Raw genomic sequence first — 105,930 nt, forward strand, 5'->3', positions numbered from 1 at the left:
TACCCAATATACGAGAAAAACACTCCAAACGCGTAGCTAGCCTTCACAGAGGGCGCCATCATCGGCAGACTGTCTGTGATAAAGAAGAAAATCAGGAGACCCATATCCGCCAGCGCTTGAGCAATGAGATATATCCCAGTAGAAGATCGCATGGATTTTCGGCTCCAGATGAGAATGGAGAAGATGTTCCCAATGAGTCCAATAATGACAAAAATGCAACCAAATATAGTGCTAGTCACCCAATGCATTTTCTTTGCCACAGCCATGACATCGTCTGCTACATTTGGGGCATCTGTAACTGTCCGGACTCCAGAGTCGGTAAAGCCAGCAATAGTAGAATTACCCGCCATTATTCGAAAACTTCTGTTATCTAGAAAATGTCAATATTACGAATCTTTCATCTAAAATTATTTCTCTATTTTATTTAGTTTGATAAGAAAGCTTCACTAGATACATAGGACTTCAGTGCGAACATTATTTTTTAAGTTGCTTTATTTTAAGGTTCATGGACCCTCTGCAAAGAGAGATAACCTTCACTGGTATAAATGGCTAGTATTCCTTGAAAACGTTGTCAGTTGGAAAAAGCGACACACAAGTTATGCTGAAATTGTTCGCATTTCAATTATAATTTACTTTATTTTTGGAAATCATATTAAAACAGAATTTTATTTGAGTGAACAAAGGAAGAATATAAAATTGAATTTGTTTAAAAAAAGAAATTTAAATCTCTCTTCACAATGATAATAATTTGTGATAGCTGTATAAAGATTTAAAAGTTTACTCACATTCTGCAGAAATATTATAATCTCCTTGTCGAATTATTTAAATATGAATAAAGATGAGTTGGACAGATGGTATTTTTATGAGGCGAGATTCAACCAATCAGGTCTTCGAGAAAGTTCGCGAGAATCCCGTGCTGAAGGGATTGGGTGATAATTATAAGCGATTATACCACGTAGTAACATTGTCAGTGTCATTTTCCGGAGGGGAGGATTAGTTCAAGTGGACAATTGAATTAAACGTAGTTTGTTTATCAGGAAGAAGGGTACTCTTGAAATCTATTGTCTTAATCCTGTAAACACTAGAAAGAGTTGCATGGACATTGGTCAAGAATTAGACTTCGTGAAATAAATGCTATAAGCGTCACTGTCTTACTTAAATTCTACTGTAAGTATTACATATAATAAGTGTATCAAGTAGTCACCGGTGTTATTTTTTTTAAACTTCCTATACCATTTCCATAGAGTTTCTTATTACGCCAAATACAGTGTATCAAAAATATTGAAGTGATCATAAGTTAAACAACATGGATACCGAGCACGCGTAAAATGCCATATTTGTGCAAATAAGAAAGGAAAATTCATAACTTTGTAAGAAAATTTTCTGTGAATTATCAGTCATCATTAATTTGTTCATTCTTACTGTAAATTTTATACAGTTTGCTACAATCTGATGAAGATCGAAAGCATTAATATATATATATATATATATATATATATATATATATATATATATATATATATATATATATATATATATATATATATATATATATATATATATATAAATGCATAAATCAAGGTCAGTAAATCACTTTTTCAACTGCTTAAAAGAAATTTTGTCCAGAATGGATGATAGTTCATTAAAAATCGTGTAAAAATAAGCTTAAATAGGGATTTTTTCCGTTACATTAACTTGGAGCAAAGAGTTCTTTTTATTTAAAGTGAAAATTTTATGACTAAAAATCTCATCTTTATAATTCTTGGTCTAGTTATTCGAAGGTCTTATCAATGAGACGTGTGGTTCTGTGGTCAAAGTGTCACTTCTTAAGTACTTTTCTTGTTCTGTGTCACATCGAACGCTTCTTGACAACATTTTCCTTGGGATATTGTTTCGCACATCCCAAAATAAAGATAAAAAACATTTACTGAAAAAGTACATTTGAAAAATAGCTGGCTTTTTTATGCAATGAAAGCCAACTGCAATTCTACGACCTATTCACTATTTTCTTTCAAGTATATTGAATTCTACAATAGTAAAGATATATTTATGTAGAATATTACAATCTATAATACTTTGTAAAAAAAAAATAGTAGTAAAGACTCTTGATAATTTGTGAGCTAGGAAATATTATCTCCGCTCTTAAATTTGTCTCAAAACAAAGAAAGTGATAATTACTACACAATATTAAAATCGCCACGTGTTCGGATATACCAGTTACACGTGACTGCAAAGGCAGAGTTGAATCACGTGGTTAATGAGGCCATTGCCTCACTAGATTATGGACAGCAAATGACGCAATCAATTCTTTGTGTTTTGAGGCAATATCGGGATTTTCTACCTAGAAACAACATGTACAAATGTTAACTCTGCGTGGAGGAAGAACCGATGCTTGATAGAGGAAAGTGACAGTAGGAGCGATAATGGGGGATAGGGTTATTTCCGGAATTCTCAACATTTGCTCGTTTTGAAATTGAAAATATACTGATAAAAATTTTATGATAAGGGGCTTCGCCCGACAGCGAGACTGAGTACATACCTCGATCTATGTGTATGTTAAGGCAGTCGCACTCGCACGTTCTTGCCGTCCAAATGCATTCAAAAGTAATCACTTAACGTATTTCCGTTTTTCTCTCAAAAGTTTTTAACATTATATATTTCCATTTTTTATCAATAATGTTAAGATAATGATTATATTTATTTAATATAGATTTTCAATTAGTTTTTCAGAATTGTATGCTCATGTGGAACCAATGAGATGTATTTGATTTTTTTTTTTCAAAATAAAAATTGTTTGGAGTACTTTGAAATTGAAAACATTTCCTTGTTTTAAGATAGGTTTCTCGATAGTATATCGCACGATTTTTGATATACAATGTACATGTACATTGTAACTTCACAAATGACCAATACTGGACAGACAGGCGGAATGAGCTCTAATTATATCCTTAAAAAGGTTGGTGAGTTTGTGTATGCTAATGCATGTACACTCCAAAGTTCCAGCTGTTGCAAAAGGATTTCTATAGATAGAACTGGGAAAAAGAGATGAGCTCTAAAGCTATAAGGTATCGTATGTTCTGGTTCCGCTTAGGGGTTAGGGTTAACAACTGATCAATACCAAGAACGTAAACTCCGTCCACCCATAATTAACAGATAAATTAAAAAAAAAAAGGAACCACGGCACCATTTTTATCCTTCAGTACACTACCCCTCTCTACCTAGAACAAGAACGTATCACGGAAAACGTGACAAAACGTCCCCAGACTTTAGCACTGTTCAGAAACTATTATATAATGCTGTCAGGCTCCTGTAGCAAAAATAAGAGTGGCGATACAAACATGTAGATAAAGTGATAAATGGGTAATTTTACCCCGCGCGAGGCTGTCTATAAAAGTTCACTAATTATCTTCACCCAAGGGATTATGACACATTATCGTCCCTGTTAAGTGAGTTGGCTCTATTTCTTCCCCGCTTTCAAAGAAAGATGTGTCTGAAAGGTCTCTAAAGGCTTGGAATTGAAATTGAAATTTTTCATGCAACAATTTTCTTAACATATATCTTAATATGATTCAAGGTTCTCTAAAGTCTTAGAAACGGTCTTGTAAAAAATGGACATTTGCACCATATAAAAGTTAAAAAAAAAAAATGTTGCATTTTTAGGGAAATTGTTGTGATATCTTGCAGTGGTATCACATGCTTTTTACACGACGTTTTATATAACAGTTGAAACTAATAAAAGAACACACAAAAAAATCTCGAATTTGTTGACCAGTTTTCAAGTATAGAAAATGAATTATTGATGCTTTTATTCAGGTTTCCTTGGTTTCTGATAATCAGCAGTTAAGAGATTGAAAATGCTCGCAATATTTTCACAGAATTTACAAAGTATAGCGTGCATTTACCCATGTTATTTCTTCAAAGTTAATCACTATAGTTAATCATATTATATAGAAAAAAAATATCAAATCTTAATATATTTGAAGTGTTTTTCACTATAAATTAACAATTTCAATTGCCAATGAGTACATGACTTATAAAACTAGTCATGTACTCATTGGCAATTGAAAATTGTTAATTAGTGAAAAACAATATAAACGACACAGCATTTAGTTTTTAAAAAAGTCAAATTTATTATTTTTAATATTAACGTTACTAAAAACAGAATGACCAAACGGACAAAGAAACCCTTGATGGTCAATACAACCACATAGCTTTGCTACATTGTAACTTCATGTTTCGTGCAGATATGACCTGTATCAATTAAGAAAAAGTGTACAGGATTTTGGAAAATTTAAAATAAAACCAAATCGTGTCTGTTTTAGTGGGTAAGACGGATATTGTTTCATTCATTTATATTTTACAAATCATACTAGACAGACGCCTCAAGGAAGTCTGGAACAAGAAGTGTCCCCCATTGAGAAAAGAAGTCAAGGATTGGCACTTAACAATACGTGACGAAACAGATGCAGAGTTGTACGGATATGCGCAGTACAATTTTACATATTCATGCACAGGATAAAATTAAACGTATAAAACTATTTTGTAAATCAAAACACCAATGTTTTATATGTTTAACAGCATGTAGACTTCTTTAGCTGATAATCAAGACAATAACCTTACAGTGACATTTCCTAGCTTTTGACCACATTTACCTTCACATTTCGCCACTTAGTGTCTATGCAGCAATGTGGCTGGTTACACAGCAATCTTAAAACTTGACAGATCTTTAGGTCTAGTTGTCAGATCTTTATGTCAGTTTGTCAGATAAAGTGTATTTATTTCGACTTGTCAGATAATAATCTTCATGACTAGGAACTCGGTATCTTCATATTAAAGCTTGCTTGTTATTGCTACTAACTTAACTAACTGACATCTACTTGACATCATAATATCTGATAAGTCGACATAATATCTGATAAGTCGACATAATTTTCTGATAAGTCGACTTGTCAGATGTTTTAGCGACTTGTCATTTAACGATGTTGATTTGTCAGATGTTATGTCAACTTGTCAAATAATGATGTCAACTTGTCGAATGTTTTGTAAACTTGTCGTATATTTCTGTCGACTTGTTAGATAATTATGACGAATTGTCAGATAATTATGACGAATTGTCAGATAATTATGACGACTTGTCAGATCCTATTGTCGACTTCTCAGAAAAAGACGATGTCAACTGGATGGCACAAACTGGGCATGCGTACTACGATTTTCGGACACGTTTTCATGTTGTATTTCAAACACATGAATAAATGACAAGTCGACAAAAAGATCTGACAAGTCAATATAATTATCTGGAAAGTCGACATAATGATTCTTTATGTACATACTATGCAATTTGTGTTATGCTCACAAACAGTCACTATTACAGTTCTAACTGTAATTTCCTCCCTGCCCTACATGCAACTCTCAACCCTTTCGATGTTTTTATTTTCATTACCACAAATCTGTTTTTCACTTTACTTATTTACCTCAATATGTTGTGTTTTGTATGCAACATATTTCCCCTGTATATATATCTTTTGTTACTCCTGTTTTTGTTATATTCCTGTTATATATTTTCTCATATTTTTGTATGTATTTTTCATAATCTCATGATATATGGTCAAAATCTAAGTCATGCAAGTGTATTTGAGAACCCAGTAATTTGCATTTCTGAATTAGTCAAAATTTTTATAGCAGCAACAGATTGCAGCCATTTACTTATAAACTACATGTATCACAAGATTGATAATGGGTAATTCAGTCGAGCAATACCGATCTGCAATCGGTCTATTTTATTTATCAAGTAGAGGCACATATAAAACATATTCATATTTGGTTTTTCCAGGTGTGTACATATTTCATTTATTCAGAAATATGCTCAAACAACTCGTTTGCGGCATGTCAGTCATTATTCAAAAATCTGTGTTTATTAATTTTTATTTACAATTTTTTACTTTTATTTTGTTGGTATGCGGGGATATTGAGGTCAATCCGGGTCCTTTTATGGAAAGTGTCCTTGACATACTACATCTTAAGGACATTGGCAAGTCAGGGTTTTCCGGAGAAAAAAGGTTTAATACATGGGTTTTTTCACTTGTAAAATAGTGATTGAGAGTGATCTCCCGTGTAGAATTCTCTAAGCGGTGAAAACCAATAAAGCGTATGTTATAGAGGTAAACAAAAGCACGTGTACTTCCTTCAACGGGTAGAATCATCTATACAGCAAGAAAGAAAAGTAGTAATGGCTTTGTTGTACATTGTATTCAGGGACAAAGAGCAAAAAGGTCGTCATTTACCATAGTTATGCTCAGTATGCTGGGAAGGGCAAAGATGTGACATATGCTGACAGGTAGGTCGACCATGCCGACTGAGAACAGTTCTTAGGTCGTGTGAAGGAATCAGCATTTAGTAATTACGAATAAAAGTTAAAGATAAATCCATGCCAATATTTTTATGACAATGTGTTTCAATCAATTCAGTCAATTACATGATAAAAACAATCAACCAGTCTCTTGACCAATTTTAGCTGTTAAGGGACGCAACTCAAAAATGATGATCGGTGCCGGGATATCCATGTCTTGTATCTACATATACATTTTCAACCAAAATATCTAGAAGTCATAGGAAATGAAGTTACAATAATGTCTATAATACAAAAACTGTATGAAATAAATGTGTTTTAAAGAAATATTATGGTGAAAAATTATGTAGGTCCCTTTTATCAACATTTTACATAGGAAATGCACTAAGAATTGTAAAAACACTAATTTGACAAAATCTAAAAAAGAATGCTGGATTGGTAGGTAAAACGATCCAGAATATAGCCTATTTAGTACATTTAAACCTACTCGAAAGTTTTTGAAAAATTCTATACAATAACCAGGAACCTTGCCAATGTCCTTAATATCCGTAGCATTAGACACAAACTAGGCTATTTAAATTCTTTCGTTCATGACTTTGATATATTATGTTTTACCGAAACTCATTTGGACCAAACAGTTGTTAACGAGGACTTGCATTTGGACGGCTTTAGCACAATATTGCGAAAAGACAGAAACTGTTTCGGGGGCGGTGTTATGATTTATTTGTCTAATCAAATACGTGCTTTTAGACGCCACGAATTTGAACCCCCTGACACTGAGTGTATATGTATTGAAATAGATAACAATACCTGTAAATACTTTTTATGTTGCATATACCGTCCTCCAAACTCGGATAGTAGTTTTTGGACAAAACTCACATGGTGCATTGACAAAGTAGGCGAACTTTCGGATAAAATATTAATAGTAGGTGACTTGAATGTTGATCTTCTTAGTGCTCCACAAACACACATAATTCGTGAAATTATTTCAACACATAATCTTGTTAATAATATCCATGAACCGACTAGAATCTCACACACGTCCAGCACGCTCCTTGACCTAATTCTAACATCTGTTGACATTCAAGTATGCGAATCGGGCACTCTAACAATTGACGCTTCCGTTAGTGACCATAGAGTAACTTATATCTCGCTTTCTTCCAGTATAAATTATAATCGTTCGTACAAGCGTAAAGTGTGGGCTTATAAAAATGCAGATTTCAAAAAATTAAACTCTCTTATCGAAAATTGTGATTGGATCAAAAACATCAACGAAGCTAAAACTATAGACCTTGCAGCTGAAAATTTTACAGTAGAATTCCTTTCCTGTGTTCGTGAATGCATACCAGAACAAACTATAACCATTCGCCCTCGTGACAAACCATGGTTTGATTCAATGTTACGTAAAACAATAAGAATTAGAAACCGTCTTCGTAATAAAGCACAGAAAACTAAGAAAGATTCTGATAGGTCTGCTTATAGAAAAGTCCGAAATTCAGTTAACAATATGAAAAAGCACGCAATTTCAAATTATTATGATAATATAGAAACCTACTTGGAAGACTCAAGTAAAAATAACAATAAGTTATATTGGAAGTTAATGAAAGATTCATTTAATATTAAATTATCTAACGAAATACCACCAATACAAATATTTAATGACGGTTTAAGACAAGTAGCTTATTCCGACTTAGACAAGATTGAAGCATTAAATTCGTATTTTTCTTCGATTTCTTCTATTGATGATTCTAAAGAAACACTGCCACAAATGTACTTTATGTGTAATGACACACTATGCAATATTAAAATTGATGAACAAGAAGTATTAGACATAATATCAATACTTCCCGTGAACAAAGCTATTGGTCCTGATTGTATTAGTCATAAAATGTTAAAATCCACTCTTTCTACTGTTGTTAAACCACTTACTATGTTATTTAATAGGTCTTTGTCAGATAAAGTTTTTCCATCGTTTTGGAAATTAGCACATGTTATTCCTCTTTTCAAAAAGGATGATCCCTCTGTGGTTTCCAATTACAGACCTGTATCGTTATTATCCTGTGTTAGTAAAATTATGGAGAGAATAATATTTAAACACGTGTACAGTTATTTTCATATTAATGATTTATTTTATCGATACCAAGCAGGATTCCTGCCTGGTCATTCAACTGTATATCAATTACTAGAAACGTATCATAGTATAGTTCAAAACATTGATGATGGTAAATCATGTTGTATGGTTTTTTGTGATCTTTCAAAGGCTTTTGATAGAGTATGGCACAAAGGTCTCATTTTTAAATTAAAAACTTATGGTATATCTGGTGATCTTCTCCAATGGTTTTCCAGTTATCTATGTCAAAGGTCACAAAAAGTTATGTATAAGGATCTGTTATCATCAAAACAAGATATTTTTGCAGGTGTACCTCAGGGTTCTGTTTTAGGACCACTATTATTTCTCATTTATATTAATGATGTTGCTGAAAATATGATTTCAATGTGTAGATTATTTGCGGATGATAATTCCCTTCAACAATCATCATACAATATATTAGATATGGAATACAAATTGAATCATGATTTACATAATTTGGAACTATGGTCAAACAAGTGGCTTCTTAAATTCAATCCATCCAAAACAAAGGTCGTTTATTTCAGTAAGAAAAACATTTCTGTTATGCCTAAACTATTTTTTAAAGGCGATAGACTGGAGTGTGTTCCAGTCCATCGCCATTTGGGTTTACTATTGTCACAAAATCTTAGTTGGTCAGAATATATTGATCGTGTTGTAAACAGTGCTTATAAAAAACTAGGCCTCTTAAAGAAATTGAAGTTCAAAATGGGTAGAAAAAACTTATCAAAATTGTATATTTCGTTTATCAGACCTATGCTTGAATATGCTTCAGTTGTTTGGGATGGCTGCTCTAAACAAGATTCTGAAAAGCTTGAAAAAGTACAATTAACCGCCGCTAGAATTGTAACAGGACTTCCGATTTTTGTGTCTAGAGAAGCACTATATTCTGAAACTGGTTGGGAAACTTTAAAAAGCAGGCGATATATTGCAAAAATGACAACTATGTTCAAAATTCACACGGGAAGAGTACCTGAGTATTTGCATGATATTGTCCCCAATAAGCGTGAGCATGTATCTCTATACAATACCCGTAATAAACAAGATTATATTGTTCCAAGGTGTAGATTAGAATTATTTAGAAACTCTTTCGTACCTGATGCTGCAAAACAATGGAATTTACTAAAAACAGAGGTTAGAGAAGCCATCTCAATCAAAACATTCCGAAAAAACTTGATAACAAAAATTAAAAATACACCATCATACTTCTCTTTTGGTAAGCGATACACCAATATCATTCATACTAAGCTAAGACATTCCTGTATTCTAAATTATGATCTTTATAAACGAAACATTATAAATAGTCCCTTATGTTTATGTGGAAAAAACGAAGATGTGTACCATTTCTTTTTTGCATGCAAAAATTATTCTAATGCAAGAAGTACTCTTTTTAATCGATTGTTCACTCTTGAATTGGTTACTATTGATATAAATCTATTATTATGTGGTGATGTTAATTTGCCTTTACAGATAAATAACAGTATTTTTGCTGCTGTTCATAAATTTATTGACGAAACATGTAGATTTTCTAGTTGATATGCTATTTAATTGCTTTTTCACTTGTATTAATTGTATTATTTTCTTCTATTTTGCATGACAAATTGTTATATATAAGGAGAGGAACTTTGTAAGTTGTAAAGAACTTGTTTCCAATCCTTTTGATGTACTCAATAAAATATGTTCAAAACAAAAACAATGATCTGACAACTCGACATAGTAAACTGACCAGTGGTGGCAGAATTATGCCACCATATATAAAGATGGGACCTAGAGAGGTATGCTGAGGTATATAATTTAGAATTGCACAGAACAAACTTCTTTGTAGATTTTTAAGTTTCAAATGCACAGTACTGGTGGGTGTCATGAAATCACAAAACTTCGCTGTACATAATCGGTTTTAAACAGTACATATATTTAAAAATATTTTCGTAGCTCATGTAGATTCTAAAATAATGGTATTCGTTACAAATTTGTCTTTCATTTTAGGACCTTATCTAATATTGATGATTTACATTCTAAAACACAAAAGTATTCAATTGATTAAAAAGTCCACTCCAGGTATTTCACTTTTTTTCATTCGGGTGAGTGCCAGTCCACCTACTTCTCTCTACTGCAGGCGGTCATCATGCAGCTTCTTACGTTACAATTACAAAATGTATGGATAGATAAATAAAATAGTCAAGTATTTTGTAAATAATGTACATGTATTTGAATTTTGTCTTAAAACTCATTTTGCATAAAAATATACACATTTGCATAAATATATAATTGTTGTTTTGCAGGCTATACAATACAGCTTAGTATCAGCTTCCCGGGCAGATATAGATCTTGTATCATTGATTCAGAGAGTAGTGGTGTTTTTAACAAATGTTTCTCGACGAGTCAAATTCAAGTATTAATGCAGGTTAAGACAAAATAACTTATCAATAAATGAAAGGGTGAAAGACCTATCTTAAAAAAATCAGCTGAAGAACAGAAAAAAGGATTGACCTTGACTTTTCACATTTGGAATAAAAATCAGTTGGGGTCTGATCCATCGCCCCAAGTTCCATTGCTAAAGCTAAAAGAGAACTAAAGTTATCATCTGGAATCTATCTTATTCAACATGACTTTTTGACCTCAAAATCAATAAGGGGCTTCTTTAAGTCATAAGAAGTTATTATGTAACATTTAATTGCAGAAGCACAAAAAGTTACTACCTGGAAACCTTATTTAGCACTATTCTAATTTTTTTACCTTATCCTTTGACCCCAAAATCAACAAGGGCCTTCTTGAAATCACGAGGGTTATGAAACGAAATTTCGTTGAAAATGCTCAAGGAATTTTTGAGATATCTTCCGGTACATGTAACTAAGTGTCACACACAGGCAGACTGACAGAGTTCTGGACAGACAGATGCAAAACGCAAACCCACATGATTATTCCCGCTTATAGAGAAAACGAGGGGAAAATGTATTCAAGGGCATGTGTGTTCACATTTAGGCACGTAGTATCGGGTGAGAATATCAATAAATGCTGTGGTGGAGAGATATATTTGATCATTAGGAATACAAAAACGATTAAAAACTTTTTTTTACCAGATAGATTTTTTTTAAATTGATTTTATTGAGTAAAACCAAAAGGGGGATAAATCTTAAAGGACAGGACAATTGAGGTTATAAATTAGGGCACCTTCTGCTCTTACCACCTTCCTCCAGACTCATTGAGCAGTCAAACACGAGGATTTTACATCACTTCTGAAATTCTACTTCTTACCCACGCTTTCAATTCTGATATCAAAGCATGAAAATTATGTCTAAATATACATAGGTATTTAGCCCATAATATCAGTTATGCATTCAATTCCAATCAATCTGAGGCTAATATGGGTCAGATACCATAAGTTTCTTTTTTAATTTATCAATCTGACCCTGCCAATCCCCCCCCCCCCCCCCCCACAGTATGGGGTTTTCGAGTTTGGACAATTTTCCTCTTTTTTTATTTTGCTTGTCTTTATAAGTAAGTTGTAAATTTTCTCTTCTTCTCTTTTGCTTGTCAAAGTTTTTTTTTCAAGGAAAGTTTTTGGCTGCCCCCTTTCAAAACGATACTATGCACAAACACATCGTGTTAACATGATTATTTATCCCTTGCATTCTAGGTTGACATATTTCTGTTATGTCATAATTATCCCAATTCATTGACACACAAAACAAGGAAGCTCTCGAGAAGACATTTGTTTCTCCAATTTCATAAAAATGTACAGCAGCTGAATACACTATAATATCCCGCGGTTTTTAACACTGTATGTTTGAAAATCAAGATAAAAACTTTTCTTTGAACTAGCATCTGCAATCTGAATTCCAATTTAAAACCAAAACACTCCAATAGCTTATGGAGTAAACTTATATGAAAATTATGTTCAAATATTATTAGATCATTGCAAACATTAAAGATTTAGTTAAGAAAATAGTTCTCCGTTTTTAATTGTAATCATCATGCATATACATGTATATTACAATTTAAGAACAAGAGGCCCATAGGCCACATCGCTCACCTGAGCACTGTGGATAGGAAAAAAGCAAAAATCAGTTCACTATTGAAAAGCTTAAATGCATAAGTGGTCCCGACCTACCCCTAAAACGCGGGGGGGGGGTATGATTTGAACAAAATTGAATATACACTAACTAAGGATGCTTACATATTTCTTTGACTAATTGTGGCTTTTTTCCCTACCAGTTTAAACTTTCATTGGGGCCACACCCTACCACCCGGGGGTCATGATTTGAACAAACTTGATCTACACCACCTGCATGAGGATGCTTCCATAAAATATGAGCGATCATGGCTTTGCTATTCTTGAGACGATTTTTGAAGACTTTTCCTATATACACCTATGTTAAACTTTTATCGTCCATTGTGGCCCCACCCTACCCCAGGGGGTCATGATTTGAACAAACTTGAATCTACACCACCTGAAGATGGTTCCATATAAATATGACCAATTATGGCATTGCTGTTCTTGAGAAGAAGATTTTTCCTATATAATCCTATGTAAAACTTTGATCGTCCTTTGTGGCCCCTCCCTACCCCCGGGGGTCATGATTCGAACAAACTTGAATCTACACTACCTGACAATGATTCCACATGAGTTTCATTTTTCCTGGCCCATTGGTTCTTGAGAAGAAGATTTTTAAAAGATGCCATTAATTTTTCACTATTTTGTAATTATCTCCCCTTGGAAGAGGGCGTGACCCTTTATTTGAAAAAAATTTGAATCCCCTTTACCAAAGGATACTCTGTGCCAAGTTTGGTTGAAATTGGCCCAGTGGTTCTGGAGAAGAAGATGAAAATGTGAAAAGTTAACGACGACGACGACAACAACGACGACAGACAACGGACAAATTTCGATCAGAAAAGTTCACTTGAGCCTTCGGCTCAGATGAGCTAAAAAGTGATTCAAATGAAGCAATTAATGACTAATTTACAACAGAAGTTTCAGTAGAAGCTGATAGTAATAATGACTGTTACATATCACGAAAAAACAATCAACAGAGCACTTAACTTTACGATAGAAAGAGGAAGACATTCCTACATACAATCATGGCAGTCCCCGAGAGAAAAGGAAGTAAACAATTTAAAAAATCATAACAACATTGTCAAATTAAAGCTTTTTAAGTCCGATATTCATAACATACTGCCAATATAAAAAAGAAGAAACAAAAAAATTAAGGGAGAAAAATACTCTTTTACAATATTGATTAAGTAAGACGTTTTCTTTCACGGTTGCCTTAAACTGTTAAAGCTATGACAGATATACTATTTTAAAATACTATATTGTCATTTATACGTGTGGAGAACTTCTTCACACTGTTTAGGTTGTAATAGACAGGCCCGTAGGAAGCAATTTCACTTTGAGTGGGCACAAACATGCATTTTCAGTTGGGGGGGGGGGGGGCACGATCAACTACCAAAATTCCTTGACAAGCAAAAAAAAAAAAAAAAAACGGTCATCAGACGTTATTTTGAGGGGCACAGACATATAGTAGCTATGTTTTCTATAGTATTCTATATATCGGCAAAATTATTGCCCCCCCCCCCCGGTTCCTACGGCCACGATAGATCTTTATCTATTTCAGAAGTTACCTTTGTGACAAAGGTGTTATTACGTGATTTTATTATATATTACAATACGTGTACAAAAATGTGTAGAGCATCACATGAATTCCATATACGACAGCCAACTGCGTATTGCCAACTGCCAGCTGCTTACTGCCAACTGCTCACTACTTACTGCCAACTGCCAGCTGCTTATTGCCAACTGCTACTGCATGGTTATAGATGATCTTGCGTGTTTTGTTATCTTTAATATCTTAAATGCGCATGCTTGAATAAACCCTATTATAGGGAGGATATTACAATAATTACAAAAATTGGCGGATCCAGGAAGTTTTGCACACAAAACATCTAATTCCAACATTTCCTTGCAGGCAAATAATTCAATCCCTTTTTGACGGGGAGAGATTAAAGGTTCATGTATCGTCACATAACATTTTTGTGGGGTGGGGGTGGGAGTGGAGGACAAACTCTTAGTAGGATCTTGGGTTCATTCATTTATCTTTTATTTCCTCTATTACAGAGATTTTTTAGCATGACATCTATATCATTAATAAACTATAAATTAATCATGATGTAGGAGAAAAAAAGAAGAAAGAATACATATTGTAAGTAATGAAAGAAAAAGAAAATCAAAAGGAAAAAAATACACGGGAGGGGGGACCCAACAGAAATCCCTTGACAAGTAATAAAAAAGGCCACAAGTGTCATTATTGAGGGTGCACTACTGTGTAGTATATATTGGCAATTTACTGGGGACTACCCCCCCTCCCCCTCCACACACACACACACACCACCACCACCACCACCACCACCAATATTTTTACAGATCTGACATTAGCCATAAAAACGACTTAAATAAGACACATATAAAAATTCACAAATACAGGTACTTTTCATAGGTAAAAAGAAACACTAAAAGATAGTGCTGGATAACCCCCCCCCCCCCCCCTTCTGCTTCAAAAAACTACCCAGGTATTGAATTATATGCCTGCAAGGAAATGTGGGATTAAATGCTTTGTTTTTAAGAGGAAAAATTCCTTCTTCGATTTACTCCTTCCTCGCCTTCACAGTTCAAAAATTTGTAAATCCGCCAGTTTTTGTTATTATTGTAAGACCTACGCACGCTAACTCTCGATTCCAGACTACATTTTACATCCATTTAAATATAAATGGCAATTTGGCCATTAAAACTTGTTTGAATGCAGAGAAAAGTTCATTAATAATTGATTAATAATTTAGAAAACAAGTATCAAAAAGTTTCGTAGGGTAGAAAAGTTTATCAATTGAAATAAGGCCTTAAAACATCATCAGATTTTCAAATACTTCAACATATCTGATTGATAATGTACAATTATTTTTGTTTGTTATCCCATTTGAAATTGGTAATAAAATGACTATTTTCCTCTTTTTAGTCGGTAAACATACCCCCCAACCCCTCCCTGTGAAACAACAAAACCTTTGGGCATGAATTTATGAAATAACAATTCATAATACCTGTAACATGTGTAAAGAGAATCTGTTGTTTCACAGAGGGGGGGGGGGGGGGGGTTAAAGATAAATTTCCGTTTTCCGTTGTTTTCTATTGTGAAAACCACAAGTTTTACCAAAATTAAAGACTTACATCTCTTTGTCTGCCCAAATATGTTATGTTTCACGAAAATTCCTATAAATATTTATATAGATATGAAAAATCATCCAAATGTGTTAGCTTTTGAAAATTGAACTTTGATGTTGTTGACAGAACAATATTATCGTTCGCCGTTCTTTTCTTGCATAGAATTTATTGAAGCGTGCGCATTAAAGATATACTGAAGATAACAAAACAGGCAATATCATCTATAACCAGTAGCAGTTGGCAGTAAGCAGCTGGCAGTTGGCAGTAGGCAGTGAGCAGTTGGCAGTAAGCAGTGAGCAGTTGGCAGTAAGCAGTTGGCTGTCGTATATGGAATTCCATACCCCAGGGGCACTATAGCTGTTTTTTATTTTTTTAAATTTTTTTTAATTTTTTTTATATTTTTAACAACAGTAATTCTTCTTGCTCTTTCGATTTTTAGGCATCCAAGATGAACGCAAAATATACATAGATGTCGAAGAATTTTTTTTTGTTTCATTATTATTTAATTTTACAAGAAAAGTACAAAGGATACAAAAGCCTAGTAGAATCTGTAGATGAAGAGAAAATCGTGTTTACAAATAGAAAGTCGAAAATATGAGATAAAAATTAAGAAAGTCGTAATGGAGACATTTTATGTCTAAAACTTTTATTTCATATTTTCATCTTCCTCATTTGACCCTAGTAAGCTAGAAAATCAACTGCTGCAGCTCAGGAGCCCGTTTTACAAAAGGACTTACGACTTAAGACCAAGTTTAATTATTCATATAACTTTTTAATTAACATTATATCGAAAATTATTTTAAACTTTTTAAATAGAATTTGGTAAGATATTTTTACACAGACAATTTCAAACAGAACAATTAATTTTGCAAAATTTTACTATAATTTGAAATTTTTGGTCTTAGTCGTAAGTTCTTTTGTAAAACGGGCACCTGGTGCGCATTTATTTCCGGAATTTCCGACTATTTTTTTTTTTTAAATGAATGTCCGTTCGGAGCATCTCGAATGCTTTCATATACCACTACTGTCAAACGTAAACAAGAGAAAAGGAAAGAAAATTCGTGAAAATGTCGATTAACACAGCACATGCCTTAGGAGGTGTCTTGATTTTTGCTGGAGAAAGGTATATACATATATTAAAATATATAAAACAGTTAATGTAATTTTGAGGCCTGTAGATTAATTCTGAATCGGAAAAAATGAATACAAAATATGAGTTGAGGATCACCTGACGGTGTGTCATAAAGTATGTAATCATGCCTGCGTTATAATGTTACTGTGAAATTTAAAGATGCATTTTATATTGGATTTAATTAGTAATATACGTATATTTTTACAGACAATACTTTTATACATGTTGGAAAACATATTTTTAAAATGTCTATGATTTTTTTTAACATTTTTCCTCCATCTTAAGGACAAACGATACGTTCCTCAATAATATATAATTTTTTCTAAGAATTTGGCATTGAAGTATTGCTCCTTTAATATGCTTACTCGCAAAAAATTGAGGTACCTTACCAGGCATTTGTGCAAGATACCAGAGAGTGTCGTTTCCTGTAAAATCCTTTTTGAAAAAACTTAATTTGCCAATATCACATTTTTTAGTGTTTCAATTTTTTAAAGACAATTAGAAACCAGCTTAGAAATCAGAAAGTATTTAAAATTTTTAATATTTTCCATACAATACGAAGATATACAAAACAGATTTTTTGAGGAATGTATCGTCTGACCTTAATTGGCAAATGAAAAAGATGTGTGCTATGAATATAGGAAAGTTTATATATTTTTTTATTTACCAAGAAAAATGGGTAGTGCCTCTGTTATCTCTTTGATAAATAGAACCAAGAATCACTGCTGGCAAGATAGCTCAGTTAGTAAAAGACCCTGTATACAGTTAACAGGTTAAGGGGGACCAGGTTCAAATCCTGGTCTAGTCCACATTTTCTCCCTCCCCATTATATTTGATCATGTTGCTATTATTTTATCTCTACTGTTATTACTCTACAAAAAGTGAATACCATCAAACTGTCTGTTTCCCTGAGAAGGCACTACTTCCCCCATCTGAGGACTACTAATCCGAGATTCCTCTTACTCTAACCCCCTGCTTTTATATTGTGACATGTGCAGGGGAAATAGACCCTGTTTATTATTCTGATACATTAAAACAGGTTAGTAAACAGATGCAACACTTATAATAATTACCTGCAAGGCCGTAACTAGGCTCAAATTTTTAGTGAGGCAATTAATTGATCTGGGGGCCACCTGAGAGTCCCAGGGTAGTGTCCTGATAAGGATTCTCGGGGGAGGGGAGAGTCCCTGAAACCAGGGTTTTAGCAAATTAAAGAGTTGATCTTTGAAAGTTTTCACATTTTGAATAATTTTTTATATGCTTTCTAAACTATTATGAAGCACCTGGTGAGATGATCAATTCATGGAAATTGAAGTTGAAAGTATTAATTTAGTACAAAGACACTCATAATTAAAGTTCAAAGTAAATCTTTTTCACTTTTCAGGAAACTGTGAATTTTTCATGAGGCATTTGCCTCACTTGCCTCAATGGTATTATGGCCTTGATCTGTTTATAGCAAATTATTTGTTTTGTTTCCAGGATTTGCAAAATATAAATTTTGAAATCATTGTCAAGAATTATGGATAGAAAATACAAGATACTTTATTATTACCAACCATGTATGGCATGAGGTTTACAAATACATTTCAAATTATCAAATGTTGATAAGTCGTGTTAAGATCAGAGAATGATAAAAGAGTACATTTTGGTCTCCTGTATAAACAAAAGGTTTTTTGTTTTCAAAGACCAGTGACACCTACTGTTGTTTACTGTTTATGCTTAAATGCTTTATATTTCTTTCTCCACTAGGATTCTGTTATATTGTGATGATGTGGAAATAGGATTTGATGGAGGTAATCAACCAGAGTTCAAAGGTCACAAGAAGGGTCGGCTGTACCTCACTACCCACAGGGTAAGACCCCATAATAAATCAAGTGGAAAGAAAAAACTTGAAATATTATTTAGTCAAACAGCTGTAATTGGTCAATTTTCTAACTGTTATACTATTGATTGTCTTCTGTCTGGAATCAGAGGTGTGATATTCAAGAATTAATTAAATATTCTTTCTGTTCATTAGACAAAGTTTTTGTACTAGATTTTTTTTTGAAGGTGATTTTTAATGCATCTAGCAGTAAGGAAGTGTTACAGTCATTTAGTATGCCCTTCTACTGCATGCGGGAAATAGAGCTCGAACAACCTGTGTTTGGTTCAAACTACATCAAGGGGAAGATATTGTCTGAGCAAGGAGGTAATTAAATTTGCCCCCCCAACCCTCTTTTTATACGCCCGTCTTTAGACGGGACGTATTATGTTATGGCGTTCATGTCCGTCCATCCGTCCGTCTGTCCATCCGTCCGTCTGTTAGCTTTTTTCATATCCGGCTCATAACTTTAATACTATTAGGCCTAGGATTATCAAACTTTGTCAGCTGATACTTCTTGGGTAGAAGGTGTGTCGCACATTTAAAGTAGGTCGCTCTGACCTTTATTTAAGATGCTATGGCCAAATATGGAAAAATCCTGTCCGGCTCATAACTAGAAAACTATTGGACTTGAATCATCAAACTTGGCCAATTTATGCATCTTAGATAGAAGGTGTGTCGCGACCTATTTCAAGGTCACTGTGACCTTTAAGTGAAATAAAAAAAAACTATCTTTTTACTATTAGATTACACAATTCCAAAAAATGCAAGAGTGTTGCAGTATCCTTATTAAAAAAATGTTAAATCAAGAAAATACTTTTTTTTTTCATTATATACTTTACAGCAATCTATAACAAATGTAATGTTACAAGAGAAATTCCACCTCTTCCATAGGTGTAATTATCAAGCACTGGTCAAGGAGAATTTGATAACAAAAAATTACATGTCAAATTAGAGAGAAATTAATGAGTTTAATGTGAGGAGCTAACTGGTAGAGCATCTCTGATCAAGCAGGTGTTATCTATATCTCTTGGGAACTGGGCAAAAAGAATCAGCCCTGTTGGATTAAATAGTTGGCTAGCCTAACTTATAAAATGAATTTGGTGAAAAGTAATTAAAACTTATTTGATATTGTATAATAAATCAATTTGATATTGTATAATAAACTAATTTGATATTGTATAATATAATTAAAACTAATTATACTCAGTAGGGGGGGGGTGATATTGGAATCAGCATGCCTGTTGTCTGTATGAATTGCAGCTTAAAACCAGTCTGACATTCAATCTAAAAAAAATCAAGTATTTAAAAAAAAAATGTTTTAATTATGGTAGATAGTCCCTACAAATCTAAGAGTAATGCAGGAACCTTATTAAAAAATGTTGCATCAAGATTACACAAGTTTTTTGTTTCTTTTTATAAATCTTTGTAACAAATTAAAAAAAAATCTTTTGTTTTCAAATTTAATTTCAGAATGACATAAATATGCATTTTTATTGCACTAGAAAGCAGATAGTATGTATAGATCCATTCATCCATTGGGAGTAATGAGTGGACATGCATGCAGTTAAAGATTAATTCATGAGTTCAGTGTAGGGAGGCTAGCTGTCTCAATCATTTCTGTTAGAGGAACTCTGATCAAGCAGCTCTTATCTGTATCCTTTGGGAATTAGACAGAAGAACTGCTTGTCAGTTTATAGCATATGTCATTTGATGGCCAGCCTTTTATTTTTAATATTAATTTGATATAGATTAAGTTGTTAAGACTAAATTGATATTGTTTTATATGATACTTTTATTTATTTTTTTTTGAAAATATCGACTAAGTCAGAGCATCATTGGAAGGGGGGGGGGATGGGCATTTGTCAAGCTCTAACCAGTTGAGGATCTATAATGTAATATTTGTTATAATTAATGCCTACACCACAGGAGATGTATAAACAAATATTATAAGGAATGGAAAAATCCTTGAAATCCTTGTATCAAGGTTGACATGATTTTCTAATCTTGCACTCTAAACTGTTTATGACAATTGAACAATATTTGACGGGCGTATCATGCTGTGGCGGGGCACTTTATTTTTTCTCTTTTTTCTTTTTTTGAATATGTTACTTTCCTTTCCTCACATTTTTATTTAGAGATTGGAAGTCAAAAGATTTGTTGTTTTATAAAATTAAAATATATGTTAATGTTATTCATGAATGGTCATACATCATAGGTGGACGTAACTTGTAGTGTTCGTTTTCACTATATTTGTGCTCTCATTAAGCCATGAATTCAAGAAATAGTAAAAACCTTATTTGCTAAATGGTCATAATACACATATTACAAATTGAAAACTTAATTTATTTTTCTGCAAATTAAGTACTTGTGGTTAGGTGCCAAAGGAAATATTAGCAAAATTACACACCTGCATTTTATACCCTGATACAGTAATCGTGGAAAATAACAGATCAAAAGCAAAATTCGTTGAAGAGAGTTGAATGTCTAACAATTCTTGCTGTTTTCGCCAGATTTTTTTTTTTTTACAGGGAAGTGGCAGGGTGTCGTGAAGATCAAGATGTGGTTCACGGCAGGAGGAGCTATCGAGTTCGGACAAGCTATGTTACGAGCTGGACAGCTTGGTAAGATCCGCTCTACTGGCCAATGACTAGGAGAGCTTACACATTTGTAAATTGTCCTTTATCCATCCATTTGTCTGTCTGTCTATTGTAAACGTTAGTTTTTATATCCCCCACAAACAAAGTTTGGTGGGTATATAGGAATCACTTTGTCTGTCTGTCAGTCTGTCCATCTGTTTATCTGTGCAAACATGTCCGGTCCATGTCTTTCTTACTGAGGAACATTAGAATCTACTACTTCACACAAAGATTGTTCATGACCTGAGGGTGCATCATGACCTTGACCCAAGGTCATTTGGGCAAGTTCAAAGTCACTGAAAGGAAAAAAGGTTATAATTTGTGTCTGGTCCATATCTTCCTTATGGATAAACTTGGTGAGTTCCCATTTTACACAAAGATTGCTTACGACCTGAGGGTGTTTCATAGCCTTGACTCAAGATCATTTGGGCAAGTTCAAGGTCACAATTCCATTTAGTCAAGGGTCATATCGCAAACATGATTTAAATGCCACTTCATCAAGAGCTGTGTAGCGTAGTGGTTAGCATGTTAATCTCAAAGGAAAATGATACTCAGAACTTATTGCTAGAGTTCCAACCCCACAAATACCGTAGAAGCACAAATTTTCGTGGGGGATAAAATTTCGTTGATTTGTCATTTAAAAAGGTTTCGTTGGCATTGAATTTCATTGTTTTGAAAGTAATTCATTCAATATATAATAATATAAAAATTTTGTGTGGGATTTAATTTCATTGATAATTGTTAAAAACGAAATAAACAAAATTGAATCCCCGATGAATATTTCTGCTTTTACCGTACCACATTATTTTTTGAATAACAGAATAATTTTTGCCGAGAAAATTTTACTCAGAAAAGTTTTATTAATCATAATTTCATAAATTTCAATAATGAGAACTTTACTCTAAATACTAAATTCACAAATTGATTTTGATTTTTATATATCTGAAGCTATAGGCATTCTGTGCGCCTTATTCATCCAATTCCTTTATGCTAACTTGCCGAAAAATATTGCCAAATATTGTGCATGTTAAATATAATACATGTATATTTACAGTATTTCAAAATGATACACCTCCAATAGGTTTGATCTGATTTGAATGCATGTATAATTTGATACAAGAGTTGTACATGCAAGACTTAGTACTGATTAAACACAAGTCCATATAAAACTCTCCTCACAGAAATCGTAACCAGTAGAGCTACAGTCCAATGAAAGACCTTGAACAATATTGCTAATTGTTAAACTGATTTTTATGATAAATTCAAAATGTAAAATAATTTTATCTTAAATGAACTGAATTTCCTATATCAATCTTTTTTTTTCAGCATCCAGGTACCAGACACAACAACCTCCTCCTTACACCCCTCCACAGGGTCCAGTTTACCAGGCCCCACCCCCCATGTACACCCCACAGTACGGAAATTATAACTGGGTTCCATTTGGTACATTCCCTTCAGCTCCCCCAGGTTTGTATTACAGACACCACTGCTCTGTTTGCAAGATTTAGTTTATAAAAGCTGGTTACCTCTACATTGAATTTTTATTGATTTTTCTATAGTTTACATGTAAAACAAAAATTGAAATTATTTTGATCATTTTACAAATACACGTTTACTGTTGTACTTTTATTTTTATGAAAGCTCTTTACGTGTACATTGCAATTTTATCAGCTCACCTGAGCCAGAATCAGAACAACAGGGCCAAATATAACAAAACTTGGCACAAAGCATCCTTGGGTGAAATGGTTCAATTTGTTAAAAAAAAGGCTCATGCTAACTTTGAAGGGGAGATATTGAATAATACAGATAGGATGGGGTCATTTAAAAAGAAAACTCTACAACCACTGGGCCAGAAAGAACTTATATGAAAGACTCCTAGATTCAAGTTTCTTTAAATCATGGCCTCCAAAAAACCCTCAGCTTGTGAAGATGCCTAGGTTGTGGCCACAATAGGTCAATGTTTAATATAAGAGTATGTAGAGAAAAAAATCTCCTCTACAATGAGTCAGATTAAAACACAAATATTCCCATTATAGTTGACACCCTGTTTTGTTACAGCTGAGCAGGTGTATATGACAGAATCTCCACCCCCTTACCCCGGTATTGAACCTACAGCCCCACCCCCAGCTACAAATGGGTACCCTCAGCAATCAAGTGCAGGTCAGAGTTGATTTTTCATTTTTCTACTCGGTTAAAATGCTAGTGTCATGTATCACTCTATATATTAACTGAATTTGATGCCATCAAGTTGATGGTTGAAGCACTTGAATATGTTTGGTAGAAAAAAAAAATTATGAATTGTATGAATAACTAGATATTTCTTTTATTGTAAGAGATTTTGGGGGAAGTAAAACATGTTGACTTCTATCTGCAGATGCCAAGGCCCAGGAAGCTGCTGGATCTGCGTACTATAATCCCTCAGCCCCCCACAATGTCTACATGCCCCAGCAACAGCAGTATGGAGGTTATGGCGCCCCGCCATCCTACTCAGATGTAGTCAACAAGAAAAACCAATAAAACAAGTGATACTAAAAATAACTGACACTAAAGATAAATTTGATATTTAATTGAACTTTAACTATCTGTATTTTTAATGTGTATTTAAAACAAGTTTACATTTTTATCATTGGACAGTTTTTACCTGAAAAAGAAAAGAATGGCTCTATTTATGCACTTACTAGTGGATTATAAAAAGTATTTACATGTATTAATGATAATGCTTTATAAGTACAACATAAGTGCACTGAAATTGCAAGTTACTGTTCACAAATAAGAATCAGTTGTATTATAATTGTAATACATTATCACTGGCAAAAATATTTATACACTGTTTCATGTACTTTTTGTTATATTTATGATGGAGGTGTTTAATGTGTTAATAGTGACCCTTTATTTTGTTAAAGTGCAGAGATATTACATATGCATGTAGTAATGATGTGTTATATCAGTCCTGGCTATTGAGATTCTTTTTCAGGTGTTGGCCATTGTTGCTCAGTGTAACAGGTTGCTGTTATTTTCATTTATATCCATTCTCAGAATACTGTGTCTGTGCATTTGACTATGGGTCCACTTTTCTTTTCCTGAAGTACATTTTCTTTAAATAAAGAAAAATTGTTGTTTAAAAAAAGAAGTTTTTCAGTAAATGTTATTTGTTGAATTAATATTAGGAATCATTAAAGTCTGAGTATGAGGATTAATATACTTTTGTTTTTATGGCAGTAATTACTCTAGTACCCGGTACACTGTATATACAGTTAGGCAAATTAATAGTTGTTATAGCTCTGTTGTTTTCAATAAAATCAGTGACCATGTTTTTTTTTTTTTTTTGGCTTGTTAAAGTCTGAAAATAATTCACATCAACAATATTATGTGAATGCATGGTTTGATCAGAGAAGTATGATAGTCACTCTGCACTTAAATTTGGAAAGTGGTAAAAAGCTAAAACATGCAGATTAAACCATCAAATGTGCTTCAATTACTCATAATATTATCAGTCAAAATCTATTTCAATTTAGGTATCTTGTTGAATAAAGACAGTTTTGAATCAAATTGAGTGTTATATAAGAATATTGAGAAATGATTGTATAAAATCACTTCATATGTTTACCCTACATTTCCCTTTCTTTTCAGTATAGTTGGTTTTTTAGGGGCACCTTTAGTCGAAATGAAATATGAAGATAACAAACAGTAATCAAGCTCAAAAGTCCATTGAAAAAAATCAAATTGGGAGCAGAGGAAACACAGACCTCTAAAATATCAGAGGTGGGGTCAGGTGCCATAGAGGAGTAAGCATCCCTTGTTGACCAGTAACATCCTCCATGTGCTCCTAGTCATGACTGGGTAAATTGAAAAATCTGTAGACAATTGAATGTGAAAATAGTGGCCTAACAATTTGTATGAAAAACATCAGTCAACATTCAACTTAATGATAGATTGTATTTGCCAATAAGGTCATTGTATTGAGGATAGAATTTGTGACATGTTGGCTTTAAACGAGACTGTTGATATCCTTGTATTATCAACTTATTTGTCAATAGTTTGTTTCATTTGAGAATTTTTTGTAGGTAGAACATGCTCTTGCGTATCGAATCAACTGAGAGGCATAACCTCCATATACAGGTTACAATGGTATATTACTACATAAATAAAGGAAGTAAATGATTCAGGTCGATAGATGATAGAAAAGTCGAAGTCATCACATTTGTTGTTAGTTTGCCTTTAATTAAAATGTCTTTCGATCTCTCAGACTAGTAAAATATCCAAATATGAAACAGATGTGTCAGACTCTGTGGTATCTTTTAGTCTGAGATCAAAGGGATATAACAAATCAATGCAGGAATAAAAATGAATATTGTTAATTTATAAAACATCGTCCATATAAGGCCACAGCAAGAGACTTTTTCATGTTGAAGTTTCTAAATAAATTTTGCTTCATATTAATAAAAAATTAAAAAAAAAACAAACAGAAAGTAAGGAAACCTTTTTTTTTTTTACATCCAAATTTATATTTATCCCACCCTTTGACCGTACTTTGACACAGCTAGTCGCTGGTGTTTTTACATCCATTTCCAATTTTATCCGATTATGTATTTTTGTATTATTTACAAATATGGATGCGCCCATTGGGTCACACGTAAAATTTAGCAACAAATATTGAATTAAATGCTCGCGTATTCATTTCTAAATAACGTGATCTTATGCCACCATTTTATAATTAGGAAAGGAGTATTACAATTCTGACGCGTGGAGACTCATTGTTATTATCATTTGGTACTCGATCATCAATGATGTGGACCTGATTACCATCCGAATTTCCTTTATTGAAATTCTTAGCATGCTGATTCCATGTTTTGCGAGAATGTAAGGGCGATTTAATTACATGTATTTGAAGAGGTTATATTATGAAAATATAACTCTAGATACATATCAATGGAAACCCATTTTTTGTGACAGTCTATTGATACTAATGGGTCAGCGATTTTTTTCTACCCATTGGGAAAGGGTCCGGTACCGGTTCAGTTGGGAAAAATAGCATCGAAGTAGATCAAAGGAGAATTTTCTGGCATTTAAACAAATGAAGCGTATTTTCAGTTTATTCCAACTTCATTACATATTACCCCGTGTTTTAAAGAATAAACAACAAGTATTAATTGTTTTTCATATCATTGTCCCTTGTTTTCGCATTTTCATGCTTTCAGTTTGTCAAAAAGTATGACATTACGCTGTCTACACCACAGGTCCCCCCATATTAAGACTAAATTCTACTTTCGATTCAAGCGGAAGTGAAACAATTAGTCAACTTGTACAACATGTACAATGTTTCATTTAAAAAGAAATACGATGTCATCATAGTCTGTTGCTTGGCAGTTGAATTGGGAATTTTTAGTCTCAAAATTGGGAAAAATTAACGTTTTTTGGCATTGGGAACGGTACCGTTTATCAGTACCAGTTATATAAGGAAAAAAAAAACGCTGCGGGTAATATAAAGTCACCTGTGGTTTGGAGCCTGTAGCTCAAATGGGATATTAGAACAGATCTGAATATATCTAATTTAGAATCCATACAAATATGAAATGATTACACAAGAGTGTGGAAAAAAACATGGCAATACATAATATAACTATAAGGCCTAAAAAAATTATAGATTTACACTATATTTTTTTTTATAGCTATAACACTTCTACAATGTTTTATGGGTTAATGACTACCATCATAGTCCTACATACAAAATATTTTAGCTCCAATTCCACCTTACATGGAAACATACTCAAAACAATATGATTATCTGTAAATATGTTCATTGATGATACACCACAAGGAAAGAGGGATGAGAAAATCATGCATCTGAGAGGAAACCAAAATTTGAACCAGAGATCCTGATAAATGCTTTAAATACTAAGTGTACTATTTATTGTACACTATAGAATGTGTAATTACCACGATTCTTTCCCCTTCTTTTGGGTTTACCTTGACAGGTTTTCAGAAAATGTCTTAATAAATTTTGTTTACATTTTTGTTTAGGAGTGAAATGGCAATATCAAAGTTGAGTTTGCGACTATGTCAAAGAGCCATTGTGTCTCTACACAGATCATACTGCACTGTGTCGCCACGAAATGTCCTCAAACTGAGGGAGAGAGGAGTTGTTCACTCTGTTTTCCCGGCTACACAGTATGTTATAATCATTATAACAACTACTATATTTTAGCTCATAGTTCTGTAGGGTATTAGTATTAAATCAGCGTAATTGTCATTGTATTATTTCAGTATTCATGAATTGGAGAAACAGCTAGGTCAGCCGCTGACTGTGTATTGCGGGTTTGATCCTACAGCAGACAGTTTACACATTGGGAACCTCCTGGCCATTATTGCTTTGTTACACTGCCAGAGAGCCGGCCACCACACAATTTGTGTTGTAGGTGTTTATATTTTACTTGTAGTTGATTTGTGATGTAGGGACTTACTTTTTAAATGTATTTGATTTATGTTGTGTGTTTTATAAAATTTGTTAGGAAGATAAAAGTATAAGATTTACTGAAGGTAAAGTCATCATGGATACAAAGTAACCCAGTTTGCAAACTTGCATGAATCAATAACATTAAATGGTGCAGCTTTGCAACCTTGATTACTTTTTGTATCAGTGTAATTATTTTTTCATCAGTGTAATTATTTTTGTATCAGTGTAATTATTGGTATTCATTAAGAAATTTTGTAAAACATGTACATACCTGATGTAGGTGGGAGGGGCCACAGCTCAAATTGGTGATCCCTCAGGGAGAACTAAAGACAGAGACCCCATGAAGCCAGAGGTTGTGGAGAGAAATGTTGCCTCCATTACTGAAAGTCTAGAGAGAATATTCTCCAATCACCAGCGGTACTTCTGGAGGAACCAAAGCAGGGAGCTTCCAGCTGTCAGGTGATAACACAAACGAACACTTCAGGGAATTTCTTGTGATAAGAATTTTGTCTTAAGTTTACCACATGAGCACTGATTTCTATGTGGTTAATTTTTTGTATGTGTTGCAGGATTTTGAACAACATTGATTGGTACAGCAAGAAGAGTGTGATAGATTTCTTATCAACATTAGGCAGAAAGTTTAGGGTGGGCAGCATGATGCACATGTCCAGGTACAAAGTGACTACTGATAATACATGTACCAGTACATAAAAAGATGGTAACGTTAAAAAAATACATGTACAGTTTTTTTACTTTGTCTAGGATACAATGTAAATTGTAAAATTGTATAGTGGTAGTCATGATGGAGATTAAAAACTTGTCCACAAATACAAACTTGTGAGGCAAGTCAAAAAATTATTTGAAGATACTGAAATTTCTTCTTTTTTTTTGGTGAATTCTGCAGTGTGAAGACACGAATGGAGTCAGAGGAAGGACTGAGTTTAACAGAATTTACCTATCAGGTGTTTCAGGCCTGTGACTGGCTTCACCTGTATGAAAACTATAACTGTACTGTACAGGTAAGTCTTACCTATCAGGTGTTCCAGGCCTGTTACTGGCTTCACCTGTATGAAAACTATAACTGTACTGTACAGGTAAGTCTTACCTATCAGGTGTTCCAGGCCTGTGACTGGCTTCACCTGTATGAAAACTATAACTGTACTGTAAAGGCAAGTCTTACCTATCAGATGTTCCAGGCTTGTGACTGGCTTCACCTGTATGACAACTATAACTGTACTGTACAGGTAAGTCTTACCTATCAGGTGTTCCAGGCCTGTGACTGGCTTCACCTGTATGAAAACTATAACTGTACTGTACAGGTAAGTCTTACCTATCAGGTGTTCCAGGCCTGTTACTGGCTTCACCTGTATGACAATTATAACTGTACTGTACAGGTAAGTCTTACCTATCAGGTGTTCCAGGCTTGTGACTGGCTTCACCTATATGAAAACTATAACTGTACTGTACAGGTAAGTCTTACCTATCAGGTGTTCCAGGCCTGTGACTGGCTTCACCTGTATGAAAACTACAGTTGTCCCATTCAGGTAAGAATTCACTCATACAAAAGCTTCATCACCTACTCCAAGTAAGATTTCCCCTGTATAACAATTACACCTGTACTGTCCAGGTAAAATGCACCTGTACAATAATTACAAATTTACCTGTATTAAAACTACTGTATCTGTATGGAGACTTCAGGTATTCCTAAATAGAAACAAGTTGTAATCTTCATTTAAAACTATCATGTAGGTGAATCTGGAGGACAGATATACCTATCTATCTATCTTTTGATTACGTACATTTATCTATTTGTTTGTCTACCTTTAATTGATCAAGTTAAATTTTTACTAATTGGGAAGTACATGTAAGTCTTTAAGAATTTTAAAAATTGTAAGAACTACTTTGAAATTGATAAAAACTGTACTTGTGTAATCCACTAATGAATCTGAAGTTTTGTGCAGCAGTTACGAAATAATGAATACTGTTATGTAATATACATGAATATGTTTATAATATGTTACAGAGAACCAAACACTTTCAAATGAATTGTATTTCTATTCAATTGTTATTTTTACACAGACTTTATATGAGATGTACTGTATACAGGGTAATTTTTGCCCCATATTATTTTCACCCTTTCACACTTTCAAACAATTTTGCCCCATTTTAAATTCGCCCAGTCACAGTTCTGTTTAAGAAATTATATTGTGTTCTTTGAATTCACCCCATTTTAAATTTGCCCGCCTATGAGTAAGGCGAAAGGGGCGAAAATGCAACAGGAGCAAAAATTTGCCTGTATACAGTAGCTTGAATGTTATTTATATAGGTTGGAGGGAGTGATCAGCTGGGGAACATTGTGTCAGGTTATGAATTCCTCACCAAGATACACAAGAGACTTTTCTTTGGTGAGTACTATTTACAGTTTTATGTCCATTGGGAGATTTTGAGGTCACAGATGTATTGTAGCAGTTTATAGGAGGAAATGTAGGATAAACTGAACAGATTTGTGTTACTCTGTATAACAGGACTAATGGTGCCATTGTTAACAACCTCTGGTGGAGAGAAATTAGGGAAAAGTGCCAACAACTCAGTATGGTTAAATCCGGACAAAACAACACCATTTCACCTGTACCAGGTAAAATCTTCATTTATATATAATGCTCTTTTAAAAAAAAACAATGACACAATGATATTCCTTATATTCAAATGTAGAGTCACCGGTGATGAAGTCACTTCGATATAATTACGCATGTGAGTTAAGGCTAGGTATAGGCGTTTCTATGCAAATGAGCTAATAAAAGTGCATAAGAGGTGTATTTATTATTCAGAGAAAGTGTTAATTTATTTTCTTATGCATACTTAGTACCCACGATATGTTATAACCAGTACACATTATGACGTCATATTATGACATCACTGATCGTACCTACTGGGTGTAATAAAATAGGGTGAATTCACCATGCATCGGACACCCTTGCACTTCAACAAGTTCTAGCGATATCGCTACCGACCGCATATTATCAAAATGGAACTTAATATGTAGTATGTGGTTAAAATATAAATTTTTGACAAACCGCGCCCTATTAATTGAGAAAATATCATTAAAAACAGATTTTTTCGGAATAAGTCAGAATTCACCATGGATCGGACAATATTCACCATGCATCGGACATACGATATTTTAACCAGAAAAATATCATACCTAGATCTCCGTGCTTTAAAATGAGTGATATCGAAACATTTTTATCTTTAATTCAAAAATTAAACTTCTAATTAAATTTGAATGACTTTTTCGATCCACAAATGTGAAGAGATTTTAGTTGCATCACATCGCCTTAGAAAAGATTTTCAATGCTAGTAATAGGGCAACTCGCGCCTTTGTCTCGTGGGTTATCATCATCTAGTTTTAAGAAATAAATTGAGTCCACTTCTAGTCGTCATATATCGATTATCTGTATTTTCACTGAAAATTTAGAGTTTCTATTTTTTATTTCCGTAAAAAACAGCTGTCATTTTGGGTTTTATAATATGAAAATGGAAGTGATTACCCATGCATCGGAAAGTGTCCGATGCATGGTTAATTTGTGTCTGATGTAAGGTGAAATAAACATACTAGTTAAAAACAACTCTAAAATATATTATTCAAACATTGAAGTAAAATTTTTGAAAAATTTCTGTAAAATAATCAATTATTGATAAATTTTACTTAGGTCCGACCTGTTCCGTTGACATCTATTTAAAAGAACGACAACTCTAAAAATTGCAAAATCGTAAAATTCTGGTTACTCCCCTTTGATGATGCAAAATATGACGTAATTTCAAGGCCATTCTTGTGGTATTTTTATCACAACATGAAAATAAAAATCGGCATCATTAAAAAGTTTGAATCTTCCCCTTTAAGACAGAAACAAGTAAAAACACGAGGAGACTCGGGTTCAATGAAAGTTTATTGCTGAAAGTTGTCCGAAGCAAGGTATGTGTCCGATGCATGGTTAACTCACCCTACATCAACAAAACAGCTTTGGCGCAAGGGATTATCCTATTTATTTAAACATAGAAATTGTATAATGCTTAGAAGAATATTCTATAGATTAGTAAAACTGCTGCACAAATCCAAGGCATTTTCTCATTTGATCGAAATTTGAGGAAACTTATACCAGACTGTACATTTTTACCCTTATTCAACTTAAAACTTTACAAATAGAAATTATACAACCGAGCTGTTGATATTTGTGCAGCAATACCAGCAAACTTTGGAATATTTTGCTTCTAAATATACCTTGTTTCAGTTAAATAAAATAGAATATGCCCTTGCGCCGAAGCATTTTTGTTGATATCCATTATAATCTCTTGTAGTAAAGAACAATGACGTCATAATATGACGTCATAATGTGTACTGGCTGTCTCATGTCGTGGGTACCAAGTATGCATTAGACAATAAGTTTAAACTGTATAATAGATATAGTCCTTAGGCATTTTAATTAGATTATTTGCGTAGAAATGCTTATACCTAGCCTTAACTCACCTGCGTAACAGGGGCAAGTTAAATTCTTCATTAAAACTGTGTTATTTTCCAGCATTTTATTAACTTCCCTGATGTTAAATTCTTCATTAAATTTGTATTATTTTCCAGCATTTTATTAACCTCCCTGATGTTTAAATTCTTCAATAAATTTGTATTATTTTCCAGCATTTTATTAACCTCCCTGATGCTGATGTAGAGACTTACCTCAGGCTGTTTACATTCCTGACAAAAAGTGAGATTCAGGACTGCTTAGCTGACCTGAAGGTGTGTAAAAATACAGACAATATAGAGATGTGTAGCAGAACAGGGGTGTGTAAAAACAGAGACAATTTAAAGATGTGTAGCAGAATAGAGGGTGTGTAAAAATAGAGACAGTACACAGATGTGTAGCAGAACAGGAGTGTGTAAAATTAGAGACAATATAGAGATGTATAGCAGAATAGAGGGTGTGTAAAGATAGAGACAATATAGAGATGTGTAGTAGAATAGAGGGTGTGTAAAGATAGAGACAATATAGAGATGTGTAGTAGAATAGAGGGTGTATAAAAAATAGAGACAGTACACAGATGTGTAGCAGAACAGGAGTGTGTAAAATTAGAGACAATATAGAGATGTATAGCAGAATAGAGGGTGTGTAAAGATACAATATAGAGATGTGTAGTAGAATAGAGGGTGTGTAAAGATAGAGACAATATAGAGATGTGTAGCAGAACAGAGGGTGTGTAGGGAATATAGACAATATAGAGATGTGTAGCTGTATGGAGGATGGGAGGAAATAGAGACCATTTAAAATTTTATAGGCTGTGACACAGAGGGTGGAGAGGAATTGGAGATAATTTAGGACAGTGTAGCTTATCAGAGAATGGATATATAAAAAATACTTATATTCCTAACCTGAGATTGGAATTGAAAAAAGATATCTGATCTTAGAATGGATAGAAATTGAAGATAATAAAGTATTGTATAGCAGAGCAGAGGATGGGTTGGATTACTGGTTGATTAATTTTAGGAATGTTAATTTAGTTGATATGAAATGGAATAGAAGATACGTATGTAAGTGAACTCAGACAATAGCTGAACTTAGATTGGGTAGAAAATAGAAATGATCTAAGTTTTTGTCATTGATCTTAGGAAAGGGTGTGTTATGTAGATAATCTAGGACTCCACAGCTGACCAAAGGTAGGGTAGGAAAGAGAAATGGTGAATCATTTAGCAAATTTCTGATCAACAACTTACAACACTCAGGATGCTGTTTTGTGCATGTGTTTGCAATAAGTTTGACAAAATTTCAACTAAATTTCCTAATTTGTTGTAATTCTAAATAATCTCCTCTGTTCCTGATAGGAGAGACCAGAATTAAGAAGATCCCAGAAAACAATAGCAGAGGAAGTAGTTAAACTGGTTCATGGAGGTAAATTTAATTTTAAAGGACATAAGTTTGGTATTTACTATTTAAATGTGGATGATGTGCAATTTTATGTTATCCTTGACTAATCATTCAGTCAATTTAAATATGAAGGTAAAAACTTTAAGGTCGATATCAAATAAGATTGTCTTTGGAACATATTTGTTTCACTGATACATGATTTTTTTTTTTTAAGCATGTGCCTTGCTGTGTAGTCTTTTGTTTTTGTTTTTTTGTTTTTTTTTTAACCAAAAACGATTCCAATTCCATTACCAGAAGTAGGACTGGAGCAGGCAGAGAGGTGGACAGATGTGTTTTATAATCAGAAGGTAGAGACCCTGGCTGTTCTTACTGACCTGGAGGTCAACATCCTCTTTAGGAATTCCCTCATCACCTCCCTCCCTCTCTCTCCTGGACTGAGACTGGCCGATGTCTGTAACAGAATCAAGGTCTTCAAAAACGAAGGTAAATTTATTGAGCAACTTATAAAGTTTGAATTCATTAAGTTGCAAACCCTCTCTTGATTGGATACTGTTTAGGTACTTATTTAGCAGTAATTGCATTTAGCGTCTTTTGGGCTGCTTCATGTCGGCTACTTAATGTCCACATTAAAACATGATTTAAAATTATTGTTTTCAAGACTCAAATGTGCTAATTTACGACTGCAATAATCAGCTGAAGAGGAGCATTGCACTAAATTTTGAGTGTGCTAATTTATATACCTTTACGGTACTGTAGATTCCTAATTATATGCGAGGAATTAATTATCGCATAATTTTGCAAGAAGCTCCATGAAATAAAATTACTCCCTTTTATTTCTATGGTGCTGAACTCCATATAAAATCTAATGATCAACTGCCCACTCGCAATTTGATGTCTAAGAGGCATTTTGTGATATTAAGTGCTCGTGTAAAATAAGGAATCTACAGTATCATTGATCATTGAAATCTGATCTCTAAATTTGCTATAATGTGCTCCGTCAAGATTGACACTGATAGAAACTGAGTCTGTCTTTAAATTTTCATCGTAAAGGTGAAGCGGAGGAGAAGATAAAGTCGGGTCAGGTGAAGGTGAATTTTAGACAAGAAAAGAACCCCGACACAGTGCTGAGAGAAATGGAACACATTCTGCCAAATGACATCACTCTTATAACTCAAGGTAAAATTTGAATACATCACTAGGGATCTTTAAACCGTGAAGCAACATAAATGCTAAGATTACTTTTTTCAATGGTAATATTTTTTTGCTAATTTTTCAAGGTATAAATACACACAGATACAAAACATTGTTAATGTCACTTACTTCAGTAGAATTTTTTTTCATTTCAGGGAGAAAAATTCACCATGTTATCAAGTGGGCATCCTAGTGATTATAAGACATAGGTTTTATATGTGTGAATGATAGTAATCAAAACATAGTGAACTGACTCTGAAGTATTGCTCCTAGAATGGCTCTGATGATAGACTTGGTGTGAATAATAAATTCATTGATTGTTTAAGTACTTCACTGTTGTTTTGAAGACTGTGTTATGTCTGAGCTGTTGTGACATAATCAAGTACAGTTGTACTTTGGTATTTTGAACACTGATATCTTAAATACCATGGATATATCAAAGTGATTTGAATGTCCAAAACACTTTTTCTTTATATATTTACCCTCAGTATCTTGAATTCTCAGCTATCTGGAATGTTTATCTCAGTCCCATTGAGTTCAAGATAATGAGGTTTGACTGTATATGTTACTTTCTTCTTTCACCTGAAAGAAATTTTTCACTGTAAAAGTGATATCTTTCACTGTGAAAATATAAAAAGTGCAGCATAACTTGAGATTTTTCATTCCCTTCACAAAGTATGTCATAAAAAAAAAATACTCCCTGTTACAAGATAGCAAGAGTAAATAAACCTGACAGACTAAAACTGCCAAAGTTTCTACAAATTGTTAATATCCATGATTACAATTTTAAATCTCACAATCCCTTTGCTATGATGTCTTACAACTCAACTAAGTCGTCATAGCCTACGACACTCTGTGAGACATGTTTTCACTCATGCTTCATCAAATAACCAACTCGTGCAATAATTTCCAAATCTAACTACAAAACATTGAATATCCTCTATTTCTTTTTTTAAAAAAAGATTATAGGTATTTTTCCTCAGAGTATATATTAAGTAGCTTGTTTATCACACTCAGTAATAAGATGTGGCATAAATACACTTAATGTAGGACCAAGATGCATGGAAATGGTTTAAAAAGAAATTAAAGAGTGATAAATCTCTTTTTTATGATGCAAGTACGTGTGCAAGTAAACTTTTATAACACAAAAATCTAACTTTTTAATTGCATTCAATCTATGAATTGGCTGGAAAGACACTATATGATTTTGTTTCCAGATTAATTAAAGGCAAAAAAACTAATACTTTGTTTTTTTTTGTTTTTGTTTTTGTTTTTTTTTTTTTTTGTTACATTTTAGTATATTTCAGAAATATGAATTTTTAGTTACAGATGTAATGTTTAAGAAAAATGTCTCGTTAACATGTTGAGTTTTATTGAAAAAGTATTCATAGTTTTCAATTTTATCCGATTATTTTTTTTTCAATTGCGGAATGATGTAACGTAGGCATGATTGTAACGTAGGTTTTGATTGGCTGAGTTCAGTAACGAGAAGAAAAAGGACCGACGACAGGCGACACGAGGCTACTAGTTGAGTTTCATTAACTGTTTCCGTCTAGTTTATTGTTTACTTCACGTTAGGTAATATCTAAAGGTTGAAAAACTCTCTTACTCATCTTTTACTAGTCTTAATAATACAGTTTTGATTGTGAAATAGATGCATAGCACGGTGTTTATCAGAGGAAATGCGGACTTGCGTTGATCATTGTGTGGGACTTGCATCATGATGAGCTGACAGCAGCACCGGCACTAATTTCTGGAAAAGTAAGCTATCTCAAGTCTTTTTTTATGATAAATGGATTCTAATTTGACTGCTGTGATGATGTTCATGTGCCAAACTTCTTTAACATTTCGTTGTGGAAACTCAAACTGGTCACATTACTGTAGTTTTGAATTGGTATAGACAGTGCATGGCCGTAGGAACAAGGGGGGGGGGGGGGCGTGCCCTCCAATAATTTTGCCGATATATAGAATACTATAGAAAACATTGCTACGATATGCTTGTGCCCCCTCAAAAATAACGTCTGATGACCTTTTTTTTTTTTTTTTTGTCAAGGAATTTTTGGTAGTTGATAGTGCCCCCCCCCCCAAAACTGAAAATGCATGGTATGTGCCCCCCCCCCCCCCCCCCCCCGAACTGAAATTGCTTCCTACAGGCCTGCAGTGACCGAGTGAGATGAAGTAGGTTTAGTTAAAATAAATGTAAAAGAGTAATATTGTAAATACTCATGTTACCAATTTATTTTTATAAGTATTTTAATTATATATATCTTGTAATCTTGGTGAGATTTGTTGAGACTAAATCCCAGACTAGTGTCATACAAAGTGACTCGGGGAAATCTTGCCTGGACTTCGACCGCTTGTTTTGATCAATACAGGCTGAAATGAATTCCTTGCCTACTTCAACTTTTTGCTTTGGACATCCTTTTAACTCCCTGTCACTATAAAACTTTTGTTTCTTACCTTTTAAAGGTTTAAATCCAACCAAAATCAAGTTGTTGATTTTTTCATAGCACTGACGTATTCGTTCAAACCTCCAACGCCGAAGAGTTCCAGCAATACTTCGTTCTACTATGATTTCCTGTAGAAATGAACCATAGTACGAAGATTTTCCCGAGTCACTTTGTGTGACACTAGTCTGAGATTCGTATGAGACCTCTATCCAAAATTTTAAGTCTCGACAAATCTCGCTGAGATTATATATCTTTTAGCCATTAATTCATATAGGAGTGACGTGAATGAAGCTCAAGGCTAGGATTTTGATTAATTTCTTAGGGGCTTGGTTTCAGGATGTTGTATTTTATTCATTGTGTGTCTTTCTATGTCTAGATAATATATTGATTATCATAAAAATTGAAAATCGCTGAAATTTGCTGTTTTTGAAAGTCATATTTCAAATGTGCAGAAAAAAATAATTAGGTTGACACTCGCCATCTTGGATTCCAGGGAGTGCCTCAGATCACACTTGATTTTAATCAATTTCTACACTTTTTCTACTGGTGTCAAGTGAGATGTAGCTTCAAAAATGATTGAATAACTCCCTTCTATCATCTGCTGCAGATATGCACTTACCATATAAAATATGCAGTGAACCAAAATGTCCTTGATACCTAGCACTGAAATCAAAAGCAATTGAAGTGATGATTTCTAACTATGTAAAGTGTAGAAGCATCCTGTAATTACATGGAAATCTAGAGAAAACAGTTTGGTGAAGCTTTGGCCTCTCTAGACTTTCTGTGCAATTCCAAAATACCTTTAATCTTCTGTATTTACTTTTTTATGTTTAGACTAGAATTGAACCAAATCTGAAGCTGAATAAACAGTCTCTGAAGAAGCTTCTAGTATTGTGAATTCTTTAAATGATGTAAATCACAATAATGGCAGAGGGCAATTCCTCAAAGGACATACCCCGAGGGCTAATCAGCAGAAGGGGTCTGCCCTCAGGGAGAGGAACTAGGTACGTTTTAAAATCACAAGCAGTGCATTATACTACAATCAAACTTTATTTTGAAGGTAAAAGTGATTTCTAGGATAGTCTCAATTTTGCAAATGGGTTTTTCCAAGAATTTTTAAAAAAGTATATTCCTGAACATGATAAGAATTGTTAAAGGTATGATTTTTTTATTGCAGACTGCCTTCAATAGGGAAGCCTAGAGACCTTACATTAGGAGGAGTACCAAAGAAAGTTTTTACCCCCAACATCCCTGCTAGGAGAGATAAGAGTGCTGACAAGTATGTTGATGATTTATTAATGAGATGCATAGGGAAAAAAAAGAAAAGAAAAAGTCTGTGGGTGAAAAGAAATATGTATATAATCTTTTCAACAGATTTTGTTTGGTTAGAAAAGTTCGTTCAATGGCTAGATAATTTCTATGTTCTTTGTTATTTAAGTAAATGTGTAGAAATAATTATTTAGTATCTCTGATTTGAATTACTTTTCAAACTAGTACATATATTTTAGAACTGAAGAGAAAGGAGAAGGGAAGAAGGAAGGAAAACAAAAACCAGAGAAATCTGGAGGAAAAGATGAGCGAGGTAGAGGCAGAGGACGTGGCCGGGGCAGAGGAAGGGGGCGGGGCCAGGATGTCATTCAGTCCCACTCCATCTTTGAACAAGGCCCAACAGAGAAGATGGCAAAAGGTTAGTTAAACACTGTTTTAGATCCCCATAAAATGGTAGAGACAAATATCTGGTTTTCTTACTCTTTAATTTTATGTTTAGTGTATGCAATATTTAAGACATGCTAAATCTAAAAATATTGAGGAAAGTTTATGGTCATTTAAAAGCATGTACAATTTACTTGGAAAAACATGTGCATGGCATATAAACTTAACTGAAGATCATACTATAATTGTACTATTCCTAACCCTGAATTTGGAATACAATTTAAAGTTAAGTGTAACAGGGATGGGAGTCAGTAAGGACTTTGGCAATTATTGAGACAAATAAACAGGATTCATTCATTGAATTCAAGTTGCAACAAATATTTTTCATAAAATTGTGACAATAACCAAACACATATTCTAAGTTATCATAATTATTTTCTGCAGGTTCTTCAGTATTTGAGAGTTATGGAGGATCAGGGCCTAAATCTGGTGGGGGAGGGGGTGGATCTTCAGCAGGTGGATCTAAGCTGGGCGTGAAGAAAGAGAGGTCAGATGAAGAAACAAAGGAAGTCCTGGACTATCTTCTGAAAGATGATGTATGGCTATGTAGGAGAAACTTTGTTTTATGTTAAATAGGAGAAACTTTGTTTTATGCACAGGCCTTTGGATCACTTAAATCCGACTTAAAAAAAGTGGGGTGTATAAAAAAGATAAAGGTATGGAACTCCTTACATAGGGTACCCACTTTCGCTAATAAAATACTTTTTGATCGAATGCTCTAAAATTTTACTTTCTATTCATATTTATTCGTATATAATCAATATACATTACCACCAAAGTTCATTCCGAAATTCCTTGTACTTCCCGAGATATGGTGAAATCAATTCCAAAATTGATCTACTTTTTTTTACTCGACATTAGCTTGGGCCCTGGTTATTCACATGTATACAGATGGTGTTTGAACTGCAACGAACAGCTGCATAGTATTTGCACAATCTTCAACATTTTAAAGTTGATTTTTTACTCCATATCTTAAGGTTAAGTCAGTAATAATTCCTTTCGCGAAAAATTTTTTTAGAAACGTTTGCTCCAACAACTTCACAGCCATGTTGTTTATTAATGTAAAAAGAACTATGATTGAATGAAATTTTCCCGGAATGTATAATTTACCTTTTGATTTTTTAAAAATTATACCGCTAAATTCTTGGTGGTAACTTATTAAGACCATATGATCAAATCAGATAAAATTTTGTAGAGACTTGAGTGCTAATAAACAAATATTCAGAGAATATAGAATAAATTCCGGGAAGAATTTGTCCCGTCATTCCCGCTTTACAATTAGTGTAACTTTTCAGAGGCCCAAGCTTATGTAGAGCAAAAAAATAAGGTCAATTTTGGAATATGATTTCAGCATATCTCGGGAAGTATATGGAATTTAGGAAAGAACTTTGGTAGTGATGTAGAGTGTTTATATGTGAATAGTTATGAATAAAAACTAAAATTTTAGATCATTTGGTTTAAAAGTATTTTATTGGCAAATGTGAGTACCCTACGTAAGGAGTTCCATACCTTTATTTTTTTTTATCAACCTTAATTTTCAAAGCGATCTAAGGGCCTGTGGTTTTATGTTAAATAGAAGTTTGATTCATCTAATTCTGCTAGAATTATACATAAATCTCTCCAGAGAAATTAATTTTCCTTGTAACAAAATAAAAGTTAAAAAAAAAAGATTTCTTGGAGCAATATTTTGAGTACTTGTACAGTGTACATGGAGTTGATAAATATCTTGAGTAATTGTACAGTGTACATGGAGTTGATTAATATTTTGAGTACTTGTACAGTGTACATGGAGTTGATTAATATTTTGAGTACTTGTACAGTGTACATGGAGTTGATTCAGAAATTATGTTACTGGATTTATAAATTCCACCGAAATTGAAATTCATCAAAAAAAATTGCTAGAAATTTGTTTTACTTTTGTTTTCCTTCAGTTTATTGCTGGTCCCCTTTCTGAGGACAAGGACATGGCACCAGTCCACTTACCTCTCTGTATTGTAGAGGACATCAAACCTGCTGTTAAAAGTAAGATTTTCAGATGGCAGTTGTATAATCCATGTATCTCTGTATCAACATTAATTCTGATAATAATCAAGGCTATACTGTATATTTGCATTCAATGGAATTTAGGATACATCGCAGATAATGTACTGTTTAAGTTTGTTTCAATCATGGAGTAAGTACAAAACTTATGAGATACAATCTCGGTATGTTCTCGATACATCCTCGATCAGCGTGTGTTCTGGTGAATGCTCTGCTTTTGCAAAGATGTTAGAGAAAAATCTGTTCTTACTTACTAATGATGTCATTGTGATGAGATCATCAAAAGGACAGAAACAATCTTGTACATGTATATGATGGTTCATTAAATTTAGAAACAAATATGCATGTATGTCGAATTGTACTTGAATTTTTAAAATAAGACATTGATGATGTACTGTGAAATCACAGGGGGGCTTAGTTTTCATTGTTTTAGTAGTATAAAGATATTCACAAATTAATATTCTCCACAAAATGTTAAAATTTACACTAATTCAATCACCCATAAAATCAAATCCACATGAACTAATTTTTTTTTTCTCAAACCATGAAAATTGACCCCATAAAAATAAGTAAATTTCAGTATGTGTATTGGTTTGAATTTCAGTATGTGTATTGGTTTGAATTTTAAGAATTCTCCTGATCTTGTATTTTAAAGCTTTCAGTCCATTTATGTCCTTTCCATAAATTCCTGCTATGATTTGTAAACTGATTTTGTGATTAATGTATTTGATCATTTAATTTCTTCCTATTTATAACATCCTTGATCAGCTGTTATTCCGGTGAGTATGCAGCTTTTGCAGGATGTGAAATGAACATCTGTCTGAGTGTTCAGTGTTCAAGTTCAGAGATCTTTGTGAACTTCTCATTCAGTCAGAGACAAAGCATTTTGACATTTGTAGGACCAATAGAAGCATTTTATAATTCTTCAATAGTCTGGGCAAAAAATAATATTACAAATACTTTTAAATAATTCATCTTCCCTTATAGCTTATTTGCTAGTGTAACAAATTTAAAAAAATGCATGAAAAATGAATGCCAACTGGACCAAAGAAAAAAAAATTAGGCTATAGAAATTGTCTATTACGTTACGCATATGAAAAATGTATTTAAAAAATCAAATATTATTTTAAAGTTGAAGCAGATTCTGGTGATGTGGAAATGACAGAAAGTGTTAAAGCCAAGGTGGACATATCTGTTAAAATTCCAACCAAAGCCAAGCTGGCCCAGGAGACCTGTCAACACATGTTCTCTTCACTAAGTAGTGGGGGTGAGTTTGGGGAGGTCCATCTTTAAAAGTTTGATCATTTGGTTATTTCTGATCTTGAAATATTACTGTATTAAGAGTTCAAAGATAGGTTAATCACTTACTGAAAATACATTCAATTTACAGCTGTTCAAGTTACACTGAAAGGTTCAGGAAAAAATATTTCACTCTATGGAGGTGATACTGTAATATGTTTGTTTGTTTTTTTTTTAATGAAGACCCAAACCAGATGGTGTTTGTCCAGTTTCCTGACGTTATGCCAGGGGTACCTGCTAGTTATGGGAAAGAAGAGGATGCCAAAGCCAGCAACAAAGACCAGGTATTAATATTTAAATTCCGTAGCCATTTTATTTGAAAAGACACAGTTTTTTGCATTTTTTTTTCTACATATCTCCATGCTTTAGAATTTTTGAAAGTCTTTTTATATTTCAACAAGTTCTATTGAATAGAACTCGTATTCTGTGCCATTGCAGGCAGATTTTTGAATGTAGATTTAATGCGTTGCAATCGCCAATTTTCTTATTGATAAGATATAGCTGTAATGAGCACCAGAATTTATAACAAAATCAGCGGTAATGAGTTGGAATATTTTGCGGTAATGAGTTGGAATATTTTGCGGTAATGAGTTGGAATATTTTGCGGTAATGAGTTGGAATATTTTGCAGTGTAGCAGTAAAGGCTGTAAGGACTTAAACTGAATTCACTAAACAAACAGTAGTAATAATGGGAAAGACTTATTATTTTATCTCCTGGAATTCCCCAGAATTACACTGTAGTAAAAATCTGAAAATTTTATCATATAATGTGCTATATTTTAAAACAGAGAATGTTGAATACTTAAGATCAAGAAACAATGTTTTGATTGAAAAGAATAAGGGGAGATATTATAAAGTGAAATGTTAATAATTGTTATTTGTGAATTTAAAAAATCTTAAGAAATGGTACAGTAAAACTCATTTAGTACGAACCAGATATAACGAAGTTTTTTTGAGATCCCTGGCAAAATTCTTAGCAAATCCTTGTAAAATTTTATGGTTATAAAGAACATGGATATAACGAATTTAATTTTGTATCGTTTATAAGTTAAAAATAACGTAATATATATCTTTTATAACGAATATTTAAGATCACAAAATTTTAAGTATTGAACTGACATTATTTTCCATAAGTATGTATGTCTGAAATTAAATTCATCTAAAATGTTTAGTTCTCCAAGATATTTTTTGTATTTAATATTTCCCTGAACATATTCGGTAGTCATACATGAAGGAAAACGTGTATTGCGAATTCACTTTATGTAATTTTACGAATTCGTTATAGGGATATAATGAATTACAGATATAGCAAAGTAAATTCAAAGGCCCCTAGGACTTCCCTATAGCTGAGTTTTACTGTATATGTCTGTGTATATGAACTAATTAACTTGATGCATGTAAAATATTCAGTTATTGGTTTCTTATAGACAGAGTCCTCCAAGAAAATTGGTGCCAGTCCCCTGTCTGGTTTTTCAGAAGGTCACATGGGAAAACTGGTCATACGGAAATCGGGACGAACCTCCTTAATGCTTGGCAATGTGGTGTTAGATGTGTCATTGGGAACCAAATGTGGGTTCCTACAGGTATGGGAACCAATATATGTATAAACAGGGATTAACATGTAGTACCAATTACTTCAAATTTACAGCATGAAATATTCTTATTTTGAGCTTTAGATTTGCAATGCTTTATGTATTATTAAATTTAGGTGTTTTGTTTTTCATTTTCAGGATGTTGTTTCTATTCACACTGACAGTGGTGGAATGGGAGACATGAGTGTTTTAGGACATGTGACACACAGACTTATCTGTACTCCAGACTTTGACTCTCTTCTTCAGGCCAATCAGACTTAATAACAATGGAGTGATCATTGTGTGTAGTGACTTTCTGTTTACTTGTGACATTAGCCTTAACTAGATATTGTTGAGAAGGTGACTGTCTCAAAGGATCCCACTTTTAGTACAAGACATAAGGATGAAAGGGACTTGTTGGGGTTTGACCTTGATCTTTGACTTGCACCATCCTTGGGTGAGGTATGAGTCATATGGCACCAAGGGGAGAGGAAATATGCTCTTGACAAGGATATCACACAGATATCTGTTTGACTTTGACCTCTGAACTAAAAACTTGGTTCAAGGTCAGCCTTAACCCACAATGACTGCACGAGCCAGGTAGGAGCCAAGGGGAGAGAAAAGATGCTCCAAACAATTTTTATACGGAGAGCTGCTATAACCTTGACCTTTGATTAAGAACATTAGTCAAGGTCACTGCACAACCTTAACTCATGGTCGTTTTGTGGCTATAATGTGACCAGATAGGGCCAAGGGGAGAGGAAATATGTTTCTTTTTTTTTCAAGATGTTTTTTTTATTCTGATGTTCACTCTAAAAATTGGTTCAAGACCATTGCATTTAACTCTATTCATGGACACTATAGTATTGTGATTTCAAGCAAGATTAGACCAAGGCGAGAAAAAATATGTTTGATTGACCTTTGATTATGAAAATTTGTTCAAGGTCAAGATATCTGTGTAAAATCCTTGCACATTTTCTTTCCTCTTGGCTCCATCTGGCTAACACCTTACCCAGAGAGTGCCCATGGGTAAATGTGTTTGTCAGAGGTCAAGGTCAATCTTCAGTTTTAGTATTTTACATGTCCCTTTCATCATAATGTTCTTTACTAAAATTGGGGTACTTTGAGAATGTGCACCATCAAAACAATATTTAGTTTTATGAATATTTCGAAGGCCACCTTTGAAATAACCAAACTGTGAAAAAAGAATCAGTTTTCAATTAACGATTGGGTACACTTGTACTGCAGTTCTCTCAGACATAACCAGATTTATATTGTTTGATGTTAATTATAGTAGGGGGGCTTTATACTGCTCCTTTTAAAGTTGTAAAATGAAATTATTGTTAATAAAATAATATTAAATTAGATGGTTTATTACAAGTAGAATTAATTTAAAGTGATACTGATTAAGTATTTTTTGCCACCCTGTTGCATTTGATTATCACACATTATACATTTATTGACTGGGTTCAAGGGCAACGTGTTTTGTCGAACCCAAGAACCAAACTGTTTGCCTGAGGCCGTTAGGCCGAAGTCAAAGAGTTTGGTTCGAGGGGTTGACAAAACGCATTTTGCCCGACAACGCAGTCGATAAATGTTTTGTTATACCTTTTATTTATTTATTTTATTATTATTATTTTTTGGACATACATTTAGCTGACCCCGCCCATTATGTGACATAAGCAGTCCAACATCTCATCGACAGGTCCAATATCTCACTCGATCTTTTTTATGCCCGCTCAGTAAAACATTGGAAATGTTAGACATTTTTTTAGTATTGATTTATAGGAACAAAGGTATAACAATATCAGTTATTACATCTTGAGGCCTTGGGCTTTGTAAGAAAAAGTAAGTCATGGTAACCTGCCTTTTAGTTTTTCTGCTATGAATTGTCTATTTATCCAGTACAGTTTGAAGCCTGTGATTACCAAACTGTGTTGATTTATGCATTTTGGGATCTTGGGATACAGTTCGGTATCTCGAACACTGATGTCTTCTATACCATCAATATGTCAAAGTGAATTGAAGTCCCAACCCCTTATTTTTAAGTATTTTACTCTGGATATCTCGAATCCTCTGATATCCTGAAGTTTGTTCTCGGTCCCATTGAGTTCTAGTTAATGAGGTTTGACTGTATATATGCTTCTATTCATTATCCTTTAGCTACAAATCATTGAAACCTGTCAATCTCCAGCATGGCTTTATGACCAGGTCTAACTTTGCAGCCTTCCAACAGTGATTGAAAATCGTCAGTGATAAAACCTAATACGATTTCAAAATCCCAAGAACCCCAGTCCACTCCCAGTGTTTTGGAGAATTTGAAAGCTTATACATATACTCCTCCTCCCCCACCTTTTTGTTATTTAATATATAATAAACATCTAAAGTTATCTGTATCAAGTCTTTAGACTTTATTATTTGACAATGTTTTGTCAACAATAAGTTAATAACCATGTTAGTAAAAACCCTGATTATACAGAATCTCATTTGACCTGTGAATTTTTTTGGCATCTTTATTTTTATATGTCATTACGTCAGATACATGTATTTTGCCTGAAGAGGAGAAAGCAATGAAAACGAATTGTTTCATTGAAGTTTATGTAAAGTACATATATGTATGCATCTACATGAGTATACATGTATGTATCTTGTTTGATCCTGAGGTAGCGTTATAGAAACTAGTTTGTAAAGTGTGAATAAATTATAAGCCTCTTTTTTGGATGTGTATGAAGTGATAACGGCATTGGATCACGTGATGATTAGCATAAGCGGCTAAAATTGAGAAGATAGTAGTTTGCATGTCAGTTATAATAATTCTTCAGATGCTGTATATGACTTTATTTTTTTAAAATGGTTGGTCAGATTGAAATTTCTTAAGTGGTCCATTTCCAAGGGGGGGGGGGGGAATCATGTTTTACTCTATTTGAACCAAGAGATCAGTTCATATAGACGTTTTGGGCACAAGGTACCTGAGTGCATGCATTATACATAGGGAATCTTTCAATGATGAAGTAGACTTATGTAAGGATTTTTTTCCAGACACGTATAATTTTTGAAAGGGGGCAGCTAGAGAAAAAAAATGCAACTTACCTGAAAAAACTCCGACAAGCAAAACCAAACTCGAAAATCCTATTTCCGGGGGGTGGGGTGGGGGGTGATTAGTGCCGGGGAGGGGGGGCAACCAGCCTTTAAACGAACATTTTCAACAGTATAAGGTTATGTTTGGGGGAAAAAGGGGGGTGTTACAAATTAAAAAATGTTGAGGCAATTGATAATAATTTTTTCTGCATTTTAACGAAAGGGTTCTGCGATTCATGAAAAGGTAATTTGTTCCACAATGAAACATTGGAAATACTGAAAAGAATTTTAAACAGATTTGTTCGTAGACGAATGTCATAATTGGCTGCAGAACGTAAAATATAATTATCAGAAGAAATGAATTCAAAAGACCCAAATTAGTCAGAGTAAAACGCATCATTTTCAATGGGAAAAGCAGGTTGGTGGATAATATTCGATATATTTCGCTAAAAATTAACAAATTTTATCAGTTGACCTATTTTTTCCACTCCCTACCCTAAGGGTATTAGCAGAGTGTAGAAATGTCAGCTGTCTTCATAATAAACATAAGAATTTTAAAAGATATATATCGCCTCCAAGATAGTTTTAATCCCCCTCCCTCATTAGTATTAACTCTCTTCCAAATTCATCACTATTTTAGTCCAATACCTTTAATTGGAGACTGGGTTCAAAATATTTTATTACAAAGGACCAATATAAATAAATTCAGATATCGTGTATATTTAACTGTAGCGGTCAGACGGGTTCAATCTCCGGTGGCCAGATTGCTCAGTTGGTAGAGCACCTGACTGGAGACTCAGGGGGCCTGGGTTTGAATCCCGGTTTGGTCCGTCGCATTTTTCTCCTCTTCTGTTACATTTAGCGCCGTGCCATGCCCTGGAAGTGACAGGTGAAAGACCTGTCAGGGAAGAGCTTGTGTTGGTGTATTCGGGGCCGAAGACCTCTAAGCGGGGAGGAATATGGCGGTGAGATGGGTAAGATCGCCGGTGGCTAGATAGCTTAGTTGGTAGAGCACCTGACTGGAGATTTAGGAGGCCTGGGTTCGAATTCAGGTCTTTCTCCTCTACGATTGCATAACAAATACAGAGAGGACAGCCCCCCCCCTTAATTATTAAAAAAAAAAGAATAGTAAGAGCCTATAATTTCGATATCCATATTTCGTTCTATGCAAGCAGATTGTACTTTTTCTCACATTTAGAAGTTGGCCATGTACGGTATACTAAAATTCTTAAGTAAACTGTACACGGAAATATGGATATCGTAGACAGAGAAATCGCATATTATTGAGAAATTATAGGCTCTTAACTATTTTTTTAATAATGAAAGGGGGAGGGGGTATCGATCCACACTTCATGCAGGTGCCTGTGACAGAAAGGGGAGAGAAATATCACCGCAAGCCACACCTACCTTTGTAGAGGACTGGGATGTTTGTTGTTTTTTTTTAACCAGAGGACTGTATTTCCCAACTATATGATATTCAAACAAACCTCAAGTAAGCCTATTGAAAAAAAAATAATTTCATCCTTGAATTATGCATGCTAAAACTTTAAGTAAACTGGTAAAAGGCATTCGTCACATTGTTATTTATGACCCAGCTAAAAGTTTGCGTGATTTTATAATGAGGGGTACTTAACAAATGTAATTTGCACCTCCTGCCCAAACTGAGCTAGATCTATACTATTATAGCTACATCTACATGATTCAAGCCCCCCCCCCCCCCCCCCCCTCGCAATTTGAAGTAGGTCGCGCTATATTCGAAATATTCATACTTCCTTTCATCCGTGCTACTGAATTTAAGCTGGCTTTTGTGTCATATAAAAAAAAATAAGATTCTTTTTTCTAAGAACGAGAACTACCGTTTGCAAAAAGTGGGCGTGTCCGGTTCTGAACCCTTTTTGGAATTTTTTAGAAGCTCGGACACAGGAAGTATACTATGCGCTTGCGTGAACGTCATCGGCAACCGATATCGAAGTAAATAATGGCGGAGAATAAGTGAGAATATTAACAATCAACGGCAATCCGTCCCTTTTTGCTGTCCAAATGGCGTTGATTACACTCTGAGTAGAAAGACTAATTATTTGATGAGCCACTAAGACTGTTTTGAAAGACCTGCAGAGGCCAAGGTACATAAAAACAAAGCCCAATCGATGTCATAGTCTCTTTGTTTTCGTTTTGTTTTTGTTGTATATTTGACAACTATTTCTTATTTAACTGATGTCGTCTGTTTGTAGATGGAATTAAGGGTCGGAAACAAATATAGACTTGGAAGGAAAATTGGAAGTGGATCTTTTGGGGACATTTATTTGGGTGAGACAATATAATGATTCACAGGAAGTTTTGACAGCTAAGTTCCAGTCTTTGTGATGTCATAACGTTATTATGAGGGAAGGATTTACTGGTAGTATTAAATTTATATGTTTCGTTGAATTTTACATAGATGGTAAAGAGTAAAAGATTACTTTCACATGCCGAGATGTTGAAAGAGTGTCAATATAATAGTCTTGGATACGTAATAACTAATGTATCACACACTTCATCGAGTCCATGAATCAGTGATTCAGAAATAATACTAAACCTCATAATACTGTGTTGTTCAATGCGCTTAGCGACATTATGCGAATCAATAAATGTATAATTTGATATTTTAAATATATTTGAAGGCTAAAGTGAATGAAAATATTCACTGACCTATTGACACAGTTTCATATGTTGCGAATGAGAGAAGTCATGTACATACAATTTTGTGGAAGTTCAATTTTTATAACACAATAAATTTGAAACAGTATTTGTTACAAAAGGAAATAATTTTATTGTGTATCCGATCTCACATGTATACCGGATACATTCATGCAAACATTCACAGCGATTATTCTCTGCCCATTGGGAATGGGTCCGGTGCCGATTCAATTGGGAAAAATAGCGTTGAAATAGAACAAAGGGAAATTTTGCATTTATTCTAACCTCAGTACCTATTAGTCAATGCTTTAAAGAATAATCAACAAGTATTCATTGTTTTACATATTAATGTCTCTTGTTCTCCTGTTGTCATGCTTTCAAGTCATAAATGTGAACTAAGGTACTGACTACACTGTCAACACACGCGTCCCGCCAAATTACCATTGATTTCTACTTTCAATTTAAGAGGAAGTAAAACAATTAGTTAACTCTTATAATGTTTCATATGAAAAGAATTATGATGTCATCATACTCAGTTCCTCAGCAGCTAAATTGGAAATTTTTAGTCTAAAAATTGGGATTTTTTTTTTTTGGCACTGGGAATGGTATGGTTTATCAGTACCAGTTATATAAGGGAAAAAAAAACGCTGATTCGTCACATGAAGTACGAGTCATATGTGGCTAGGGCAAAAAATGTAAGAAACAACTTCCATCTAATCTGCTCTTATATCAATTTGTTTGGTAAAACTGGACAACCAACACTTTTTCCGCCTTTTATGTGTCTCTACATTTTAAACTAGTCCATGCCCAGTGCAATTGGCTTTACATTATTATTCATTTACATTTTAATTACATTATAATTTTATACATTCACTGATTCTAAGTTAATGATGGGCCATTATGGTCTTGGTTTTATATTTAAGTGACAAGAAGATAACGTGACATAAATTGTAATACTTAGGGGGTTACCTGTGATACATGTAATAAGCATTAATTCTGTAAAATTGAGAGTTTTTTTAATGAGAAATTTAAGTCATTTCAAAATGGGAAAAATGGAAATTACTTATTAGGATTTTTGTGGAGTGTGAGATATACATGAATGAGCAAATGGTAATTCTTGTAAAGAAGATTTGCTGTTTTGTGAATTATGACATCCTTCCATTGGCATGTATTCATAATATCAATTCATACACTAAGGAAACTGAACACAAATGCAGTCTTAAACTAACATCTTAGTTATTATTTCATTTTCTAAACCTTTTATCAGTATTATGGTTTCTTATTTCTTACATTACTATTATCACGATCATATTCTCAAATACAAAGGATTATTTTTGAAGCTTAAATATATTTGCTAAATATGACAGCTTAAGAATCCTGTGATAGAATTCAAACTCAAACAGAGTAGACTGAGGATAATGTTAGATCTCTCACATATCTAATCACATTGTAGGGACTGACATTTCTAATGGAGAAGAAGTGGCCATTAAATTAGAATGTGTGAAAACAAAGCACCCACAGCTTCACATAGAAAGCAAGATCTACAAAATGATGCAGGGTGGAGGTAATCATATATACACAGGCTCTTTATTTAGACCTTGTAAATTATCAAAATCTAACCAGGAATCTTTGGTACAGATTTTTGCAATGTGTATCCCTACATTATATAGAAATATAGTGATGTTATGTGAAGGCTTTCTCTGATGTTTTATAGTTGGTATCCCTACAATAAGATGGTGTGGAGCAGAGGGAGACTACAATGTAATGGTCATGGAACTCCTCGGTCCCAGTTTAGAGGACCTCTTCAACTTTTGTTCTCGGAAATTCAGTCTGAAAACGGTCTTACTACTAGCAGATCAATTAGTAAGTTGTGAAGGAGCCCTAAATTTAAGTTAATGTTTTATGTAACAAAAATAAACTCATTAGAGTCACCTAAAAAATACATCTTTGTAGTAAAATCTTTCACTATTATGCTTAATTATGCATACAAGTTTGATATTTTGCAATGCACACAAGTTTGATATTTTGCAATGCACACTATGTTTGCATCAGCTTCAAAAATAGTAAAATAATTCTTAGCACTATTGACAGGGCTATGTTTTAAGTGAGCTTGCAGTACTATTGGTACACATTTTCAACTTCCATATCTTGAAACTCTGAATATCCTGTGTTTTTCTCAGTTAAAAGAAGACTGAAATTCTGAATTTTAACTGTGATGTGTTTATATTACAGATAAGTAGAATAGAATACATTCACTCCAAAAATTTCATCCATCGAGATGTGAAGCCAGATAACTTTCTGATGGGGCTCGGAAAGAAAGGGAATCTTGTGTATATTATAGACTTTGGACTTGCCAAAAAGTATCGAGATGCCCGAACTCACCAACATATTCCATACCGAGAAAACAAGAATCTCACGGGTACAGCCCGCTATGCCAGCATTAATACACATTTGGGAATAGGTAATGTTGTTTACATACTTGTAGTACAACTGTTAATGAAAATGAGTGCTTTTGAAACCTTATTCTTCCTTATTCTTTTCTAGAGTTGATACAAAAACTTGACATTGTTAAGATTGAATATTTAAATGTCAGCCTTACTTGCAACAAAATTTGAGGGGATATATAGTAATGTGCTTGTGTGTGTGTTTGGGTTTGTTTGTGCCTGCGTGCGTAATAGACGTCACACAAGTAATAATTTATTAAGGGATTGATGTGCTCTTTATGAGGGGATGCTTAGCTTTGGGGTGCCCTTGCTTTACAAAAAGATTGATGTATAATTTCATCTTTTTTTTTCTTTTGTCAAGCAAAAATTAAAACTCATTTCTTCTAATAAATGTACCATTAATTGAATCTTTTTTTTTTTTTTGAACAGAACAAAGCCGACGTGATGACATGGAATCATTAGGGTACGTGTTCATGTACTTCCTAAGAGGAAGTTTACCATGGCAGGGACTAAAGGCAGCAACCAAACGCCAGAAATACGAGAGAATCAGCGAGAAGAAAATGTCCACTCCCATTGAGGAACTGTGTAAAGGATTTCCTTGTAAGTGAACATGGTTGTAGATTACTTTTCAAGTTTACTCCAACCTCTCAAAAATAGATGTATATTTCTACTCCCAGCTACAGAATTATAAATAATCAAAGTTAATTCAAGAGAAAAGAAGCTAAGATGTCACTTCTTTTTATATGTGAGTGTAGAATTTCTATACTAGTGAACAGAGACTCGGGCTGAAACTCCTCACTATTGGCTAGAACCAATAGAGGAGATAGGGATCCTGTTCCAAATCATTATATAATCTTGTTGGGTCAGTGTTGAACAGAATTACCCTGTTTTTTTTACTGGTAACAGGATGATATATTTTGTAGCTGGGAGTAGAAATATAAAACTATTGTACAAACTACTTCAGAGAGAGTGAAAATGGATAAAAAGTTTAGAATTTCTTATAAGAAATTTTACTTGCTTAAAAAAAGTAAGGTCAGAACAGTTTCTGTAACTGGTTGAGTAAAGAGGATTATTTGACATCATTAAATCAGTTATTTCTTTTTCAGCTGAATTTGCTACCTACCTGAACTTTTGCCGATCCCTGAGGTTTGACGACAAGCCAGATTATTCCTACTTGCGACAGCTATTTCGTAACCTCTTTCACAGACAGGGATTTACATATGACTATGTATTTGACTGGAATATGCTAAAATTTGTAAGTCACATTAAGGTATTGTTTGCTCTCAGCTGTGCCTTATTAAGTTTTATGAAGGCTGAAAAATGCTTCATGTATCATGCATTTATTGCAGTAATATCTCTCCTGCTTTCCAAGTTACTATGTAGAGGAAAAAGTATTCTTAATTCTTTTTTAATATTTGATTTAGAACTTTGAAGTTTACACCCAGGTCATGCCAATATTCCCTATAAATGCAATTTTACAATTTCCTAATCCTGTAATATGTGTTCGCTCTTCTTTCAGGGAGGGAGAAACAGTGATGATGCAGACAGGGGTAAAGTGAGTTCTTCTGCCCGACCTCTACATGGAACAGCAGGGGGCAGTCGAATGAGAGGGGAACAAATACCCCCCACAACCACTCCCCCAGGAGACTACAATAGTATGTATATTTGATATTCAATATATATTCACAACTTTTATTGTATTTCAAAACTAAGAATTTGAGAATTTTTTTCATTCCCAATTTTTTTCTTCATAATTTTGAAGTTCTAGTTTCTTAAAAAAAAAATTTTAAAAACAAAAAGAATAGATATAGTGCCATAAACATGTCTTAAAGAAAGCTTCTTGAAAATGTTGGAAAGTTAATTTCACTGTAGCATTTCATAAGGTTTACTTCCTTTTTCCATATTTCTACATTTTGATTATTATTATATGCATAGCATTATGTTTTTGATGAAAATATTTGGTTTGTAGTATATTTAGATTTATATATTGTAGAGATTTTAATGTAATTCACAATTATATACAGTAAACTGGAGATATTATGAATTTATCGGAAGACAATATCAAGTAGTCAGATTTTTTTAATGTATTATTTTATGAAAGTCGGATCTTATAATACATTTAAATTCCTTGCATGCTGTTATAAATCTGATACCTGTGTACTGTAACTTTACCTGCCTTTAAACTTCAATAAAAGACTGTGGTTGATCCATGGACAATGCTCTGTTAATAACTGAAGCACTGAACAGACAAAGCTGGAATGAGGCTGTTAACTTCCTATCGTAAGCCAGCAATGTGAATGCTTACTTGACAATAAAAGGGGTTGCTTGACTTGACAAAACACCAACACATACCATAGAGCTTCTAGTACAAGCAATCTGATTGGTCAGATAATCAGACAGATACATAAGTGTAATGCTTCATGGATTCAGATAATTCCAAGGAAGATTTTTATTCGGCTTGTTGGAGTTGTAATATTTCTCTTTTGTTGCCTCTTGGATTGCATGGAACAATTAATTTCTATTGGTACTGGATCCACCAATGTTTGCTTTTAGCTGTTGTTGCCTGTGTTGGTAATAATCATGGTTATAAATGATTGATTTAATAATAAAGGATTTTGATGCTGATATTTTTCAACAGCCAGGCACCTGCAGCTATGTTTTTTTCTCACACCTTCTGCATGATGCTGGATTTTTGCATGTTCTCTAGCCTTTCTGCATGCTTCCTTCCTTTATGAGATAGCTCAGAGTTCAGTTACATTTTGGTTCTTGTTTCTCCTGTGGCTTGTTCTGTGAGCAGAGTCACAGCTACTATCTTTCTTTCTGTCCTAGATGCCACAAGGGGCTCACGTACCAGAGATCGCTTGCCAACTCGCCTCTCCCTCTCTACGCGGGGTCCTGAGGCTGCCGAGGGGACTCCTGACGCTAAGGCTAGCGAGAGTCGACTAGCAACCCCCTCATCTGGTGGGAGAATCAGTTTCAAAGGTTCAGGATTACCAATTCCCGTGGGGAATCCCAATGACAGTGCCAAGCTTCGGCGTATCATGCAGGAAACACGGCCCCACAGTGTTCAGTTAAAGCACAAACCATAGCCAGTTTATTTACATTTGTGTTGTTTCTGAATATTCATCCGTTCATGGGACTGTGTTTTATCTGCTTATTTCAAATAACTTGTTATGATTCACTTTGTTAAGTTTCCAGGAAAAAAACCCTACATGTTGCTGTATTTTTGTTACTTAAGTAACAGACTGTTCAGTTCTTTTGTGTTCATTTTTGTATAATTATATGCTGTATATATGGTTGAAAAACTTGAACATTTCTGATTGGAGAGACAGAGATGTATGCTGTGCATTATTACAGTTTAAAGTGCAATATTGTTAGACAGTTTATGTTATGTACATGTAGTTTGTTTTGGACCATTGTAAACTTGATGTCAGTAGGTTGTATGTAGAACATTTATAGGTTCTCATTGTAGTGTCAAGGATATCAAAGTGCTCCCCTGATGATTAATGTTAGTTTTGTACATTTTAATCATAGCTGAATCTCCGAGACCTATATCTCGGGAGCGAGAACGAAGAACGAGTACACGACTTCACCGAGGAATCCCAACAGGTGCTGAGTTTGTGAGAGATGGAACCCGTGTGTCAACTGCTCCGATGCAGCCAGGGATGGTGACAAATTCGGCGATACGGAGAGGAAGTGCCTCCAAAGACGGTGATAATCCGACAAGAGCTGGTTCCTCGAGACATGCGCGCAAATGAGAAAAGAGATGTTTCCAAAATTTGTACAAGGTTTCCATAAACAAATCCTACCAAATCAGGAAATGTCAGTTGTGATCATGTGCCAACATTAACCAAAACAGTGATACAAATGTGGTAAATGATGTGTGTTTGCAACAAATTGTTAAAATGATTGTCCATTGTGTAACGAGATGGCAATAAGTGAACATACCAAGAGAAATTTTTACCTGTAACTGGTTTGCAAGGTTTAGATCTCAATAAAATACCTTACAGTGCAGTAGGTAATTAGTTACATGTATTGACTTTAATCCAGTGCTTACAGAATTATGTGCTGGAACCTGTAGCTTGTGTGAATGCTCTTGAGGTCGCTTCTCTAACATGCCACTTTCTCATCCCTAAATTCACTCATGCTCATTACTTTATTCTGTATATACAAGAGTTTGAAGAACATTTGTGAATTATAATATTTACTGTACATATTAATCTAATTTTAACTGGAAAGAAATTGTGTATCTGTGACCATTTATATAAGTGATGAAGTTCTAAGAGTGACAATGATTGGGAGTTTGTGATGATAGGACCAAACAATTGTTGTATTGTGATATTTTTGTCAATTGTCCCATTCTCTATGTGTGTTTGAAAGCTTCAAGCAGTCTTATATTATGGGTGAAAATCTTGTATTTTAGATATACATTGTAGCACAAGTATTATTGAAAATTTTATTCTCTGTTACTATGTTAAAGAAAATGTTGTTTTTCTTTCCAGTGCTGAATAAATTGCATGAGACTTACTATATACTATGCATTACAGACATCTTCAAAAATTATTTACTTGTAAGGAAAATTTAAAATTCAAAATTTCAATTGTAAAGATGAAATACATAATAAATGCAGTGAGACAAGTTTTTAAGTTTGAAACCAAATCAGGAAATTAAAGCTGTACAAGTATATCATTAGCAGTGATGTTACTATTTTGTTCTATAATCAAAATTTTCCTGACTGCCAACAATTTTATATTGTTATCAAAATATACAAGATAATGTGTAACTTCTGTAGTTTCACAAATTTTAACGTATGATTTAAATGAATCATTTAATATTGGGCTTTTTAGAAAGTAAAATCCAGACCAATCTGCTATACAGTAGATAGGGATTTCAATATTTTGTATTTATATTTTGTGTTACTTCTATTTATCACAAAATGCAACAAAATTATAATTTGCAGATGTTACCAGTCGCAATGTATTTCTTACAAATAAAATCGTTTCCCAATTGATTTAAAGAGCATGAGAAAGTAATGTACAGTAAAACTCGTTTAGTGTGAACACGGATATTGGGAATTCAGTCACATAGTGAAGTTTTCATGGATCCCCAGCTATAAATATTTTACAAATTCCTTGTACAGATATAATGAATTATGGATTAAGCAAAGTAATTTCACAGATTCCGAGTTTTACTTTAAAGATTTTTAAAAACTATTCTTTTCAAAATTTTATAAAAACATGTATATATCAATAACAAAAATTAACAGAAGTATAGTTGTATGTGTGAATGCTTTTTAAAATAAATGATCAACTTTTAAATGGAATTTTTGTTTATAAATATGTGTATTTAATGGTCAGTAATAAAATGATGACTAAAAAAAATCCCCATAATGTTGTATAATTCTGTTCAGATAGAGTATACTTTAGCCATCTGTGAACTTTCCACATTTTTCAACTTCTTCCCAAGAGCCACTGAGCCAATTTTAACCAAACTTGGTACAGAGCATCCTTGGGTGAAGGGGTGTTTAAATTATTAAAATGAAGAGCCAACCCCCCTTACAAGGACGGATAATCAAGAAAAGACAAAAATAGGGTGGGGTCATTAAAAAATCTTCTCAAGAACCACTGGGCCAGAAAAGCTGAAACTTGTATGGAAGCTTCCTGGGGTAGTGTAGATTCTAAATTGTTCAAATCATGGCCTCTGGGATAGGGTTTGGGCCACATTAAAGAATCAAAGTTTTACATTAAAATATATAGGCAAAATCTTTGAAAATCTTCTTCTCAAGAATCACTGGGCCAGAAAAGCTGAAACTTATGTGGAAGCTTCCTGGGGTAGTGTAGATTCTAAATTCTTCAAATCATGGCCCCAGGGGGTAGGATGGGGCCACAATAGGGAATCAAAATTTATAGTGAATTATATAGGAAAATTCTTTAGAAATCCTCTTAAGAACCACTGGGCCAGAAAAGCTGAAACTTGTGTGGAAGCATCCTGGGGTAGTGGATATTCTAAATTGATCAAATCATGGCCCCCGGGGATAGGGAGGGGCCACAAAAGGGAATCAAAGTTTTATTACATTGAAATATATAGGCATAATCTTTGAAAATCTTCTCAAGAACCACTGGGCCAGAAAAGCTGAAACTTATGTGGAAGCATCCTGAGGTAGTGTGGATTATATATTGTTCAAATCATGGCCCCGGGGGGTAGGATGGGGCCACAATAAGTATTTCAAGGGGGGGGGGGGGTCTGGTGAAGAACAGCAGGGCCAAAGTAATTCAGGTGAGCATTGTGGGCTATGGGCCTTGTTATTTTTTTCCCCTCTTTTTAGCTCACCTGAGTTGAAAGCTCAAGTGAGCTTTTCTGATCACTGTTGTCCGTCCATCTGTCTGTCCTGTAAACTTTTCACATTTTCAACTTCTTCTCAAGAATCACTGGACCAATTTTAACCAAAGTTGATACAAAACATCAACTTTATTGTATCAACAAACATTGGGCGTATAAATTGTTAAAATGAAGGGCCAAGCCCCCTTACAAGGGTAGATGATCAAGATATGACAAAATAGGGTGTGGTCATTAAAAAGTCTTCTTCTCAAGACCCACGGGGCTAGAAAAGCTGAAATTTATATGGGAGTATCCTGGGGTACTGTAGATACTAAATTGTTCAAATCATGACCCCGGGGGTAGGGTGGGGCCACAATACGTATTACAAAGGGGGAAAATCTGGTGAAGAACAGCAGGGGGCCAAAGTTACTCAGGCGAGCATCGTGGCCCATGGGCCTCTTGTTTATTTATCTATTATTTACCAGACTACCTGATCATTAAAACTATGAAAGTACTTTCTGTATTATGCAATAAAAATTCTTACATAATTCTCTTATTAGGTCATCCGAGTCACTCTGCTCTCTGTTTTCGTCCGTCAGTCGTCCGTCGTGTGTTAACATTTGAACATATTCAGCTTCTCCTCTGAAACCACTTAACCAATTTCAACTAGTTTTGGCATATAGCATCTATTAGAGAAGGGGAACGAAAATTATGAATTTCATGGTCCCTGCCCCCTGGGTTCTGAGAGTAGGGCTAAAATTGACCAAAATTATTGCAATCTTAAAAAAATCTTCTTTACTCCTGGACATCAAGCAGTCAAACTGTTGACATGATTGTAATAAGTATTGAGTCCTCTGCTAAAATTATGAAATTCATGGCCCCAGGTCAGGGTTTCTGGTGCTAGGTAGGGGCTATTTAGGTCATATAGTGAAAGCGCATTATTTCTGAGAAAATTTTCTTCTCTGTTCCTGGGTATTAAACAAACTAAGTATACAGTTATGATGAGTAAGGATGCCTCTTCCAAAATTGTGAATTTTGTGGCCCCTGAGTCAGGGGTACTGGTGTTAGGGCGGGGCTCTATTAATTATATAGTGAAAATGCATTAATTCTTTGAAAAATCTTCTCTATTCCTGGGTATTGAACAGACTAACTACATGTATGTACATAGTTATGATGAGCAAGGGTGCCTCTTCCAAAGTTGTGAATTTCATGGCCCCTGGGTCAGGGGTTCTGGTGTTAGGGCTAGGCTCTATTGATTATAAAGTGAAAATGCATTATTCTTTGAAAATCTTCTCTGCTTCTGGGTATTATTTAAACAAAGTAAGTGCATAGTTATCATAAGCAATCGTGCCTCTTCTAAAATTGTGAAATTCATGGCCCCAGGATTGGGGTTTCTGGTGAAAGAGGGGTCTCTATTGATTGTATAGTAAAAAAGCTTTATTTCTTTGAAAATATTCTTTTCTGCTCCTGGTTATAAAGCAAAGAAACTAAGTGTATAGTTATGATGAACAAGAGTGCTTCTTCCAGAATTGTGAGTTTCATGGCCCCTGGGTCAGATGATCTGGTGCGTAAGGGTGGGGCTCTATTGAGGATATAGTGAAAATGCATGAATTCTGTTAAATAATCCTGTCTGGTCCTTGATGTGAGCAGATACAAAAAGTGCATAGTTATGATAAACAAGGGTTCTTCTAACAAAATTTCTGAAACTTGTGGCCCCAGGGTCAGTGGTTCTGGTGTTTCCTCCGGGGAGGGGGGGGGGCTCTATTGATAATATAGTAAAAATATGTTAATTCTTTGAAAATCTTCAACTAAGTGCACAGTAACGATGATGAATGAACTTTTTCCAATTTGTGAATTTCATGACCCAGGGTCATGGGTTCTTGTGTTAGGGTAGGGCTGCGTTGAATCTGTAGTGAAAATGTTTTATTTCTTTTCTGCGCCTGGGTATATCGGAGGCAAAAAGTGTAAAAGTTTTAATAAGCAAGGGTATTTTTAGCAGATTTATGAACATCTGGACCATTTGGTCAAGTGTTCTGGTCCTGGCCAGGGCTCTATCAATTTGTATTCTACTGAGAGAAGTTGTTCCCCATTTGCCATTCACTTTTGATAATTAATCATTACTTATCATAACTATGTTCTTAGTTAGTTTGTTTAATATACAGGAGAAGAGAAGATTTTCAAAGAATTAATACATTTTCACTATATAATTATGCGATAGAGCCCCGTCCTAACACCAGAATCCCTGATCCAGGGGCAATGAAATTCACAATCTTGAAAGAGGCACCCTTGCTCATTATAACTATGTACCTAGTTTGTTTAATACCCACGAGAAGATTTTCAAAGAAATAGCGCACTTTCACTGTATGATCTATATAGCCCTGCCCTAGCACGAGAAACCCTGACCCTGGGGCCATGAATTTCACAATTTTGGTAGAGGGCTCAATGCTTTTTACAACCATGTCAACAGTTTGACTGCTTGATGTCCAGGAAAAAAGAAGATTTTTAAAGATTGCATTAATTTTAGTCGATTCTAGCCCCACCCCTCAGGATCGGGGGGGGGGGGGGGGCAGGGACCAAGAAATTCACAGTTTTTTGTTCCCCTTCACTCATAGTAGCATATTTTAAAGTACTTTTGGTGGACATCGGAGGTGACGTTAGTAAAAGTGAAACACATTTAATTGTCACATCTATCATACCTGAAAGTTTTATTATTATATTTTGTACCATTTTTGACAAAATGACACTTAAAAACAGAAAATTGGCCGTATGTCGCGACCGGACGTGACATCATCAAAACGAAAAAAATGAATCAAGTTTAATCTATGCTGCATAAGTCCTGAAAGTTTCAAGGAATTCCGTCCAGTCCTTTTGGAGAAAACGCGGCAACAAAATTGGTTAGAAATGCAACAATAAGTAGAAAGTCTGAGCTTATGTCACCCGAACTGAACTATAAGCTATAAGATTGTTCAATGCTTAAAGAAGTGAATATTCCACAGGCACTTGTTTCGGTAATAAATTTTTAACCCATAGTATAATAATGTTATACTATGGGTTAAAAAAATTATTACCGAAACAAGTGCCTGTGGAATATTCGTAGAAAAAGACCCACCCACCCCACACACACAGGAAACACTTACGTTACTTGCTAGCTTTGGTCGAACAAAACTTAAGGAAAGCGAAAGTAGAGCTCGTGGAGGCACTCATATTTGTGTGTTATACAAGGTAATGTCTAAAAGAAAATAGTTTTTTTTTTAGGGACTAGATGAAATCCCGCGCAAGCGCGGGTAATTGAATTTATACCACTACCGACAAAAAATATATTGTAGTTTCTACTGACAGCCTTATAGCAGGAAGAAATACTTTGTTCAAAATCCCGCATGTGCGTCTCCAACCCCCCATCCCCACCCCACTCCCTTTTGTAAAAACTTGAAAAAAATAGCAATTTCATTAATTGATGTTTATTGTGAAACCTGTTATACTATGTTATGGATATTGTACTTCAGATGCTCTTATTTCATATCCGTCAAGGACAAAAGCAGCGAATATGCACATTTTACTGATAAATTGATTTGGGGGAGGGGGGGTAAAAATTCACAGGTACTTGGGTCTTGATTTATAAATATGTATGTACCTTATTGATATGTAAAAAATGTACTTTACCTTTACATATCAATAAGGTACATACATATATATAAACCAAGACGCAAGTACCTGTGTAAAAATTAGCTTTTAACGCCCTATGTTTTTTGTTTGTTTTGTTTGTTGTATAACGTCCCTCTCGAGAATTTTTCACTCATATGGAGACGCCACCACTTGCCGGTTTAGAGCTGCAAATTTTGTCCTATACTCGGAACTTAACGGCCATTGAGCAGTGAGGGATCTTTTTCGTGCCAGCACCTAATGCGACACGGGTCCTCGGTTTATACGACTGGTCTCCAGTATTTGATACAAAAGACTGTATTCAGAAAAAAACTGAAATTTATTGATTAAATTTTACAGCTTTAATTGTATTTGAGCAATACCTTATTCATTAATTTTCTCTTTTCATGTAAGCAATTTTATTACGAAGTAGAAATTTTACTTCGGGTTCGTTGCCACGATGCTCTAAATATATACACATTTTACCGATAAATTTATTAAGAAAACCTACTAAATATATGTAATAGTCTTTCGATATCTAAATATATTCACAACTTATAGTGTTATCAATGATTTACCATTATCTCAATGATCATTAACATATAAGCTTTTTTCTATGTTCCTGCAGCTATAATCGTCTCGTTTTTCTTTTTAACATCGGGCTCAATGCTATACGATGTTCTAGAAGCTTCCGTCAATATTAAGATCGGTGAATGACAAAAATAATTTGCACATTTCCCTTTTTAAACGGTTATCACAACTTATTTCTTTTATGTCATTTAAATCAAGTTTTGATTGAATAATTCAGTGATGACGTTTTATGAAATAAATAAACGATTGATTGTTGTCAGTTTCATTGAAAATTGCCAGAAACTTGGATCCGCCAAACCGGAAACGCCACCGTACTCACGTTTTTGCTATTTCATGGCTGTTTATAGAAAATAAAAGTAGACTTTTAATTTAATGTACGATACTTACAATGCGAGAGAAATCTAAATATAGTTTACGGACATCATATTCTATCTAGTGTATTCTTGGAGGAGTAAGTAAAAACTCTGGTGCATCCGTTTCGGAGTTTATTTGCAAAATTTATTAATTTATAAGTATAGATGTGATTGGTGTATAAAGAAATGTTTCTTTTTTGGATATCCTACTGAATAGTAGAAATATCTCCTAGATAGCAAGCTAACATTGGCCCAACATTGGGCAAACGTCATAAGTTACACTGGGCCAATGTTGGCAAATGACATTGGCCCAAAGAAATTTTGCTCATCGGCAAATGGTGGCCCCAATATGTTGGGCTAATGTTGGCCCAATGTATGCGAGTTTTCTTCTGAGATTGGCCCAACACATCGTCTCAAACAACGGTCCGGAGTGCGCATATAGCTCTAGGAAAGGAGCGTACATTTTGGCCGTGGTTTGCGACGATGGGCCCAACATTGAATCAACGTTTGCTCTGTGTGTGTGATATTGGGCCATTGATGGTCCAACGTTATAAACAGGCCAGTGTTGTGTGCATTTTTGGATATTGGCCCAACATTGAATCAACGTTGACATCCTCCATTGACATCAAGTTTCCTTTCAAAGCCCGCAATGCTGTAAATTGTATGATATACAGTCATATAGAATTATTCTTATGAATAACTATTTTTTTTTTCTAGTCTAAAATTCCTTCAATTATTTGAAAATGAAAATTTAGAATGTAATAATATATCCTTGTAAATCACGTAAAGGGCGACATATGGGAGAAATTCATAAACGTGCATAAATGCATGTATAAACATTATATATGTATCTCTATGCATCAGGATCTACATTATACGTGTATGTCTATTCTATACACTAAAAATAACGTACATAGAAACACAAATATCAAATGTGCTAATGTATTATTTTATGAAAGACAAAAATGTATACCATGCAGGTTAATATTCTAACATCTTTACCACACAGAATCAGTAAATGGTAACGCAACTTGCTTGGCTCTATATGGAAGCGAGGCACATTTAGCTTCTATGGCTGATAATTTAGCTAAATTTGACAAAAGGGATTCACAAAACCAGCTAAAACATCAGGGGCATATTGATTGTATATGCTACTTAATGTGTTAAAAGAAGAATGTGGAGACCTACAAACAGAAGCAAAAAGTTCTCAAAGCCAACATTGTGTTGTCAACAAACTTCGGCAATTAAATGGTCACAATCTTACAATATTGGACCAATGTTGTATTCCCGTCCGACCTCAGCATGGTATTGAATTTTGACGACATTGGCAGGGAAAGTAGCTAGACTGGCTATAGGAGTAATCTTTATACGATTGATTGATTGTCTGTTGTTTTACGTCCCATTCGAGAATATTTCACTCATATAGAGACGTCACCATATACCGGTGAAGGGTTTCAAATTATGACCTTTACTCGGCAGTCAGGGCCATTGAGCAATGAGGGTTCTTTATCCTGCCAACGCCTACCGTGACACGTGGCCTCGGTTTTTAAGGTCTCATCCGAAGGACCTGCAACTTTCACTTCAAGTGCCGAGCGCATGGCGAAAGAACAATTGCTACCCATTTTTTGTCGACTTAGGTCAGTAGCGGCCGAGATTCGAACTCACGACCTCCCGAACACGGAGCGAGCGCTCTATCGACTGAGCTACGTGAACGGTAATATTTATACGAATGAATGTTTTCCGATGTTCTCTTCCCAATCTATTCTAGCTCTGTAGATGGGTGGGTTCTTTTGCAGGTGTTAAAAACATGATCATTTTTCACTCCTGTTATAGAATTCACAATTTCCACGATATTTTTCACATACTGACTAGTTCCTACTAAAGAGTAATATTATTTGACACAAGGATTGCTTGACCAAAGGGTTTACCATGACCTTGAACCAAGGTGACAACGATTCTACGCTCAATGCAAAATGCTAAAGGTTTTGATTTTTTTTTAAAGCATACAGACATTGTATTTAGTGTATTGTTTCTTGTTATGTCTGAGTACGATGATTTTAAAGTAAAATCAGAAACTACTTACTAGTATTAGTTTTAAAAATATTGTATTTCTATGTACATTCATGTAGTGAAAAAAGTATAAGAATTAAATCGAATGCAACGGTTGAAGCGTCGATATGTATGAAAAAGGTGAAGATAACGAACAGTGATCGAACTTTAAAAAATCCACAAACTATGCAAATATGTGTCAGGGTATAAAACAGGGACCCCCGGAAATTCCAGGTAGGATCGGATGCCTAGGAGGAGTAAGCATCCCCTATCGACCGGTCACACCTACCATGAGCCCTTAGTATTGCTCAGGTAGACGGGCTATTCTGCAGTCAAATTTAATATAACAAGAGGCCCATGGGCCACATCGCTCACATGAGCAATGTGGCTGGCTAGGAAAAAAACAACAAAAAATCAGTTCAGTATTGAAAAGTTTAAATACATAAGTGGTCCCAACCTACCCCTACAAGGGGGGGGGGGGGAGGAGGAGGTGATGATTTAAACAAACTTGAATCTACACTACCTGAGGATGCTTCCATATCAATATGACCAATAATGGCTTTGCTGTTCTTGCCAAGAAGATTTTTAAATATTTTTTTCTATATATTCCAATTTAAACTTTGATTCCCCATTATGGCCCCACCCTACCCCCAGGGGTCATGATTTGAACGAACTTGAATCTACACTACCCGAACATGTTTTCTATGTCAATATGACTAATAATTGCTTTGCTGTTCTTGAGAAGCAGATTGTTAAAGATTTTTCAGATGTATTCCTATGTAAAACTTTGATCGTCCATTGTTGGCCAGCCGTACCTCCTGCGTTCATGATTTGTACACTTTGTAATAAAGGTTTCAGATAAGTTTCAATTTTTCTGGCCCATTGGTTCTTCATCAGAAGATTTTTAAAGAATTTTCCTATATATTCCTATGTAAAAATTTGATTCCCCATTGTGGCCCCACCCTAGTCCCCAGGGGTCATGATTTGAACAAACTTGAATCTACACTATCTGAGCATGTTTTTATATCAATATGACTAATCATGGCTTTGCTGTTCTTCAGCAGAAGAGTTTTAAAGATTTTTTTTACTATTTATGTTCTTATGTAAAACGTTGATCGTCCATTGTGGCCCCGCCCTAACCTCGGGGGTCATGATTTGAACAAACTGGAATCTACTCTACACATTAAAGGTTTCACATAAGTTTCAACTCTTCTGACCCGATAGTTCTTTAGAAGAAGATTTTTTTAAAAATGATGCCACCAAATTTCCACCAATTCTTAACCATCTCCCCTTGATAGAGGGCGTGGCTCTTCATTTGAACAAACTTGAATCCCCTTCACATAAGGATGCTTTGTAGCAAGTTTGGTTGAAATTAGCCCAGTGGTTCTGGAGAAGTCGTCTCGTTTGTCATGTACAATTTAGTTGCTAGTTGGTCCAGTCCTTATCATCTAGAGTTAGTAAAACATCCAAATATGAAAAAGATATGGTAGATTCTGGGGTGTCTTTTATTTCCAGTTGACATGAATGGAAATAACTATTGCTAATTGATAAAACGTCGTTAATCAATATATTTGAATGTCGAGTTGAAGGCTGCAGCAAGTGTTTTGTATTGAATAACAGATGTAAAACTCGCGCCAAATTATTTCTTCTCTCTATATGCTTAAAATTGTTTTCAAAAAGCTTAAAATAGAGATTTTTGTGGGTGGATTTTCCATGCCGTGTATGCTATTTTTAGACATGTTTCTTCATATGATCGATATACATATGGTGTCCCGATAGGACCTTTTACAAAAGTTTAACAGCGCTTAAGCAACAATTATTACTATGGTTTGTTGTTCACAACACAACCGTCGCACTTACACATAAAACACTATCACAACTTTACAAAGTAAGGCGTGGCACTAGTTTAACGCCTCTTTACACTACAATCCTCGCCGTCTTAAGGTGGTATGGGATACCAAACGAAACTTCTCCTACATATTTATGTACCCAAATTAGAAGGATTTGAAATACCCCCATCTTTCAGTATATTAAAGTGTAATTTTAATAATTTTTTTATTATTTTAATGAGAAATACAAAAACGATTTTTTTCTTGCATAATTCTTTTTTCATAAGCTTAATATTATAGGCAGGCGTTTGCTAATATAAAGTGTTTATAAAAATAAAAATGACAAGAAATATGTCTTAGTATTTTTTTAATTTTCAACAAAAAATAAGCGTAAAAAACTGGGAAAACTTTATTTCTTGAAAACAGACGGATAACATTTCATGAAAGTCTACAATAAGAATGTATCTTAATATGTTAGCAAAGTGAAATAAACAAATTGAAAATATATATATAAATGGAAAATATAAAATGCATTTAAAATTTTTTGAATTAAAAGATCCGAGCGGAAGAGTTATCCTTCTTTATTTTCCAAGGGTTGAAAAAACCTGGGTGCTATTTTAGAAATGATGAGCATTTTTTCCCAACCATAAAAAAATCGCACTTTGTAGTTTTCGACTTTGAGCGGTTTGAAAACAATGCATGGACAATCGCTTTCCAGGACGTGTCTTGTTCAGAGCAATTGCATTCATCTGAACGTTTTGGGACTATATACAACAGCTAGCTGATTTGTGACCAAACAGTTACTTCTTGAATTAAATAACAAAAAAGTCCAGCTCTGGTTAACGTGATAATTGATTGGTCATAATTCAACACAATGTGAAGTAATCACACTTATCCATGCCTCACCGCACACAAGGTGCTGTACAGTTGCTCAAACAATTGAAATACAGCTTTTGCTTAAAAGTGTTCAAAAGCAGCAATGTTGAAACTACCTTTTACAGGGGTTTGCTTTTTTAAATGTCCATTGTACAATTATAAGTAAATTTATATACTTGCGATTTTTTTGTCTGTTTTTACTTAAAATGCCGACTTGTGAGAACTTGCATTGAAATAGGCTTCAGAGTGTTCTTTTCAACGGTGTATCTACAAATTTTGACCCGATAATAAGCACTCATGCAAATCAAAACAATACTTCAAACGGAAATACGTCATAACGTGGAGGTATCCCATACTACCTTAATACACAACACGCCATCGTGCTATTTTATGTTAACACAACTTAATTTTAATACACCATATCGCGCTAAAGCATTTTCACAACATGTAGTCTTGTCACCCTTGAATTTGTCAAACAAAATGGGCGCCATAACACAACTTTACAACACACCGTCGTGCTGACACAACTTTCACAACACGTCGTCTTGCTTGAAGTTTGAATATAAAATTCTGTATTACATGCCAACAATAAAAATTAAATTATTGGTTTTGTAATTATTTGTGTACAATTTTAAACAATTGTAAATAAGTGTGTGCTAGATCCTCCAAAACGCTGTCTTTTTTTCAGTGCAGTTGCGAGTTATCTAAATTAGTGTTACTAGAACGACATCGTTGTGCGTATTATCGCTACGACCTGTTCAAGTTGTATAAAGTTGCGTTAGTGTGACGAAGTGTTATGTGTTAGCATGAAAACGTGTTGTGTGTTAGCGTGACGGCGTGTTGTTTAATTAAAGTTGGTGTGTTGTGAAAAATGCACAGTCTTGTGTATGCTCTGTTACAATGCACACTTGCAATTGGCCATATCGGGACACCATAGAGATACATCACTGGTTCTACAACAATTATCAATCAACGTTCACAGACTGAAGTAATTGGATGATAACTTATGCTGACCAATGCATAAATTCGTTCTCGGTTTTTTGGTGTCATTAACGATAGTGGTAAAGTAATTTTTTTTCCATATTAAAAAAAATTATATATATATATATATATATATATATATATATATGTATATCCATGTATAAAAATTTTAAACTGATGTAGTTCTTAATAGATTTTTTTGTTAAATGACGTCTGGTGCTTTAAGTAATTATATAATATTATATGATCCCCACTTGTATAGCCATGTTCGCAATCAAGTTCAACTTTATTTATAAATCGTTTAGTACGCTGCGTTCTATTTATAGATTAATATATTTTGAAAGGAAGAAAAATGTCGTCAAAGTCATGATAAATATTTCAAACAAATTAGTTTGAAAAATATTTTGGACACACAATTTAAAAGGTGTGTACGTATGTGATCCTTTGTAGTTTCTTTTCTTTAAATAACGATATTCCAAAGGCACTTGGACGTTATTTATATATTTTTCTTATCATAAAAGATATTATAATCCGTACGCATACATGTCAAATTATGTCCCACTGAAGAACCGTATTAAAATCTTTGAAAACTATTCAAAAGGGGACAAGATGATGTTGCTGCATGGTATTCAAGGACCATGTGTCTCCTGTAATAGCATGAATTTTGATTATTTATTTGAAGTCTGTTCAAAACCTGAGAAGTTTTAGAGCCTGTGTTTGATTAATTTATACTTTACAAGTTTAAATTCTCCTACAATTAACGACAACATGTTACAAGGATCCTCATGAATCCTTCCTATGTGATGTATTTTTTTTTTAACATCTAATATTTGGCTACGGTACGGTGCCCTGACTACTTGGTGTCCATAAATTGCATAAATATTAATCTTAACTACGTACGTGAGGGTACTCAAAAAATTAATTTGAAACAAAGAGACTTTGTTGAAGATTCCTTTTGTTAAAATAAACCTTACTTATTACCATGGCCGTAGGAACCCGGGGGGGGGGGGGGTGCCCCCCCCTACAATAATTTTGGCCATATACAGATGACTATAGAAAATTTATCTACTTCTAGCTTGTAACCCCTCAATAAAAACGTCTGATGACCCTTTTTTTTTTTGCTTGTCAAGGAATTTTTGGTAGTTGATAGTGCCCCCAACTGAAAATATATGGCTGTGCCCCCCCCCCCCCCCAACTGAAATTGCTTCCTACGGGCCTGATTACGCCTCTAGTTTGATTCCAAAGGCAACAAATTTGTTCATATAAAAGTACTATATAAAAGTATAACCCCATATGATATTGTGGGCCAACCCTAGCCTTGGGGACCATGCATGATCTTAACAAATGTGATACTTCTCAAAATGGGTATCTTTCATAGTAAAAATTCAATGCTAAGTTATTGGTAATGACTTGAAAATCTTGGTCAGTCTTGTCCTCTTTTTATGATGCACACTGTATATTGTGAATCGAGTTAATAATGAGCAAAATCTTCCATCCAGGTGTGGCGTCATCAGTTATTGATGGTATTTGTGATTTAACTTCTGTTAAACTTCAAACCTTCAAAAGTACATTAAATGTGCTATAATAAGGGATGTAACTGACGAATTGCTTTACATTCTGACAAAAACTAAGTTACTACTTAACAGTCCAATGTTGAAATTTGTTACATATTTTGTAACATTTTGAATTTGAAATTGATCAAATTGTTAAAATTATGCATGCGATCATCAGGTTTTTGTGTATTACTAGTACTTTTTTTTTTAATTTTAAACACTCTACTACATTAATTTGACTCATTTTTGCTATGGTGTTCAATGAACATATTATATGTCCGGATTGTTAGAATTAGCCCTATTGAAATGAATAATGGCCTAGTACAGCCATTGCTAGTTCTGACTTGAAGAAACATGCATGAATGTACACTAGTACTATAGCATAGTTCATCTGATCACCATGATGAAAACATGGACAACTCAGGTGAAGATAATGAACAGTGATCGATCTAAAAAAAAAAAATCGGTGAACAGGGCATAAAAATACGGACCACCGGAAATTCCAGAGGTGGGAGAAGGGGCCTAGGAGGAGTAAGCATCCCCTGTTGACCGTTCACAATCGCCGTGAGCCATGTGTTGATCAGGTAGATGGAATATTCTGTAGTCAAAATAAAAACAAAAGCAAAAAAAAAAAAAAAAAAAAAAAAAAAAAAAAAAAAAAAACTCCAAAAAACAAAGGCTTAACAATTGGTATGAAACACGTCTGCCAAAATACGACCTAATGATACCCGATAGGTTATATTTGCTAACAAGGTCATTATAACGACCATAGAACTTACGAAAGGCTGATTTTAAAAGAGGTTGTTGAAATTCCCGAAACATCAACTTATCTGTCAGAAGCCTGCCTCGGTTTAAAAATTGATTGTTCTCGGAGCATGCTCTTGAGTATCGAATAAGTTGGGAGACGTAACCCCATAATTTATGCAGGTGATAGCAAGTTGACGGTGGAAAAGCTGAAGTCATCTCGTTAGTCAGACAGTTTAGTTGATAGTTGGCCCTTATCATCTATAGTCAGTAAAACATCCAAACATGAAACATTTTTGGCAAATTCTGTGGTGTCTTTTTTTTTCAAGTTTATTTCAGATTAAACTGATACACACTAACCGCCAATCATTGCCATCATTCATGAAAAAAAGTTAAGGGCCAGACATGAAAAAGAAGACCTTGACACTTTGTCAGAATGGATTAAATGTATCAGATGTATGTTAAAATCGCGCATTAAAAGATTGAGGGGCAATATGAGAACCATCGATCTATCCTTCTGTATTCAATAATCCAGAAGTGAAAAAAAGAATTAGATAGATTACATGATCAGTACGTACTGGTCCCTGCTGACAAAGTAGGTATCAACATTGTCTTTGTTTGTAAGGCTCATTATATTAAATGTATTTTAAAGGAACTTGGATTTAATTCTACAAGTGGTAATCCAACTTATACTCATAGTTCTCTTTCTAAGGAAGAAATTCTTCAAAATCATATGTCAGTTTTGAATATTTTTAATATTTCAAACAACCAAATTGAATTTGAATTACCATATCTATACTGGATTCCGAAACTTCATAAAAATCCTTACATACAAAGATACATAGCGGGTTCTAGTAAATGTTCAACCAAGCCTCTTTCTTTATTCCTCACTAAGATATTAACAGTAGTGAAGGGGAAACTTCAAGAGTACTGTGCAACAATATATTCGAGAAGTGGTGTAAATCAGATGTGGATACTTAAAAATTCCAAGGAACTTTTGGAAAATTTGAAATCACAAGATTTTACCAAAATCAACAGCTTAAAAACTTGCGACTTTTCAACTTTATACACAACCACTCCCCGCGATAAATTAAAATCCAGGCTTTTTGATATCATTGACAGCTGCTTATTCAATAAAAATGGAACTCGTAAATTTACTTTCCTTTTCATTGGTCATTTGATTGACAATATCTATGTGGTTTTTGGAGACCAGGTCTTCCAACAATCTATTGGAATTCCCATGGGTACCAATTGCGCCCCGTTATTAGCAGACCTTTTTTTGTATTTATATGAAGCAGAATTTGTCCAAAATCTTAGACGTGATCAGAAGAAAACACTTGCTGTGGCCTTCAACTCGACATTTAGATATATCGACGACGTATTTTAGGAATGACTCTAATTCTTGGCCAAATTATTCGAGTATAACCTGGTTTGGGTCAGTTTACGCTTTATAATCGGCGAAGCGGATTATAAAACAGCGTAAACTGACCCAAACCAGGTTATACTCGAACAATTTGGCCAAGAATTAGAGTCATTCCTTATAATTTAATTTTAAAATCATTAAATAACTATGGGTGTATAATTTCGTTGCTTTTTCTTAGTTCAAATTTGCCGCTCAATAATACAACCGTAGTTACGGGAAGTAACGGAAGTGATGGGAAGCAAGGGGAGGTAAAAACTGATACATAGGCCTAGCAGCCTTGTTGTTTGTTTACATGTGGTAAGATCGAATTATTGTTTGAAGTTAAAGGTACATTTATTAAATCTGGAATTTTCCATGAATTCCGAGGACTGGAAATGAGAGGATTGTATGGATACAGATGATTCAGCTGGTTGTCGGGGGGGGGGGGGGTGTGTCCCCATACCAAACCAGGTTATACAAAAATAATTTGTGTTCCTTTTTGGATATTAACCAATCAGAGGCTAGAATACAAACAAAATTAAATTATTGTCAATTAACAATCGTTTTTTCCATTCTTATGTCGATACGATATATCCCGGTGAGCTTGAGATAATAGATACTACAGAGTCTAACACATCTGTTTCATATTTGGATATTTTACTTGAAAAAGACGTTAATGGTAATCTGACAACCAAACTTTATGATAAACGTGATGACTTTAACTTTTCAATCGTCAGCTTCCCTTACTTATGCAGCAATATACCTTCATCACCTGCATACGGCGTTTATATCTCTCAGTTGATTCGATACGCAAGAGCATGCTCTACGTATGAACAATTTTTAAAACGAGGTAAATTATTGACAAACAAGTTGATGAAACAAGAATTTCATCAGCAGTCTCGTTTAAAGTCATCATTTCATAAGTTCTATGGTCGATACAATGACCTTGTCAGCAAATACAATTTATCATTGAGTCAAATGCTGACTGACGTTTTTCATACTAATTGTTAGGCCATTATTTACATACTGAATTGTCGACGGATTTTTCCGTTATTTCCCGATCATGCCAAGGAGCACACGGCTGGTGAGACCGGTCGGCAGTGGATGCTCACTCCTCCATGGCACCTGATCCCACCTCTGATGCTTTGGAGGTCCGTGTTTGCTCTGCACCTATTTTGTAATGTTTAATGGACTTTTGAGCTTGAATACTGTTCGTTATTCCCCACGATAAATTAAAGTCCAGGCTTTTTGATATAATTGACAGCTGCTTTTTCAATAAAAATGGAACTCGTAAATATACTTACCTTGTCATTGGTCATTTGCAAAATTATTTTGTTAAAAAACATTCTGATTGTACACACAAGTACTCTGAAGTTGACATTAAAAAGATGCTTGAGTTTCTGATTGACAATATCTATGTGGTTTTTGGAGACCAGGTCTTCCAACAATCTATTGGAATTCCCATGGGTACCAATTGCGCCCCGTTATTAGCAGACCTTTTTTTGTATTCATATGAAGCAGAATTTGTCCAAAATCTTGTACGTGAAAAGAAGAAAACACTTGCTGTGGCCTTTAACTCGACATTTAGATATATCGACGATGTATTGTCAATTAACAATGGCTATTTTCATTCTTATGTCGATACGATATATCCTGGTGAGCTTGAGATAAAAGATACCACAGAGTCTGACACATCTGTTTCATATTTGGATATTTTACTTGAAAAAGACGTTAATGGTAATCTAACAACCAAACTTTATGATAAACGTGATGATTTTAACTTTTCAATCGTCAACTTCCCTTACTTATGCAGCAATATACCTTCATCACCTGCATACGGGGTATATATCTCTCAGTTGATTCGATACGCAAGAGCATGCTCTACGTATGAACAATTTCTAAAACGAGGTAAATTATTGACAAACAAGTTGATGAAACAAGAATATCAGCAGTCTCGTTTAAAGTCATCATTTCGTAAGTTCTATGGTCGATACAATGACCTTGTCAGCAAATACAATTTATCATTGAGTCAAATGCTGACTGACGTTTTTTCATACTAATTGTTAGGCCATAATTTACACACTGAATTGTCGACGGATTTTTCCGTTATTTCCCGATCATGACAAGGAGCACACGGCGGGTGTGACCGGTCGGCAGGGGATGCTCACTCCTCCATGGCACCTGATCCCACCTCTGATGTTTAGAGGTCCGTGTTTGCTCTGCTCCTATTTTGTATTGTTTAATGGACTTTTGAGCTTGAATACTGTTCGTTATCTCCATATATTCCATATATTTCATTATGCTTAAGTTAAAATTTAATTATTCTGTCAGAACTGTTGATTCAGATCTATAAAATCAACGCAACGACTGAACTTTTTCTGTTTGTTAAGTTTATCTCAAGTTTGATATGGAAGTATAAAATCTCTGCTTACAGAAATTACTCTCAGGATATAGAGATGGGTTGTTTGTTTACAAGACAACAATTTGTCCTGCAGACCAGACGGAATGGATTAAAGCCTCAGATCGACTAAATTGTAGTAAAGCAAAGGATCCACCCATCAATCATTATTACTGTATACCCAACCAAGATAAATCAAGTCTGGTTGAATTCTGCTACGACAAATACAGCTTAACTACTGAAACGGGTAAGTAATAATATTTTTTTGTACTAAAATGAAAAGTTGATTTGTACCTCTATAATACTGTCACCATTCTTTTATATACAGGAGTATTTAATATGTACATGTAACTGGTGTGTAGATGTTTTTGATTATCACAATATTTTAATTCAAATGTTTTGTTCTTATTTGGCAGTGTTGAAATACTGTAAGGATAAATGTTTACAGAACATGAAATTTCCCAGGAAAATACATTTAGTTGCCAAATTGCTATAGTCATTTCACTGCTTTACACAAAAACCTGGTTCCAGTGTAACCGAGTAGTAAGGATGGTATGAAGAAATCAGATGATGGTAGCTAATTTATTTACTGAAGATTAAAAAAGACATTGACCTATAACAAATATAAAGAATAGATTAGAGAATAATATAAGGTAGAAAAAATGTTCTGTAACAAAATGAACTTTGAACTTGCAGACAAAAATTGAAATACATGTATAAGAATTTACTCAGACCAATTTAACTGCAAAAATACAGTGTATAAACTTTGCATTTAAAATAAAATTTAATACTCAAATGTTTCCATTTCTATTTTTAGTTCACCTGAGCTGAAAGCTCAAGTGAGCTTTTCTGATCACATTTTGTCTGTAGTCCGTCTGTCTATCTGTCCGTTTGTAAACTTTTCACATTTTCGACTTCTTCTCCAGAACCACTGGGCCAATTTCAACCTAACTTGCCACAAAGTATCCTTTAGTAAAGAGGATTCAATTTTGTTCAAATGAAAGGCCACGTCCTCATTCAAGGGGAGATAATTCAGAAATAGTGAAAATTTGGTGGCGTGATTTAAAAATCTTCTTCTCAAGAACCACTGGGCCAAAAAAGTTGAAACTTATAGGAAACTATCTTTACATAGTGTAGATTCAAGTTTGTTTTAATGATGACCCCTGGGGGTACGGTGGGGCCACAATGGAGGATCAAAGTTTTACATAGGAATATATTGGGAAAAAACTTGTAAAATCTTCTTCTCAAGAACAGCAAAGCCATGATTAGTCATATTGATATGGAAGCATCCTCAGGTAGTGTTGATTCAAGTTTGTTCAGATCATGACCCCCGGGGATAGGATGGGGTCACAATGGGGGATCAAAGTTTAACATAGGAATATGTAGGAAAAAATCTTCAAAAATCTTCTTTTCAAGAACAGCAAAGCAATGATTAGTCATATTGATATGGAAGCATCACCAGGTAGTGTAGATTTAAGTTTGTTCAAATCATGACCCCTGGGGGTAGGGTGGGGTCACAATTTGGGATCAAAAGTTTTACATAGGAATATGTAGGAAAAAATCTTTTAATATCTTCTTCTCAAGAACAGCAAAGGCTTGTTTAATCATATTGATATGGAAGCATTCTCAGGTAGTGTTGATTCAAGTTTGTTTAAATCATGACCCCTAGGGGTAGGGTGGGGTCACAATGGGGGATCAAAAGTTTTACATAGGAATATATAGGAAAAAATCTTTTAAAATCTTCTCAAGAACAGCAAAGCTATGATTAGTCACATTGATATGGAAGCATTCTCAGGTAGTGTAGATTCAAGTGTCTTCAAAAGATGAAACCTCCCCCCCCAGGGGTAGGGTGGGCCACAATGGGGGATCAAAGTTCTGCGTAGGAATTTACAAGCAAAATATTCTTCTCAACGGAAACGCAATGTTTAGTCCTATTGATATGGAAGCATCCTCAGGTAGTGTAGATTCAAGTTTGTTCAAATGATGACCCCCTCCCCATGGGGGGAGGGGGGGGGAGGGGGAGCCATAATGGGGGATCAAATTTTTATAAAGGAATATATAGGAAAAAAATCTTTAAAAACCTTCTGCTCAAGAACAGCAAAGTCATTTGTTATATTGATATGGAAGCATCCTCAGTTTAAAATTCAAGTCCCCCCCCCCCCTGTAAACTTTTCAATACTGAACTGATATGTGATTTTTCCTAGCTAATGTGCTCAGGTGAGCGATGTGGCCCATTGGCCTCTTGTTTTTCTCTGTGATAACTCTTTGAAAGTTAGTTGAGATGATTTCTTGATCATTCTACCGGAATGTAAATTTCGCCAAGCAGTAGGTCAGGAGCTAAGGTGGCCTAATATGCATGTAAATCGCGTGCGTCTGTCTTTGTGTCTGACGCTAAGGAGGCCTAATATGCATACATGTAAATCTCGTGCGGCTGTCTTTGTGTTTGACGTCAGTGGGCGGGGACTAATGAAATTGACTTGGGAGGCCTCGTGCAATTTAAATCTATTAAGTCTACATTTTTAAAATCTAAATTTACACTTTTATTTCACAATGAAATGGAAATATAAGGAATCACTGTCTAGTTAGTAGAATATGCCAGGGATATCAACGATAGTTGGAAAAGTGGGATAATTAGTGCATAGCGGGCTTCGCCCGTTATGCAAATTGTAATAGCGAGCACATTGATCCACATTGATCCAAATGAATTTTTTTTCCGCGGTAACCTGTGGTCCCATAATGCTTAGCGAATTGCGTCTCGCCGCAAACTACGTTCTCGCAGTAGCAACAAAAATTCAACAAAATATGAAATCACCTTGATTTAAAGGATATACATCCTCACAACGTCAGGGGTCCTGAGTCAACACGTTGCCGTCCAACGGCAATGTGTTGACTCAGGACCCCTGACGTTGTGAGGATGAAGGATATATAGCAGACAGGTAGTAGATTAAACGTTTTTGATTAAAATTAGCACTGTTCAGACTTCGTTTTGGTAATGCAACATACATACGACGTAATATGACGTCAGAGTCTAGACGTATCAAATTTCACGTGCGGTTTCACGAGCCCGATATAAAATAAAACTGAAAGGTATCTGCGCTCGCCCCAACGGTCGCACCGTCAACATATTACTCCCCAATTTTGCTTAGTTTGAACAGTCACTTATACTTAAAGCTGAACACGACTCGTAAATAGGCATACGCCATTTTCGATATTATATCTACGATACATCAACACCAGGGTATACTCTTCGATTTCGTTACACCTGACTGCTTTATTGTCACGGGTATCGGCGTGTAATGGCGATCCGTGTTCGTGCTGGTTATCTTGCAATACCTTTGTTTACATTTTATTGTAGTTACGTGTATCTGTGTTTGTTTGTATAATGCACTAACCTGTACAACTAAAATTGTAAGTTTCTTTTGTATCTACTTTCCTGCATTAGACGAGGTATTACAGTTATTTTTGTCGCTACCGAGTGCTGTATAGCATACGTCCGTCTACACCGGTGTCGACTGATTATACTGAACAGTGTCCAAGTCAGGCCCTTTATATAGGGGTCCTCAGATAGCGAGAATCCGAACAAAAATGGCGGACACATTGCTTTTACGAATCATGTTCAGCTTTAAGGTACATTAAAACTATTGGATAATATCAAATTATATTTACATTTGCTGTGCTTTTCTACTAAGCCAACCATGAAATTGATTTTAAAACCATTTTTGTGTATACTCACGCGTAGAAATTTACACGGAGAAACTCGCGCTAAAGTGACGTCACAATGAAGCTACCGATGAAGATATAGGGTAGCGAGAATTCAAACATTGAGTATATTTTTGGTGCATTTAAACATGTAAAATGTAAATATAAGGAATGTTTTTAAGTTTAGTGTGAATCATTGGTGTGTAAATCACACAGACTTGCACGTAAGCATATTTTTCATGAAGCTAATAACTCACACAAAACTTAAAAACATTCCTTAAATAAAATAAATACATAAGAAATAAATAGTAGATCTGTTATACCACACAGAGAAAGTGAACTATGAAATTTGTTTTAAATATAAAAATTCATTGTAAAGAATTTACGTAAAAGAGAAATGGAAATTAACCAAAAACATAAAACCAGATGAGAAATATACAAATATAATTACTGAAAGTCGCATTTTATTAAATTTCAAAGTATTTAAAAAATACTTTACTTTTTCAACAGTCCTGGAATTTATCCGTTGAATACAGTTGACATTTTTTTTACAGACATGTTATTTCACTTTGAAAATTTAAAATTAAGGGCAAAACTTTTTCCCCCTTTCTTTCACAAAGAGTGTATTCAAAAGAAAATTCTAGAATAAACCATAAATCCCGAAACCGACTTGAACAGCCAGTTTCTCAAAAATAACCATAACTGCTTAGTCATGTTAGCTAAGATATCACAGTCTATGTCATTAAGTTTTCAATTAAATAATAATCCCATTTACAAATTTGATCTCTACTAGACATTGTACTCATTCTTGCATAACCATTTCAGTCAAATTATGTTCTCTCATGTGGCCAAAATGTCGATCGCGAAAATTATTTTTTTTGAACATATGAATTCACTGAATTCACACCTTTGCAAGCATTAAATAAACAAAGGAACTAATCTGCATGCACCGAATAAACAAAGCAGCTATTTTGGGATAAACTCAAATTTTGGTATGGTGTGTTTTTCCACTTTTATTGATTCATTTTTTTAAAAAAGAGTCAAGGCGCCGCGCCCTAGTTTGTTTTATATTTAACACTAGATATGTTTTTTTTCCTTTAGACACCCCCCCCCCCCTCCACCCAAACGTGACCAGATTGTTTGGTTTTGGTCTGGAACCTGATTTACCTTAACAAGAGGGCTACAACACTCACATACTTACTCCTCCATGGCACCTGATCCCACCTCTGATGTTTTTAGAGGTCCATGTTTGCTTTGCTCCCAATATGTATTGTTCCAATGGACCTTTAAGCTTGGTTACTGTTCCTTAACTTCATTTATTACATTTTCAACAGTGAAATACTGTGATTTATTTATTGAATAAAAGTGATATTCTCTCACAGTGTGAAAGGATACCAAAATGATATTCTCTCACAGTGTGAAAGGATATCAAAGTAAGTAAAAAATAATTTCTGGACTGTCATAAGATAGAGATAGTAACTAACCATCTTGATAAGTAAAAAATAATTTCTGGACTGTCATAAGATAGAGATAGTAACTAACCATCTTGATAGAGCTAAAACTGCAAATTTCTCCCCAAATACATGTATGTTGCTAAAATCCATGCTATGTAATGTTTTCAATCTCACAACTGCTAAGCTATGACGTCTCAACCGCTCAACTATGACACGTTTACTCCTTTAAACAATGGATTTAGATCTTAGGATATCGTTTTCATATCCACGGTTGTGATGTCAAGACGATTTTTGCGTGAATTTGGTCTCGTCAAATGTTTTAGATTTACATATATAAAACAGTGTAAAACATGAAATAGCTTTATGTAAAAAGTGATAAAAAGATCTACCATGGTTTCTGGTTAGATACGATTTTTTATCCTATTCATTGTCTTTTTATCCCCTCGTCAAGGCTCGGGGATAAAACACACAACTCCTTGGATAAAAAAATATCCAACCATAAACCATGGGAGATTGTTGTGTGTTTTTATCCTCGCCAAGGCCAAGGCACAAAACTCGGATAAAAAACCACACATCATGGGAGATCCTATAAATTTCACACGAGTCACATCGACCATGTTGTTCTTCAGAAGACTAAAAATAACCCTCTTTATTCCGTGAAAAATTTCCACTCATATCGTGCCCCCTCCCCCTCTTCACCTAGATCTTGACTTAACTGATTTTTAATCCATACAGCATGTGTGTGTTTCAATATCATCATGACTAATGTAACCTTGCTAAAATAATAAGATGATAATAACATAACAAGATTTTTCCAATGTAGTACTCAATATTTGAGGTCTAGTATCATATAATGCTGTAACGTGTAATCCTACTGGGTTCTACAAGGGACAAGGGTTCTTTATATATATTTTTCCTCTTACTCTATCTGAGTTGTAATTGATTGGATCTTTGTACAAATAATTTAAATTGGTAGGCCGTGGTTCCAGAGCAAGGCAACCTGCACTGTGTTCCTGGAACAGCCAGAGTTCCTTTTGTTCTGTGAAGTACCAGGTTCTTTCACCCTTATTCAGAATTACTTTGCCCGGTACCTCACCACAATTTCTCTAGACTGCTCTCTTTCCACTAGTGCTTTAATTCCAACCTTTGCTCTCTTATGTTTATTTCTTTAAGAGGGCTCTTTTCTTTACCTTTCGTCTTCATCAGTTCCTTTCTTCTATGAGACGACACTAGTACTTCAACTGATTCAGTCGTAAAAGGCCTGAAAGCTGCCAGCGTCTCCTTTTTATACACTTGGCTTATTCTACCTACCATAGGGGTGATCAGCTTATTGGAAGAGTCCATTTTCCAACATCCCCTCAGATTCAGTGATGATAGGCATAGCCAAATACTTTACCCATTACAAAACCATGTCAGTTGATACGAATTGGAACCTTAGGTTCCAGTTAGCATCTACTGACATAGTATATATACTTTTTTGCCTGTTTTGCAAATAAACAAGAATGTTTCTAAGCCCATTGTCTCTTGTTTAAGATTTTCTGATATAAATTTCTATATTAAGCGTTGATCCCTTATTGTGGCCTAATTCTACCATTGTGACTTATGATTTGAACAAAATTGAATTCGCATTACCTGAGGATACTTGCATAATATGATTAATCATGGCCCTGGTGTTCTTGAGAAGATTTTAAAATGAATTTTCCTTTTCCCATGTAGAATTTTGATTTTGATCACCTACTTTGCCCTATCCACCCCTGAGATTCATGAACAAATGAACAAATTTGAATCCTGAGAATTCTTATATATCACTTATCATGGAATTCCTTTTCTTGAGAAGAATTTTTTTAAAAATATTCTTTGATTTCTTTTGATTTTTTTTTTAACTTCGGTCCCTCTTTTAGCCAAGTCCCACCCCAAGAAAAAAATAAAGATTCATACAAATTGTTGAGCCATTATTTTCATACTGAACTTGGCTACGGATTTCTCCAATCACGACAAAGAACACACGACGGGGCGACCTGTCGAAAGGAACATGTATTCCCACTTAGCCAATATTTTGAAGAAAAAACACAGGTAAAATTGTATCGGATAAGTGGGAATAGGATGCAGCGAGAGAACAAAAGAATTTAATTCACTCATGTGACCAATTGCTATCCGTTTTTGTCTGTCGTCGTGCATTAACATTTGAACATTTTCAAATTCTTCCCTGGAACCGCTAAACCAATTTCAATCAATTTTGGCATATAGCATCTATGGGTGAAGGGGAACAACAATTTTGAATTTCATGATCCCGCCCCCCTGGGGTCTGAGGGGTGGGGCCAAAACCACCAAAATTGTTGGCATGATTGTAATGAGCATTGAGCCCTCTACCAAAATTGTAAAATTCATGGCCTAGGGTCAGGGATTCTGGTGCTAGGGCGGGGCTATATATCATATAGTGAAAGTGCATTTTTTTCTTTAAAAAAAATCTTTTCTGCTCTTGGGTATTAAACAAACTAAGTACATATTTATGATGAGCAAGGGTGCCTCTTAAAATTGTAAATTTCATGACCCCTGGGTCAGGGGCTCTAGTATTAGGGCGGGGCTCTATAGATTACATAATGAAATGCATTTATTCTTTGAAAATCTTCTTCTCAGCTCATGGGTATTAAATAAACTAGGTTTATAATTATGATGAACAAGAGTACCTCTTCAGATTTGTAAATTTTATGGTCAGATCAGGGATTCTGGTGTTAGGGCGAGACTATATTGATTGTATTGTGAAATGCATGAATTCTTTGAAAATCTTCTTCTCTGCTCCTGGGTATAGAATAAACAACTAAGTATATAGTTATAATAAGCAAGAGTGACTCTTCCAAAATTGTGAATTTCATGGCCCCAGGGTCGGGGTTCTGGTGTTAGGACGGGACTCTATTAATTATATAGTGAAAAAGCATGAATTCTTTGAAAATCTTCTTCTCTGCTCCTGTTTATTTAATAAACTAACTACATAATTATGATGAGCAAGAGTGCCCTCTTCAGATATTGTGAATTTTATGGCCTTTGGGTCAAGGGTTCTGGTGTAAGGGTGGGGCTCTATTGATTATATGGTGAAATGCATTAATTCTTTGAAAATCTTCTTCTCTGCTCCTGTGTATTAAATAATCTAACTACATAATTATGATGAGCAAGAATGCCTCTTCAGAAATTGTGAATTTTATAGCCCTTGGGTCAAAGGCCCTGGTGTTAGGTTGGGTCTCTCTTGATTATATAGCGAAATGCATTAATTTTTTGAAAGTCTTCTTCTCTGCTCCTGTGTATTAGATAAGCTAATTAAGTACATTATAATGATGAGCAAGAGTGCCTCTTCAGAAATTGTGAATTTTATGGCCTTTGCGTCAAGGGTTCTGGTGTAAGGGTGGGGCTCTATTGATTATATAGTGAAAATGCATTAATTCTTTGAAAATCTTCTTCTCTGCTCCTGGGCATTAAATAAACTAACTTAGTGCATAGTTATAATGAGCACGGTTGCCTCTTTAGAAATTTTGAATTTCATGGCCCCTGGGTCAATGGTTCTGGTGTTAGGTTGTAGGTCCTATTAATTATAGTGTGAAAATGCATTAATTCTTTCAAAATCTTCTTCTCTGCTTCTGGGTATTATTTAAACAAATGAAGTGCATGGTTATGATAAGCAAGGCTGCTTCCTCAGAAATTATAAATTTCATGACCGGGGGGGGGGGGGGTTTCTAGTGAAGGGGGGGGGGTCTATTGATTATAGTGAAAATGCATAATTTCTTTCCAAATATATTTTTCTACTCCTGGTTATAAAGCAAAGAAACAGGTGTATAGGTATGATGAGCAAGGATGCTTCATATAATTTTTACAAACTTCTGGTCCCAGGTGTTCTGATGTTTCTCGGGGGGGGGGGGTCTTCTTATAATGTCGTAAAAATGTGTGAATTCTTTTAAAATCTTCAACTAAATGCATAGTTATGATGATGAAGGTACCTCTTCCAAATTTGTAAATCTCATGATCCTGGGTTGGGTTCTGGTGTTAGGGTAAGGCTGTATTAGATCTATAGCGAAAATGCATTATTTCTTTGAAAATCTCCTCTGCTCCTGGGCATATTGGAGGCAAACAGTGTAAAAGTTTTAATAAGCAAGTGTATTTTTAACAGATTTTGAATATCTGGACCCTTCTGTCAAGTGTTCTGGTCCTGACCAGGCCTCTATTAATTTTTATTCTACTGAACGAAGTTATTCCCCTTTGCTCTTCACCTTTGATTATTAATTACTGTAAATAATATATTTGAAAGGTTAATCGAATTAGAAAATTATGCAAGAATATGTATTGTATAAAACAGATCGTACTTTCATAGTTTTAATGATCAGTTAGACTTGGAAATAATAGAGAAATAAAAATGAGATAAAATAACTTATCCTTTAAAATGTTCTTCAAAGGCCAAGAGAGGCCATTGTGATAGGTTATAATATGGGGTTAAAAGATAGATATTTTATCAATAGTCTGTATGGTAATAGTGATAAATAGGGGGGCAGATAGATATTAATTATTTTGTTGATCATAATCATACTATTTTTCTTGCTTTTAGGCAATAAAGCTTCATTTATCTGTTTATGGATCCTAAAAATTGTTTTATTGTACAGGGCTGACCGTTAAGGCCCTTGGGCCTCTTGTTATTTACACATCGCAATTTAAGTATGGATGAATTCCAAGATAATGAAAGGCAAACGGAACATTTTGAAATAACTCAACCAACAAAATTTTTATTCAAGTTTGATATAGTAAGTTTTTTTACCCCCCCCCCCCCCAACATACTACATTTGAGTGATCCTATTTTAACTTATTTTTTGCCACAGTTACTGTAGACATACCACGTAGGACTAATTTTAGCTGCAGAACTTTACCGTTATGGTGTTATTTTTTTTTAGTCTTTGACCATAACAAAGACTAAAATAGAAAACCATAACGCTACAGTTCTGCAGCTAGATTAATTTACGCTATGTATCCGGTAACAATTTTTTTTCCGCGGAAATTCGTCACACTGTCCTCAAAGTGCATTATGGTCAATCCAAGAAATACGTGCAATTTTCTACCAGCGGATTGAACAGATATTGTCATTCCGCGGAATTATGACCCCGTGGGGAAAAATACGTTTACAGTATTTAACATTGTAAGATTTAGAAATTAAAGTACACAATAACTCATTCAAATTTTCTTTAGTAGTTCTTCGTTTTAAAATTGTTAAACATTTAAGGTAAATTTTTCATATTTTCTTGACTTCAAAATACAGTAATTCTTTTTTGCTTAGGTAATATATATTTTTAAAAAATATATTAAGTGATGAAATATTTGTAATTTGCTGATAGACATAAAATCAATTACAAATATTATAAGGCCATTTTCAGCAATTTATTTTGTGTGTAAAGAGACATAAAGATCATTGATTTTTTTGCACTCCTGACTGTAGTAGGATTTGAAATTATAAACATAAAACCAAAAAAAAAAATGTATAAAGTCTAAGCAATATCAAATTGTAATGAAATTGTGCAATACATTTATTTATAGTTAAATAATTCATGGTTAACAAGCGTAAAATTGTTTTAACTTGGATTCATATTATGAACTAATTCCAATTAATGGTATAAAATTTAAAAGGTGAAAATAAGGAACAGTGATCGATCGCAAAAAATCTACAAACGATACAAATCTGTGCATAAAACACAAACCCCTGGAAATTCCGGAGGTGGGATCAGGTGCCTGGGATAAATAAATTAAGAAGATTTAAGTAAATTTTAGGACATTTTTTTTTTTAAAAATTATTATATTTCATGTTAATTATGACATGTTTTATATAAATGTAATTTAATATTTTTAAATGAAACAGTTTTATTCATTTTTACTAATATCAGATTTGTGTTTTTTGTTTGTTTGTTTTTACATTCTTGTTTATTTATTAAACTTATTTCTGAAGATAATATTTCCCAGGTTATGCATACATGTAAAACAGACTCTAGCCTGCTGATCACTCAGGTATAAAAATCAAAATATCGGCTATGTGGGAATAGATTTTCTCAAAATTTTTGCTTAATGGGAATAAGACAGGTGGTGCTTACTCTTCGATGGCACCTGATCCCACCTCTCATATTTTTAGTTTCTTTTCTAAGTTTGTTTAAAGTTTTCAAAAGTAAGCCAAACTACAAGGTCACCAAGAAAAAATATTTGTACCTAAAGAAGGGTCTTTTCACAATGTATATGCTTGTAAAATATGAAAGCCCAAGCACCAACTGTTCAATATTTTATTTTATGACCAAGGTTAATTTGTTTTGCGGGCAGACAAACAGACAGTCCAAAAGCTACAACTATATACCCTGAATCTTCGATTACGGGGGCATTAAAAACCAATAATAAAAACAAAGACGGGACTCTTTCGAAGGGATGAGAATCTACTATGAAACTCATTCGTTATAGTATACCCATGTAAAACTTGGATTCCTTATTGTTGCCCAACCCTTCCTTTGGGGGTCATGATTTGTACAATTTTAAATCTGCAAAACCTGAGGCTAAATATGTATTTTTAGGAAACTGTTGGGAACTTGCCGGAGAAGGATATCTTAACCAAGTGAACTGCCGTGGATTTGTCAGTGGATGTCCAAATTCCACATACTTGAGCGAGGAAATATATAAATGTGAGTGATGGGTGGCCATATTTCCTATACCATTTAGTGTTCGGAAAATCCAATTATTAGTTAATAATATACAAGACAGATTGAATTTGAAAGATTTTCCTAAAACTCTAGTGAATTTCCATCAGTTGGCGTCATCCATGCATAACAAACTAAGCTTAAAAATTCCAAAGTGATCATAATCCGTTCTAGATCCAAATCTGCATTAATATTTCCCCAAGAAATTTCAAATCTATGTGACAATTCATGTTTCTAATGCTTTAAATGTATTTTTGATGTACAATTTTCGACAGACTAGGTTAAACTTTAAGGAGCAGGTTCATTTTGAAGTAAAAATTATATTTGTCAAATCTGCATAGATAAAATTGAAAGATTTAAACATTTATTCATTAATGTATGGTGCAGGAAACAAACAAAAAATAACCTTTAGTTTTCAAAATGAAGGTTTAGAAATTATATATATATATATATATATATATATATATATATATATATATATATATATATATATATATATATATATATATATATATATATATATATATATTCTCCTGATTATTTTTTTAACAAAATCAAAACTTGAGAGGATTTACAAGCATTTTCCCTATCTGAGATTTATCGTCGAATATTACATGTATAAACACAAGTGAAACATAAATTATCTCATACAATCACCTTATTCAAACATTATTTTAGAAAATATACTTGATGTTTGATTGTTACGTGAAGTTATTTTCTTTTTCATAACCTTTGTTTTTATTTATGAGTTTTTCTCTTATTCGGCAGATCAAAACTGCCTTAAATTGAACGTAAAAGAGAAGTGTTATGTGGCAGAAAAGAGATGTACTCACAAGAAAAGGTAATTTATACATTGAATATGCCTGTAAATATCAAATACATGTAATATTTTTTTTAATTTATATTGTAACGAAATACACGTCGTTTAGCGTAATTTTGTTTATTAACTTATCTAGTGAGTTTTTCTGATCACCCGTGTTTCTGTACATCTCTCCGTCCGTCCGTCTGTAAAATTTTCATATTTTCGTCCCCCCCCCCCCCCCGAACTTCTGGACCAATTTTTGTAGAGTTATAATTGGAGCACAGACTTGAAATGTTTTAAGATTATCTATCTAAATTTATTAGTTGTTTTTTTTAAATGGATTTACATACAATGTACTTTCTAATAAGAAATCAACCGATATTTTAATTATTATCTGCCGGTCTAAGTAATAAAAAAAGGTGATGATAATGAACAATGATCACCCGCCGTGAGCTCCCTGTCATGATCGGGCAAACGAAAAAAATCCTTAGACAATAATGGGTCAACAATTTGAATGAAAAACGTCAGTTAACATTCGACTTAACGATAGATTGTATTTGCTACCAAAATCATTGTATCGATCATAGAACTTGCGAAATGTTGACTTTAAACGAGACAGTTGATATCCTTGTATTATTGACTTATCTTTCAATAGCTTGTCTCGTTTCAGAAATTTTTCTGACGGAGAACATGCTATTGCGTATGGAAAATAAAGGAAGTTGACTATAGAAAAGTTGAAGTCATCACTTTTAGTTTGTTAATTTGTCGTTAATGTCTTTCATTAAGTAAAATATCCAAATATGAAACAGACTTGTCAGACTCCGTGGTGTCTTTTATTTCGTGTTCAAATCAACCCATGGGAATTCCAAAGGTTGTTGGAAGATTTGATCTCCAAAAATTATATAGATAGTGTCAATCAGAAACTCAAGTATCTTTTTAATATCAACTTCGGAGTAATTGTTTGTACAACCAGAATGTTTTTAATGAAAAAGTTTGCAGATGACAAATGACAAGGTATGTAAATTTACGAGTTCCATTTTTTTTTTTTTATGAAAAAGCAGCTGTCTATGATGTCAAAATCCTAGACTTTAATTTATCTTAGGGTTGTATAAAGTGTTGAAATCTCGTTCGTTTTTATACTATTAATTTGGTAAAAAATTTTGATTTCAAATTTTCTAAAAGTTCCTTGGAGTTTTTAAGTTTTTTGGTTGACATCAGTTCTCGAATATGTTGTTGTACAGTACCCCTGAAGAGTTTCCTTCACCGCTGTTAATATGTTAGTGAGGAGTAAAGAAAGAGGCTTGGAAGAACTTTTACTGGAACCCACATTGAATCTTTGTTTGTAAAAAATCACAAAATTTCATTTTGATTACTGGGAATTGACATATGATGTTCAAGAATTTCTTCCTTAGAAAGGGAACTATGAGTATAAGTTGGATTACCACTTGCAGAATTACATCCAAGTTCCTCTAAAACACAATTATAATTATGAGCCTTACAAGCAAAACAATGTTGTTACCTGCTTTGTCTGCTGTGACCAGTTCTTACATATTGATCGTGTAATCTATCTTATTTTTTTCACTTCTTAATTATTGAAGACAGAAGGATAGATGGTTTTCATTTTGCCCCTCAACCGTTCAATGCGAGATTTCAACATCTCATACTTTTCATCCATCCTGACAAGTTGTCAAGGTCTTTCTTTCACGTTTGAGCCATTGCCTGGCGTAATCTTCGTCAGAATTCATAATATTTATGAAACTTTGACTCCACTTGAAAGATCGGGGTTCCCTAAATTTTGGCCCTTTAAAAAATGATTTAAGATCCTCATTATTAACTATATTCACGTCACCAAAATTGACGTGTCCTAAAGGACTATAGTTGTAAGGTGAAGAATCTCATAAATCCAGTAAAGAAAAGGAATCGTGTTTAGGACAAAAACCACCACACGGAGCCTAGAAACATCACCTGAAATAAAGGCAGAGAAAGCCTGCAAATTATGGTAATATCATGATCGAAGGGAAAAAAGTACGGTAACTCCTTTCTTGGCAAATAACTGTGGAATGAGCACCCATTTATTTTATTTCAGTTCTATTACTAATTTGTCCGTAATTACATGATCTTTGGTGTAGAGTAAAGCTTATCTAGTATCAAAATATACAAATATGAATATGAAAAATTTTGAGGCCAACTAAAGGATGCTTATTCACTGAAAGGCAGAAATTTGCAGTGGTCGTTGTTGGTAGTTTTTCTAGGAAGGAAGGAGGGAAAAAATGACTCACATGTGAAATTGTTTGGGAAAAAGAAACATACCATATCGTTAAAATAGGAAAAATTGTAAAACTAAAGTGATAAACTGACCTGGATGCAGGAGGGGAGAGCTGAAAAAGAGATGAACCTAATGGTCATGTGGAGCGAATGAGTTATGCTGGAGTTTCAGTTCCAAACCAGCGTATGCTGATTTATAATGAAATACTCGTACAAAGCTCTGCCCACCGAAGTCCTGCACTGTATTGCTAACAGTACCAACCAAAAAGAACAGTGAAATTAAAAGAAAAATACCACCGACGTGTCAAAATAAGTACTGCAAACCAACTTTTATTCGCGTGCGAGAAATATCCAAGAGTTTATCGACCTGCTTTACCTTGCGAATATTAATCCCTGCGAAGCATTTATTTTGCTTTGTATTTGTAGAGAATGTTTCCTCAATCGCGAAAATTAATCGTCTTGGATTGATTTCAATCTGACGAATCGCGAATAAAAGATGATGCGAATAATAGTTGGTTTACAGTAACTGGTAATAAATAAAAAATGTTATTATTACAGTGCAACGACAAGTTCAACCATCAACCAAACAATCATCAAATTTGAAAACACAACAGCACATGTATTTGAAAACTTAATATCCACTACTACTCTTGAAACAACATTTGATAAGGAGGAAGATACGGATGATGTGTCTATTTTAGTTCCTGCAAGTGTTGGTTTTCTACTTGTTTTCAGCATAGTAGTGGGCGTTATTTTCATTTATTTCAAAAGACAAAAACAACACGTAAGTACACACTGATTCCTCTAAAATCTTTATTGATTCTTTATAGAATCTTTATTGCTCTATTATATTTTATTTTACTACTGAATAATGCTCAAATGGAAAATATTTGTATTAGATATAAAAGTGTCATATTATATATATATATATATATATATATATATATATATATATATATATATATATATATATATATATATATATATATATATATATATATATATATATATATATGTACAATTTTAAAAAATGAAACACGAAAACGTTTAGTAAAGCTTTAGCGCTTTCATTTTCAATCTTCAGAAGCTTTACAATAGGTAACATAGCAACATAACGTCATAACGTCATAATAAGCGGAACACAAATTCTATAGTGACGTCATAGTTAATCAATGCGGGAAATTTGTAGAATGAAAACAATATGTACAATTGTGATTACGATTACGATAAATTGTTAAGTTTAGGTTTGAAAACATGTATAAAATGTTTTTCTTTTTCGCGTCTCTGGATGTCACTTTCATTTGAAAGTTTGTAAAAAGGAAATATAGTAAACTGTTTATTTCCACAGCGATCCAAATGCTCACTTAGAGGGATTTGTCGATATTCCGGTGAGTTAATATGTTGTCTGTGGACACGCACACGGGCGCGAAGCGGGTTGCTTGTTTCCCCGATGTAATACTGGTGGCATCCAGGACATGTAATTACATATATTACATTTTTAGTGTCACAAGACATATTTGCGTTGACTGTAAATTGTCTTCCGTTAAAGTTATAAGTTGATCCTTCTATGATATGTTGGCATGTCCCGCAACGTGCGTCCTCACACTTGGCGACTGCGCAGGTATTATTAAAATGGGAAGAACACAGGATTCTTTTAAGATTCCTAGGTTGTCGACTGCTGTTGATAAATTTTACATCTTTATATATTCGTTTTGTTGATAGGTCATCTTTAAGAATGTTGTTCAGTTGGTGAATTATAGAGGTCAAGTTATGATTCATATATAACATATCATAGAAGGATCAACTTATAACTTTAACGGTAGACAATTATGTCTTGTGACACTAAAAATGTAATATATGTAATTACATGTCCTGGATGCCACCAGTATTACATCGGGGAAACAAGCAACCCGCTTCGCGCCCGTGTGCGTGTCCACAGACAACATATTAACTCACCGGAATATCGACAAATCCCTCTAAGTGAGCATTTGGATCGCTGTGGAAATAAACAGTTTACTATATTTCCTTTTTACAAACTTTCAAATGAAAGTGACATCCAGAGACGCGAAAAAGAAAAACATTTTATACATGTTTTCAAACCTAAACTTAACAATTTATCGTAATCACAATTGTACATATTGTTTTCATTCTACAAATTTCCCGCAGTGTTTAACTATGACGTCACTATAGAATTTGTGTTCCGCTTATTATGACGTTATGTTGCTATGTTACCTATTGTAAAGCTTCTGAAGATTGAAAATGAAAGCGCTAAAGCTTTACTAAACGTTTTCGTGTTTCATTTTTTAAAATTGTACCTATAATTTACCGAGCACTGTGGATTTATATTTATATTTCAATGTATATATATATATATATATATATATATATATATATATATATATATATATATATATATATATATATATATATATATATATATATATATATATATATATATAAATTCTTTTAATGAAGCAGGAAACAGGTGGTACTACAGAAGATCAACTGCTTCTATACAAGTATCCACGTGAATCCCTGAAAGGTATACTATGTAACAAATATCTATACAGTGTTTAAAACAAGAGAAAATAGCCTTCATGCGTCTGTCTTTGGTATTCTGTTTTAGACCTTCAGCAAAATCGTTGAAAATATCTAAAATAATGTTACAGAATGTGGATCGACAAAATTTATTGAAATAAGTGACCCTACTTAGTCACCTGAGTCATATAAATGCTACACATCGCCTGCGATACACCGTGAATGAACAATTTGGTGTGTGTGGGTGGAGTAGGAGGGGAGGCGGGTACGGGCACGTAGCATCAGAGGGACCGGGTGGGGGGGGGGGGCTTCCCCTCAATTTTTTTTCCAAACATAACTTTTTACTATTGAAAATGTTCATTGAATGGCCGATGCCCCCCTCTCCCACTTTTTGTTGCAGTATATTTGTTGCAAATAAGGGTAATGTATTAGTGTATGAATAAAATTTGGTACTAAAACAAGTTGAAACCTAACCCCCACCCCCACCCCCTAGAAATAGAATTTTCGAGTTTGGATAATTTCCTATTTTTTTCTTGGCTTGTCAGTTTTTCAGGTAAGTTTATCTTTAACTGCCCCACTCCCCCACTTTCAAAAACGATGCTACGTCCCTGGGGTGTAAATCTTTACCAGTACTGCCAGAGCAGCACACAAATGTTTAAAAATAAAAGTCATTTACATTTCTTATACTACATGTAATACCTTTATATATTTTGAAGATTTTGAAGGTTTTTCATTTAGATATTTTTAATATTTTCTAAAATATATCAATCTTTTAATCATTTCGGTTAGGTCTATCAAGCACGACGACATTATTGACGTCTTTTTGATGTCACTTTTATGAACCCATTTTTAGTTTGTGTACAAATCTGTTAAATCTGTTACATTTTATTTCCATGGTTTTAAATAATCTTTACTGTAAACTTATGCTAAAGCTTTTTAGGTCACCTGAGTTACTCAGATGACCAATTGCTCTCCGTTTTTGTCTGTTGTCGTCCGTCGTGCGTCAACGTTTGAACATTTTCAATTTCTTCTCTGGAACCACTAAACCAATTTCAACCAATTTTGGCATATATCACCTATGTGTGAAGGGGAACAAAAATTGTGAATTTCATCGTCCCTGCCCCCTTGGGTCCTGAGGGGTGGGGCTAAGACCACCAAAATTAATGTAATCCTTAAAAACCTTCTTCTTTACTCCTGGACACCAAGCAGTCAAATTGTTGGCATGATTTTAATAAGCATTGAGTCCTCTACTAAAATTGTAAAATTCATGGCCTCAAGATTAGGGGTTCTGGTGCTAGGGCTGGGCTATATAGATCATATGGGGGAAGTGCATTATTTCTTCTCTTCTCCTGGGTATTAAACAAACAACCTAAGTACATAGTTATGATGCCTTTTCCAAAATTGTGAATTTCATGGCCCCTGGGTCAGGGTTCTGGTATTAGGGTGGTACTCTATTGATTATATTGTGAAGATGCATTAATTCTTTGAAAATCTTCTGCTTCTGGGTATTAAACAAATAAACTAAGTACATAGGTATGATGAGCAAGGGTGCCTCTTCCAGAATTGTAAGTTTCATGGCCCCTGGATCAGGGGTTCTGGTTTTAGGTCGGGGCTCTAATGATTATATAGTGAAAATGCATTAATTCTTTGTAAATCTTCTCTGTTCCTGCCGTCACGGTAGCTCAGTCGGTAGAGCGCTCGCTTCGTGATCGGAAGGTCATGTGTTCGAATCACAGCCGCCACTGACTTTAGTCAATAAAAAATAGGTAGCAACATACTGTTCTCTCGCCAAGCACTCGGTACTTTGAAGCTTCGGATGAGGCCATTAAAAACCGAGGCCCCGTGTCACTGTAGGCGTTTGAACAATAATTAAAGAACCCTCACTGCTCAATGGCCCTGAGTGCCAAGTCAAGTCTAAATTTGAAGCCATTCACTGGTGACGTCTCTAAATAAGTGAAAAATTCTCGAAAGGGACGTAAAACAACATACAATCAACCAATCTTCTCTGTTCCTTGGTATCATTTAAACAAACTAAGTACATGGTATTGATAAGCAAGGATGCCTTTTTCAAAATTGTGAGTTGCATGACCCCAGGGTTGGGCTAATGGGGGTTCTGGTGAAAGTTAGGGGGATCTATTGATTATATAGTGAAAGCATTATTTCTTTAAAAACATTCTTTTCTGCTCCATGTTATAAAGCAAAGAAATCAAGTGTATAGTTATGATGAGCAAGAGTGCCTCTTCCAGAATTGTGAGTTTCATGGTTCCTTGGTCAGATGTTCTGGTGTAAAGGTGGGCTCTATTGATAATATAGTGAAAATGCATTAATTCTATTTAATGCATGAATTTTATTTACTAGTCCCGTCTGCTCCGTGAGCAGATAAACAAACAAGAGGCCCAAGGGCCACATCGCTGACCTGAGCACTGTGGCTAGGAAAAAAGGAAAAGTCAGTTTAGTATTGAAAAGCTTAAATGCATAAGTGGTTCCAACCTACCCCTAAAAAGGGAGTGTGGGGGGGGGGGGGTTCATGATTTGAACAAACTTGAATCTACACCACCTGAGGATGCTTCCACATAAATATGACAAACCGTGGCTTTGCTGTTCTTGAGATTTTTAAAGATTTTTCCTATATATTCCTATGTAAAACTTTGAAGGTTCATTGTGGCCCCACCCTACCCCCGGGGGTCATTATTTGAACAAACTTGAATCTACAGCACCTGAGGATGCTTCCACATAAATATGACCAATCATAGCTTTGCTGTTCTTGAGAAGAAAATTTTTGAAGATTTTTCCTATATATTCCTATGTAAAATTTTGATCGTCCAATGTGGCCCCACCCTACCCCTAAAAAGGGAGTGGGCGGTCATGATTTGAACAAACTTGAATCTACACCACCTGAGGATGCTTCCACATAAATATGACCAATTATAGCTTTACTGTTCTTGAGATTTTTAAAGATTTTTCCTATATATTCCTATGTAAAACTTTGATCGTTCATTGTGGCCCCACTCTACCCCCGGGGGTCATGATTTGAACAAACTTGAATCTACACCACCTGAGGATGCTTCCACATAAATATGACCAATCATAGCTTTGCTGTTCTTGAGAAGAAGATTTTTGAAGATTTTTCCTATATATTCCTATGTAAAACTTTGATCGTCCAATGTGGCCCCACCCTACCCCCCGGGGGTCATAATTTGAACAAACTTGAATCTACAGCACCTGAGGATGCTTCCACATAAATATGACCAATCATAGATTTGCTGTTCTTGAGAAGAAGATTTTTCCTATGTACACCTATGTTAAACATTGATCGTCCATTTTGGCCCCACCCTACCCCTGGGGGTCATGATTTGAACAAACTTGAATCTACACCACCTGAGGATGCTTCCATAAAAATATGACCAATCATAGCTTTGCTGTTCTTGAGAAGAAGATTTTTGAAGTTTTTTCCTATAAATTCCTATGTAAAACTTTGATCGTCCAATGTGGCCCCACCCTACCCCCAGGGGTCATGATTTGTACAAACTTGAATCTACACCACCTGAGGATGCTTCAAAATAAATATGACCAATCATAGCTTTGCTGTTCTTGAGAAGAAGATTTTTGAAGATTTTTCTTATATATTCCTATGTAAAACTTTGATCATCCATTGTGGCCCCACCCTATCCCCGGGGGTCATGATTTGAACAAACTTGAATCTACCCTACCTGACAATAATTCCACATGAGTTTCATCTTTCCTGGCCCACTGTTCTTGAGAAGAAGATTTTTCAATAATGCCATTAATTTTTTGCTATTTCGTAATTATCTCCCCTTGGAGGAGGGTGTGGCCCTTCATTTGAACAAACTTGAAACCCCTTCACCCAAGGATACTTTGTGCCAAGTTTGATTGAAATTGGCCCAGTAGTTCTGGAGAAGAAGATGAAAATGTGAAAAGTTTACGACAACAACGACGCTGACGACGCCGACGACGACGACAGACAACGGACAAATTTTGATCAGAAAAGCTCACTTGAGCCTTCGGCTCAGGTGAGCTAAAAAGTGTATAATTTTGATGAACAAGGGTGCTTCTTACAAACTTTTAAAACTTGTGGTCCCAGGGCAGGGGTTCTGGTGTTTCTTGAAAGGCTGGGCTGTATTGATAATATAGTGAAAATGTGTTAATTCTTTGAAAATCTTCAACTAAGTGCATAGTTATGATGATGAGGGTACCACTTCCAAATTTGTGGATTTCATGACCATGGGTCATGGGTTCTGATGTTAGAGTATAGGGCTGTGTTGAATCTGTAGTGAATAGGATGCAAACAGAGGGAAAGTTTTAATAAGCAAAAGTATTTTTACCAAATTTTTGAACATCTGGACCATTTGGTCAAGTGTTCTTGTGCTGGCCTGGGTTCTATTCATTTGTAATCTACTGAGAGAACTTATTCCCATTTGCCATTCACTTTTGATAATTAATAACTGTAATAATGTATTTGAAAGGCTAATAGAATAAGAGAATTATGCGAGAATTCTTATTGTATAATACAAAAAGTACTTTCATAGTTCAAGTTTAATGATCAAGTAGACTTGTAATTAATAGATAAATAAAAATGAGACAAAAATAACTTATTTTATTAAATGTTCTTCATAGTAAAAGAGAGGCCAATGTGAGAGGTTAAAAGTAGTACACAAGCACTAATAGTTCGTTTATAGTCGGCACGGTGTTAGTGATATATGGAGGGACAAATTAGAACTTAATTAATGAGTTGTTACTTAATTCTGATCATCCTTTTCTCTTGCTTTTAGGCAACAAAGCTTCATCTATCAGTTTATTATACATGTATGCTCCATGGATCCTCAAAATTGCTGTATTGTACTCAATTGACCGTTAAAGCCCGTGGGCCTCTTGTTTTGAAATTTGTTTAAAGTTATTTAACATAAAACTATTGAAATTATTTGAACAGTTCCAAAATTTATTTCCAAAACTGTGCTTAGATCTCATGTAGCGTTGAATTGAAGAGAGGTAACGTTAAGGTTGACTGATCGTTCACATACATGTTCCTTCTCTGTCGAAATGTTGAAAAGGTTGCGACCTAATTAAATTCTACTATTTGATGTCAAATTACTTCAAATTATGAATTTTAAATAAATAAGTAAATCTTAAAGAAATGAATATATGACAATGAACTTTGAACAGTTGAAATAATTTTATTAAAACTACTCAAAGCATTACACATCAACGTAAGCTAGCAGCGAAGACTAAAAAGGGAAATTAAGATGCCTGTGAGGTATTGAATAGATTTGTGGATGAACTGAAAATGAGTGACTTCAAGTAATGCAATGTAGACATTGTCTTGTGGCGCTACAGGTATCCGAACTCTTTGTTATCTTTATATTTAAAAGTTATAAATTGTATGTACAAATCTGAATGACATTTTTGACAGTGAAAAATGATAGAGGTATTTTACCTGTAAACATCCAGTACACCACCAGTTCATGGGCAATGTGCCTTTAGTGGCTCAATTTCAAAGCAAATTGATTATATTGTATTAAAATTGTAGTATGTATACGAGGGTCATTAAAATAAATTCGTAGACTTTTGTCATAACTTTTTTATTTAAAGTCATATAATGACCAAATTTGGTAGAAATTTTTTTGATAATAAATCTAAATAATTTGAATCAAAAATGAAACGAAGAGGTATAGAAACTTTTTAAAAGATGTTTAAGGCACCGCAGACTGTGTGTAAAATGAAGAGGTGGTGTATTTTTGAGAAACTGTCATGACGTTACGTTTTTAAGCGTGCTCCGTGGTAATAAAACGTTGATTTTTTTTAAAAACTAATATGAGTTCTATTTGATAAAATAAAACCTATAGAGGTACTGAGGTAATGTGAGTACTGAGCTCACAAAATGATACCCCCGCCTCCCGTATGTTTATGGTGGTAAAGTCCATGGGAGACCCGATATATGTCTCAAATCAAAAAGTGAAATAGGAGGCGCACAATGGCATTATGTAACAACATTTCTGTGAAAGTATCATTAAATTTTATTCATTGGTGTAAGAGTTGAGGATAAGAGATGGGTACCCTTCAATATTATAGAAAGAATGGCAATGTCTTTGTTTTGCTTTTGGAAACCCGAAATTTGATTTCAATCAAAAAGTGAAACAGAAGGTGCACATTGGCACTATGTAACAAAGATTCTGTGAAAGTATCACAAAATTATATTGAGAGGAATAGGAAGAGTTGCAGATAAGAGATGTGTACCCAAGAGCTTAAGGGACGTACGGACGTACACCCCAATCACTATATCCCTCCCCCCCCCCCCCTTCTTTTCAAGGGTTGGGTGTAATGAAACTGCTTGCATCAACAAATGTGTTGATCTTCAATTTCTTAAAAATACAGTGTAATATGATGAAGAGCGACATTTTCTACACATTTTTGAATGACCCTCGTACTATGCAATGTTCTTGAAATAGATCTAAACATATAGGCGGTATAGTGTGAGTATATTTAAGAAATAAAGTCCACGTTATCGTGAATGTTGCAGGATAACCTCCGAGGTCGAGAAATGTCTGAAATATAAAAGCCTCGGCTAACGCCTCGGCTTTTATATTTCAGACAACATTTCTCGACCTCGGAGGTTATCCTGCAACATTCACGATAACAAGGACTTTATTTCTATTCTACTAACGGCTCTAAAATACAGTTGATCGTTTTCTCTATAGAGAAAGGAATTAGGTCACCATGTCGCAATTTCGCTGTTCCATTTAACACCAGAGGGTCAATCGATTGCATAAAATGCAGACGATTTCAGCTTTTGCTGGATTAAAAATAGCCTTTAATTATTTATAAATTTGCTTGTAACATATATTGATTAATTTTTATGAATGAAAAATAGCAAAACCAATTGTCTATTTCATTGATTTATCAGTAAAAGCACGGGAGTGTAAATGATGTGGGGAGGTCCGTAGAACAGCCCCACTTGGCTATAAAAACGGATATTTATCAGTTGTTTCAGGCAATACACACGTTTAGACTGCAGAAGACGACACATCGATGTGGTCTAAATAAGTATTAGATTATACAGTGAAATATTTATTTCAACTGTACAGATTTGACATGTGTTTCTGATCTGATAATTTTTTGATGACGTTCGTGATTTATTGGAGAATAATGTCCGCGGCATTTCTTTGATCTCGGCAATAATCGTAGTAGAATAAAAAATATTAATAAGCTTCCTACCAAAGTTGGGATTTAAGTTCCCTAGGTCTAAGGGTTTAGGCATCAGTGGAAGTTGTGACAATCATTTAATAACACTGGTATCTCCCTCTCTCTCTTTCTCGATACTAGGAATTATGTGTACAAGAAATATTTCATATAAATCCGAATAAATGTAAATGTAATCAAATGTGTCTAAATGGCTAAACTAAATATTTTAAAACATTGTAGAAATCCCTGAAAAAGTGTCTATTTTACTTTGTCAAAGAGAAGATGACAACTTCATACTAAGCCCTTCAACAACTATCGATCTTCCATTGAATGCCAATATAGTGTGGAAGAAAAATGGCAAAGTCATAAAGAAAGGCGATGAAAAATACATTTGTAACCCTGATGGCAACTTTGGGTTACTGTTCGTAGGATTTGAAGAACATGTCGATGGAAAGTATTGGTGTACTATTTCTACAAAGGAAAACACCTTAGAGAGCAACCATATCAGCATAAGAAGAGGTAGGTACTCGTTTTCCGCTAAACAAGGGATTTGATACTTAAGGTTAAACCATGATTTCTTGTTGATCCCAGTACTAAATGGTTTCAGGATAAGCTGTGTTTCATAAAAGGAAGGGTTATCATCCACTTTTGAATTTGAAATGGGAACCAAGGATTGTGTTTTAAAGAGAGAAAATCTTCATAGCATTGGCGCAACTTAAAACTCAAAATACCACAATGCGCAACATGTTTTAAATGTACATGTATAAACAGAAATAGATTGTCATTAAAAAATTAGGAACTAAAAGCAATTTTTAACCCCCTACTTTTAACCCCAGTTCTACCTTTCTGACTGTCATCTAACTACATGTATATTTAGTATCTGGATATCCATCCGCTTACATTTTCCATTTTATCTCCATAAACCTTAAAACATTTAAAACCATACTTAACTCAAGTTCAATTTCAACTTATTCGCTCAAACCAATATACAATGTAAAATGTACATGAAATACAAAGACAGAAAAACCATTATTAAATTGTTTACGTAAAATCAAATACATGTATGTACACAATTCTTGAAAGCCTATCCATAAGCAAGTTTTGATGTGTTATAATTCTGGAGTGGATAATTATGTACACGTCATATATAATGGAAACCGTCCGTTTCACCATAAACTATGTCGCTTGGACTGCTCCTTTTAAAAATTCGATATATATATTCAGAACGTTAAATAAAATCAACATTTTCAAAACCCAATATTTCACAGCTTTATACACATTGCCCTTTGTGCTTATTTCGTGTTTTCTTCCTTTACATAATAAACCTGAACGTGAAAATATGTGATCCCCAAATAATATAATTCCTCGACATCTATGGCATTGTCATTATACTGTCTTAGTATGTAAAACCGTTTTCGAGGACCTACCCTTTGAAAAAAAATAGCACCTTTGTTTTTTTTTTAATTGATACATTCACGACTCATCTTCTATACCTTTAGAAATACAAAAGACCAACATTATTTTCAAAGCGTATACGATTGGTACCAGGCAATAGATGAAGGACCATGACTGTTCTACAGAACAACACAAGAACACTCGTGTATCAAATTTAATTTTTAACTTACCTTAACTGATTCCAAATGAGATATGCGATACCCTATATGGTGACCAAACTCTGCTAAGGATGCTGGATCTGACCTACGTGGATGGAACAGATCCATTCCCAAATAACTATTAGTCCAGTGGTGGCCAAACTATCTAGGGATAGACACTTTCAAACTTGTCTAGGATGCTGGATTTGAACAACTTATTTTTTTAATGTGACCAGGTTAAAGTTTTAAAGCAGGTCTATTCTTAAGTAACTATAAGCTCAATAGTGACCAAACCTACATAGATGATGCATCTAGGGATTCACACTATCATATTTGTTTCGCATGTAGGATCTGACCTAATTTCTTCTGATGAGTGACCAGATAAAAGTATTTAATGCAGGTTCATTCCAAAGTAGCTATAAGCCCTATGTGGACACAACTTGCATGGATGATGCATCGATGATGCATTTAGGGATGCACTGTATGAAATATACTTCGGATGCTGGATCTGACCTACATTTTTGGGATGAGAGACAGGTTATAGTTTTCTGAACAGGTCCATTTCCAAGTAATTATAAGCCCTATAGTGGTCAAGCTTCAAATGATCATGCACCTAGGGATTCATCCCACCAGACTTGCTTGGGATGCTGGATCTGACATACATTTTAGGATGATTGAACAAGTGTAATTTTTTTGGAGACGATCCATCCCAAAATAACTTTAATCCCTATGGTGACCAAGTTTTCATCGATGTCGGATGAGGCATCAAAGGATGCTCAAAATGACTTTAATAAAAACATTCTGATTCTGCAGTACTCTGAAGTACTGAAAAGATGCTGGAGTTCCTTATTCACAATATCCATGTAGTCTTTGGAGACCACATCTTTCATCAATCTGTTGGAATTTCGATAGAAACTTATTGTGCTCCTTTATTAGCCGAGCTATTTTTATATTCCTATGAACCAGAATTTATTTTAAAAAACTTTACATGAGAAGAAGAAAACTCTTGCTGTGGCCCTCAACATTTATATATATGGAAGACGTTTCATTCATGTGTCGACTCGATATATCCCAGTGAACTCGAAATAATAGACTACAGAGGCTGCCACATCTGCTTCATATTTGGATGTTTTACTGACTTTAGACGATAATGGCCAACTAATAAATAAACTGTATGACAAATTGGATGAATTCAGCTTTTTCATCGTCATCTTTCCTAATTTATGTAGCAATATTCCGCTATCACCTGCATATGATGTTCATGTCTCCCAACTGAATCGATACGCAAGAGCATGCTCTAAATGAGATCAATTTTTAAACCGAGGCAAGTTACTCACAGATAAGTTGATGGTGTAACAAAGATTTCAACAAACCCGTTTAAATCAGCGTTTTCTCAAATTCTACGGTCGCTATAATGACCTTGTTGGTAAATACAACCTATTTGGATCGTAATTCGTCTGACCTGTTTCATACATTTGTTAGGTCATTGCTTTTATACTTAATTTGACTACGGACAACTCCGTCTACCCGATCAATACATAGGGCTCAAGGCAAGTGTGACCGGTCGACAGGGGATGCTTACTTCTCCAAGCCACCTGATCCCACCTCTGGTGTTTCCAGGGGTCCGTGTTTTTGCCCTGTTGTTCACTATTCGTTTGTTAACTGGATTTATGAGATCGATCAGTGTTCGTTATCTTACCTTTTAAATTCGAAGTCATAATAGTTGCCACCTAAATATTTGCAGGTTTATATCTTTTCAATTTCTTTTTTTTTTGATTGTTTGTTTGTTTAAATATTAAGCCTGATTTTATATTACCAAATGATTTTCTTACATAAAACATGCTTTTATGTCATATAACCTTACAGTGCATTTTCTACATTTCTTCAGCGGCCGTTAAGATCATTTGACATCAGTGCCAGTGATTAACAAATTAATTAACTCGAAAGTCGACGATCGCCAGCCTAAATTAGCTTAAAAAAAATCATTTTTTGCTCTTCGAAGATGAAAAATCAAAGCAAATAGTTCGTGTTTTTAAGTAATTATATGCACGTCCAAATATTTTTAGGTCACCTGATCTATTTCGGTCTGTTTTCGTCCGTCGTTGTGGGGCATGCATCGTCAAGTGTCAGTCGTCCGTTAACATTTAAACATTTTCCACTTCTTCTATGGAACTGCTGGACCAATTTTGGTATATGGCCTCCATGGGCAAAGGGGGACACAAATTGTGAATTTCATGGTCCCTGCCCTCTAGGGGCCCGAAGGGTGGGGCTAAAACCATATATATATATATATATATATATATATATATATATATATATATATATATATATATATATATATATATATATATATATATATATATATATATAAAGCGATAAAAATGACCAACGACAAGAACAATAAAAATTGACAAATTTTCGGAACGACCTGTCCCTTCCTCAGGACAAGGAAAAAAGTTAAGAAGTCATAAAAACAAAGGAAACTGAGAAACAAAAACAACTAGCACTACGACTAAACTACCAAACCCTAAATATTTACAGTGTTAAATGCTAAATTTGAAGTTTACAAACAGTTGTGAAGAAAGAAATCCGGAGCGCTATGAACTGCGCCCGGTCTAGCGGGTGTACTCTGGTGAAGACCGGACGCAGTTCATATACCGGTATATAATTGTCAGTTCATAGACAAATGCTACAGTTTTCTTAATAATGACCACTGCTAAATGTGAAATGTGAACGATATTATTTTGATGTAGACCATGATTCAGTAAATGTATAAAAATATAAACAATGCACACTATTTTACGAAAGTTATAGGTATATATGAATTGTAAATGCAAGCCGCACGTTCCAGTCTGACGTTAAGGTAGTTTTGGGATAAGATCAGAAATATGGATTCTGAATTTTTTTTACTTATGCCACACTGCTATGTGTGTGGGATAATATTTACATAAAGACCAGAACTGAGTAATATATTAATATTCAAAACAATATACACAATGTAGCTTGATTTATGAGCGTTATCAGTTCGTAAACACTTCGTATACACAGCCTCCAAAGTCCAGTCCAACGTTGCGCTGGATTTATAACAACGTCCTGAATAGGGATATCCATTTTAATCAAATATCAGTAGTTTTCAACTTCTTGTAGTGTCTCTAAAATAGTATACACTGTTGAAAAATCGTATATCGGCTTAGCCAAGATCAGATGCCCATTTCCAACCAAATGATGTTATATAGATGTAACTCTTTATAGTTACATCTAATCTAAAAATCTTTTGTTGCATTGCAAAGATCAGAATGAGAGCTTTCCATTGGTATATGATATCATACATATAGTATCTGCATCTTTGAAAAAAACAACAGAATAAAGTTAAAGATCCATCAAATTCGAAGCCTTATGCTGTTGCACTTGATTCTTTACATTTTAAAAAATGCTTAACTAAAATTATTTTGAATGAAACATTCCAAAATAGATATACTTAATTTTAGAGAAATCACTCGTGTTTAGTTTATTTTTTACAGAAAAGAAAAAGGATAAAAATTGTGGAAATTATGAATAAATGTGTGAAGATATACCTTTGTTATATAATTTAAGATTTATCAATGTTGGAATACATGCGTAATTTCTAGCCAAAAAAGAGCAAATATTATTTGTTTAAAATTTTTATTTACTCAAGAAGAAAAGTACTATGAGAAAAATATAGTGGTTATATGGTAAAATGTGTGCACATTTTGTAATTTTTTTCCATACTGGGCTAATATTTTGTATAGTCCGTAGCCCCATATTTCACATATTTCATTCTACTTTGTGTTCAACAAAGAACGTATAATTAATCATGCTCTTGTTTAATATTTTCACAGTTACCAGTGAAGTAAAAAAAAACAGTAATGCATAGCTTTTGCGCTAACACCAAAAGAAGTTATTGAAGAATGATTGGTGTCCGTAGCCCTGTATAGTCCGTAGCCCTAATATAATAACTTCTAGAAAAAGTCATATACATTATTGACACAATAACTACAATACAATAATATGTTTACTCAAACAAATGCAATGTTTTAAATACAAATACCACTGTAATTAAAGATAAAATGTCTGAAAATTAACATTTTTCAACTAAAGGCTTACTTCTGTAGTCTGTCCTGTTATCTTTGTGGTCAAAACATATTTCTAAATATACATGATAAAGTTTTCCATCTTGTGATACATACGATCATTCAATTTGGAAAAATTAGCATTGGAATATTTTTAAAAGAATATTTGGCCACACAAATCCTACTTACAAAAGGGCTACGGACTCTACAAATAAATTTAGCAAATTTACAGACCATATAACCATACTTCTGTATTAGCAAGAATTTTTTTTCCTGCATGCATCTACTGCAAAATGGGACTTCAATGGCTTATTTTTTCTCACCAACCAGTCTTAACATCCCATAGTGGGATTTGATCCCAAAACGTAAGGATCAACTCCTTACTTAGCAATTTAGTACAAAGTGAGACCTTCACTCTTATAACTGTGCCACCAAATCTTCTTGTCACTGAATTGTTAATCTAAAAAACAACATTGATTCTTTATGGATAAATGTTGTACTAATCATGTTTTTACTTCAAATGGTCAATCATTTTTTGTATTTTTTTTTATGAATTACACCATATGATCATGATAAATTATATACCGATACACCTTTTGAATGACCACCTTGAGCTCCATGTACATGTATTACATTAAAATAAAATCAAAAAATAAAAAAAAATGGAGCAATATAGTCTGTAACCCCGCCCCCCCCCCCCTCCAAAAAAAAAAA

At 34.3% G+C, this 105,930-nt stretch overlaps 5 protein-coding genes across 6 annotated transcripts in view; 4 read left to right on the forward strand and 1 right to left on the reverse strand.

The window, feature by feature from the left end:
• LOC133200677 (FMRFamide receptor-like) overlaps positions 1-365 on the reverse strand; it is a 1,590-nt gene extending 1,225 nt beyond the window's left edge. The window contains exon 1 of the mRNA XM_061336444.1: positions 1-365. This exon is cut by the window's left edge and continues 97 nt beyond it. Coding sequence (XP_061192428.1) covers positions 1-350 — 350 coding nt within the window. The 5' untranslated portion in view covers positions 351-365.
• Positions 366-6,208: 5,843 nt separating this feature from the next.
• Positions 6,209-24,627, forward strand: LOC133200681 (WW domain-binding protein 2-like). The gene is made up of 8 exons (XM_061336448.1): positions 6,209-6,223; positions 16,727-16,807; positions 18,566-18,668; positions 18,866-19,004; positions 21,209-21,301; positions 22,643-22,783; positions 23,375-23,476; positions 23,691-24,627. Exons 2-8 carry the CDS (start codon positions 16,752-16,754, stop codon positions 23,831-23,833), a joined length of 777 nt encoding a protein of 258 aa, XP_061192432.1. The 5' UTR covers positions 6,209-6,223; positions 16,727-16,751; the 3' UTR covers positions 23,834-24,627.
• Positions 24,628-26,104: 1,477 nt separating this feature from the next.
• Positions 26,105-35,198, forward strand: LOC133200882 (tyrosine--tRNA ligase, mitochondrial-like). Its single transcript, XM_061336700.1, has 13 exons — positions 26,105-26,176; positions 27,338-27,484; positions 27,581-27,728; positions 28,051-28,229; positions 28,340-28,441; positions 28,675-28,789; positions 30,097-30,175; positions 30,296-30,405; positions 32,461-32,559; positions 33,640-33,706; positions 33,977-34,165; positions 34,733-34,858; positions 35,029-35,198. Exons 1-13 carry the CDS (start codon positions 26,151-26,153, stop codon positions 35,064-35,066), a joined length of 1,425 nt encoding a protein of 474 aa, XP_061192684.1. The 5' UTR covers positions 26,105-26,150; the 3' UTR covers positions 35,067-35,198.
• Positions 35,199-36,440: 1,242 nt separating this feature from the next.
• LOC133200883 (DNA-directed RNA polymerase III subunit RPC4-like) lies at positions 36,441-45,313 on the forward strand. Its single transcript, XM_061336701.1, has 10 exons — positions 36,441-36,634; positions 38,158-38,327; positions 38,501-38,602; positions 38,832-39,010; positions 39,421-39,572; positions 40,968-41,058; positions 42,209-42,343; positions 42,559-42,659; positions 43,803-43,958; positions 44,106-45,313. The coding sequence occupies exons 2-10, from the start codon at positions 38,248-38,250 to the stop codon at positions 44,226-44,228; spliced, it is 1,119 nt and encodes a 372-aa protein (XP_061192685.1). The 5' UTR covers positions 36,441-36,634; positions 38,158-38,247; the 3' UTR covers positions 44,229-45,313.
• Positions 45,314-48,955: 3,642 nt separating this feature from the next.
• LOC133200680 (casein kinase I-like) lies at positions 48,956-57,038 on the forward strand. Of its 2 annotated transcripts, XM_061336447.1 has the most exons (10): positions 48,956-49,147; positions 49,256-49,331; positions 51,154-51,264; positions 51,415-51,563; positions 51,933-52,161; positions 52,574-52,744; positions 53,251-53,399; positions 53,664-53,799; positions 54,974-55,180; positions 55,679-57,038. In XM_061336447.1, the coding sequence occupies exons 2-10, from the start codon at positions 49,256-49,258 to the stop codon at positions 55,900-55,902; spliced, it is 1,452 nt and encodes a 483-aa protein (XP_061192431.1). In that variant the 5' UTR covers positions 48,956-49,147; the 3' UTR covers positions 55,903-57,038. The 2 variants fall into 2 exon arrangements, with proteins under 2 accessions (XP_061192431.1, XP_061192430.1); XM_061336446.1 differs by lacking the exon at positions 54,974-55,180 and having other exon boundaries at positions 48,957-49,147.
• Positions 57,039-105,930: the final 48,892 nt, after the last annotated feature.

The sequence above is a fragment of the Saccostrea echinata genome, unplaced genomic scaffold (assembly GCF_033153115.1).
Source record: "Saccostrea echinata isolate AGI-Se365-2 ecotype Australia unplaced genomic scaffold, CSIRO_AGI_Sech_v1 ptg000041l, whole genome shotgun sequence".
NCBI lineage: Eukaryota > Metazoa > Mollusca > Bivalvia > Ostreida > Ostreidae > Saccostrea > Saccostrea echinata.

What these genes read in the sequence shown, in the direction of transcription:
- LOC133200883 (XM_061336701.1), top strand. Translation starts at nt 38,248, where the DNA reads ATGGCAGAGGGCAATTCCTCAAAGGACATACCCCGAGGGCTAATCAGC. An exon ending in AGAGATAAGAGTGCTGACAA is followed by an intron (nt 38,603 to 38,831) that starts GTATGTTGATGA and finishes CATATATTTTAG; the next exon opens with AACTGAAGAGAAAGGAGAAG. An exon ending in CCAAATGTGGGTTCCTACAG is followed by an intron (nt 43,959 to 44,105) that starts GTATGGGAACCA and finishes TTTCATTTTCAG; the next exon opens with GATGTTGTTTCTATTCACAC.
- LOC133200882 (XM_061336700.1), top strand. Translation starts at nt 26,151, where the DNA reads ATGCTGATTCCATGTTTTGCGAGAAT. An exon ending in AGCATGATGCACATGTCCAG is followed by an intron (nt 28,442 to 28,674) that starts GTACAAAGTGAC and finishes TGAATTCTGCAG; the next exon opens with TGTGAAGACACGAATGGAGT. An exon ending in CAAGGTCTTCAAAAACGAAG is followed by an intron (nt 34,166 to 34,732) that starts GTAAATTTATTG and finishes TTCATCGTAAAG; the next exon opens with GTGAAGCGGAGGAGAAGATA.
- LOC133200680 (XM_061336447.1), top strand. Translation starts at nt 49,256, where the DNA reads ATGGAATTAAGGGTCGGAAACAAATATAGACTTGGAAGGAAAATTGGA. An exon ending in TACTACTAGCAGATCAATTA is followed by an intron (nt 51,564 to 51,932) that starts GTAAGTTGTGAA and finishes TTTATATTACAG; the next exon opens with ATAAGTAGAATAGAATACAT. An exon ending in ACTGGAATATGCTAAAATTT is followed by an intron (nt 53,400 to 53,663) that starts GTAAGTCACATT and finishes CTCTTCTTTCAG; the next exon opens with GGAGGGAGAAACAGTGATGA.
- LOC133200681 (XM_061336448.1), top strand. Translation starts at nt 16,752, where the DNA reads ATGTCGATTAACACAGCACATGCCTTAGGAGGTGTCTTGATTTTTGCT. An exon ending in GATATTGTCTGAGCAAGGAG is followed by an intron (nt 19,005 to 21,208) that starts GTAATTAAATTT and finishes TTTTTTTTACAG; the next exon opens with GGAAGTGGCAGGGTGTCGTG. An exon ending in ATTCCCTTCAGCTCCCCCAG is followed by an intron (nt 22,784 to 23,374) that starts GTTTGTATTACA and finishes GTTTTGTTACAG; the next exon opens with CTGAGCAGGTGTATATGACA.